We start from the raw sequence: 144,179 nt of genomic DNA, 5'->3' as shown, positions 1-144,179 counted from the left end.
GGCAGCGGGGAATGGCGGGGGAGTGCCAGGGGGTCCATGCGCATCCATGGGACCTCTCGACTAGGCTCGAGGCGGCCTAGCCATGCACGTCGGTGGCCCCCAGCCATGCGACACAGCGGTGGCAGTGCTCCGGTAACGTTTGGCTTGGGAGAGCGTGCGCGCGAGATAGAGCACGATGAGGCGAAGGCGGTGATGCACGTGGAGGGGTGTGAGGGAGCTCGAAGACCAGGGAATGGCGGTTGCCATGGAGCTCCACTGCTCGGTGGCAGCCATGGCAGAACACGCCCGTGTTCCTATGGTGGTGAGGGAGGGAGTGGGCTGACAGAGTGAGGGAGAGCTCTAGGGCGAGTGAGGGAGTCTGAGGGAGAGCTCGAGTGTCCGCTCATAGAGGAGCAGGGGCGTGACCACACGGCAAGGAGGTGGGCCGCTGCTGCCCTACATGGTGGCCACATGCCCATTTCAACGAACAGGTGGCGGGTGACGAAGTGACCGGCTTAGGGCATGATTTGGGATGCTTACCGTCCGATCTGGGCCTCAGGCCTTAAAGCACAATTGTTCCTTTCCTAATGCTCTCCAACTCATATTTAGGGTGATTGACCATTAGAGCAATAGATTAGCAGGTAATTAGTGCCCAACATGATAATGTCAGCGCATTAACAGTGATGAGCAAAAATCCAAATTGATGGTCAAAACGAAGTCAAACTGATGCCATCTTTTTGCATGCTCTTCCCTAAAACATATAGTCCAACTTTTATATTTGGCTTAACTTGAGTTGCTTAACAAGAACATGAGAACACAGCATGTCAATTAAGTGGTTACTAATCCTAGACTTAGAATATTTCTAAGTCTAAAAACAGTCACAGATTCAATCTTCGAGCCTCTGTTTGACAAACTTCAAAAGTGATTTAGGATTGGGTCTTTGAACAAAGTTTGTTGTACACATCTTGCTCTGCAACTTTTCTTAAAGGATCATGGAATAGTTTTTATTGGTTGGAGAGATACAAGTCTCTAAAGTGTAGTACCCAAAATCGAAATTCAGCGTTCAGACATTCAGTCCAAACAGGGACCGAACAATGCGAGGTTCTATTTTTGAAATTCAATTTGAACATCCAAATGAGCTCCAAAAGTAATAAGACTTATTTAGTTGTTTCCTCCACATATTGTACTCCAACTCATATTAAGGAATCCAGTTGAGTTACCATATGAATTTGGAAGATAAAAATATCACAACTTGTCAACTCGTTGTTTCTGAGAGCCCAAAAGAGCACTACATTCAAACTTGAGGCCACCGTTTAAGCCACTTAGGAGTTGAATTGGGGCTTGGTTCAAACATAAAGTTTGTTGTACTCCACTCAAACTTCAACTTTTATTAAAGGTCAAACTTCCTATCTAGTCCAAAATCATAGTTTCATCTTGGTCAAAGTAGCACCATGATAAACCTTGGAATTAGGGTTTTCGACCAATTGAGGTATTTTCTTGACATCTGCTCAACATGAACCTTTCATGACTTTTGTTGTAGAGTTCAATTAGAGTAATTTGGACAAGGTAGTAAGGTTTAGTCGACATCCCATCTTCCCATTCACCTGATGAAGCAATTCAAGAAAGGTCATAACCTATCATTTCATGTGACTTCTTGGTTCCAAGCTTCATGAAACTTTTCCAATAGTCAATGTAGATGGAAATAGATGTGAGGTACATGAAAGGAGCATTTTAAACATTACTCAGGCATACCTTTTAAAACAGGGTCAACATAGAAGTAAAGGTGTGTTGTCCAAATTTAAGTTGGGCTCATTTTCATAGATTTGACCTCAACACCTTCATCACCATTTCAGAGATAAGGAACTAAAGCTCCTGATTATCTCTTGATCTATCATGTTTGAGCTCAAACCCACTGCCTAGCAAGTGGCTAACACCTGGGGTGTTACAAAGATATCATGGGAAGTTGGGTTTGGACATGGATATGGACAAAGAAGAGGGAGCAACATTGAGAAATTAAGAAGGATCAAAATTCTTATACAAGAGAAGCACACAAGTAGGGGGAGCAAGCTCATGAACTTTTGATGGATTGCATTTGATATGTGCATATTCATGTTCTTGCTTGCATTGCATAAGTTTTTACATTTAATATGCATGCTTGTGTGGTGTATGCTAGTTGTAGAACTTGATTGATGTTATGATAACTAACATGCATAGCATGGTAGCTAGACTTGTATTTCTACACGTAGTACTAGAACCATGCATATAATGTTGATCTCACGGGGTTTCTAGTATTTTTGTTGTCTAGCTACTCATGGTGTTAAGGATGGTGTTAAAAGTGCAACTCTGATTGGTATCACGCTTCAAAGGTTAATTCTTTACACCTTAGCATCATTGGTAGTAATTACTCTCCCCCAATTCCAATCTATGCATATGTGCGAGCTTCAAACCAAACACTCTAGGACATATGTAGGGGGAGCTAATACTACCATTTTGGGTTTGTGGTACTTGTCCAAAATCTTTACACATGGTAAAATTACTTAGGCAAGCAACATAAATCCAAAAGTGCTTAATTTCCATATTTTTGTAGAGTTGTCATCAATTACCAAAAAGGAGGAGATTGAAAGGTCCTTATTTGGTTTTAGTAATTGAGTGATAACCTAGGTGGACTCATTGTGTTTAATGTGAGACACACATGTAATTAGTCCATAGGTACATGTGTGTGAGCAACATATGACATGGAGGTGAAAATGGTTCGGAGATGTTGCAAAGCTCACACATGTGATGAAGGAGCTTATTGCATATGAGACATGACATTGAGTCATGTGCCTAAGGTGGAGAAGATCAAGACAAGACTTGGCTCGATGAATCGGTTGCAAGTGTGAAGGGCAAGTTGAGTGATGACTTGGCGTCGATGGACTAAAGCAATGGAGAAGAGCAAGAGAAGTCAAGATCGTTGAACCAATATGGTCATGTGATGATATGAAGTGGATCATATCATTTGTGATTGGTTGGTGCATGTGTTGCAACAATATTGGAGATGGAATGGAATGCGCAAGGCAAAGGTATATTTGTAGGGCATTTCATTTCACCATTCAAAGGTTGTGTAGAGAATTACATGATCGGGTTTAGGATAGATGGTCGTACTATTAAGAGGAGCAAACTTGTTTGTATATCGGTCATCTAGTGCCACTTGAGCGATCTAACTTTGCATACATGTTAGGATCGAGTGGCATTGTGAAAAGAATGCTAATCCTTTGGGAAATGTTTGTTAAAAGCTAACACACGTGCACAAGGTGGTGTTCACTTGGTGGTGTTAGCACATTTGCAAAGGTGTTAGAAAAGGTGAAGAAGAGGAGGCGAAACTAGGCTCGAAGTGTTGCCTAGGTGGCACCGCCATGCCTAGGGAGGTGCCCACCTAGAGGCCAAGAGGGAGGAGTTGGATGGTGCCTTGGGAAGGGCACCACCACTGCCTGTCCGGTGGCACCACCACCCCTAGGGCGGTGCCCACCAGACTGAGCCCGAGAGCAGCAGTGGGTGACTTGGTCACCACCATGTCTGGCGTGCACCACCATGTGGAGGGTGGTGGCACCGCTAGGGGCTATCCTATGCACCGCCCCTTTTCAGATGAAAGCGAGGGAGCAGGGCTTGGTCACCGACTGGGCACCGCCATGCCTAGGGTTGTGCACCGCCCTATTTTCATGAGGGCAAGGATTTCACGCAGTTGGCCACAAGGTCACCGCCACCCCTATGGTAGTGCACCACCCCTAGCTGTCTGGTGTTTCTAGCCATTGGAATTCGACCGTTGGGGAGGGCACCACCATGTCCGGTGCCCACGTAGAAACCAGCAGCTTTGCTCCAATGGCTCTATTTGGCTTGGGGGCTATAAATAGAGGTGGAGCTCGGGCTTGGCTAAGGCTGAGCACCCTTAAGCCTTGGTGGCTTGTGTAGGTGTGCTTGGGAACCCTCTAACTCACTTGTGCTTGCAAGAGTGTGATCTGATTGCGAGTGAGTGTGATTCTAGTGCGTTGTATCATGAAGTTGCATCATGTGGCACTAGGTGATCGAGTTGCAAGCCAGTGGTGCTTGTTACTCTTGGAGGTTGCCACCTCCTAGATGGCTTGATGGCTTACGACTCCATTGAAGCATGCGAGAAGATTATGCGGTGCTCTGGAGGAGGATTTGTGAGGGGGATTGTGCTCACCCCGTGGGGATCGCGAAGAGCAACTCTAGTTGAGCGTGTCATTGAGCTACCCTCACTTGTCTTGTGAGGTTCTTACGGTGTCCAACATGTGGACGAGGTTCGTGCAACACCTCTTACCTACCGAACCACCAAGTGAGTGGTCGACACAATGGGGACATAGCTTGGTTGCAACCAAGTAAACCTCAGGAGAAAATTATCGTGTCAACCTTGTCTTCCCGTTGGTTTGCATCCCCGTTACACAAGCTTGTATTTACTTTCACATACATTGTGCTTATGTAGTTGCCCTTGTAATTAGTTGGCTTGTGTAGCTTGCTAGTTACCTTCTTGCTTGTGTAGCGTAGAAGTAGCTCCCTTGCATGACTAATTCGGTTTGAGTAACCTTGTTAGTCACATTGCTTAGTTTGTGTAGCTAAGTAATTTGTGCTCCCTAATTTGGCATTAGTTGCCTTGTTATTGAGTATTGCTAGTGAGCTTAGGAGCTTTGTGCTTTTGCTACTAGCATGTGTAGGTGCTCTCCGATGCTTGAACTACTAGTGGCACATGTTTGTGTAACCTTGCTTCTAGAATTGGTTAGGTGAGCCCTGCTAGCCTGACACCTTTGTTGCCTAATTAGGATCTTTATAAGGTGCTTGAGAATTTAGATAGAGGGGTGTAGTCTTGGCTAGACCGATAGTTTTAATTCTGCATTTGTTTCGGTTAGCTGGCTCGATTAATTTTAGAAAGGACTATTCACCCCCCCTCTAGTTTGCCATCTTGACCCTACACCGCTGTCGGGGAAGCCCCCGCACGTCGAAATCTACCGTAGGAAGGGGAGGGGTGGGGCCACAGAGGGAGATCTACAAACTTGTGTCGCCGCGAGCCCTGCCAAAAGAAAGGAGGTGCAACTGGAGGGAGTGAAGGCACCACCACGCTAAGGCTGGCCTGGCACCGGCCGCCGGCGGGCTAGAGGCTAGTGAGCTATGGCGCGTATGGGGTTCCGGCTACGGGCGGGGAGAAACCCGACCGAAACTATCGTTTCGAGGCTGGGTTGAGAGGCAACAGGAATGGGGTCTGAATGGGAGATTTGGGTGCCCAACCAAATTTTAGGACCCGAGTTGGGGCCATGCTGGAGCACTTTTTTTGCCCTAAGCCCCCCATATTTAAGCATTTAGCTATGGGGGCTCAAGTAGGGGCGCTACTAGAGTTGCTCTTAAAGCATCTCCAACAGTTCAAAAAAAACAATTAGTAACATAATGAGTTTTCAAGTTGCTAAAAAAATAGGAAGCATAATTTGTTATCTTTCTCCAACCATTTCCAATATCTTGCTCCTAAAAGCTAGAAGACATTTTTGTATTAGGAATCCCAAACTATTTTCAAATAACCCTAATCACTTTATACTTTCTTTATGTTATGTACACTCCTTAATTCTTCTTCATGTCCTTCCACCTCTAGACCCACCTATTGGATACACTCTCGTATCCTTCTGTGCAATTGGATTGATTTGTCCAAGTGCGGAAGGATTGGAGTTGCGATAAAGAGCTGTTAGAGAGATGTTTTCTTCAATTTTTCCCAAAATCAAACTCGGAAGTAGGTTTTGCAAACTCTTGTAGATGTTCTATGCATTTCAAACTTGCCAAGGTACATGGCTATGTGTGATTAGGAATGTGTGAAGGGACGGCTTAAGACACTCAATTTCACCACTAGGGTTATGGAATAAACTAAGCAATATATAGGAACGAAAATGGATAGAATAAATCATGTCTTGTTCCATTTTATATTTTTGTCTCGTTCATTTCTGTATTTACGAAAAGTGTGAAAACGGGACAGGAACAGGAGAGGGTTTTCTGCCCCTTTTTGCGAGGTTCTGTTTTCATCCCGGATGAACTCGTACTTATCTTATTTTCAATCTACACAAAATATGTCTAATAACTATATGTCCTTATATCTACTAATTACCAATTATGCATGTAACGTGTCAACACATTTGACATACCAGTGAATATTAGACCGATCACTTCATTGGTGTATATTGTGTGGCTTCATACATATATACTTGAGAAGATTATTAGATCATGTAATCCTAACTTAATTGTAGTTCTCTATCTGTATTCGTCCGTTTCCATATGTCCACAATTCATATACCATTTCCGATCATGGTTTTTTCGAACTCGGTCATGTTTATGCCAAAATATATAGAAACAAAAAATAGGAGAGAAGTTTTCACGTCCGTTTATGTCCATTTCCATCCCTAGTTACCTAGATGTCATGCAAGGTGGAAGGGCTTAGAGTTAGGGATGGAGCTTATAGAGATAGATAAGGATATAGCTGATGTAGACTAGGCCCGATCTTCTGAAAGGTATGATAGCATCGATTGGTGGAGACTCAACGTTCATGATCTAGGCTTCGAACCAAGATTGATTCGGACCCCCGCAAACGTTACACCACTGCTCCGTTGGTTATCAACCACGCAAACGCGATTGACCTCACCGAGAAGGCTTTCCTGCATGCGAATCGAGAACACAAGCAAGAACGGGATGAATGCAATCTGAAATTGCAAATAAATATGAGGCTTATGATAACGAGAAGGAGTTCAAGTCTTTATTCGAAAGGACTAATCGCCACAGGCGAACAAGATCAAGAACTGGGGCCCTGGTTCACAGCAAGCGGCCTTGGCGGCAACAGTTGCAGCAAAACGAGGTCTGTTTCATGAGGAAATCAAGAACTAAACAAAACCCAAACCCTAAGGAGAGCAATGGCTGCTATTTATAGAGTCTTGGGTGTCACCCCCCTAGATGCGCCCCCTAATGGGCCCAAACACGATACACGGTCTAATGGACAAAAAGATGGTGTCGCAGCACCCTGACAGATTCTCGACACTGACTTATTTTGACGATTCCTGTTGATTCCGAAGGTCTTTTGATGTGAAACCACTTGTATTGGCTTCCTTATCAAATTAGCTTTCCAACCATATGTGGATCGTTGAAAACGGAGTCCGGATGCGTCCTGGGTGACCAGTTTAAGGCAGACTGGTCCTGAAGGCCGAGGCAGACTCGAACTTGAGTTGCTTTGGACCTCCACCTCGGGGACTCGAACCGAATTAGCCTCGGACCTCCTTCTTGACTTGGACACCCTTGCTGGCCTCCTACCCCTCCATACCATGTGCCAAACATGGTCATATGCATGGGTGTCATGTCCTCATCATCCTCCCCTTCTTGACGAAAAGCCGTCCTCAGCGTCGATTGTGCGTGAAACTGATCCTGCACAACATAAAGGAGAATGGGGTTGCGAAAACAAAGGGAACTGAAATAATTGTGAGAAAGAGCGTGACCATGTTTCCAAGTTTGTAGCATGTCATCTCGCTTAAAAATTTCAGCAAGCATGTAGACTCCATGATCCGAATGCACATGATGTATGTCAACACTATCCTATAAAAGATTAGAACTAACCAAAGACAATGCAGGAATAGATGATCTAGCAGACATAGGTAGCAACCAACAATGCTCTCCTTCTTGGAAGTGAACTTGTTTCTTTGAGGAACATGAGAAAATGTTTGTATTATTATGGCTGCCCTCTAAATGATCATAATCTTGTACAACAAAAGGAGAATTCATATTACTACGAATGTATACTCGATGTATCATATATTGTCCCTTGTTGTTATATTTGCCAATAACATGATATGTATGTTTAGAAAACCAAGGCAAATCAACATATTTAAATAGGCTCTCCTCCAAACAATCTAGGTTACACAAAACATCAAATTCAATGTAACCCAAAGTATGTAAAGAAGACAACAGTTTGAACTCATCAGTTTTAGTAGCAATATAAATAACATGTTTATTTTTAGCACAAGTGACTGGTTCCAAAACATGTAAAACTGAGGCATCATCAACCAATTCATCTTTATCATAAGGAACTTCAAGCAAATTATCATGGGACGGAGATAAATTAAGAGAGGGTTCCACTAATAATTGCTCTATGATAGCATGGTTTGTGGAAGAATTTAGTACATTAAAACTATTCTCACCTTCCGTGAGTGTAGCACCATGGGCATTACCTGTGTTCTCAGCAAGAGTAATAGGTGCATTGTGAAGTGATGGTTCTGAATTTGCATATAAGGTTGTGAGTTCCTCATTTTCTTCCATGTCATCCTCTCGCTTATGTACATTATCCTACAGAAGGTTAGTCATAGCAAGAGGAATAACAACAGACTCATCCTCTAAATGGTGCACCTCAGCATATGAAGTCAAAACAGGAGGTGGATTAACAAAGATTTCTCACATAAGAAGTTTCATATCATTCCAAGTTTGAGGTTTATCAGAAGGATCTAAAGACTCCCACCAAGATAAAGCAGAATATTGTAAAACACTAGCTGCATTTGTTACCTTCCTCCTTGGACACATAAAGCGAGTAGCAAATATGTTATCTATGGCAATTTCCCACTCTATGTACTCATCAGCACCTATACCATTATAAGTCGGTGGATACTAACAACCTGTCATTGTTAGAAGACAACATAAGACAACACAAATAATATTATCCCTACCAACTACTTAGGTTGTGGACAAGGAAAAATAAGGCACTCAACTCTCAAGCGTCTTACCACGATCTTACAAGTATTCTTACCAAAGCAACAGGCGGTGCAATCGGTCGGTGACTGTGATACCGTTGTAGCTTGAGTGTAATAGTTGCAAGGCAAATCTGTACTTGGTTAGAAGAAAGTGGAGCTTGGACAGGCACAATATAGTAGCTAGGAATAGCAAAATTCACAACTGAATAGCAAAGCTGAATAAGTATCCCAAGTACTTGTCTTAGTTGCGGCCTACTCACGTTCCAAGTACCAGATGTATCAAGTGATGTGAACAGCAAGAATATGATTAGGAACAAGGTAGAAATCAGCACACGCAAACACAGCTCAAATGGCGCTCTCTATGTGCTTCTCTAGATATTGTTCATCTTTTGCCCATCTCTTTTTTCTATTTTTTGGGCTGTCGTTGTGTTTTTTAGAAATTTTGACTTTTTCTTTTAATTTTTTTTATATTTTTTTCTTCACTTAGGAGCACAAAAGAAGTAACCACAGAAAATATGAGCTTAAACAAGTGAAAGACGTGGCCTGTGGAATTTCCAGAAGACGTGCTCAAAATCGACAAAAACCTTGTGACCACTTAAACAGGATCTTGTGACCACTTTTTGACCAAAATAAAAATCTCCGACCCCGACAAGACGGGGATGGATGGATCCAAAAAACTTTTCTGATCGATTTTGATATATGGAACGTCGAAATCCGAGTTCGTATGCGAAAACTAGACCAGTTTTATTAATGGACTCTGAATTAGAGGACAAAACAGGAATAATGCACGCAAAATTGGTCACAACAGCAATGATTTGATGGAAACAGTGAAGACAAGTGTAGAAAATTAGATAGCGTGGACTAGGGTTTGATGGATACAAAGGAAACTCAACAAGACTTGGAGATGTTCATGGATTATGCTGAAAAACAAAGGGGAAAACACAAACTGGACTAAAAAACGATCTAAAACCAGCAACAAGAACTTGACCTAGGGCACAAACTCAACAACGCGAAACGGAGACGAAATTGCACGGCACAATGAGGCTATAGGATAGGAAATATGTGGCGGTGTTTTTTTTTTGCTTTTTGTGGACTATAGGTAATGCAAAAACAGTAACAATCTAAAGGGGGAAACAAAGTTATACCTAATGGGCAACAAGGTTTCTGATACCACTTAATGTAGACTAGGCCCGATCTTCCAAAAGGTATGATAGCGTCGATTGGTGGAGACTCGACGTTTACGATCTAGGCTTCAAACCAAGACTGATTCGGACCTCCACAACCGTTACACCACTGCTCCGTTGGTTATCAGCCACGCGAACGCGATTGACCTCGCCGAGAAAACTTTCCTGCAAGCAAATTGAGAACACAAGCAAGAACGGGATGAACGCAATCTGAAATTGTAAATAAATATGAGGCTTATGATAACGAGAAGGAGTTTAAGTCTTTATTCGAAAGGACTAATCGCCACAGGCGAACAAGATCAAGAACTAGGGCCCTGGTTCACAGCAAGCGGCCTTGGCGGCGACAGTTGCAGCAAAACGACGTCTGTTTCATGAGGAAATCAAGAACTAAACAAAACCCAAATCCTAAGGAGAGCAGCGGCTACTATTTATAGAGTATTGGGCGTCACCCCCCCTGGACGGGCCCCCTAATGGGCCCAAACACGATACACGGTCCAACGGACCAAAAGACGGTGTCGCAGCACCCTGACAGATTCTGGACGCTGACTTGTTTCGATGATTCATGTTGATTCCGAAGGTCTTTTGACATGAAACCACTTGTATTGGCTTCCTTATCAAATTAGTTTTCCAACCATATGTGGATCGTTGAAAACGGAGTCCGGATGCGTCCTGGGTGATCAGTTTAAGGCAGACTGGTCCTGAAGGTCGAGGCAGACTCAAACTTGAGTTGCTTTGGGCCTCCACCTCGGGGACTCGAACCGAATTAGCCTCGGACCTCCTTCTTGACTTGGACACCCTTGCTGGCCTCCTACCCCTCCATACCATGTGCCAAACATGGTCATATGCATGGGTGTCATGTCCTCATCAATAGCAGTCATGAGACGCTTGCTAAAGAGGACTTGGAGCCATAAGTCAGCTCCATAAGGTTTGGCTCTCATACTTACCTTCCATGGCACTCCCTACACCCATTGAAGAGTGAAGATCGCCATGGATCCACCTAGAGAGGTCGAAGGTGATGCTTAAGGGATGGAGGATCTTCATGTCTTTAAGTCTTAACTAGTGGATTGAGGAGGATGAGAGATTTGGGGATGGAGAGATTGGGGAGGAAACCCAAGGTCTAAAGTATAATTTTTAGACATTTATCTTAAAAAATCAATGCTTATTATGATATTTGTAAAAAATTGAGCTTATTAAATTTAGACGTACAGTTCCACCGTATGAAATCTAACTAGCTGAACTAGACTCAAGTTTATAATATACATACAATTTGACTAGGTCAACCTTTTTCCAAATTCTAATACGGTTTGTAGGCCTTCTTACTTTCTTTCTTTTCTGACGTGTGCTTGCATTGGTTGGCCACTAGGCCTTGGTTACAAACATCACGAGACCTTGCCTGTCACGCGGTTTGTTCGTCTATCATCATCATCCCATGGTGATCTTTATTAAGTTGCATGCACCTACTAATTCAATCCGAAAGCTTAAACTGACGGAGAGAGGTGTGCAATTCACTTATATTTCAACACTCCCCCTCACGTGGAGGCTCCCTTAGGCCTCAGACGTGAAATAGGAGCGAACAATAATTATTTTATTTAATTGCGCTAACCACAATTCGAACTCGAGACCTCTAACTCTGATACCATATTAAGTTGTATGCACCTACCAGTTTAACCCAAAAGCATAAGCTAACAGGGAGAGGTGGAAAATTCACTTATATTCCAACAATCTTCCGTGCGTGCTCACAAATTGTACTACCACCCTTGGTGAACGAAGTGGACTTCACAGGATAAGATAGGACTCTGAGATGTTTGGTCAGTGGATGAAATTGGTATGTGTATCTCCCTTGCTCCATATTATGAGACCAGTGGGTTGGTTGTTGCACATGACGACGCCTCAATCCGTGTATCCATGACCACTTGCACCGTCATGCATGTGCGGGCTTGAACAGAGCAGTTTTTACAATGAAAATAGTATTGTAAACTAACCAGATAAGAGATATTTTTTATTCTTTTTGCTTAGCTTTTTTAGATACATAGATTTTTACTGCTACATGTTAGATTTAATGTGGGCCAGACACATATATTATCTAATTAAAACAAATAAATTCTAAGGCCCATATTAAACAATGTGCACGATATTATTTAGTCCCATACGGGATATTAACTGGATGTTGACTCGACTTATATGTGCGGGCTGTGTCTGCCTACGTTGGATGGTTGAGTGGAGGTGTGGCCATGCCGTCCCATGGCCGACGCAATGCATACGGTGCAGAACATGAAAAGTTTTGCCACTCAAGCCATTTATGGGTAGGAGTTACGGGAGTTTCTACCCCCAATTGGGAAAGTTAATGCGGTAATGACAGGAGTTCGGGAGTTTCTGCACCCAAAGTGGAAATTAATGAGGAAGGTTACGAGAGTTTTTCGCCCGTAGCGTCGCGCCTCCTCCGCTTCCTCTCCTGCTGGCGTCGCGCCCTCTCCGCTCCCTGCTGGCCCGAGATAAAAGACAGACTTCAACATTTAGTTGGCTTAGTCTCTAATGCACACAAGTCTCCACACTTCCGCTGCATCCCAAGGCATCTCCATCCCGGTTCCTGCAAGCACAGGAATAGGGAGAGCAGGCCTCCGAAACTAGGTCGTCTTCGTGTTCATCTGCTAGGGTGAAAGGCGGCCATTAGGTTTTTGGGGAGCGATCACGCGACTGCTCGATCGTTTGACAACTTCATCTTCTTCCTGGTATTCAAAGAAATATGGGGCGGTCTCCTATGATGATGATCACAAGGAGGAGGCACATGAGGATGTTGAGCATTGCCACAATTCAGTGATTGTGGAAGATTGCTCCACCTCATGGTCAAGTGATGATGATGATGATCATGCCATAAAATCACTTGACAAGGTTGATGATGATGCCACAAGTGATGCAACCGATGATGATACTCCATGCACACTTGATGGTGAAGATGATGGTTCATGCTCCGGATATGAGAGTGATGCTTATACAAGCTCTGCAACATCACCATATTGCTTCATGTCACATGGTGACGCAAAGGTATCTATTGGTGGTGTGATTGTTGATTGTGATGATCCAAATTTTGAGCTTGTATGCAAACGCACTAGGGCTTTAAAAAATGAGATGGCAAAAACAAGTAAATTAAAAAATGTAAACCCATTTCTAAAGAACACATGTGAACAACAAAAGCATCTACTTTATGTTACTACTTGTTCACATGAGGAGCTAAAATTGGCTCATGAGGAACTTAGTGTTGCTCATGATAACCTGGTACAAGACCATGCTTTTCTCATTAAGGAACTTTCCAATGAAAAGACTAAAACTAGTGAGAGCTCATCACTTGGGTCAAATGATCAATCACATAATGTTGCTAACCCATGTGATGTAGGCAAGAAGCATGTATCCACCTCTTGTGATGATTTATTAGATATGACATGTTCTTCACATATAGATGCTTGTTCTTCTTCTATGTCTTGTGAGACTAACCTTTTGAAGGAGAACAATGAGATCAAAAAGGAAGTGAAGAATTTGAGCAACAAGCTAGAGAGGTGCTATAACTCAAAAGTCACCTTTGAGCATTTGATGAAGACTCAAAGAAACTTCGGTGATAAGAGTGGCCTTGGCTTCAAGAAGAATATGACAAAGGGTGAAAGAAAAAGAGAAAAGAAGATAAAGAAGGAAGCACGTGAGAAGCTTTCTCATTTCATGTGCTATCGATGCCATGAAGTGGGTCATCTTCATAATCAATGCCCTAACATTGAGAAGCTCAAGAAGATGAAGGAAGAAGAGAGGCTCAAGCATGTCAAGTGCTTCAAGAGCCGCACTTGGGTTCACCTCACTTCAATGTGCCCAACCAAGCAATTGGTAAAGCAACAAGTAGAGCATCAACCAAAGCCACAAGTTGAGGAAGAGAAGACACCCCAAGAGCAAGTCAAGATCAACCATGATGGTGGTGACTTGATGATGAAGAAGAGAACAAGAAGTGGTGGAAGAGCAAGGCATCCAATGTAAATCCAAGATGCAAGATGATGAGCAAGAATCAAGACAAGAAAAGAGATTTGGCTCACATCAAGTGCTTCAAGTGTGGAGACATAGGACACTTTGCCTCGGGGTGTCCAACCAAGCTTGAGAAGAGAAGGATCAAGCAACTCATGAGAGGCAAGGCAATGAGAAACAACACATGAGCAAGGAAGAAAATGCTCAATTCAAGAGAAGTTGCTACTTATGCTAGGAAAGGGGACACATGGCACATTCATGTCCCCTAGGTAACACTCCTAAGCCCATTTCAATTAATGATGATTCTATGCTTAGGAAGGATAGCAATGGTACCTCATTGGTTGCAATTGCAAAACATCCTGCTATTCATACTTGAGAGGACCCAAACTAGTTTGGATACCATCAAAAAGTGGATGAATGATTGTAGGTACCATCGGCATTGGAGTCTTAGTTCAAGTGGTATTCATTTTGTTGATCACATGATTGAGCCAAGTATTGAAAATCAATTATCATTATCCCAATGCCATGACAAGATAGTGAAGTCCAAGAGCTATCAATATACAAGTGCTATAATTCAAGTTGTGGTGATTTGTTGGAATTATTTGGTGGCTTGCAAATAATCGAGTGAAAGCTTGCTATGGATAATCATGAGCTAATCAAGGTATATCTCTAGTTGATTATTTCATTTGGGTGCATATGAGTTGATTGAATTGGATAAATAAGTAATGTTGCTTGCTATAAGATGTTTGAATGGATAAATGCTTAGTAATCAAGTTTGGATTGATTTGTATTGGATAAATTCATGAGATGACTTTTAGTAAGTGGATTGAATGGATATATATCTTGTGAAAATATTCAAATAAGTTAGTTTCAAGTTTGATTCACATTTGATTCAATATAGCTCAAGTGATTGAATCTGTCCTAAATTGAAAATCTGAGCTAGCTGAGATCAAGTCTGAGTTTGAGTGACCAAATCTATATAGATTGTCTTGAAATTTGGTATGCATAATCTATACTTATGGTATGAGATTCTGTAGAAATTTTATGAGGATTTGGTTAAGAGATGCTTTGGTTTTAGAGTGGATCTTGTCAGCCTTAGTGCAGCAGTTTTCAGCATGTAGTACTGGTAGAAGAATTGAAATCTGGTAGCAATCTACAAGTCAAATGAATCCCAAATTTTTACATATTCTAGATGACTTAGTTAAGCACATCTCCACCAAATTTTGTGGTAATTAAATCTATACATTGGGAGATATGGATTTTTCATTGAAGGGTACAGAATCTGCTAGAAAAGTGACAATTATTGGATTGATCAAGAGTCACTTTGATTGAAAGGTCCTCAAGTTGAAAACATGTTCATAAGTGATTGAGGTACCTAAATTTAGTTTTGAGATGAGCTAGAAGCATGACAAGCAAAGAGTACAAGGCCATTTGATTATAGAATGTACTTGACACACATTTGGTACTCAAGTTAAAGATCAAGATCAAACTCAAGATGAAGATGAAGTTTGAGTTCTAGTGACAATTAGAAATCATTTGGTAAAATAAAAGGACTTAAACAAGTAGAAAGAAAAGGACTTAAAGAAAGATTCATGGTTATTCATCAAATTAAGTCCTTCACTTGGATCAATTAATCAAGATATTTTAAGTTAGCGGCGGCAGGAGATCGACACTGCAACCTCTCTGCACTGAGCGGGATGACTACTCCAACATGCGCTATGTCGACTAGTGCAACCGGCTCTGGTGCCACTGGGTATGTTCTAATTCATCCCCTATCGTCAACAATTAAAATCATGATTATTAGTGTCATCTAGATGTTCATGTCACTAAGATCACACAAGTACATACATAATGTCACAAACCTTTTGATTATTGCTATTTTTGGATTAAATTATTACTAAAATTACCTAAAATTCTAACATTCCAAAAACCTGATAGGCAATTCTCGATAGTTGCCTTTGCGAGTATGCTGAAATCGAAGTCTTTGAGGGCACTCATTACAAGAGGTGGCGGTAGAGGTGCATTTTATGGTTGTCGCTGAACCTAGGGTTGTTGGGCCACATACTCTTGATGAGGAGTGTGCGTTCAAACATGCTAATACTATGTTCAAGGTTGTAATTCTGAGTGTGCTAGGAGACTCCATAGTTGATGCATATGCGCCGCTACATACTGGTAAAGAGATATGGGATGCACTTGAGGCCAAATATGGAGTTTCTGATGCTTGTAGTGAGTTGTATGTCATGGAGCAGTTTCATGACTACAGGATGGTTGATGACCATTCTATAGTAGAACAAGCTCATGAGATACAAACTCTGGCAAAAGAGCTCAAAATTTTTGGTTGTGTATTGCCAGATAAGTTTGTGGTAGACTGTATTATTGCAAAGCTGTCACAGGCTTGGACAGATTTTGCTACTTCTCTAAAACATAAGAGACATGAGTTTGGCATTGCCGACCTCATTGGCTCTTTGGATGTTGAAGAGAAGACTGAGAGCAAAGAACGTCCATGGCAAGAAAACTGTTGACCAAGGTTCTAGTGCCCACTGTGGTGTAGAAAAATCCTCAACACTCCCACAAGAAGAAATTCCATCAAGAACTCAAATAAAAGAACACTACCCCTTTTAAGAAGAAGAACAAGAACAAGGAAAAGGGGAATTATTTCACTTGTGGCAAGCCTGGGCATTATGCTAAGGATTGTCCGGATGGCAAGTGGAAGCCCAAGAAAAAAGTATGCAAACATGATTGAGACTGATGGAGGAACATTAGGGTATGGTAATTTATTACCTACGGTTCTTTCAGTTTGTCATTTACCTGATTGGTGGGTTGACACAGGAGCTAATATTTATGTGTATGCTAATATCTCTTTGTTTTCTTCTTATCAGGTCAGGCGGACTTCCTCCTTGTTGATGGGGAACATGACGCGTGCAGTTGTACATGGTGTTGGTATGGTTGATCTAAAGCTTACTTCGGGAAGACCGTGCAGCAAATCCTCTCAGTAAGGAAGAATTTGATTAGTGGTTCTCTATTATTTCGTGATGGTTATAAACTTGTGTTTGAGTCGAATAAGTGTATACTTTCTAAGTAAGGAACATTTGTGAAAAAAGGCTATGAGAGCGGAGGCTTGTTCCGCTTGTCTTTAATTGATGCATGTGTTAATTCTGTGAACCATGTGAGCTAGGGTAATGAGACAAATGTTTGGCATTCACGTTTATGTCATATTAATTTTGGTTGTATGACTCGCTTAGTTGGTTTAAATTTAATCTCAAAATTTGATTTGGTCAAAGGTTCTAAATGCCATGTATGTGTTGAATCAAAACAACCTTGCAAGCCTCATAAGGCCGCTGTGGCAAGAAACTTGGCACCACTAGAACTAATTCATTCTGATCTATGCAAAATGAATGACGAGTTGACCAAAGGTGGCAAAAGGTATTTTATAATGTTTATAGATGATTGCACTAGATTTTGCCATGTGTATTTACTAAAATCAAAAGATGAAGCGTTGTATTATTTTAAGATTTATAAAGCTAAAGTAGAAAACTAACTTGAGAAGAATATCAAACCGTTGCGAACTGATCATGGGGGAGAATATTTCTCAAATATTTTTTTGAGTTTTGTGTGGAGCATGGGATTATTCATGAGAGGACACCACCTTACTCACCACAATCCAATGAGATTGCCGAGAGAAAGAACCGCACTCTAACTAAATTGGTTAATGCCATGTTAGAGATAGCGGGACTATCTAAGGAATGTTGGGGTGAGGCGATATTAACTACAAGTCATGTCCTGAATAGAGTGCCCACTAAAAACAAAGAAGTTACACCAGTTCGAGAAATGGGAGAAGAAGAGATTAAATCTCTCTTACCTGCGAACATGCGGTTGTTTGGTAAAGGTGAATGTGCCAATTAACAAGAAGCAAAATCTTAGACCAAAAACCATTGATTGTGTCTTTCTTGTTTATGCTATTCACAGCGTGGGTTATAGATTTTTAATAATAAATGCTGGAGTGCCTGATGTAAATGTTGGTACTATCATGGAATCTAAAGATGCTATATTTTTTTAGAATGAGTTTCCTATGAAGAATACACCTAGCACTTCTAGTCATGAATCTATTTTATTGCCTGAGACACATGAACCGGTAATACATATTGATGTTGAAACCCATGAAGAAAATCTAGAGGAGGATAATAATATAGTCACTCGAAAGAGTAAGAGATGGAGGGTTGCAAAATCCTTTGGTGAATACTATATTATATACCTTGTGGATGACACTCCTAAAACCATAGAAGATGCATATTCATCTCTTGATGCTGACTTATGGAAGGAAGCTATTCAGAGTGAGATGGACTCTATTATGTCTAATGGAACTTGGGAGGTGGTTGATCATCCTTTATGGATGCAAACCTGTGGGATGTAAATAGGTGTTCAAGAAAAAGCTTAAGCCTGATGGTACAATTAAGAAGTACAAGGCGAGACTTGTAGCAAAGGTCTATACACAGAAAGAAGACGAAGATTATTTTGATACTTATTCACCAGTTGCCCGTTTAACGACTATACGAGTGCTACTTTCCTTGGCTACCTCACATGGTCTTCTCGTTCATTAGATGGATGTTAAGACAACTTTCTTGAATGAAGAGCTTGAGGAAGAGATCTATATGGATCAGCCGGATGGATTTATATCAAAGGGTCAAGAGGGAAAGGTGTGTAGGTTATTAAAATCTTTGTATGGTCTAAAACAAGCACTTAAGTAGTGGCATGAGAAGTTCAACATAACTTTGACATCAGCCGACTTTGTTGTGAACAAAGCTAATAAATGTGTTTATTATCGGTATGGTGGAGGAGAAGGTGTAATCTATGCTTATATGTGGATGATATACTAATTTTTGGAAATAATGTTAATGTGATCAAGGAAGTGAAAGATTTTTTATCTAGTAACTTTGAAATGAAAGACTTGGGTGAGGCTGATGTTATTCTTAACATAAAGCTACTGAGAGAAGGAAATGGTGGGGTAACGCTTTGTGCGATCCCACTATGTGGAAAAGGTGCTGAGTCGCTTTGGATATAGTGATTGCACGCCTGTTTCAACTCCTTATGACCCAAGTGTGCTATTAAGGAAAAATCAAAGAATAGCACGGGATCAATTGAGAGATTCTCAAATAATTGGCTCACTTATGTAATTAGCTAGTGAACGAGACATAATATCTCATTTGCTGTGAGCAAACTTAGCCGGCTTGTTTCAAATCCAGGAGATAATCATTAGCGTGCTCTTGAAAGGGTATTGCGCTATCTAAAAGGGACTATGAGCTATGGCACACAATATACCTAGGTATCCAAGGGTACTAGAGGGTTATTATGATGCAAATTGGATATCTGATGCTGATGAGATTTACGCCACAAGTGGATATGTGTTCTCACTTAGAGGTGGCGCTGTTTCATAGAAGTCTTGCAAGCAGGACCGTCTTAACTGAGGTCAACAATGGAAACTAGACTCACAGCATTAGATACCGCTACAGTTGAAGCTGAGTGGCTTCGTGAACTCCTTATGGATTTATCGGTGGTTAAAAAACCAATACCTGACTATATTCATAAACTAGTGATAATCAGACTATGATAATCAAAGTGAACAGTTCTAGGGATAACATGAAGTCTATAAGGCCTGTGAAGATGCAGTTAAAATCTGTCAGAAAACTGAGAAACTCTGGAGTAATAGTGTTGGACTGTGTCCATACATCTAAGAATCTGGCAGATCAGTTTACAAAGAGACAGTCACGCAATGTGATAGATGGTGCATCGAGAGAGATGGGCTTGAGACCCACTTGAAGTCATTCCATAGTTGTAACCTGTCCTATGTGATCGGAGATCCCGTGAAGTAGGATGGCGAAACAAGCTAGTGGTTGACTGATGGAGAAACCCCTTATACCAAAGTCCAAATCGTTACGAGATACACTGTTTCTCCTATATTGTATGGCAGGTTGGTTAATTCCTTAATGTGATCCGAGTGGACTTATTTAAGCAGGGATGTTGTCCTACCGAACATCCTAGAAGGAACACACCCATATGAGTTCGACTGCTAGTTACGGTCTATGAGATGTGGATAATCTCTAGATACTCATGAAAGACATCGAAGTGTGACTTATACGCTTCAAAACAGAGGGGATGCTTGTGGGAACCTAGTACCATGAAAGAACTTTGGTGAAACTCAATTTGCACAAAACTGTCAATTCAAAGCATAGTCTATTATTCAGTCGTGAATGAGTGTAACACCTATTCTAGACGGATGTTCAACTTAACAGTCTCCATTGAAACTCTGGTATATCAAAGAAATATGGATTTGAGATTATTTAACATGTGCATTCGAATTTGGTGGGGATTATTAGATTTAATGTGGGCTAAGCTCATATATTATCTAATTAAATCAAATAAATTTTAAGGCCCGTATTAAACAATGTGCGCGATATTATTTAGTCCCATACGAGATATTGACTGGATGTTGACTCGAGTTATATGTGCGGGCTCTGTCTGCCTACGTTGGATGGTTGAGTGGAGGTGTGGCCAGTGCCGTGCCATGGCCGACGCGACGCACGCGGTGCAGAACATGAAAAGTTTTGCCACTCAAGACATTTATGGGCAGGAGTTACTGGAAGTTTCTGCCCCTAATTGGGAAAGTTAATGCAGTAATGATAGGAAAGGAAGGTTAGGAAGGTTGCGGGAGTTTTTCTCCCGTAGCATCGTGCCTCCTCCGCTTCCTCTCCCATTGGCGTCGCGCCCTCTCCGCTCCCTACTGGCCCGAGATAAAAGACATACTTCAACATTCAGTTGGCTTAGTCTCTAATGCACACAAGTCTCCACACTTCCGCTGCATCCAAGGCTTCTCTGTCCCGATTTCTAGGAGCACGGAAATAGGGAGAGCAGGCCTCCGAAACTGGGTCGTCTTCGTGTTCATTTGCTCGGGTGATAGGCGGCCTTTAGATTTTTGGGGAGCGATCACGCGACTGCTCGATCGTTTGACAACTTCATCTTCTTCCCGGCGTTCATAGCGGCGGCGGGAGATCGACACTGCCGCGAGCAGGACGACTACTGCAACAGGCGCTATGTCGACGAGCGCAACCGGCTCTAGTGCCTCTGGGTATGTTCTAACTCATCCCCTAACGTGAACGATTAAAATCATGATTATTAGTATCATCTACGTGTTCATGTCGCTAAGATCACATAAGCACATACATGATGTCACAGACCTTTTAATTATTGCTATTTTCTGGATTAAATTATTATTAAAATTACCTAAAATTCTAACACTACATACATAATATAAGACATAACGTATATGCAGATTTACCAAAAAAAATAACCACAGTCCACAGCGATTAGGCTTTGGAAAGGAGGTAGTACTACGGAGTACTGTACTTTTTTTATAGCAAATACGGAGTTGTACATGCGTCGGCCTCAAACAACGAGCGAGAGCGACCCAACCGAAGCAGAAGTAAGTGGTTGGGCCATGGCACAGATGACAGACCGGAGTCCGACACACGGGAGCCCCGCGAATCGGAGCCGTGTAGTCCCGGACTCCCGGTGGCCCGCTTTGGCTGCGCACCCGGGTTCTGGCTTCTCCGTATACGACTGCACGCGCGGACGCGCCACGCGGGATTCGAAGTTTCGAACGGCAAGCAGCAACGGGTCGCTTCGCAGGCTGCCTGTACCGTACGGTTGCCGGCCAGTGCATGTGGCCGCGTTCACCAAACCACGGCCGGCCGGTTGCCCCTTCGCGATCGCGGCCAAACAAGTCAAAACGTCCTTGGCTGCGAGAACGAGGCTGCTGCTGCGCTGCACTTCGCCGGCTGCCGGCAGAATCCAGTTTCCACCGACAGCTAGCTCGTCGCCCAGAAACTGCAACGAGAGCACGAGCGGATACAGTAATCTATATGTGCATATGGGCGAATACAGAAACTCTTCACTGACATGTGAGTCAGCACGAGATGCATAGCATCACCTAGTCTGGATGGCCACAAAAGCTTATTTTAAGCATGTTCAGTGAGTTGGCATGAGGAGTCTGTATCTGTTCATATCCACTTAGCAAACAACCAAACATACTTTTTTTCATACTATATAGATCTATTCAGCTAGGATAAACAGATACAGGCCCCGTTCGCTGGTCTGAAACTTGGCTGAAACTGGCTGAAAAACACTGTTCCGGCTGAATTGTTGTGAGAGAAAAACACTGTTCCGGCTGAAAAAAAGAAGCCGAACAAGCCATTTTTAAGACAAGCGAACAGGGCCACAAAGTGTTGTGTTCATCAAGCGCGGGGTGGGCCCTAATGACAAGGGAGATATTCATACACTATAGTACATACTAGTTTATTATGAAGTATATACTCTATGATCAATATAATGACGTACATTGCACATCATAGATATTAGTATCTTTATGTCTATATTTGCTCAAACTTGAAAAAGTATGAGTCCTCGGATAAGTGAGATGGTTATTTATTTTGGAACTGAGTGAGTACTTTTATCGGGTTCATAAACCCTAGGGTCCCCAATGGACCCGCTTCCCTGCAATACTTGGCCAAGCAGTCAGCGCGCGTCTGGGCCGGCCCAGATACACAATGACATGCCGAGACCACGATTCCGGTCCCTGATCAGCACCTCCGGCCAGGAGACCGGGTCGGAGCCCCAACCGAAAGGCCTGGCCGTGGTGGGACCGCAGTCCGACTCCTATCCCGTTCCTCCGACCGAGGATATGTCGGACCTTTGCTCGCTTCTCTTTCCCGACCGACACAGTTGGGGCCGATTGAGAACGACTGACTAGGACACTTGCTCGGTGTGGGCCCGGAGAGCAGGCGGAGCAGATAAGGTAAGACGCTCAAGTCAACCGCAATATCGAGAACCGTACCATGCCATGCCCTGCGCACCTGCAGGACAGTGCCGCTAGGCCATGTAAGACGGACACTATACAGCCTTCCAGATGCGTCAGAACACAAACAGTATTGTGGGCGCCGTCGTTTGCCGTCCCTGGCGAAAACTGTGCAACCTGCCAGGTCATGAACAGTAAGGTGGGCGAACACTGTGCAGCTTGTCAGATACAACATGTCATGAATAGTAAGGTAGGCGATGGCATGCCGTACCTGACGACGTGGGCAACAAGACTAGGTAGCACACGTACACATTCTCTCCCTTTCCAACTTTGACTTGTAAGGCCATCCCTTCATCTATAAAAGGGGATGCGCTCTCTCCTAAAAGGAGGACGGCTAAATAGCTCAACAGCTCAAGAGCTCGATAGCTACATAGTTTACACGCTCTCAACAGCTGATAAGCTCGGACACATAGAGCATACGCTCCAATACTTATCGCACGTTTGAGCATCCGTTACTCTCTTCCACTCGGTTCAGAGTTCGACCAGGCCTCTAACACCCTCCTTCCTATTCCTTACTCGTTTATAACCCCACAGCAAACTTCGAGCACCTGGGTTTAGGAATAAAGTCACTGTCCGACTAAAACTGGATGTAGGGCACGTTGCCTGAACCTAGTATAAATCATGTATCATCGCGTGCTAGGCCACATCCGATCACAGCGCATGGCAAAACTATTAATATTTACTTGTTGGCCACTATTTCGCACTGATAGTTGGCACCGTCCGTGGGGAAGACGTCGTGCATTCACGCTTTTGGTCATTGAACGGCCCACGTTTCCACCATCTTCGGCATGGCAGGGCTCGAGCGATACGATTCGTTTAGCTTGCTGGAGTTTCCCACGCTCCCACTTGTCGGGATGTGGGTTCCTCCCATCTTCATGCCACTCCAGACTTTCCTCTTCGGGAGTATGGACTTCGTCGCCGACCAGCTCAACGTATTCCGCCTCCACGAGGAGGCGCTTGTCCCGGCGCCCACTAGAGGAGGAGCGCCCCCCACCGGCCCTAGGCCACTCGACGACCTCAAGTCAAGACACCCGCGCTTCACCACGATCCCAGGCTAGGCTCAAACCCCACAGTGAGTGATGTACATATTGTTCTTTACTCACTATTTAACACCTTCCGCCAACTCTCCGGAGGGACCCCGTTGTGTACACCGTGATCGCCGTGCGACCGGTCCCCCTATGGCTTCACGTCCCCCGTGGACGTGTGCGCATGGGGGCTCCGGAGGATGCTGACGCCGCCCCCTCTCACGTCCGAGTTAGTGGGGATGGTGGGCTATGCCCTGCCTCCTTCCGTGACATCGTTGATGATGAGGTTGAAAGCGATGGCTCCAGCATCGGTGACGTCATGGCACCTGGCCACCCTCTGTCTTGAGAATGCGCTATGGCGGACACCCCAGGACAGCTACCGGAGGTGGTGGAGTCTCTGCAGACTCACACCCCTTCAGACCCCCGCGGGTAGGCCCTGGCATGTGCGCAAAAGCATGGCAAGGAGTTACGACAAAGGCGGCAGAGCCAGCCGCCACCTGCGCCGGAGCGCCCGGCGCATCACGCTGTGCCACATGCACTCAACCCGACGAGCGGTGCTCGGGGTCATGCCCGTCAGGTCCAGCATAACATACTAGACGAAGGGGACGACCCCCCTTAGTTTGCTCGAGCTGGCCAGAACATCGCTGCTGCGCCGATACTTCTACATGGCCTCCCCGAGCCTACCGAGCCCCAGGAGCAGGCAATCCACCGGAACCTTCGGGTGCTGGTGGAGACCGCTGCCGTTCAGTATGTGGAGAGCTCCGCATCGCGACACCGGCTCGTGGCCTCTTGCCCAATCGGGGGACTAGGGCCACACCAGTCGAATCGCTCCATCCACTCACCGCAGTAGTTGTTGGGCGTGGAGCAAGAAGCTGCGGCTGCACCACAGCCTGACCCGGCGCCCACTCCACTCTGACCACCTGTGTGTGAACGACTTGGGCCAAACCGTAATGCTCGCAGCGTCTTCAACAATCGACGCCATGCCCAGCACGATGATGACGCCCATCGAATGGCAGTGAGAGAAGGCGGCGTAGGCCCTGGCCTGACCATCGAGGAGTGCGAGGACACACACCCTAGGCATGGTGGCTGACTGAACAACCGGAGCCCTAGCCCGGATGGCCTAGGGCCACGGGCCTTTAGTTGCTGCATCTAGAAAGCGTCGTTCCTATAGCGCTTCCGACCACCCACCAATAGCATCATGTACACTGGGGAGATGTACTCTGGTATATGGCTCGAAGACTTTCGGCTCGCCTACCGAGCCGGGGGAGTGCATGTTGACTACTTCATCATCTAGTACCTCCGCATCTGTGTGGGGAGCATGTTCGAGCATGGCTCGAATTCCTTCCGACCGACAGCATCCGTGACTAGGCCAATCTCAAGAGGGTCTTCATCGGAAATTTCTAGGGGATGTATATTTGTCCTAGGAATTTCTAGGACCACAAGAGCTACTAGCAAGAGCCCAATGAGTCCCTACGGGATTACATCCATAGGTTCTCAAAGCTGTGCAACTCCCTTCCTGATGTTGTCGACGCGGACGTCATCAGCGCGTTCCTCTCTGGGACAACCTGCAAGTCCCTGATCCACAAGCTTGGTTGTGTGAAGCCCCATACCACCTGTGACCTGCTCAACATCGCCATGAACCATGCCTCTGGTGAGCAGGCGGTCGGGGTGGTCTTCAGCGGTGGTCGGGCAGGGGCAAGGCCAAGCGTGAGGACCAAGGCGAGGGCCCCTCCACACAAGGGCAAGAAGAACAAGAAGGATCGGCGCTGACCGGCCAACCCAGCTTTGGTCACCATGGCCGACCGCGCGGGCAAGCAGCCCCAGCAGGGCCAGCATGACCACTTTGACAAGCTCATGGAGTGTCCATGCACCAACCATGCCTATCCCATCAAACACCTCTACAAGGACTGCGAGCTCCTCAAGCACTTCCTGTGGCAAGCCGCCAAGCCAAAGAAAGGGAAAGGCAAGGAGGAGGCGGCCAAGAAGGGAGACGAGTTGGGTAAGGATGGAGACAGCTTCCCTGACCCCGAGGAATGCCTCATGATCTTTGGGGATCTAATGTCGTCCACTCCAAATGTCAGCATGAGGTATGCTACCAAGAGACGTGCGCCACCGAGTCGGCCATCCCCTTTTTCATTAGCTGGTCGGACTCCCCGATCACTTTTGATCAGAGAGACCATCCTTCCCACGTCGCCCAACCGGGTCGCTACCCGCTCGTCATCGACCCCATCATCCACAAGAAGTGCCTCAACAAGGTGCTGATGGATGGAGGTAGCGGCCTCAACATTCTCTATGTCCATACCCTCGATGCCATGCACATCCCCTGTCGGAGCTCCGCCCAGTGAGCTCTCCCTTCCATGGCATGATCCTAGGGACGCAAGCATACCCATTCATGTAGATCGACATGCCCATCATGTTTGGCGACCATGCCAACTTCCACTCGGAGGTCCTAACCTTATAGATAGTGGACTTTCTGGGGTCCTACCACGCCATCTTGGGGCGGCCATGCTATGCCAAGTTTATGGTGATCCCCAACTACACCTACCTCAAGTTGAAGATGTTGGGGCCGAACGGCATCATCACCGTAGGTAGCACCTTCTCGCATGCCTAGACATGCGACCGCGAGCATTACAAGCTCAACACTACCATCATCAACTCCACTAAGCTCCCGAAGCTCGGGAATTCAGCGACTCTAGTAGTCCTCGATCGCAATGGGCAAACCTCCTCAAAAACCTTCCATCTGACCGAGGAAACCAAGGTGGTGGAGATCGACCCTAGCAACCCAACCAAGATGGTGCAGATTAGGACCAAGCTCCTGGCCAAATAGGAAAGCGAGCTTGCCGACTTCCTACGCACAAATCATGATGTCTTCGTGTGGAAGCCTTCTAACATGCTGGGCATACCGAGGGAGGTCACCGAGCACGCACTACGGGTCATCCCGGGCTCAAAGCCCACCAAGCAACGCCTGCATCGCTTTGATGATGAGAGGTGCAGGGCCATAGGCGAGGAGATCGCCAAACTTCTAGCAGCCGAATTCATCAAAGAGGTATACCACTCTGACTGGCTAGCTAATCCTATTCTTGTGAAAAAGAAGAATGGGAAATAGAGAATGTGTGTTGACTATACTGGCCTCAACAAGGCGTGCCCAAAGGACCACTTCCCTTTACTATGCATAGATCAGATAGTCGACTCCACCTCAGGGTATGAAATCCTCTCCTTCCTAGATGCCTACTCAGGCTACCACCAGATCGCTATGAAAGAGTCTGACCAGGTCACGACTTCATTCATCACCCTGTATGGTTCATACTATTACATAACCATGCCTTTTGGTCTGAAGAACGTTGATGCCACCTATCAATGGTGCATGCAATGATGCTTCACCGACCAAATAGACCCGCCCGACCAACCTGACCAAGTTGAGTGACCAAAACCAACAATCGTCATCTATGTAGATGACATAGTGGTGAAAACGGCCCAAGCTAGCGACCTAATCACAAACTTGGCCGCCACATTCATGAACCTCCAAAGGTTCAGTGTCAAATTGAATCCCAAAAAATGTGTTTTTGGGGTTCCAAAGGGGAAAGCTGCTTGGATACATCTTGTCCGAGCGCGACATCGAAGCCAACCCAAAAAAAATCATGGCCATCTCCAACATGGGCCCTATGCGCAACATCAAGGGTGTATAGAGGCTCACCGGCTGTTTGGCCACCCTAAGTCGGTTCATGTCCTGACTAGACGAATGGGGGATGCCTCTGTACAAACTTTTCAAGAAGATAGATGCATTCATCAGAACAAAGGAGGCACGATAGGCTTTGGAAAGCCTCAAAGCATTACTGACATCGGCCCCAATCCTCGTCATTCCTGAATGGGGAGAATCCCTCCTACTCTACATCATGGCAAGCAACCACGTTGTGAGTGCCGCCCTCTTTGTCGAGAGGGAGGAGCCAGGACACCCCTAAAGGTCCAACGACCGGTGTATTTTGTCAATGAGGTACTCACCGATGCCATGGTTTACTACCCCTAGGTCTAGAAGCTTCTATATGCCATTTTGATGGTGACCCAGAAGCTCTGGCACTACTTCACTAATCATGATGTCATCGTCATCACTTCATACCCGCTGGGAGAAATCGTCTGCAACCGCGATGCTGCGGGATGAATCTCCAAATGGGCACTCGAGCTCATGGCCATGACATCAGGTATGTCCCCCGCACCGCTATTAAGTCTCAAGCTCTTGCTGACTTCATCACCGAATGGATGGAAGTCCAGCTCCCAACCTCGGACGTCACCCATGAGTACTAGATGATATACTTTAACGGGTTGGTCATGGCGCTCGGCTTGGGGGTAGGAGTGGTTCTCATCTCCCAAGATGGGAGCAGGCTCCGCTATGCAATCCGTCTCCATTTTTTAGCCTCGAACAATGTCGTAGAGTATGAGGCCCTCATCAATGGGCTATGCATCGCCATCGAGCTCGGTGCAATACGGCTATATGTTCATGGCGACTCAGAGCTGGTCGTCAACCAGGTCATGAAAGAATCCTCCTGCAAAAGCCCTCTCATGACAACATACTGCCAAGAGGTGTGCAAGCTTGAGGGCAAGTTCCAAGGGATCGAGCTACATCATGTCCCCCAAAAGGACCATGATGCCACCAACTTCCTCATGAAATTGGCTGCCAGGCGGGTTCTGTCTCTAGATGGGGTCTTCATCAACGATCTACACAAGCCATCTACCCATGTTTTGGAGGATCCGACTTCATTGTGGCTCAACCCTGACCAACCGCTCGGGGGCTCTAGCGCTACGATGCAATCCAACCCCGACCAGGCACTTGGGGGCTCAGGCCCTGACATTCCTATCGTGATGTTGATAGGCGACACCGCCATGATGACGCTCGACCCAACTGACTAGAGAGCATCGCTGCTCACCTAGATCCTCGAAGATATCCTCCCACTAGAAAAAACTAAAGCATTACGAGTCACTTGATGTGCCAAGACATTCATCGCCATCAGTGACAAACTTTACAAATGGAGTCCGTCAGGAGTACTCATGAAGTGCATCCCAACCGACCAGGGAAAATAGATCCTCCTTGAGGTCCACGCTAGAATCTACGGACATCACATAGCCCTGAGGTAGCTGGTCAGGAAAGCCTTTTGCTAAGGTTTCTACTGGCCCACTACACTCCAAGATGCAAAGGAGGTTGTCCATAGGTGTGAAGGATGCTAGTTCTATGCTCGGCAAACTCACCTGCCAGCGCAGGAGCTTTAGACCATCCCCATCACCTGGCCATTCGTAGTCTAGGGCCTCAACATGGTTGGACCCCTCAAAAAGGCCCCGAGTGGCTTCACTCACCTACTCATGGCGGTGGACAAGTTCACCAAGTGGATAGAGGCGAAGCCCATCACCAATATCCGCTCGAAAGAGGCGGTCAAGTTCTTCCACGACATCATCTATCGGTTTGGTGTCCCTAACTATATCATCACTGACCATGGAACAAACTTCACCTGGAAGAAGTTCTAGGACTTCTATGATGGATATGGCATCAGGATTGATTGGGCCTCAATTGGACACCCATGTACTAACGGTCAGGTCAAGCGGGCCAATGGCATGGTCCTCTAAGGACTCAAGCCCCACATCTTTGACTGACTCAAAAAATATAGTGAGTGATGGGTTGCAGAGGTCCTAGCAATCCTTTAGAGCCTAAGAATGACCCTAAACCAGTCCACAGGATTCACCCCTTTCTTCCTAGCATACAGAGCCAAAGCAGTGTTGCCATCTGACCTCGATCACGGCGCCCCAAGAGTAAAGGCCTTCGGCCGAGACTAAGCCATGGAGGCTTAATAGGATGCGGTCGACCAGCTCGAGGAGGCTCATGAGATGATTATCATCTGCTTCGCTCATTACCAGCAAACTCTCTATAGGTACCATGAAAGAAAAATCAGGGGGAGGATCCTCGAGGTCGGTGATCTCATACTCCGGAAGGACCCAGTCAACCAAGGACAAACATAAGCTCTCTCCATCATGGGAAGGACCGTACGCGGAGGCTGAGGTGATCCAACTAGGCACCTAACGGCTGAAGGATGACAACGACAACATTCTCACCAACACATAGAACATTGAACAGTTATGTTGTTTCTTTCCCTAAAGCTTGGTCTTACCGTTTATTTCCATTCAATGCTTGCTCCTACAGCACCCTAGCCCGAGCACTCTTGGCCTGGGTCACTCGGGTGCTCCATGGGGTGCGATACCACCACCTTTTTTACTATCATCTTTAACTATCATGAAGTAACACTTTTCGCCCAAATAAAAGGGCGTCGCCCAAACAAAAGGGCATCCCGTTCCTTTGATTATCCAATGTAACTTGTGCTTTAACCTCCCAACCGATCACACCCTGCCATGACCTATGATTATGAGCAGCTGAGCCTCAGTGGGTCACTCCTGGGTTCTTAAGGTTGCATCCTACGGGTCAATGGCAGGTGCGAAAAAGAAAGGATAAAAAACAAAGATATGCAAGGGATAAAAACAAGGGCGGATGGGACAAGCTTCCCCTCACTGAGTGATTTCATCACAAAATGAACTTAAAATATTCACAACTATAAAACTGTTCACACAGGGGCTCCCCCACAAATTCATCTTTTACATAAACTTACTATTTCTACTCTAACTCTACTGTGGCCCTCCAGCGGCGGTCGGTTGACGGTGCGGTTGGCTGAGGACAAAGGCAACTCAGACTAGTGGTTCGGGACGACATCCGGCTCAGCTAGGGATGGGACGACAGCTCAGCCTTTGACCTAGCCTCCACTACCTCTATAGGGTGGATGACGTCTTCATCGGCGCACATCTATGGCCACAGGTCGAACAGCGAGCCTCCATCACCCACTGCGCTGATGACCTAGCTCAGCGACCACCTGTGCATGCGGCACCAAACTTTCCCCCAGTGCATGGATCTCGTCTGCGCTCCACCCATCGGCATATCCTCTATAGATGGCCACAAAGTCTAGATTAGGGTAGTGGGTCACCATTGAGGTCAGCACCCCCGATGTCCCATAAAACATGCCGTCAGAGATGAGCTCCTGAACTTCATTCAAGACCTCCACTAGCTGGACGGTGGGCGTACTGGTGCTCGGTCCTGATCTGAACACCTCAGAGACCACCACCCGCTCAATGTTGCAAAGCTGGTTGAGCTCTCCCTTGAGAGCATGTTGCTCCTCAAGGGACTAGGCTAGTGCCTTAGCGCTCTGACCGACCATTGCTTTAACCATCTCCAGCTCTTTCTCTAGACAGCCAATTTTTCCACCCAGTTCTAGAAATAGACGACAAATTTAGGAGCAAGGAAAAGAAAAATTCAAGGCATCAACCGAGGGCAGAATAGGTATGTACCGAGATGGGCACTTTCAAGAACGGAAAGTCCTTCCTCTTGCTAGGTCACCCTCTTGAGCAGTCGAGTGTTCGACTCCTCTGCCCCGAGCATCTGCCTCGGAGCGTCATGACCTCTCGCTTGGCGTCCGACTAGGCCTTCCACTCTGCTTTTAGAGCCTCTAGGGACTTCTAGAGCACCGCCTCGTTCTCTGCCAAGTGGGCCTTCACCACGTCGAGTTTCTACTCGGCAGCAATCACCTGCTCGACCACACATAGCTCCACCGCCTGTGCTCCCATCACCTCGGCCACCTAGTCCTGGGTCTCATGGCAGGTGGACTCTAGCTTGTGACTGAGCTCATTGACCTGCTGCAATGCCACCGCTTCTTGCTCCATCTGATTGTGCTCCTTCCAAAGAAACCGAGACTTACGGATCGACATCATCTCCAAGTCCTACAAGACAAGAAGCAGGCGTGCTAAGACAACCGTTTAAATTCCAAGGAATCAAAGATAACACCAGGAATGTAGAAAACTTACCTCTACAATGTGTGGCGGGTCGACAGTCACGGCCTAATAGACGAGCTCAACCCTCTCCAAGGCCTCCTTAAGCTTCGCCTTGGTAAGGGCGAGATCAAACTCCATCCACAGTCCTCTCTCCCCGAGCAGGTGTCAAAGCTTCACCTCCTCCTCATCGCAAAGGACAAATAGGGCCTTTCCTAGCTCGTCGAGGCAAGGCCACACTAGCTTGTGGGTCACCCCTGACCCACCAGAAGATCTAGCCATCATAGTATCAAGCGATGACTGGATCATTACCAACTCCCAGGACGGCGGGATGGCTAGCGGCTCCACCTCGGTGTCTTCCTCACCGCTGAAGGGGATGTCCACCACCAGGACTCCATGGCTTGCTAGTGGCTGCTCTACCTCTAGCCTAGTCATGGCTCCTCTGGCCCCCTCCAGCTCTGACCAGGTGGGCGAACCGTGCGCTCCTCCACTAGGCGAGATAGGGAGCCTAGCTTCCCTCCAATCCTCCTCCGCAACTGGTGGGGGAGGGACTGCAAGAGTCACCCCCAACCCGGCCTCTACCAACACCATGGGGATCGCCACCATCATAGCCATCGCCATACTCATGACCGGTTAGGAAGGCGCAACCCTCATTAAGGAAGGTCACGCCACCGCCAACCTGCTTCCCCCGCCGCTCATCATGACCCGCTACAGGCTGGGCCTCCACTCTTCTTGCACGAGAGGTGGGGAGATCCCTAGTCCTGCTAGCCCCTAGCCGCTACCAAACAAGCGCAGGTTAGTCACACTCAAAAACTCAACTATGAGAACAAATGGAAGCATGAATACATACCCAGACAAAAGCGGCAGAACCTTGAAGCCCCAACCGGCTGATGATGACCTGACTGGACAAGGATCGCTCGGGGTTGTGACCCATGCCCCCTCAGATCAACCAAGGGTGGGGGCAACCCGGACGGTCCTCATTCGGCCCATGAACGGCTGTGGCCGCTAGCTCATGATGAAACCATTGGAGCAACTAACGGGGCATCTCCCCATTGGGGGTCATGCACATGCATCGACCCTAAAGACGCAGGGGAACGGTCATGCTCCCCTGACCAACTGACACACTACGTCACACTCAGAGCAGGGGGCTGAGAAACCATCGCTTTGCCTCTCATACGAGGGCGGCGTCTTCACATGCGGCATGTTTCCTCGACTTAGGAACATCACCGTGCTTCTCCATACCATGCCCGCTGTTGATGGGCATAACCTTGGGCTCATGGCGCTCCACCAAGGTCATGGCAGTGCCCCTGTCTCCCTTGTCCTCTGAGGAACTCACATCATCACCCATCTCCATGGGCTCCTCCAACTCGAGCTCTGTCTCCATGTCGCTCTGGCTCTCGCCACCCCAAAACCACTAGTTGATCTTCTTCTCCTTATCAAACCTCCTTTGGACATTCATGGTTTTCTTTTTCTTGGCAAGCGTGGCCTCCCTCTAGTGGCTTGTCAAGCCACGCCTTTTGCCCCTCTCAAAAGATGCGGCCAGGGTTTATACCCCACGATCCCCTATGAAACAGGTGGCTTAAAATCGATCTAAAGATTAGAACAGAAAGGAAAAGGTCATGGGAAAGGAGTATACTAGATCGGATAGCTTCATGGCATGGAGAGGTCCGGGCATCCCTTCGAGGGACTCATCATCCCCTAATTGCAGCACCCAATCAAGACGACTCTAGACTTCATCCCTTGACAACTCCTTCGGCGACACGCAGTCAAGATCCATCGGGCCAGAGTATTCCCACATCGGTCGTGTTCTCTCCGCCAATGGGGCGACCCAATGGCGGAAGAAGATATGAAAGACCCGCAACCCATCGAGGCCATGCCGCATGAGCCTTCGAAGCTACATCTCGATGATCTCTAGCTTGTTCTACCAATGGGCGAGACCCCATGACCAGCTTTCCCTCCTCTCTGGCCTCTCCCCGGTGAATGTTAGGGATGGCACCTCCACCGGGTTCCTGATGTAGAACCACTCGCTATGCCATCCTTGATTGGAGTCACTGGGGGAGTACACCGAGTAGGGGACCAACGGCTTGGGCCGCTTCTGTAGGGCAAACCCGCTGACCAGAGCGATTCTAGGCGGTTTCCCCTCGGATAGGGCTCGCCCGCTGAAGATCCACCGGAAGAGGTCAACGTGTGGCTCCATCCCGAGGAAGGCCTCACAGATGGTGATAAAGCTAGTGATGTGCACACCCCAGTTAGGTTGAGGTGCTGCAACTCTAGGCCCCACTCGTTGAGGATCCTGCATAGGAACCAGTGCATGGGGTACCCAAGCCTACACTCGTGGAAGGTAAGGAAGGAGATGACCTCATCGACCCGGGGTTGCGGAACAACCTCCCCCAGTGCGGGAGCCATCCAATATGCCAATTCCTTTGACGGGCGCAGCCCCTTCTCGGCAAAGGCGGCCAGCACCTCCTCATCCACATTGGAAGGCCTCTAGTTTGACATCACACCTCAGATTTACGAACAAATCTGTGAGTTTTTCCTCTCCCTTGCTCTGCCCTTCTCTCTCCTAGAAACTGTCATGGCACATGAATAGGCTTGGCAAAAGGAAGGAAGGAGAAACAGCAGTGGTTGAAGAAAGGCAAAAGAGCGGGAGGAAAACCCTCTCCCTTCCCCATATTTAATGAGGAAAGGCATGCGACGGGACATGGCCCTGGCTGACAGGACACGACTGGCCTGATGGGATGTCGCCTGGCTAACAGGACATGGCCTGAGTGGGGGGCACCACTACCACAACCCGAGTATGGGAAACGAGGTGCAACCACACACAAACGACCCTCTACCTTCCTAGGTAGGGTTTGGGGGGCCCACTGATGGAATCTCCATCAAGGAGAGGCTAGCGACTCACCCAAGACGATCGGATGGCTCGGGCGGCTATTGAGAGATAGGTAAGGAGCAGTGGGATGCCCCATGCAGGTTATGCTGACTCTATCATGAATGACGGACCCGAATTCTACTCGAACATATCTAATAGGAGCTCCCCAAACCCGTCACTCTAGCCATCGAGGTAACTTTACCAACCCCTGTTTTACAAAAGGTGAGCTCAAATTTTAGATAGGTTGGGGTGAAACCATATGAAATGAGGATCATTTTCCCTATATTTGGTTCAATCTAGATTACTTGCAAAAGATATTTAACTCGGTTTGATCCAAGGACAAGCTTCTTTATACCTCCAAATAAGGGTTATCTTGTACCATGTTGAGTTAAACACTTATAGCTCATTTTCTAGATTAAACACTAGGGTCACAAGTCCATAAACATGTCATATGCTACCACTAGATCAATTCAAGCATGGAAACAATAGTGGTACCATATGAGCATCAAATTCATTTGATTTTCCTGAATGAGCCTAAGACATGTGAGGAATGACTAGATGCACTAAACAAGTCCTTAGCAATGGATGAATGACATGTCAATCAATTTACCTTGCTTTGCTCGAAGGAGAGACATTTCATATAATGGGGGTGCATCAACACATATTTGAGAAGTCAAGTATGTTCAATTCATTCCTTAGCTTGCAAAACCTCTTCTCATCCAGTGGCTTGGTGAAGATATCTGACAAATTGGTTATCGGTGCCCACACTCTCAATATAAATGTCCCATTTTTATTGGTGATCTCTTATGAAATGATGGCAGACATCTATATGTTTTGTTCTTGAATGTTGAACCAGGTTGTTGGTGAGCTTGATAGAACTCATTGTGACATGGCAATGGCACTTGTTTGAATATGATTCCAGAGTCACTCAAAGTAGCCTTCATCTAAAGTAGTTGATCACAACAACTATCGGCTGAAATGTACTCCATTTCAGTGGTTGAAAGTGCTACATTATTTTGCTTCTTTGATGACTAAGACACAAGTAATCTTTTCAATAATTGACATGTGCCCGATGTGCTCTTTCTCTCAACTTTGTATCCCGCATAATTGGAGGCCGAATATCCAATTAACTCAAGTCTTGCTCCTTTGGGATACCACAATTCAACATTTTGTGTCTGCTTCAAGTACCTCAATATTCTCTTTGTTGCCTTCAAATGACTCTCTCAAGGTGAGGCTTGAAATCTAGGACACATGCATACACTAAATATCACATCCTGGCCTTGAATGCAGGTCACATAGAGTAGGCTTCTAATCATAGACTGATACATCTTTTGATCCACCATGTTGCCACTAGCATCACTATCCAAGCTTCCATTTTGTCCCCATTGATGTACTAATAGCTTTGCTCTCATCCATGCCTGAACTTCTTGAGCATGTCTTTGATATACTTGCCTTGGCTCACAAATGTGTCATTCTTCATTTGCTTGATTTGAAGACCAAGGAAAGTAACTAAGCTCTCCAATCATGGACATTTCAAACTCACTTGCCATCATCTTTTCCAAACTCCTCACAATAATCTTGATTGGTTCGATCCAAAGATTATGTCATCAACATAGATTTGCAACACAAATAAGTCATTGCCTAGCTTCTTGGTGAAGAGAGTGGTGTCAACCTTGCCTATCTTAAATCCCTTAGAGAGTAGGAAATCCCTCAATCTCTCATACCATGCTCTTGGTGCTTGCTTCAAGCCATACAAAGCCTTTCTCACCTTGTAGACATGGTTGGGTTTCTTCTCATCTTTAAAACCGGGAGGTTACTCAACATAGACAAGCTCATTAATGTACCCATTTACACTATAACACAACATACTTTTACCGACACTTTCTATTATAGGCAAAGGGCACCTTTGCCGACAGATAACCTCCCGCAAAAAGTTTTGCCGACAGTTTAGAAACAGTCACACTAGAAGCCATCGGCGAAACTTTTGCCGACAGTTAACAGAATCCCCGACACTTTATGTGTAGGCAAACGGTCTACCTACGCCGACAGTTGAAACATTTGCCGACAGTTGAAACATTTGCCGACAGTTAAACCTTTGCCGACAGTTAACCATTTGCCGATAGTTAAGACCTACGCCGACAGTTTGTATCTTGGCCAAACCATTTCCAAGGTATTTTACAAACCATACCTTGCCCAAAAAAACTGTCGGCAAAACTGCATAGATATAATTACAATTAAAATAATTTGACAAATCCACTTTTGCTCATATAGAAGGCATCACATTGAACAAATTCACTTGACTTTTTGTATAAATAATATATTAGATCTTCCATACATACACCAACTTTATATATATATAGCAGGTCAAGTGATGATCATAGTACATAGAGCCATATAGGTCCAAGATATAGATTAGTCAGTTACAGACATGTATAGACATACTACAAGTCTTGTATTAATTGGTTATGACTAAAGCTAAGAGATTAATAGATCAGGACTTGGGCACAAAAGTGGCATTCAACAGTTCCATGTCTTTGTCCTACACTGATAGTAGGTGCAAACAAAAGAACTAAAACTGCAATTCATGTCAGTCCTGCAGTAATTCTCGGACACTTGTTGCCACTCCAAAATACTTGAACACCAGCTTCGTGCACATATGATTGCTGCCACTCCAAAATACTTGAACACCAGCTGTGAAGAGGGGCTGAGGAATTTGCTGGGAGAAGCAATAGTAGATCTGTAATAAACAGAAGGAAATTACAAGGAGAACTAAATGAAACCAGTCATGCATGAAAAAGGAATCAAAACCATTATGACACCCTTGCTCACATCTTGGATTAGTAAGCTTCAGACAATAATTTGATTGACTAGGTGGGTAACACTTAATCAGTGAAATCTCGTGATATATGTTCTAGAACTCAGCAGAAGAGACTGCTTGCTACTTACTAGAATAACTGGAGTAATAGCTTTGTGGTTTCATATTGCAAAATCAGTTGCAACCTCTATGTCTAATCGAAAAGGGTAAAAAACATGTTGTGGCCTGAAAAGCCCCAGGACGTTGGGATCATGCAATTAGGCATAAATTTTGCTTATGTGGTGTTTCTCTTTCTCCTTTGGCGTATATGCATACAACTGAGGACTCAAAATCGCTAAGAATTGAAACTGTTTCATTACCTGAGAGCTGGAGGGTAAGGTGAAATTAGTTGCCTCTGGGATATATTCTGGAGAGTGAATGAAGCCAACTTTCTCAGATTTTGACATGACATGATACGGGTTGCCATAGCCTACAACTCGCTTTGCCAAAGCATTATGAAATTTTGTCCTGCCGTGGCATGTACTTCATAAAGTCAACTTCACCTGAATGAAAAATGACAGCATTAAGTCCTTTTAGCCTCGATGTCAGAGTCCAAAGGTCATATGTTTTGTTCGGTTTTGATAGAACAAAAACATGATATGCATGCTACAAGCAAGGAAAGGAAGCAGAAAACAATTGTGGCTCATTGCAATCGAGCATCACTGCAAGATACAATCGTCTATGCATGATGTCATGAACTAGATTGCTACGAGATGCAAGATTCTGCACAGGCAATGACGGAACCAGGATTTAATGATTTTTGTCTAGCAAGTCACATTGCAGCTAACCCCTTCACACATCACACCCAAACTCGAATTCGGATGTAACTGACTCCTGCAAGGCAAAGGTGCCCAGACTTAAGTTTTTCAGCAGCTTGACAGTGCAAGTCTGACAGTCTTTCCGCTCAGCTGTGTTCTGCAGCAATTTTGGAATATTACTAATGCTATAGGTATATCAAGGTAGCCTTCATCCCATCCCGAAATTATCATTTATCAATGTAGCGTTCATCTCAGTTAAGGCTAGTAAATAAAATCCCCATATAGCACAAGGTAGCGTTCCAAAAGCTTATCTTCCTCTGAAATATTTTATCTGCTATGTGTAAACTTAAGTATATTAAGCCAGCATGCATCTCCTATGAACCAAGTAATCTGATGCGCTATTTTAACTTGAAGTAAAGCATTCAGTCATGATCTACCCAAAAGCACACATGATAGGGACTGCATGTTCTATGGAAGACTGAAATATGGTAGAGTGAAATTTTATGTTAATCCACCCACATGATATGATCTCCAGGGAATAGGTTTCATCAATCATTAATATGGGATTGGAGACTAGAGCACTAGGAGATTTTCTCACACATCATCAACTAGGTAAACAAAGAACCCAATGCAATTTGCAGAATCACGATCACCCTATGCAAAAAGACGTGGACGAGGATAGCAGAGGAACTACAATTACTACAGAGTTTTCACTTATCTAAAAACTCAGAATTCGCACCAACCAATGCAAATAACCAATGCAATTAACAAATAGTTATGGCTTCCTATGTTTCATTGGATTGCACTGATGGATCTAGCTATCACAACAATCTCCTAATTTAGTGGTCAAAAGAATAATAGCACACCTTTGGTCTAATCTGAAAGTGAATATAAGTGTTGCTGCTAGCTAAATATAATATGGAAACTGTATTGCGTTTAATTATATCTTTATAATATGGAAACTGCATGAGAGAGTTTAAGTATTCAAGCTCAGAGTAATTTCTTAGTGTACTTAGACATTCCACTTGAAATTAAAACTAAGATGAAAATTGCTTTGATTGTGAAAAATATAGCGACATAATTAGTGCATCTTTTGGACAATAAACCCACCCGAAAATTTATAGGGAAACCATTTCTTCCTTAGGAGTTTCAAGAATCTGGGAAAGGAAAAGATAGCCTTGCTTAGCTTGTAGCAGCGGTAGTGTGGTACAAGAAAAGGAAAAACATAAGGTAGGAAAAGGAATAAATTATATAGTACATAGGGCTCTTGCAGTCTTGTAGTTTACCCTTTTGCAAACTCAACAATCAATCGGCTTCTGTTGGACAACAAACGCAAACTCGTGCTTCATATCCACATAACGCACTCTATGAAAATGGTTTCTAGAAACAGTACCACCATCAAGAAGCAAGTAGAGAAATGAATCACCGGCCAGAAGGAACTAAACCAGGCATGACTGTGAATTTCCATTAAAACAGATAATTTATTTTTTTCCCCAAAATGATCAGCAAAGTTACAACTTTGGGAGAACAGCTAACAATTACACAAGGGCACCCTCAAAACCTTCAACACGACCATCCAAGTTAAAACATGAAGGGTGTGTGGAACTAATTATAATAGAAACAATGCCGAGAATGACAACACATAGCAGCCTAGGATGCCAATCACAACAGGCAACAAAGGTTCTAATGTTTTTTTCTGTATTTTAGGAGGAAAACAAAGAATAAAAGTATTGCATTTCATTTTAATTGATTGGATATCTCAAACCTCGAATTCATGTGCAATGGAGAAAATCTCCAAATAAAATAGTAGCATGGCTGACCATGATTTCCTTGTAACTCAGTAAGTCTTGTATTATGTAGGATCATGTCCAAATAGGTGTCACTTCAACCAGGTGAGGAAGGCATGAAAATATATTGTTATATCCAATCAATCAAGGGTTCAATGCCAAAGAAACAATAATTTGCAAGGAAATTTAATAGGCATTCTGCTACCACCAGCAATCCAAATAGTCTTTAAGTGTTCCCTACCTTTTCATGGAATTTGGTTATGGTATAAGCATGTAGGCCAAATGCCATCTATTATCCAATAGGTAGTTTGTGGAAACTGGACTCTGCAATCTAGTGGAATCAAACAGGGCCTAAGTTGCATCAGTGGTTCTGTAAACTAGACAGAGCTAAAAGAAAACATTGGAATAAAGATCAAAAGCAGCCTTGACTTGTCAAAATTTAAAAAATGTTTCATGGAAAGTGCATAAAACATCTCATATTTATAACTAGGATAACCTCCCATATCTACCGAAAAGGTTTTCAAGGTCCTGTGTCCTTGTACGGGAGGAGACAATCGAGCAAAACTTCCATACTTGTCTAGCAAGGATTACAGATCCATCTACGCACAATCAGGGCGGACATGCTAAAGGACATGAGTGTACACATACACCCGCACAGATCCATAGGTTTTGCAAAAAAAACTGACATGTATAGACTAGTAATTAGATTGGATCCAAACATAAATAGCTTGATTTAAGGTTTGGGCGCTTGGTTTCGCACAACAGCAAAGGGAAGAGAAGCGGTGAGCATACTTGGTGTGTGCTCATCAATGGCGAAGGGCCTGAAGAAGGCCTGGTGAAGGGCCCGACGAAGGCGTAGAGCGGCGGCGGTGGTCCTGCGCCCAAACCCTAGCAAGAAGGGGAATGTGGATGAGGGGAAGAGAATGATGTGGAGGATGAGATGGGGGATGTAACGCACTTGAATGCACGCCGTACAGGAGATCCACTATAGTGGCGGCAGCACTCTCTCGCTGGCAGTGGGCTAGGGCATCGGTGGCGCCCAGTGGCGGCGCTCGTCGATGGCGCTCGGCGGTGGGTGGGGGCATCTGTGGCGCCCAGCGGTGTTGCCTTATAGTGGTGCCCATCACGGGCTCTCAGTGTGCGGCGGCGCTTTGGCAAGGGGGCGTTGGGGTACCGCGGCGGCAACGTTGGGAGCACCGTTGTAGGGGCAGCGGGTGTAGGGATTTTTATTTGTTTTGGGTGTGCGGAGCCGAAGTGGGTGGAAGAGTTTTCGACGCTTTCTTGCATGGGTCTCAATATTTTGGCGTCCTGCTTTGGGCCCATGATTTTGTTGCTGGCGGCCCACACGCGGGTACTCCTTGGCCGACACTTGCACAGTTGCCCTGTATAGGCTATGCCGACACTTTCTAAGTCTTCCAATTTTTGCCGACACTTTTTCTGCCTGCAGAGAAACGACGATAGATAATTTGTAGTCTTACAGTCTTATTGCCGATAGATGATTAGACATTAAAATGATATACAATTGCCAACATATAATATGTCGTCGAAACCTACCTTTTGCTAACACATAAGTGTAGGCAAATGTGTGTCATGGTGTAGTGTTAGAAATGCACTCTTCACATCCATTTGGTACAACTTAATGTTGTGGGCACAAGCATAGGCTAACAAGATTCTAATTGCTTTCAATCTTGCAACCGGGGCATATGTTTCTCCAAAGTCAACACATTCAACTTGAGTGTAACCTTGAGCCACTAATCTTGCTTTGTTCCTTACAACTATCCCATCTTGATCTTGCTTGTTCCAAAAGACCAATTTGGTTCCAATCACATTATGATTTTTAGGCCTCTTAACTAACTCTTATACTTGATTTCTAGTGAAGTTGTTTAGCTCTTTATGCATAGCATTCACCCAATCAACATCCAACAAAGCTTCATCTATCTTCTTTGGTTCAATGGATGATACAAATAAGAAGTGTTCACAAAATGATGCCAATCTTGATCTTGTTTGCACAACTCTTAAGTATCACCAATTATGGAGTCCAATGGATGATCTCTTGCAACATTGGTTGGTTGAAGCACTTGTACTTGATTGCTTGCACTTTGTTTATCATTTGGTTGAGATGATGAGCTAGCCACTTGTTGATCTTGCTCTTTGTCATCACTTGTACTAGCTTGATTTTGATCATGAGAACCACTAGCTTGCACATTTGAGTTAGACATCACTTGATTCTTGTCATCTTCAACTTCAATCACTTCTCTAGGCCTTATATCACCAATGTCCATGTTCTTTATTACATTGACCAATTGAGTGCCTCTCACACCATCTAGATTCTCATCTTGCTCTTGGGAAACATTTGTTTCATCAAACTCCACATCATGAACTTCCTCAAGAGTACCACTAGCTAAATTCCAAACTCTATAAGCCTTGCTAGTAGTGGAGTAACCAAGCAAGAAACCTTCATCACATTTCTTCTCAAACTTGCTCAATCTAGTGCCTTTTTTCAAGATGTAGCATTTGCGACCAAAAATCTGAAAGTATGCAATGTTGGGATTTCTATTATTCAAGAGTTCATATGGGGTCTTCTCCTTCAATGGGTGACAATTGAGTCGGTTGCTATAGTAGCAAGCCGTGTTGATTGCTTTGGCCCAAAAGGAATGACTAACATTGTATTCACTCAACATTGATCTTACCATGTCAATCAAAGTTCTATTCTTCCTCTCAACTAGGCCATTTGATTGTGGAGTGTACTTGGCCGAGAATTAATGTCTAATCCCAAACTCATCACACAAATCATCAACTCTTGTATTCTTGAATTCACTTCCATTATAACTTCTCACTTTCTTGATGACTGTTTCAAACTCATTGTGGATTCTCTTGATGAATGCCTTGAAGGTTGCAAACATATCACTCTTGTTAACAAGAAAGACTACCCATGTATATCTAGTGAAATCATCCACAATCACAAATCTATATTTGTTTCCACCAATGCTAGTGTATGTGGTTGGTCCAAATAAGTCCATGTGTAACAACTCAAAAGCCTTAGATGTGCTCATCATGCTCTTCTTAGGATGTGTGTTACCAACTTGCTTTCTAGCTTGACATGCACTACATAGCTTATCCTTCTCAAATGTGACATCTTTCAAGCCTTTAACTAGATCATGCTTCACCAATTTGTTCAATTGTTTCATTCCAACATGACCAAGCATTCTATGCCATAACCAACCCATGCTAGACTTAGTGAGCAAACATGTTGACAATTAAGCTTCTCAAGCATTGAAGTCAACCAAGTATAGATTCTCATATCTAAATCCTTTGAATATCAAGTTAGAGCCATCAACACTTATGATCTCTACATCATCCACACCAAAAATGCACTTGAAACAAAGATCACAAAGTTGGGCTACCAACAATAGGTTGAAGTTCAAGCTCTCTACTAGTAGCACATTAGAAATGCTCAAGTCATTGGATATTGCAATCTTACTAAGACCTTTGACCTTGCCTTTGCCATTGTCACCAAATGTGATAATATCAATCCCATTGCTATCATTTGCACTGACTGAATTGAACATTATTGAATCACAGGTCATGTGTTGTGTGCACCCACTATCAAGCACCCAATACCTTCCTCCGGCTTCATAATTAACCTACAAAATAAGATCAATTCCTTTTAGTACCCAAACTTGCTTGGGGCCTTAAAGGTTAGTCACTAAGGTCTTTGGTACCCAAATGGCCTTCTTCTTTAGGCCCACAATTGGTGTACCAATGAACTTAGCCTTCACACCGTTGCCACCCTTAACAAGCATATAACAAGAATCAAATCTAATTGAGGATACATTAGGTTGCTTGTTCTTGTTAGTCTTGCAATATTGCTCTATGTGCCCAACTTGCTTGCATCTATTCCAAAATAGATCATTGCCCTTCACAAAGCTAGCTTTGGGAGTGACAAAGGTTGCCTTGCCTTTCTTGGGGTTGTTAGCATTTCGTAGCGCAATCACCAAGTGTGGAGGTTTTAAGTCCATCATCGATAATGGCACCAAAAATGTCTGTTGGAATTTCTTAGCACCATCACTAAGATTGAGTTAACCTTAGCGATGTCGCCAAGAAACACCAACTATGATAGTTCTTAATGATTACAGAAAATATCCGCAAGCGCATGAATCTATCATTGTAGCATTTCACTCAGAAGTATTCAGGGTATCATTATTTATATTTTCCCAAAGGAGGCCAGGGTGTAAGAGTCTAGCATGAGCATGAACAAGATTACATACTTGCATGAGCAAACAAATAGTTCATGACATGGGTAAAAATGGTATATCAAGGATAGCGGACACACACCTGGGCCAACCTCAAGGATAAAAGGAAAACAAACAATAAAGAATGTTCCTACATGGAGCCAGTATGTTCTAATATAACCGTGCAAAGAACAGTTAATGATCATATAAGTTATATGACTAGAGTTAGAACTAAGTTTAAGATGGACGGGGAGATCTTCGGGAATTGGTGTGCCAGTGTATGGGAGACTTTAAGACTCCTACACAATACCCAAACATGGGGGATTACAAGGGATGGACAGGGTTGTCACCACCTGTCTCCTACCCCTCAACCAGGGGGCACCGTCATATCCGAAAGTTCCCGTGCACCCGAACACTATGCCCGTGTACAAGGAAACTACCCATATCCCCTTGGGACTCCGACCCCATGGATCGACAAGCAAGAATATGGGCAAATCCAAAGGAACGACAAACCACCACCTCATCCCTAGCTCTACTTCTACTCATACAAGTCATATGAATAGTTAAGCATAAAGTTGAACATGTTAAGATCATAACACAAACTATATGCTAGTTCATATATCATGATTATAACATGACAACTAAACTCTAGTTCATATGCACTACTATATTGAAGATATGAGAGCATGACTTTGGAAGAAATTCTCTTTGTATTCATACCAAGCTTTCTCTCTTTTATTCCAAGGAGCCAAGCCCTCCTTGATAGCTCTTGCTACCTCCAAACTACTACTAAGAACTAAAGATTACAAGTAGAGAGGTGAGGTGTGTAGCTCCAAAATATTGTGTGTGAGAGGTGAGCACTAGCCCTCTATTTATACATGCTTCATGTCGGTTTGGCATAGATAAAATAGGAAACCACCAGAAATCGCCTATGCATGCCGCCATGCAACCACTGGAGCAAGGTGGGCCCAAGAGGCGGTGCTAGGGTGCAGGCGCCCCCTGGTGCGGCCACACCAGGGCTAGCCTCACTGGCCACCGCCTGCTCTGGTGGGTTGCTAGCTGGGCCTGGGTTGCTCCCTCGATGGTGCTCGGCCCAGATAGTGCACAAAGGTGGGCTTTTGCCCAGCTCTTTAGTAATTGGTTGCGCGAATCTGCTTTATGCTTTGCCTGATTGCGCCTTTTATTCAAATGTAGTCCTACAAAACATGTTTCTTCCAATACAATTGGAACTAGGTCAATAGTATATGCATGTGTCAAAAGTTTGTTTGTTTCTCCTGTTTTGGATATTAATTGGCAGTCAGAATTGATCGCTAGTGACCGCCAACATATCCCCCAAGCTTAACCTTTGCTCGTCCTGAGTAAATAGCTAAGTACTTGGTTGTTGATCAGGAGTTGCTACCATGCCGAATATATTTCATAAGTGCCATGCCTATAACAAAGTATTCTTCCATAATTCAAATAAGTCAGCATTTTTATCCACCCTTTACCTTGATCCCTGTGGGGCGTATAGACTTTTCAAGTTCTTGGGTGGTTGCAAGATAGAACGATTATAATAGAATCATCAATCATTCATTCTTTGATCAACCATCTATCCAGAGGTTTTATGAATTGTGCAAAATAAAATGTAAGTTCCTCAAATGATTCTCTCGATCGCTCAATGTGTATGAAACCTCACCAAGGCATTTTGATTTTTGCCTTGTTTTCATATCATACCATAAAAGGCTTTTTGAGTGGAGTTTTGGGTAGGTACGAAAGTGGGGCATACTTACATCACATATTTTGCTAAGTCAAAGACCAGACCTCAAGGAGATGCAAGTCATACACTTTGATCAAGACGTGCAAGTGTGGAATTTTTATAAAGTTCCTATTTCTAAAATATTTTTTGTACTCCTTTGAATCATGAATCTCTCTCTTTTTGGATGAATGTCTTTTTATTTGAAAGTACGAGCTATTTTTATTTCCTTCTTTCTTTTCCTTTTCTTTTCTTCATGCTCTTTGGCATGCATTTTTTCCTCTTATGCTCTTTGGCTTGGATATTTTTTCTTTTTCTCTTCCCTTTTTAGCATAGCCCATTCTATTCTTTTTGGCATATAAAACTTTTGAGAGAGAGACACATGATAAAGTGAATGGAGTAATTATTTGGTGGACGAAAAAACATGTTTTTACATAACTCTCAGTGTAAGAGTCAGCAGTTTTATTTGTAGGTGTGCGTGTGTCTTGATCATGGGTGCATGACAAGAATCTCAACAAGGATCACAACAATTTGACAAAGCTCAATGTAATAACAGGTAGCATATGACTAAGGTTTGAATCTTGTCATATGGCCTTGATAGGTATTTATAATTATTGAGGAACTTTTATATTTTAGTATTTTTGAAAATAAAATCTCTGGATGTCAAGTTTCTCTTAGAACAAAGTCATAACAAATTCTATTTGTACCATATCATAACCCGCAACAACTTAGAAAAGGAGCATGCATTTGCAACCCACACGTTTTCAAGTTTTAGGATGAGACATTTTTAGCCAACAAACTTAAATCTTGGGGAATATTAAGTTATAGCCTAGGCACAGATGAATTATAGATAGAGCAACTATTCATCATTTCAACATAGGAGAAACTAAACATTTCTTAAACACATATGAGAATGGAATTCATATTTTTGGTTTTTTATCATTTTTATTTTTTTTGAATTTCGAATTTTTATATTTTTAGATGCTAATAAATAAATAAATGCAAAAAATAAATGCAAAAATTAAAAAAATGTGAAAAGATACAAGGTACCTCTATGGGGGTTCTCCCCCAAGCTAGCTCAAGGCCTATGGTTCGAGATGGATTGGTGATGACTCTAGGGTAGATTATTTTATTTTATTACATATTTTTATATGATTTTTATTCCACCGATGTTTTATACTCAGTAGTTTTAGTTCAATGATAAAACACTAGACATCATATTTAGTTTGATCAAGGTAGGCTAATCAACCTAAGCACCTTGCTTAATTTAAAAAGCCTTATGAAAGTATGATCGCTAAAAATCATACTTCAAACCAAAATGTTTTCTTGGGTGGTGTGGGAATAACCTTTGGTTTTTCTTCTTTTTGTTTTGGGTTGTTCTTCTTGAGCTCCGACCTCTTTTGTTTTCCTTATTTTTCTTGATGAGGTTGTCCACTAGTTGAGGTTGTATCTCAACCTCTTTTACTCCTTATGAGTTTGGCCAATACTTGATACGGATCATGGAGCATTGCTCCTGTCTGGGCCAAAAGTCGAACTTTTCTTCCTTGCCGTTGATGTTGAAGCAGATTTCTCTAGCTCCAACGTCAATATGTGCTCCCGTAGTGCTTAGGAAGGGTCATCCAAGGATGAGGGGTGACTCCTTTGTTGTTTCTATGTCTAGCACCACTAAGTCAACAGGGACGAAGTATCCCCGGATTTTCACTGAGATATCTTCGGCAATCCCTACCGGATAGCGAACCATTGAGTCAGCCAGCTGGTGCATCATTGGCATAGGTGCTAAGTGTGTGAAGTTCAACTTGTCAAACACGACTTTGGGCATCACGTTGATGCTAGTCCCTAAGTCACACAAGGCATGATCAAACTGTTGGGTGCCAATGGAACATGTGATGGGCACCCAGGGTCCTTTTTCTTTTTAGGTAGATGGTTAAGTATATCAGCGCTACACTCTTCTGTCAGCTTGACAACTTCTGTGGACAGTAATGGTCGCTTGTTATTGATGATGTCTTTGATGTACTTTGCGTAAGAGGGTACATGTAAGACGTCCATTAGTGAGACGTTTACATGTATCTTCTCTATCATCTCAACAAAACAAGTGAATTGCTCGTCCACGGCTTGTTTTCTATTTCTGGTGGGAAATGGCAAGTAGTTGGTGTCGATGAAGTCTTGCGGTGTTGTTTCCTCCTCTTTGTGATCCTTCTGCGCTTTTGTTGTTGAAGAAGCACCTTCCTCTTGTTGCCCTTGTGCTTTTCCTATTTTATTGTTAGGATTTGGTGGATCACGAGTGGACTTACCACCCCTCATGGTCACCACATTAACTTTTTCAAAAAAATTCTCGGGTTACCCCGGGATTTTCCCTTCATTATTAATAGGTAAAGCAAAGCAATTTGAGCTAACTGTGTCTCAATCGTTTTATTAAAGCTTAGTTGATTTTTAACAAAGGAAGATAGGTTTTCAAGTTTTGAATTAATATTTTCAATCATTTTATCATTAAACATAAGCTTTTTAGTAATATTTTCATAAATTTTTGCTTGACCTAAAACTAGGTCTTTCAAGGAAGGTTGATTCGAATTGTAATTTGAGTTAAAGTTTGAATTACCACCTTATAGGCGGGACTGATTGTTCCACCCATTATTGTTACCTTGTCGGAACCCATTGTTGATATAAGATGCTTCTTCATGGGTCTCGGGGCAGTCATTTCCTGAGTGTCCGACTTCTCCACAGACCTTGCAAGTCATTTGCAAGTCTGTGGCCTGAACAGTGGCCTTCATATCTTCCTTCTTGTGGGCCCTTTTGTTCAGTCTTTTTAGTAACAAATCTATTTTTGCGGCAAGCATATCCGTCTCCTTCACAGTATGTATGCCTTTTGTTGTTTTCGTTCTCCCCCAGCTTTGATTGGACACCATCTTTTCGATGAGAGTCATGGCTGCATCGATGATGAGGGAGAGGAACGCTCCTCCAGCAACGGCATCCACGTGCCCCTTCGACATGGGTGTGAGCCCGAGCATGAGCTAGTTTTCTATTCTATAGTGCGGGCAGGCTTGGATGTAATCCTACAGCCTCTCCCATGCCTTGGGGATGGATTCTAGTGAAGTTTTCTAGAAGTTTGAAATTTCCCTTCTCAGGGCATTGGTTTTGCCCATGGGAAAAAATTTCACGACGAACGGCACTGAACATTTGTCCCATGTACGGACAGCTTCCTTCTTCTCATAGAACCATTTTTTCACCTTCCCCATAAGGGAGAAGGGAAACAGACGGAGCCTTATGCTAGCTTGTGTGACGTCTTTGATGACGATGGTGTCGCGTAGCTCTAAGAAGTGTTGTAAGTGTGCACTTGCATCATCTCTTTGCAAACCACATAATTGGTTTGCCTGCACCATCGTGATCAGACCAGTGCGCAGCTCAAAATTTCTAGCTCCCGTGTTGACAGCAGGCCCAACGGGCACATTGGCACAACGGGGTGGAGTAGTTGTGAAGTGTCTTGGCCATAGCGGTAATAGCGGATGGTGCGGGGCTGACTGGTTCACTTGATGGTGGAGTAGCGGAGGAAGAAGCAGTACAGGACCTGTTCTTCCTTAGGAGCACCTTTGGATTTTCTATGTAGTTATCTGGCAGGTCGAAACCACTCATACACTATCATGTTTTCATCCACAACAGGAAGAAAACAAGCAGAATTATCCTACATAAACTATGGCTACCATTACATGCATGTGATCATGATCATGTCCTACTAAATTCTTTAACCTATGCCTTCCCCGGCAATGGCGCCAGAAATACTTGTTGGCATTTCTTAGCACAATCACCAAGTGTGGAGGTTTTAAGTCCATCATCGGCAACGACGCCAGAAATGCCTATTGGTATTTCTTAGCACCATCCCTAAGATTGAGTTAACCATAGCGACGCCGCCAAGAAACACCAACTATGATAGTTCTTAATGATTACAGAAAATATCCACAAGCGCACGGATCTATCGTTGTAGCATTTCACCCGGAAGTATTTAGGGTATCGTTATTTATATTTTCCCAAATGAGGGCAAGGTGTAAGAGTCTAGCATGAGCATGAACAAGATTACATACTTGCATGAGCAAACCAATAATTCATGACAAGGGTAAAAATGGTATATCAAGGATAGCGGACACACATCTGGGCCAATCTCAAGGATAAAAGGAAAAAAAGAATTAAAGAATGTTCCTACATGGAGCCAACATGTTCTAATATAGCCGTGCAAAGAACAGTTAATGATCCATCAACACCTGCCACCTACCCCTCAACCGGGGGGCACCATCATATCCGAAGGTTCTTGTGCACCCAAGCATCATGCCAGTGTATAAAGAAACTACCCATATCCCCTAGGACTCTGACCCTATGGATCGACATGCAAGAATATGGGCAAACCCGAAGGAACAACGAACTACCACCTCATCCCTTGCACTACTTCTACTCATACAAGTCATATGAATGGTTAAGCATAAAGTTGAACATGTTAAGACCATAACACACAAACTATATGCTAATTCATATATCATGATTATAACAAAACAACTATACTCTAGTTCAAATGCACTACTATATTGAAGATATGAGAGCATGACTTTGGAAGAAATTCTCTTTGTATTCATACCAAGCTTTCTCTCTTTTCTTCTGAGCCAAGCCTTCCTTGATAGCTCTTGCTAGCTCCAAACTACTACTAAGAACTAAATATTACAAGTAGAGAGGTGAGGTGTGTAGCTCCAAAATATTGTGTGTGAGAGGTGAGCACTAGCCCTCTATTTATACATGCTTCAGGCCGGTTTGGCATAGATAAAATAGGAAACCACCGAAAACCACCTATGCATGCCGCCATGCAACCGCTAGAGCAAGGTGGGCCCGAGAGGCGGTGCTGGGGGTGCAGGTGCCCCCTGGTGCGGCCGCACTAGGGCTGGCCCCGCTGGCCACCGTCTTGCTCTGGTGGGTTGCTGGCTAGGCCTGGGTTGCTCCCTCGGTGGTGCTCGGCCCAGATTGTGCACGAAGGCGGGCTTTTGCTTGGCTCTTTGGTAATTGGTTGTGCAAATCTGCTTTATGCTTCGCCTGATTGCGCCTTTTGCTTGGTTTTCCACTTGTATTCAAATGTAGTCCTACAAAATATGTTTCTTCCAATACAAGTGGAACTAGGTGAAAGGTCCTTATGTGGTTTTGGTAATTGAGTGACAACTTAGGTGGACTAATTGTGTTTATGTGAGATACACAGGTGATTAGTCCATAGGTACATGTGTGTGAGCAACATATGCCATGAAGGTGAAAATGGCTTGGAGATGTTGCAAAGCTCACACATGTGATGATGAAGGAGCTTAAATGCACATGAGACATGACATTGAGTCATGTGATCAAGGTGGAGAAGATCAAGACAAGACTTGGCTTGATGGACCGGTTGCAAGCGTGAAGGGCAAGTCAAAGGCTTTGGAGTGATGGACCGCGTGGCGGTGAAGCTTGAGCAAGACTTGGCGCCGATGGACGATGGCAACGGTGAAGGGCAAGTGAAGTCAAGATCGATGAACCAATATGATCACGTGATGATATGAAGTGGATCATATCATTGTTGATCATGTTGGTGCATATGTTGCATCGACGTTGAAGGAGATGGAATGGAATGTGCAAGGCAAAGGTATAACCTAGGGCATTTCATTTCACCGGTTATAGGTGTGTAGAGAAGTTTATGACCGGGTTTAGGATAGATGGCCGTACTATCAAGAGGGGCAAACTTGTTTGCATATCGGTCATCTAGTGCCACTCGAGTGATCTAACTTTGCATCGTCGCTAGGATCCGAGTGGCGTGGCAAGTTGAGTGGCTAACATCCTTTGGGAAATGATTGTGAAAATGCTAACACACATACACATGGTGATGTACACTTGGTGGTGTTGGCACATTTACAAAGGAGGTGGTGTTTGCAGGTGCTTTCAGGAAAATGGAATGCCTATTTTCTATTGCGCCGGATGCAAGTTCTTGTGGTTGGCACATTGGAGCAAGGGTGAAGAAGTTAGAAGTGAAAACGAGTTGATCGCGAAGACGCTGGCGTCGGTCAACTGACCGGACGCTGGGTCTGAAAGCACCGGATGCTGGCAGGCTGCGTTCGGTCAGGCTGACGTACGGTGATGCAGAAGCTGGAGTGTGACCGAACGCTGGGCTGCGTCCGATCAAGTGTGACCGGACGCGTCTGGTTGAGGTCGGTACCTTACTGGAAACGACCGAACGCTGGGGGTTCAGCGTCCGGTCAGTTGAAGCTACTGTGTCCGGTCAGGTCAAGTGACCGTTGGAATTGGGACACGTGGTCGTCTGCGAGCGACCGGACGCTGGGGTCCAGCATCCGGTCAACACGACCGGAGCGTCCGGTCGGCCTGATTTTTGCCCAATGAAGGGGTAACGGCTAGTTTAGCCCTTGGGGCTATAAATAGAAGTGGCCTTCGGCCATGGCTGAAAGAGAGCACCTTGGGGGACTTTGTGTCCATGCTTGAGAGTGCTTAGGAGCCCTCCATCTCACACATACTTGATAGCGATCATCTGATTGTGTGAGTGAGCGATTCTAGTGCGATTGCATCATGAGGTTGCATCGAGTGGCACTAGGTGATCGAGTTGCAAGTCGGTGGTGCTTGTTACTCTTGGAGGTTGCCACCTCCTAGATGGCTTGGTGGTGGTCTCCGTTGAAGCCCGCAAGAAGCTTATGCAGTGCTCCAGAGAAGTGCTTGTGAGGGGCATTGTGCTCGCCCCGCGGGAGTCGCAAAGAGCAACTTTAGTAAAGCGTGTCATTGAGCTACCCTCACTCAAAGGGGTAGGTTCTTGCGGCGCCCGATGTGCAGGCTTAGCGGGTGATGCTAATTAGCCACCGAACCACCAAGTGAGCGGTCGACACAACGGGGACTAGCGTGTTGGCAAACACGTGAACCTTGGGAGAAAAATCATCGTGTCAACCTTGTTCTTCCCGTTGGTTTGCATCCCCATTACACAAGCTTGCAATTACTTTTATACATATTAAGCTTGTGTAGTTGCTCTTGTAATTAGATAGCTTGTGTAGCTTGCTAATTACCTTCTTGCTTGTGTAGCATAGAAGTAGCTCCCTTGCGTGGCTAATTTGGTTTTAGTAACCTTGTTAGTCACATTGCTTAGTTTGTGTAGCTAAGTATTTGCGCTCTCTAATTAGGCATTGGTTGCCTTGTTATTAAGCATTGCTAGTGAGCTTTGTTAGCTTTGTGCTTTTGCTTACTAGCATGTGTAGGAGCTCTCTTGTTGCTTAAAATACTAGTGGCATAGGTGTGTGTAACCTTGCTCCTAGAATTGTTTAGGAGAGCTCTAACTAGCCCAGGACCTTTATTGCATAATTGTTATCTTGGCAAGGTGCTAGTGAACATATATAGTGGGGTATAGTCTTGGTTAGACCGATAGTTTTAATTCCGCATTTGTATCGGTTAGCCAACGCGATTAAGTTTTAGAAAAGACTATTCACCCCCCTCTAGTCCGCCATCTCGACCCTTCACTAGGTCAATAGTATATGCATATTATGTGTCAAAAGTTTGTTTGTTTCTCCTGTTTTGGATATTAATTGGTGGTCAGAATTGATCGTTAGTGACCGTCAACAGGGGTGTAGCCTAATCCCTTTTTTTGAGAGAAAACCTTTGGCTACCCAAGCACTTTAGCAAGTGGGCATTGCCTAAGGCACAAGTGAGCTCATTCACCTCCTTCTTGAGCGTCTTAGTTTCCACCATTAATGAGGCATCACAAGTGAAACCATCACTTAAAGGTGAAGTAGAAGTGGTAGTGCAACAAGAAGGGTTAGTGGGAGCAACAACAATGGGCTTATAAAAAGATTCATCAAGAATATCACATGTTAGTCCCACATCACAAGACACAATCACTTGCTCCTTCTTGGCTTCCTCCTTGACTTATTCTAGGAGAGAGGAGTGAGCTTTTTCAAGCTTAGTGTGAGCATTGCCAAGCTCCTCATGGTTTTCCCTTAAACTCTTATGAGAAGCATTGAGCTCATCAAAGGATCGCATGAGAGCTTTGTGCTCTTTCTACAATTCTTTGCATATTTCTCTTCATCTCAAGACATGTGTGGGCATTTTCCAACATGTCCATGAGAGCTTCCTTGGAGTCCTCATCATCATTATCACTCCTACAATCATCACTTTCACAAGCATCATCATCACTTTCATCATATTTTACCTTGGTAGACTTTGCCATGAGGCAAGTTGATGAAGTGTCAAAGATGGAAGGCTTGTTGTTGATGGTTATGCTTGCAAGTGCTTTCTTTTTGGATTTCTTGTCATCATCCTCTAAAGAAGCATCACTATCCCATGTCACCACATAGCCGCTATCCTTCTTCTTTTAGAAGGTCGTCTTTTTCTCCTTCTTCTCTTTCTTCTCCTCCTCCTTCTTTTGCTTCTTCTTCTCATCCTCATCATTGTCACTATTGTAGGGACAATCCGCTACAACATGGTCCGGACTCTTGCAATTGTAGCATGTTCTCATATATTCTTTGCTCTTGTTGTTGTCTCTTATTTTTCTTGCACCATAGCCCTTCTTCTTCATGAATCTTCCAAACTTGCGCACAAAGAGAGCCATGGCATCATCATAAATGTCACTAGCATCTTCATCATCACTTGATTCTTCTTTCTTGGACTTGCCTTTGTTCTTGGATGATGAATCTTTCTTGGACTTGCCTTTGTTCTTGGATGATGAACTAGCCTTGAATGCTACACTCTTCTTCTTCTTGTCTTCATCTGTCGGTGCAGCAAGTGACCAACACGTAAATATTTATAGTTTTGCTATACGTTGTGATTGGAGGTGGCCTAGCACTCAATGACATAGGGTTTATACTAGTTCAAGTAGCGTGCCCTATGTCTAGTTTGAGTCGGTCGGTAACTTTATTCCTAAGCCTAGGTGCTTAAAGTTTGTTGTGGGGTTACAAACAGAAGAGAGAAAGATGGGGGTACAAGAGGTCCGGTCGGACTCTGGTCTGAAGGGCCAAGAGTGATGGGAGCTCCGCTATGTGCTAAGTGTTTGAGCGTGTGCTTGAGGTTTGAACCTAGTGGTTCTCCTATTGTGTGTGTTGTTCGAGTTGTTGTGGACTGATCTGTACTTTTTCGATAGTGGCTGGATGCTGACGGGGCTGAGCATCACCCCAACTCATGTGTGGGAGGATTGGAGGCTCACGTTGTAGTGTGCCATGGTGAGCGGTGGGGAGAGCAGGGTGGTGGCGGTGGGTCCTTCCCTTCTAGAGGTGGCGCCCCTCGGGTTGGACACCAGTACGGTGGCAGCGGCGGCGGTGGCATTGGTGGCGATCCCGGTGGTGACGGCGGAGGCCGCGTCGGAGGTAACCCTTGTGGACCCTCCTACACTAGCTATGGTGGAAGAGGAGAGGGACGTCGGGCTCCCTGCCTCGCTGGGCGGAGGGCCGCATGGCTCACCCTCCTGGTCAGAGCTAATGGTGTCAGGGGAAGATGCGGTCGGGCTAGAACCAGAACATCTGCCAGTGGCCCATGAGATTGAGGTGGTGGAGATCCCCTCTAACGGCAAAGTTGGTGATGAGGTGGAGCCGCTGGCGTCATTGTGGGAGCTGGCAGTGGTCGGACCATCAGCTAGGCCTTCTAGTGGGCTAGAGGCCACCGACCTGGTGTGGCCCTACCCTGAGGACCCGATGAAGGTTCGGTTCATCCTTCAGGATGCGCAGGAGTGTCAGCTCTAGGACATGCTTGGGGGTAGAGGATTCACCATGGAGTTCGATCTCGCCAAACTATCGGTGAAGCTTGAGGAGGCCCAAGAGCAGGTTAAGTCCATCTAGCGGGCGGTCAAGGTCAACCTACCCCATGCCGTAGTGGTGAGTTTTCTATGTTCGTCCTTGACCCCTTGGTCTTTTGTCGGTTGCCTCAGCATGCTCGCTTCTCATTTTTATAGGGTCTAGAGGAGATGTCAAGCCACAAGTCTCGTTTTCTCCTGATGGAGCATGCCTAGATGGAGGAGCTCGAGCGCCAGCTAGAGTCCACCCACCATGAGTCCTAAGACCGGGCGGTGGAGGTGACTGAGGCGCGAGCGGTGGAAGTGCTTGCAGTGGAGCGGGTGACTGTCGCTGAGCGAGGGCTTAACATGGCAAAGGCCCATGAGGCGGTGCTGTAGAAGTCCCTAGCGGACACCGAGGGGGCGCTCCAAAGTACCCTAGAGACCTTGGAGATGGAGCGGAATGCCCTAGGGTCAGAGAGGAAGGCCCAATCAGAGGCCGTCTAGGAAGTGCTCGCACTTTGGGGTCGGGTGATGGGGACGGAGGATGCGAACACCCGGCTGCGCAAGCAGGTGACTTGGTAGGGGGAGGGACTCTTGCTCCTTGAGAACACCCGCCTTGGTAAGTACCTTTTCTTCCTTTTAACATGTTGGTTTCTTCCTTTAGCTTGCTTCTGAGCTTGTCGCCCTTCTCCTAGAGCTAGGTGGAAAGGTAGAGTCGTTGGAGCAGGACCTGGAGACAGCCAAGGCGACGATTGGCCAAAATGCAGAGGCGCTGGCCAAGTCCCTTGAAGAGCGATGTGCTCTTGAGGGGGAACTCGACCAGATATGCAATGTTGCCTAGCTCGTCATCTTGGAGGTCTTTAGGTCGACCCAAGTACCAGCGCGTCCGCCATCCGGCTATCGGAGATTCTAGATGAGGTTCAGGCCCTCATCACCGACGGGCTATTCTATGGGACATTGGGGGTGTTGACTTCGGTGGTGATGTACCACCCGAACCTGGACTTCACTGCCATCTACAGTGGGTATGCCAATGGCTGGAGTGCGGAGGACATCCAGTTGCTTGGGGAGAGCTTGCTGCCACACGCAAAGTTGGTGGCCGAGCAAGTCTCCGCACAGTGGATGATGGCTGCTCACCGTGCGGACATGGCCGTAAGCGTGCATTAGGAGGATGTCGCCCGGCCTATGGATGGCATGGAGCCTGGGTTAAAAGCGGGCGTCGCCCCACCTCCGACTAAGTCGAATGTTGCCCAGTCGGAGGACGAGCAGCCCCTACCCTCACCGGTCGAGCCGGTAGTCGATGCTACCGGGGAGCCACAGTAGAAGTTTTTAGGGTAGAAATACTTTAGTAGATGTAAAAGATAATTTCGTGGGGGAGCCCCCTGTGTAAAGTGTTTTTGTGTATTCATGAATACAATAACTTTGTTTTTGTGATGGGACTACTTTGTTCGGGGAAGCTTGTCCCGTCCGTTCCCTATTTTTATCATAGCATAACTTTGTTTTTTATTCTTTTCTTTTTCATACATGCCCATTCGTACTATAGGATGCAACCTTAAGAACCTGGGCGTGGCCCGCGAGGCTCAGCTACTCATAACCGTAGGTAGAGACAGGGTGCGATCGGTTGGAATATTTAAAGCAAAGTTACGTAAGGTAATTAAAGGAACGGACTACCCTTTTGTTTGGGGAAAATGTATTTATCATATGATAGTAAAAAGAGAGGTGGCATTGCAGCCCCGTGGATCCCTCGAGTGACTCGGGCCGAAAGTGTTCAGGTTAGGGCGCTCTATAGGAGCAAACGTTAAGTAAAAAATGGTAAGACTGAATTTTAGGGGAAGAGACGACGTAGCTGTTTGATGTTCCAAGTGTTGGTGAGAATGTAGTCATTGTCATCCTTTAGTCAGTAGGCACCCGGTCAGATCACCTCGGTCACTGTATAGGGACCTTCAATCGTCCGGATCCTTGTCCGCTATGCCCCATTTCTTGGCCGTTGTCTCTTTGCCTTTTCCTTCCTTCGGCCTGCCGGCCTGTCACAGAAGGCGCTTGAGGAGCTCATAGTCCTTGTAGAGGTGTTTGACGGGGTAGGCATGGTTGGTGCATGGGCTCTCTATGAGTTCATTGAAGTGGTCCGGAAGGCCCTGCTGGGGCTGTTTGCCCATGTGATCAGTCGCGACGACCAACGCGGAGTTGGCCGATCAACGATGATCTTTCTTGTTCTTTTTACCCCTCTGCGTGGAGGGGCCCACGTCCCAATCCTCGTGCTTGGCCTTGCCTTTGTCCCAGCCTCCGTTGAAGCGTTATGGGAACGACGCTCTCTAGATGCGTCGGCCAAAGGCCTATGGTCCTGGGCCATCCGGGCGGGGACTCCAGTCGTCCGAGCGATGACCGTGCCTAGGGTGTGTTTCACCACTTCTCGTGATGGTCTGGCCGGGGTCTATGTCGCCTGCTATTACTGTCGCTCGACGGACATCATCATCATGCTAGGACCGACGTTGGTTGTTGATGACACTACAAGCATCTCGGTTCGGCCCGAGTCACTCGCGTATAGGTTATCTGTGCATAGCGGGCGCTAGGTCAGGCCAGGGCATAGATGCGGCCTCCTATGCTGCGCTCGACGGCTATAGAGGTGAGTGAGCAGAGTGATTCATCTGGTGCGTCCCCACTCCCATGGTGGGGAGAGAGGCTACGAGTCGGCGTCATGATGTGGAGCTCTCCGCCTATTGAATGGCTGCGGTTTCCACCAGTGCCCGGAGGTTTCGGTGGATCGCCTGTTCCTGGGGGTCGTTCGGCTCGGGAAGGCCACACAGAAGCATTGCTACGGTGGCAATGTTCTGGCTGGCCCAAGCAAACTATGGGGGATTTTTTTCCCCATCCATGATGTTGCACTGGACCTGGCGGGCGCGACCCCGGGCACCACTCGCCGAGTCACACGTATGGGGCGTGGCGTGGTGCGCCGAGTGCACCAGTGCATGTGGTGACTGGTTCTGCCGCTGTTGTCGTAGCTCCTCACCGTGCTTTTGTGCAAGCGCAAGGGCCCCCGCATGAGGGTCCGAAGGGGTGTGAGTCTGCAAGGACTCTACTACCACCAGCGGTGGTCCTAGAGCATCCGCCATAGTGCACTCCTGGGACGAACGGTGGCTAGGTGCCACATCGCCGATGCTGGAGCCGTCGCTCTTGACATCGTCATCCATGAGGTCGAGGAAATAGGTGAGAGCATAACTCGCCATTCCCACAAATTCGGACATGAGAGGGGGCGGCGCCATTATCCTTTGGAGGCCCTGAGAGCATGTGTCCATGGGGAACACGAGGCCATAGGGGAACTGGTCATATGGTGGTCATGGTGCGAATGATGCGGTCCCTTCGAATAATCGGCGGGAGATAGTAAATAGCGAGTAAATAACAGCATGTACATTACTCACAACGGGGTTTAAGCAGAGCGTTTACTTGGATTGAAGTGTAGGCGCCTCATCATTGAAGTCATCGTGTGTTCCAGAGCCGATGGAGGGCGCCCCTCCGATAGGCGCCAGAACAAGTGCCTCCTCGTGGAGGTGTAGTATGCCTAGCCGGTCAGCGATGAAATCCAGGCTTTCGAAGAGGACAGCTCGAAGATGGGTGGAACCTGCATCCTAGTAGGTGGGAATATGGGAAACTCTAGCGAGCCAAAGCGAGTCGTATCGCTTGAGCCCACCATGGCGAAGGTGGCAGAAAAGTGGGCCATCCGATGACCAAAAGTGTGAACATACAACGTATTCCCCACAGATGGCGCCAACTGTCAGTGCAGAAAGTGACCAACAAATAAATATTTGTAGTTTTGTTGTACGTTGTGATCTGAGGTGGCCTAGCACTTAATGACACAGGGTTTATACTGGTTTAGGCAATGTGCCCTACGTTCAGTTTGAGTCGGTCGGTGAATTTATTCCTGAGCCCAGGTGCTCAAAGTTTGTTGTGGGTTTACAAACAGAAGGGAGAAAGATGGGGGGTATAAGAGGTCTAGTCGGACTCTGGTCTAAAGGGCCGAGAGTGACGGGAGCTCCACTATGTGCTAAGTGTTTGAGCGTGTGCTCGAGGTTTGAACCTAGTGGTTCTCCTATTGTGTGTGTTGTTCGAGTTGTTGTGGACTCATCAATCTCTTTGGGAGAGAGGGCACCCTGTTTTATAGATGAAGGGGATGGCCTTACAAGAGAGAGAGAGAGTAAGAGTGTACGTATGCTAAGTCTTATTGCCCATGCTGTCAGGTACAAGATGATGGTAGGCGGCCACAATACTATTAATGTCAGATGCACGTGGGAGGTTGCGTCATCTTCTTCTGGTATGGCAGACGTCGGTGCCTGCCATATTGTTGATGCTCGGAGGCATGTAGGGGGTTTTACCATGTTCGCCTGGTATGGTAAATGCTGACGCCTGCAACACTGTTGATGCCTAGAGGCATGTGGGGGGAGCCTTACCGTGTTTGTCTGGTATGGGAGTTAAAGGCGCTCACAACACTGTAGGGAAGATGTCGGTGCCCACAACACTGCTTGGGTCCTGATATGTTAGGAAGGTTATAGGGCACCCTTCTGACATGCCTTGTTGGTACTATCTTGCAGGCGTATAGGGTACGATCCTTGTTATGCGGTTGACCTGAGTGCCCTGCCTTACTTTCTCTGTCCGTTTCCTGGTCCTCACCGAGTGGGCGTCTACGGTCGGTTGGTCTCAGTCGGCTCTGATTGCGCCAGTCGAAAAGGAGCTGTAAGTAGGGGTTCAGCGCATTCCCAGTCGGAGAAGCGGGTCAGAGTCGGAAGTGGTGTTTTTGGCCAGGCCTTTCGGTCGGAGAGGCCATCCGGAGGTGGGCTGGAGTCAGAAGCGAGCGATGTTCTTTTTCCGGTCGAAGAGGCGGGCTGGAGTCAGAAGCGGGCGTCGTTCCTCCTCAGCTAGGCCTTCCAGTTAGAGATTTGGATCACCCTTCTAGCCTGTCGTTTAGGTTTTTGGGCCGGCCCAGGAGTTGTGCATCGTTTGCAACGTTGTATGCTAGGCCGAGCCTTTGTTGGAAAGCTGGTCCATGAGGGACCCTGGGTTTATGAACCCGACATCATCCTTCTTCTCATCTTGATCAACCCCTTCTCTTTTCGCATGGTATGTCTCTTGTGTCATGACATCACCTAGTACTTGGTTGGGGGGTAGTTGCTTCAATCCTCCTCTTATGATAAGCATTCTCAACATCTCAGATCTTAGAGGTAAGCACATCAAGAACCGATGAGACACATAATCAACATTGATCTTCTCACCCAAAGCCTTCAAGTCATTGACAATACTTGCAACCGATGGAACATCTCTGGAATGCTCTCATCATCCTTCATCTTGAAGCTTGTCAACTTGTCCTTGAGGATGTATAGCTTGCGGCAATGAAAATGGTACGGATATTTTCCGACCGTATTTGAAACCGAATCCGTTTAGAGGGGTTGAGATCTGTCCGTATCCGAGTCCGCATATTCAACATCCGATACCATATCCATATCCGAATACTCAAATCACATATTTATGATGTCGATATCCAATCGTATCCTATCCGACATAGTTGACACTATCCGTATTCGAATCCAAATCTGGACAGAAATATGAAAACAAATATAATATCGGTGATATCCGTCCGTATCCGATCCGTTTTCATCCCAGCTTGGCACTCTTCACCACTGGTGTGCCCTCATATGTTTCCTCCAATCTCTTCCACACCTCACTAGTTCTATCACAATCCTTGATTTGCTCAAACAACTTGGAATCAATGGCATTGTAGATGGTGTTGAGAGCCATTGTATTGCATTACTTGTTGGTCTTGTCTTGGTTGGTGAGATTGTCGGGATCAATGATAGCATAATCATTCTCAGTCACATCCCACACTTGATCATTGATTGAACCAAGATACATCTTCATCTTTCTCTTCCAATAATCATAGCATGTGCCATCAAAGAATGGTGGTTTATCCCCCATATGGTTGAACACAACTTGAGGCATCTTTTGACACCGATGTTGGTAAGCCTTCAATCAAATGGTGACCATGGCTTTGATATCACTTGAAAGGTCATAATATAGCTAGAGGGGGGGGTGAATAGCCTATTTAAACTATACAAAAACTCTAGAGCAATTTGATTAGTAACACAAATGGTGCTCTAGTTCTACAAGGGTTGCAAGCCATCTATCCAATAATTCTAGTTGCTATGATCTCTAGTCACACAAGGGGCTAAGTCACTACTCACTAAGAGCTCTCAACAAGGCTATACTAAGAGCTCCACTAGATAAAACTAAGCTACCAAGCAAGCTCTCATTTCTAGCTACACTAAAGAGCTTGCTACAACTAGTTTGTAAGAAATTAATAGAGTGAGTAAAGTGATTATACCGCCATGTAGAGGAATGAACCAATCACAATATGATGACAACCAATCACCGGGAGAAATCCAATCACAAGAATTACACACGATTTTTCTCCCGAGGTTCACGTGCTTGCCGGCACGCTAGTCTCTGTTATGTCGACCAATACTTGGTGGTTCGGCAGCTAATAGGTATCACACACCTAGCCCACCACAAGAGGTGCCGCAAGAACCTACCCACAAGTGAGGGAACTCAATGACACGAGCAATCTACTAGAGCTACCTTGCAGCTCTTCATCGGGGAAGGTGCAAGACCCCTCACAATCACCAAAGTCGGCCATGAACAATCACCAACACGTGTCGAAGCTCCTCCGCTGCTCCAAGTCATCTAGGTGGAGGCAACCACCAAGAGAAACAAGAAATCCACAGCCACAACGATCCCCAAGTGCCACTATATGCAATCACTCAAACAAATGCACTTGGAATCGCTCTCAATCTCACTATGATGATGAATCAATGATGGAGATGAGTTAGAGGTGTTTGCGTAGGCTCACAAGGATGTCAAGTATGTCAAAGTGCCAAGAGCGACACCCTAAGCTGGCCACAATCTATTTATAGACCCCAAGTCTCAAAGCGTTGTTGGGCTGTCAAAGGGGCACTTGACGCACTGACCAGACGCCGCCCTACGTCCGATCGGTTGAGTCCGATCGCACCCCAAGCCACTCCACGCCTACCATATTTCCTCCATTTAAATTCGACCATTGTCGCCTCTTTACGCGCGCACCAGCCAACAACTAGACGTGTCTCTCCACTTGATCGGATGCAACATGCCCGAGCATCAAGTCAGTTCTAGTAAGGGTCCAGAGCATGTTTTCCTCGACTGGACGTGTTAGGTCCAAGCTGACTGAACGCGCCGGTGAGTCTAGTCTTCACTTTGCATGAACAACATAGCTACATCAGCATACATCATCATCAACCTGATATGGCCCATGCGTGTCTGATCACGCCAACTCACCTATTTTGAATTAGTGACCGGACACGACGCTAGAGTTAGGTCCAGCGTCTGGTCGCTCCTTGGCCTTCTCAGCCAACAGTGCACCACTACCTATAATTGACCGGACTCAGCTGCTACTATCTGGTCAGAGCGTAGCCAGCATCCAGTCCTCGACCTTCCCCTCCTTTTCTTTTTCTAAGTCCACAACCACTTCGCCCTTGCTTCCAAGTTGCTAACCACAAAGTGTAGAACTTGTATGCACGTGAGTTAGCATTTTTCAAAGCATTTTACAAGGGTCAAAGTTAGCACACTAGGTCCCTAAATGTATATGCAAGAACAATGTCACCTAGTGGCACTCGATAAACCATTTAGCCAAAGATTTCCCATCTTTATAGTACGGCTATCAATCATAAATCACTCACACCCTCTATAGTGTCTTGAGTGCCAAAACAAAATCTTATTAGATACCTTTGCCTTAATCTCCTCGAATTTTATTTTCCTCTTTCTTCTTTTCCAAGTTGAGCACTTGATCATCATCACATATGGTCATCTCCTTCACCATGACCATCTTCTAGCTCTACAACTTGGATTAGATCACCTTGTCTAAATCACATACTTAGATCAAAGGTTAGTCCTAGGTTTCAACAATTAACTAAAATCAAATTAGGGCTTTCAATGACCCATGGTGGCATGGTGCGGAGGTGGTCTGCCAGGGTCATCCCCACAGGCGCAGGAGGTAAAGGCACATGGATGGCATTGCCTGCTGCCGCATGGAGGTCCTGGTAGCGCCTATTGCTCTTGGCGCTAGAGTTACATGCAAAATTAGAGGCTTCACACGGTTTACATACACGGTTTACACGGTTCAAACGGTTTACACCGTTGGGGCCTCTAATTAGTAATCATAAGATAGTAAGATAAGATTCTTTCATTCTGAATTTTTGTCACATTTTCATACATGGTTTATGTGATTCACATGGTTTGGAGGATGACGATTGACTTCCCTGAGACGTTCAACATCCCCGGGCTGCGGAATGTTCAAGAGCGGAGCGATCATAAAATCTCAAGAGAGTTTTTTGGAACTCACCTTGCTCCACTCCGATCCCTCCATCCTCAGTGCTCCGCTCTACCGTGACGTCGTTCCTCGACCCAAGGATCCATCTTTTGCCATCGTTGCGTGTGTCCTCGTTCCACGAAGAAGCTCTGATGTAGACTAGGCTTGATCTTCCGAAAGGTATGATAGCGTCGATTGGTAGAGACTCGATATTCATGATCTAGGCTTTGAACCAAGACTGATTTGGACCTCCGCAACCGTTACACCACTGCTCCGTTGGTTATCAACCACGCGAACGCGATTGATCTCACCGAGAAGGCTTTCCTACGAGCGAATCAAGAACACAAGCAAGAACAGGATAAACGCAATCACAAATTACAAATAAATATGAGGCTTATGATAACAAGAAGGAATTCAAGTCTTTATTTGAAAGGACTAATCGCCACAGGCGAACAAGATCAAGAACTGGGGCCCTAGTTCACAACAAGCAGTCATGGCGGCACAGTTACAATAAAACGATGTCTGTTTCACGAGAAAATCAAGAACTAAAAAAATCCAAACCCTAAGGAGAGCGACAGCTGCTATTTATAGAGTCTTGGGTGTCACCCCCCTGGACGCGCCCCCTAATGGGCCCAAACGCGATACACGGTCCAACGGACCAAAAGACGGTGTCCCAGCACCCTGATAGATTCTGGATGCTAACTTGTTTTGATGATTACCGTTGATTCCGAAGGGATTTTGATGTGAGACCACTTGGATTGGCTTCCTTATCAAATTAGCTTTCCATCCATATGTAGATCATCGAAAACGGAGTCCGAATGCGTCCTGGGTGACTAGTTTAAGGCAGACTGGTCCTAGAACCCGAGACAAACTCGAACTTGAGTTGCTTTGGGCCTCCACCTCGGGGACTCGAACCGAATTAGCCTCGGACCTCCTTCTTGACTTGGACACCCTTTCTAGCCTCCTATCCCTCCATACCATGCGCTAAACATGGTCATATGCATGGGTGTCATGTCCTCATCAAGCTCCTAACAGATGTGGCTGTTGAGATTGCTAGCCGCGTCGCTGCGGCTGCAGTGGATTCCATGGAAGATGTTGGCAACCTATAGGTAACCTATTCATAGATGTGTATGGTATGTGGCAACGCCGTAGTGGGACGGAGCATACCACTATGGCGGGTACTGCAGCGTGGGATCCAACGTGGGACCTAAAACCGGTTCTACGACCATGAGTACCGCACCTAGCTCATCGCCAGGCTTGCTAGCGTCGACAACCCGGAGGCCTGCTTCTACGCTGGGATGCACGCCGTCTTCATGGAAGACCACAGCGTGCTCATGCCATGGCTCGACATTTGATTCCCTACACTTTGCGATCTAACACTAACGCTGAATCACCATATGAAATGGCGACGGGAGCTATAATAATGACAATTTGCAAATAAACCAAGGCAAATGCTTTCACCCCAGCACCATCTTAGTGAGGTGCTTTATCTCACGTTTGTGTAGCCAAGACAAATAGTATGACACTTCAAAAAATGGAGTAACAAGCATCATAGCCATTCAGTTATTAATTGTTTTAAGGCAAAAACTCTATATAAATGACACAGTAACAATCATCACAACAATTTCATTGATAACTTCAGTTACATTCTACAGTTATACAATAACAAAGACCTATTGAAGACTACTGGTTATACAATAACAAAGACCTATTGAGTACAAGTACATCCTATAGTCGAGTCTAGAGACAAGCAGTGCAAGCTAAGGACAAGGCAGCACCTCGCAAAACTTCCACTAGCATCTCAATGAAGGAAACCAATTTTTGTCCACCTTTCTTGTGTAGTGACTTCATTGTCGATTAGGATATGGTGGTGCTCACGTTTCGATTCCTCAGACTGAACAGTAGGCTTGGAAATGGAACACAGAGCTATTCAAGAAAGAGAAAAAAAAGGTGAGGTGAAACTTCCACTAGCATCTGCACCTCTCATGATCAAGAGAGAGAGCAAGAAGAAACTTGTGAGAGAGAATATATGGGTGGGTTGAGAGAATGCTGCAAAGATCCTTACTGTCGGTCTCTAAGTGAACCCCCTTAATCACAAAACTTCCACTAGCATCTAGATTGAGCAGCCGCCGCTGCGCTAGATGCCGGTAGTACCCAATCTTGAAGGCCTTCTCCCAACGCCGCTGCTGCTGCCGAAGGAGTTAGAGAAGGAGCGCCATAGCGATGAAGAAAATATAGATGGTTGGCTAGCTTTTTCTGTATCTATCTATATCCAAGGAGGAAGGAGTATGTGGATTGCTAAGAAGCGTATTTAGCCCCGCTTAAATAGGCCAACCTTGAAGGAGAAGCGGAGAGGAGCAGTTAATGGTTATGCAACTGTGTTGTGAGTAGTTGGGAAATGGAAATAACTCATGCTGAATTTATTACCGCTGGTACACCAAACGGTCGTGTAGGGCCGGCGGCCATAACGCCTATCCCAGTCGGCTCGGCTTTTCATGCGACGGAGAAAATATCATTGCCGCATCTATTGTTAACCCGTCGGTGGTAGAAGTTTGAACTGTCGGTTTTCTTTTTAGGAGGTCTAGCTGTCGGTCCAACCGACGGTGGAAGTATAACACCGTCGCTTCTATCGCTACGACAGTGAAAGTGACGATAGTGATAAATCAATCTGTAGTAGTGGTCTCCTTAGCTATATTCTCAAATTAGGAACTTTTTGAGGTTTGGTGTTGAGTCATAGAGACTGTAGATGCTTCGCCGGATTCAAACAACACACGTGCATGTCCTCATCAAATGCAGGGAACACTAGCTACAATCCTAATTATGGTAATCCTTAGGCCAATCTCAATAGGAGTTTTATAGAGTTTTATGGGCATTAAATATGCTGACATGGCACTGTACTAATGAAGAGAGAGATGATAAAAGTTTCATGGGAGTAGAGAGAGTTTCATGGGGATAAAACTCTTCTGCACTGTTTCCAAAATATAAATGTGTTGAAAACTGGGCCATGAAACCGACTGGCCTTAAGGCAATTGGTACTTAACCCGAACAAGGACACACGCATGGCCACCATCGTGATTTGTAGGCATTGAAGTGAAAATTACAATTTATGTTATCTTGTGGGAATCAATTGCTGCCATCCTACCAAAATTCATTGCGTTGCCCATAACTGCTGCTTTGAGAAGAACTAGCTCAACAACGCGTCGTCTGTGCCAGCGGTCACGACAAATGTACGTTACACAAATCCAAAGGGCATCAATGGCTCAAGACCGAGCACAGGCTGCTAGGGCGAATAGTGTAGGATAGTTGCCACAGAGCATTGTGAATATACAAGACGAGTTAAATGAACTTTTCGAGCCAAATAAAGCGTAGAGTATCCTAAGGGCAGTCCCAATGAAAAAAACTAGTAGTTTCTATAACATAGGATATCGCACCAAAAAAGTACTGCTTTCCAACCTATGATTTCTATGAGTAATAACTATTTTCTCTTTCTCTCTCCCAACTCTATCTTTTCCTCCAATGGGAGTGTGACACGAGCTCCCTAGAAACTGGTGGTTTCTCCCCAATGACGATTTCATGGTTTCTTGATGCATTGGGTCAAGAGTAGACCTGGTTTCTTCATGAATAAACCATTTCTATGATTTTTGCTCTCTTTCTTCATTAATTACGTTGCCATGTCAACATTTTGCCTACGTGGCAAGTCATTTAATGAGGATAGAAACCATCATCAATGCACCATTGGGACTGCCCTAAGGCCTTGTTCGTTTTCTTGGGAATGAAACTGCAGCAGGAATGGTCCTAGGCGGGGATCAAGTGAGATCCAGGTGATTTGGTTCCAGATGTCAAGAGACGAGGAAGCAAACCTGGCCGTAGATCACATAGAATGTCCAAGACTGGTCGGATTCTATTCCAGGCCAAGCTTAACCGAACGGTAATCTTTGTTGGCCGGGTTTTTGTTCCAGGTCGTTCTGAACCAGGCGGATTGGGTGTCGTTCCGGGCCATTCCGTGAAAAACGAACGAGGCCTAAATCAGAAGTCCCACAATCAATCCAAAACCACTTCCTTCGTCTCTTTTTAACTATCGTTCTCACATATTTGGTCATACTTAACTTTGATAAAAAAAATATACAAGAAATTATTAATATTTATAGTGTGTAATATGTATTATTAGATTAATTATTGTATATATTTTTATTTTATTTTTATAAATCTAATCGAATAAGTGACATGAAAATCTAAACGACACTTTAAAAAACGACGGAAGGAGCGGACCTGATCCGACCGACACAACCTGCCACGTCAGTGGGCTCATCCATCCATTTCTTCACGTCAGCGGGCTCACGACTCATCTATCCATTCCATCCATATTTCTTCTCTCCCTGGCTCCCTCCCCTTGTAGCGGCAGCTGCCAGCACACGGTGTTATTGATAACAGTAATTAATAAAAGAAATAATAAACGCACGGAGAGCAAGGTATCGGTGCTCCCTGTCGGCCTGCGTCTGCGTCTGCCTTCCTCTTCCAGGCTTCTCCAGCCGCGTCGACCCCGAGCGCGAAGCATCCACGACGACGCCCCAACAGAATACTCTACAAAAGAACCACAGGTAGATCGCTCGAAGCGATTGAATAATAATCGGGCTCCGACAATTCCTACCGCGGTTCGGTAGCTGCTGCCTTGGATCGGATCGGATTGGATCGGCGCCGGAAGAGGAGAGGAGGAGGCGTGGGGGGTTCGGGGCCTGCCTCGCATGCCGCCGGGCCGCCGCCCATGTCCCGCATGAAGCACTTGCTACGCAAGCTCCACCTCGCCGGGGGCGGGGGCGGGGGCGGGGGCGCGGCGCCCGACCACCACCGCCCGAGGCACCGCCGCTCGGGGCACCCGACGCCGCCGCCGCTGCCGCCGGGGGCGGCGGCGGTCGTCGTCGCGGCGGGGGCCCCCGAGCCGCCGCAGCCGGCGGTTACTCCCGCCGCGGCTGTGTCGGTGTCGGTCGCCCCCGCGGCGGCGGAGGAGCCCAGGGGGCTCGAGGCGGAGGCAGCCACGACGCGGCTGGAGGAGGACTACCAGGTGCGGCTCGCGCTCGCCATCTCCGCGTCCGACCACGCGGGGCTCGTCGACGCGGACTCCGTCCAGATCCGCGCGGCCGAGCTCATCAGCCTCGGGACCGCCGCCGGGTGCGGGCCCCACGACCGGAGGCCCGCGGAGGCCCTCTCCGCGCGGTACTGGAACCACAGCGTCGTCAACTACGACGAGCAGCTCCCCGACGGCTTCTACGACGTCTGTGGCGCGCAGCTGCATCCCGGCTTCCAGGCCAAATTCCCCTCGCTCGACTACCTCAGGGCCGTCCCGCCTGGGTGGGATGTCGTGTTCCTGGCCATCTTGGTGGATCGGGAGCACGATCCTGCCCTAAAACGACTGGAAGATAGGGCTGCTCAGATTGCCGCGCAGACTAGGGCACGGCACGGTGGTGCTGCTTCAGCTGAGCTTGCACAGAAGATTGTGGGTCTCATTGTTAATGCGATGGGCGGTCTAGTTGAGGATGCTGATGGTATGAACAGGGAATGGAGCATCAAGAGCCGCGAGCTCTCTCTCCAGCTAAACAGTGTCGTTCTTCCACTTGGTTCGCTTCGGGTTGGGCTGTCACGGCACAGATCACTGCTATTTAAGGTTAGTGACTTAGCATCCTGCATCATCTTTATGTTTAATCTGATATTTATCTTATGATGTTATTAGATAGCAAAAGAGTGTAGGGAAGGATGCTAATAGTTTCCATCTTGTCATATGATTATATCTGGATTGTTAACATTTAACACTGCACAATAGTTTGGTGCTTTGTGCACAGCTATTATCGTTCATATACATTCACTCTTTCCAATCTTTCTATTTGAATGTTAGATTACCCGCGGAAGATTCAAGACAAAAGAATAGAACTTTAACTGCGATTTAAGAAACTTAGAATTGGTTTCTCTGAACTTACGATTGACCCTTTGTGTATATCTTTTTTAAACATTGTCCTACTCACGCTGAGAACTTACAATTTGAATGTAAAAGGGGCAGGCCCAGTGCCGGAGGCTCCCACATGAGTGGGGTCCGGGGAAGGGAAAAACCGAGGCAAGCCTTCCCCCCGCAAAATCTGCGGAGAGGCTGCTTCGAACCCGTGACCTGGTGACTCAGTGAGACAGCTCTCACCACTGCACCAGGCCTGCCCTTCAACTTACAATTTGAATGTAATCTTTTCAAATAGGATTGCATATAACTGGGCATTCAAACTTTGGATTTAAGAATTTAAAATAGTGGGATAGAAAGTTTTTTTTCAAACCAAGTTATGTCCCAAGGTTGGTAGCTTCCATTTGTGGCTGCCCGATTCTAGTTTAATCAGTGAGTTGATTCAGCCAGTGTATGGTGGCTTCTGACTGCTCTTTGGTCAGTGATGGTGGACTGAGATAATAAGGTTGCAGTGGCTGTGCTAAATTATCAGCATTGTTGGCGTTGACATTTGGGACTTAACATGAGCGCATACAAAAGATGTTTGAGAATGAGAATGGCGAAGAATAGTGTATTAGTGGACATCCAGACATTCTCCTATGTGTTATTTGTGTCATTCTGTGGCCATGGCCCCGCAATCATAATTGTCGTGCAGGATTGATGTTACTTGTAGAAGGTTTGAACACATCATGTTTTGTGTTCTTAGCTTTGTTGCTAGAAGCACTTCTAGTTATGATTTTTAATGGTTAATGGTGTAGCACTAACGTGTGGCAGTTGAGATAATTTATTTAAGTCCTATGTTGTAGTCAACTCAGGAAGCCAGCCTATTTTGTCAATTTGCACCTGTGGATTGTGTATTTGTGACACCAGATTCATAATCAAAGGGTTTCTCCATAAAATTTATTTGATTGCTTAAAAGTAGGGATTTGTGTAGGACTGTCTACCACAGAGCGCCAGTCCGCCAGATACATAACCGAAGGGTTTCTCTAAAAAAATGTATTTGATTGCTTAAAAGTAGAGATTTGGGTAGGACTATATATACCACAGACACCAATTAACCAAATTGTTTTCAGGTACTTGCTGACCGAGTTAACCTACCATGTAAGCTTGTGAAAGGAATATGTTATACCGGAACAGATGAAGGAGCTGTTAACTTGGTCAAAGTTGATTTTGACAGGTATCTGCTTTTTTCTTTACCATCTTTCAAATAATTGATCTTACACATTTTAAGATTGACAACAACAATGATAACACTAAAGCCCTTTAGTCCCAAGCAAGTTGGGGTAGGCTAGAGTTGAAAGCTAACATGAGTGACCAACAAAAAAAGGAAAGAAAGAGAAAAAAGAAACTGTTGCAGCATTGAATATTTTGATATTGTTCACAGCTATTAACCTTAACCATATGTACTGTAATTCTTGCAGCACGGAATATATTATTGATCTGATGGGAGCTCCAGGCACCTTAATCCCTTCAGACATTTCTGGGAGTCAGTTTCAGGACTCCAACAATAGCCAACTGAGCAGTGATGCCATTGAAGAGAGTGTCGCAGAATTGTGCTTAGCTCTTGATCAGATTAATGGTGGATATGAGAACAAAAATACCATTGGAGGATGCTCATCTGGTCACAGTTCTATTTTAGCGCTCACGAGTTCACACTTGGGAGATTTATGTCAGACAGAATTTAAACAAAATGTTGTCTCTGAGAAAAAAGATGAAGGGGATATTTCTGAGCATGTTAAAGTCAATAATGTTTCGAAGTATATTGTGCCTGAAGTAGTGGACCCACAGTTTGCACAAAATTTGCATGACTTACTTTTGGAGGGTGGAGCATTGCTACCCTCTGATTTATTATCTGATCAAAATAGTCACAACATTCATGAGAAAGAAAGTGCAGGATGGCTATTAATTTCTCAAACAACGCAAAATTTGCCAAATGCTTTTGTAGCTAACGATTCTTCATCACCTGATGAAGATGCACAACACCCTGCGGAAAATACAGAAGAAGTCATCAGAGATTTGGACTTGCATGGTCATACTGCTAGTGCTATTTCCAACGAGGATCAAAGGGCTGCAGAAGGTTCTTCGGTGAACATGTCAGGAAGTAGCAATGGAAATTTGGACAAGTTGAGCTGGTCTAGTGCGAAAACTATCGGCTCTGTTATAGATGACGTTGCTGAATACGAAATACCATGGGAGGATCTTGATATTGGAGAACGTATTGGTTTAGGTATGTGCCTAATCCATAGCCCTTTACCAGTAAGACAGTGAAGTACTAGTTAATAGAGACCTTCTTGAAGATAAAGTACTGCTTTCCACCAGTGTCAAGAGTACTTTTTCTATTTAATTGCAAAGCCAAGCTTTATAAATTAGTACATTTTAATAATAGAGTCTTACCGCCTGTGACCGGAAGGTCCCGGGTTCAAGTCGCGGTCTCCTCGCATTGCACAGGCGAGGATAAGGCTTGCCACTGACACCCTTCCCCAAACCCTGCACAGAGCGGGAGCTCTTTGCACTGGGTACGCCCTTTTTACTAAAAATATGATTCACAATAATCGACTGTTCATTTTTCCTCTCTTACTACAAATCGGTGGAACCATTTCTTATGACTTTACCATTATTTTGATTATTTTATATTGCTGAAACTAAGTGATTAGCCTACCCCAACTTGTTTGGGACTTAAAGGCTTTGTTGTTGTTGTTGTTGCTGAAACTAAGTGATGGCAACTTTCCTGTACTTACTCTCTTGAAGCGTTACTTCTGTTTTCTGATTTCACTTCCATATTCCCATTGGTCATCTTTTAAACCTTCTGAATACTAAATGGCACACAAACTACTTTTTTTCTTGGACACGCAGGAGAGCTGCATATCATTAGATTAAGAAGAATGGGTACAGAGAAACCTGAACAACACACAGTCCCCCCCCCCCCCACCCCCTAGGGAAAAACAGCATATGACACACCTATGAAAACATAAAAGCATGGCCATGACCAAAATACGTTAGTCCTCTGGCATCAGAGCAAGGAGATGTGAAACACCTCTAGCTCTGGCCAAACCCCACAACTTGAGCTACTCACTGGCGGGTGACAGAACTCTAGATGAGTTAGGAGCATCCCTATGGAAAACACGACGACTATGGCATACAAATACTACCATGCTAATGTTATTATCTCCTCCACTCCTAGATTAGTGCAATTCTAAAATATGGAAATTCAAATCTTGTAATTTTCACAACTACACAAAGATACCTAAATGACACATAATACACTTTTCTTTGCATTAAATTTTCAGTAACTTTTATCAATAAAGCTACAGCCAACAATCAATTTTCAAAATTTATCTTTGAGGGCCATGAAAAGCAAAAGTGAAAAGAATTATTGTGGATTAAAAAACAGTTAGTTAGACTTCACTCTGAGGCTCCCCATGTTAATTCCTCTCAAGTTCCTCTTCTTTTGGCATTTACTACTGTTATTGTTAGAGTAAACTTATTTTTGTGTTGTATTTTTGCAATTAATTGGTCTTTTCATTTCCGTGTACTATTTGTTTCTTGGCTATGGCAATCCCATGTCATAAACTTAGGATTTATATCGTTGCAGGTTCCTATGGGGAAGTTTATCATGCGGACTGGAATGGCACGGTAAGTCAGATATTCTGATAGCGCGTTCTTGCATGACATTTTGCTAGGGATTGAACATAGTGTACTATAAGCATTATTGATCATAAGATAACAAGAGATAGTTTAGTTGCTTATGCTGATAAATTGTTATATAGTAGTTGTCTTTATGCTTCAGTTCTAGTTTGTTTAATGAGTAAAAATGTGTGCTATCTATAGCTGATGGGTACACAAAGTTTGTGTCTTGCGGCTACAGGCATTGGAAACATTAGAAATTTAGCGTGTTTTTTAGATTGACAAATCCATGTAAGTGATGGGAAATCATGCTACACTTCACCTGGTAGCTCATTGAGCATTTCACCTTCATTTTCCTGATTAGTTATTGCCTGGATTGCTGATGGCTGTAAAGTGTAAACCGAACCTTTGAGCAAGGCAAACAAAATTGCTGACATAATATTAAGAACCGAGTGATGTCTCTGTTGGTAGACCCTCCAGTTCAGAGGCTGCTCACCGCCCCAGTTATTGCCTGGATTGTTGATGGCTGTAAAGTGTAAACCGAACCTTTGAGCAAGGCAAACAAAATTGCCGACATAATATTAAGAACCGAGTGATGGTTCTGTTGGTAGACCCTCCAGTTCAGAGGCTGCTCACCGCCCCAGTTATTGCCTGGATTGTTGATGGCTGTAAAGTGTAAACCGAACCTTTGAGCATGGCAAACAAAATTGCTGACATAATATTAAGAACCGAGTAATGGCTCGGTTGATAGAGCCTCCAGTTCAGAGGCTGCCCACTGCCCACTGGGGCTCGAACCCTGGCGCTTGTAGGTTTTGCGTAAGTACCTCCCTACAAGGTTAGGCATACACTTCTCTCTTATGACAAAGCCAAAGGATGGTTCTCCCCATCGTCAAGTTTTTCTTCTTCTTTTCTCTTCTCTGTAACTGTGATATCTGCTGAAGATATGGTTCTGATTTCTGAAGAACTCACACATACTAACATTTTGTATTAACATTCTTCCCTCCACTAAATCTACCCAAGCATGGAATGACATGATTACATGCGATTATACATTAGGCAATGGCGTTACACGTTTGAGCAATTCCTGTAGCTGCAAAGTTTGATAACCTTCTTAAACAGAGCCATCTTTATATCATATGTGGATAAGCATTAATTGATAGCAGGCAGGCATTGTGCATCAGGTTTTGCTCCTAACAAGGCAAAAAAAATGTTTAAGTTTGCCTGCACCAGTTTACCTTTATGTACATATTAGCGTATAGAGAAAACTGAACTAGGAATCATGTGACGCACAAGTCAATAATTATGAGCATGTTGCATGTGTATCAAATTGAGCTGTCAGCATGATCTACAGTCCATATGCTTTAACATTACTAGGAAGTAGGAACCTTCAGATTAAACATTCAAAAGGTCTTTTCTTATCTTCAAGAATACGTATTTCAGTTGGCCAATTCTATGGAGGAACATATGCAATCTTCCCTCGACTTCTGATTATTTGGGAGTTTCTGTTCTGATGTATTTTCCTGTAAATTCCAGGAGGTTGCAGTGAAGAAATTTCTTGACCAGGATTTATCAGGTGTTTCACTAGAGCAATTTAAATGTGAAGTAAGTTAAATTTTAACACATGCATCTCTGTTCCAACTAGAGCTTAATGATTATTGGGTTCTTTTCCCTCAGCTAAGATTATATTTGTTACATTTTAGGTGAGAATAATGTCAAGGTTAAGGCATCCCAATGTCGTTCTTTTCTTGGGATATGTGACACAACCTCCTAATCTCTCTATATTAACTGAGTACCTCCCAAGGTTTGTACAAGCTCCTCTATTTCTAGTCAAAATGGCAACTGATAATTTCAACCTATCTTGGCATTATATTATGAATACGAAGAGTTCTCACAGCAGTACAACAATCTTTTTTTAGGGGGAGTCTATATCGCCTGTTGCATAGGCTAAATAGTCGAATTGATGAAGTAAGGAGGCTAAAAATGGCACTAGATGTGGTAAAAACTTGGGCAAGGTTTTTGTGTTTAATACATTCATGGTGGCTTGTTCTTTGCAGCTGTTTAATATTGTATTCTTTCAGGCAAAAGGGATGAACTACCTGCACTCTAGCCATCCTACCATTGTTCACCGTGACCTGAAATCCCCCAATCTTTTAGTGGATAAAAATTGGGTTGTTAAGGTGACTTTCCCTTCTATACCATCTCGCAGCTATTTTCTTGCTAGGGTGTTTCATCTGGAGACCTATTGCTGTTCACCACACTAGTCATAGCAGACCAGTGTTGGGGGTAGGGATGGCTGTGCCCTATGCAGCACGGATACGGATACGCTTATCGGTATCGGAAGGACACGGATACGCGGATACGGCAATTTCCCAGAAAACACGATACGTGGATATGTTTTACAATTTTTTTAATAAATAAGTAATAATGTAAATTAAAATTCTGAAAGTCTATAACTTGAGTAATCACTAATCAATTAATCATTAGTTCAGTACCCTACATGCAATCATACGTGATATATACATCACCAGATTACCTTGTAGGTATCTTGTTTTCACAGATGATCCAAGTCCAACCATACTGGATGAATCCCCAATTACTAAAATTCTAGAACATGAGAAGTCAGGAACAGAGAGCCCCCCTATCGTATGTTGTGGTTGTGGCCGGTGGCCACAGACCCGATGCTAGGACCCAAATTTGGAGAGGTCATCTACTGCATGCAAGCAATCAAGCATGGCCAATACTAATCAGGGAGGGTACAAACAAAACCAAGCAACAAAAACTGCAGCAGAGTAGATCCAGAATGGGGAAGGGGATGTACTCATGGGATGTCGCCAGGAGCTTGCTTTGTTGTTGAATCGTCCTCTCCCCTGCATTGCGGGAGCTGGCTGCGGCCATGGCGGACTGGTGGGTGCTCCCCAGTGCGGCAGTTTGGAGGAGGGGAGAAGTCAAATGATGGCTCAGATCTAAATTGGATTGGGGAGGGAGAGGAACTCACCTAAGCAGGGGGCACGAGGCAGGGTGCAGTCTCCGACCCGCCGTCGCAGGGGCTCGTTGCTGGAGGCGGGGTGCAGCTCTTCGTCGCTGTCGCGGGGGCTCCTTGTCGCCGGCAAGGGCGGAGGCTGGTCGCCGGCGGGCTGCGGACACGGGCGCTGCGTGGGGGAGTTGGCTTGTCGGGAGGCGGAGGCGGCTGCGTGAGGCGGACTGCGCGTGGGAGGGGTCGGGAGTAGGGCAAAGGCAGAATGGGATGGTGGTAAGTTGGGCTGGGCCGTATCGACTGGGCCGAAACGTTTCCTTTCCTTAGTTTCCAGCCCAAATAAGCAGGGATACGCGGACACGCCGCGGATACGTATCCCGGCCGTATCCTAGGCGTATCCGTATCGGATACATATCCGATACGGGATACACACCTTCCCTGCCGTATCCGTGTTTCTGAGGCTGTGCCTATCCCCCCTCCATGTAAAAAGGCCCAGCGCCTAATTGTCCGAGGACCTGTATGTAAATTTGTGAACCAAAGGGGGTCGGGAGGAAGATTGCCTCCTCCCTCCTCCCTTATAAATAGAACCCAAGGGGCAAGGGCTAAGGGGCTTCTGTCTTTTCCCAAACCCTATTATTGGAGCACTTACTCTCTTTCCTGTGCGGGACTAGTTCTCGAGCTTCACCCTCGCCCCGGACGAAGGAACTTCTGTCCTGGTTGGTGAGGGTGCGAACGAAGGGCTATAACCCCACAACCAGAAATACTGTGGTGATAAAATGTTTGATTTAAAGAGTGCTCTTAGCTTGTTGCTTCTGTGTATGTAACTAATATATTGATTGCTTGCACTGTTTAATAGTCAGTGTCAATGATCAGTTTGCATGGTGCACTGTTATCCAATCTCAATGATACACGAAACCCCTGAACCTTTGAATTATGATTTAATTGGAGTAAAGCAAATACTGGATTCCATGTACATTATCTGTGGGGTATTTCTTGTTAGCATTGTCTCCAATATGTAATATAGTACTCCATCTGCTCCAAATTATAGTTCACTTTGGCTGTCCTAAGTCAAACTTCTAACTTTGACCAAGTTTATAGAAAAAATGCACCAACACCTACAACACCAAATTAGTTTCATAAAACTCTCCATGTAATATGTTTATAGTGCTTTTATAAGTAATATATTTTCCTAAAAACTTAGTCAAAGTTAGAGAAGTTTGACTTAGTGAACTATATTTGGAACAGAGGGAGGATTGTTTATCAGTTTAGAACAAGACATGCATTGTTCATTATTGTTGTTTATTTACCTTTTATTATTATTATTTAGCAACAAGTAACTTGTTCCGTACCTTCCCCAAACACTCTGAAGTAGTAGTTACTTTGGAGGAATCCATGTTCATTATGCATTCATTTTACGCTTATATCACCAAAACTTCATCTTGGAGCTCAACATAATATGCATTTCTACCTTTTCTTGGCAGGTGTCTGACTTTGGCATGTCAAGGTTGAAACATCATACTTTTCTTTCCTCTAAGTCAACTGCTGGAACAGTAATACCCCTCACCCGTTAATGTTTTTATTTGTTCATATGGATTGTTTTATTATCTGAGATGACACTCCTAATCACAAACAAGTGGTACTTCCGACCTTTGGAAAACAACTTTGACTATTACTTTTTCGTTGCAAAATAGTTATAAAGCTTAGTGAAAATGAACTTCAATAAAGCTCTGTTTTGAGACAAATCTGCTTGTGTCATTTTCAAATATCCAAACCCAATAAAAGTAATTTCTAACCAAACTGAATATTTGACTTAAGATAAGCCCAAAGCTTCACTTATTTGTGACTGGAGGGAGGATAAACATAGAATATACTACAGCTAACAGCTAGAACACTGAACCTACGGATTCACCAAATGAAAGAGGTGTTAAGCAAGGCAGGAAAGAATAACACAAGCACACCTCATTTAGACAAACTTAATAAAGACAAAAGGTGAGAAAATTGTAGTTGGCATTCATGATGAGCGGATTCTGATTATACTATCCTCTTGCTCAATGCTAAATTGCCAACTGAAACATGACACATGTTCTAACGTAAAAATGCATCATTGTTTTGTAGATCATTAGAGTACTCGTTTCTTGCTCAATGCTAAATTGCCAACTGAAACATGACACATGTTCTAACGTAAAAATGCATCATTGTTTTGTAGATCATTAGAGTACTCGTTTTGGAATTAGCTAGGAAGGGATACTGAATTCTTTTAAGCATTAGAGTACTTGTTTTTTGAAGGGCGGGCCTCGTGCAAGCGGTAGAGTCTTACCGCCTGTGACCAGAAGGTCCCGGGTTCGAGTCACGGACTCCTCGCATTGCACAGGCGGGGGTAAGGCTTGCCACTGACACCCTTCCCAGACCCCGCATAGAGCGGGAGCTCTCTGCACTGGGTACGCCATTAGAGTACTTGTTTTTGGCAAAAGGGCCTCTAGCTGAGTTGGTTAGGTGGCAAACGGGCCTCAGGTCCTAGGTTCAACTCCTCGTGGGAGCGAATCTTCGAGCTGGGGTTAAAAAAATCCTCTCGTCTGTCCCACGCCAAAGCACTGGTCTAAGTTCCGGCCCTGGTCGTGGTCGTTCTCACATGGGATGTGGTGCCGCTGTGTTTAGGTGGGGCAGGGGTTCCGGGGTTTTCTAATGCAAATACATGGGGGCTGTCTTAGCCCCCCAGGTTGAGTTTTTTTAAGTACTTGTGTTGGGATAGGCTGGGAAGGGAGACGCCATTATTCTGTAGAGCATTAGAATACTCACTTTGGAATTGGTTCGGAGCGGCAATATAGTGCTGGCAAACTATTCGAAACACATCATTTGAGCATGCAAATCCAAAATGCACGTGCACTTGATCTAGGTCTAATACATGACTACAGAAAATTTCTTCTTTTGCAAATAGCAAAGCTATCTTGGAATTAAATTGATTTCTGGTTGCATAGGGACACAAATCTGCACAAGTGAAATATTTCCCATAGTTCCATATCTTAGGAAGCTGCATCATGCATTACGTGGACCCTCTTTGGATCAGCTAGAACTTGTGTATTGTGGCTTTAAAAGTTCTAGCCGATCCTGTTAGACATATATGTGTTTATGTATGCGTGTATATAGCTGGCTGGGCCTGGGCCGTGTGCCACCTGCCCTCCTATAGCCTGTCGGCCTTCTCCTCTGTTTGTTATGGATAGGAATAGGGGATGAGATCTTGTTTGGTTATGTTTCTATAAACCCAAGATCTCTGGACTACATATACATGTACCCCTGTACCTTGATTAATCAACCTGCTATTTCCACGCAATCCCTATTTGCTTTCAGGTCCGAACAGGTCAGCTTGTGGAAGCAGCTTTTAATCCACAAGCTCTAGTTATCCAAGCAGCTTTTAACAGTCTCTAGTCCAGATTGTGACAATCCCACAATCCATGTTCCCCTAACCTTTTCCAGCTTTTAACAGTCCACAATTTACAAGCCAGATTTTTATAATCTCCAGCTTGTCCAATGGGGACTTAATCCTCAGCATAATTATTTCATGTGTCTATGTTTAACTTAAAACCACTGCTTTTGTTTAATGGAAAAACAAGTAGATACATAGACATTGGTTCCAGATTTTGTTATTGATGCCCTATGTTCTACAAGAATATTGCCTTCCGTTTGTTTTTGTTCTGCATCGCATGTTTTCTATAAATAAACCTATAATCACATCTTTACTAAGCATTTTCTGTTGGCCTGCAGCCAGAGTGGATGGCACCTGAGGTACTGCGAAATGAACCATCTAATGAGAAGTGAGTGGTTGAGTTGCACGGACATGTTGCTCTTTTCAATTGCTGCTGTTTCAGCGAAAATTGATGTTTTTTGTGCTGGCTTTAGGTGTGATGTCTACAGTTTTGGAGTAATCCTGTGGGAGCTGGCAACCATGCGTGTACCATGGAGTGGGTTGAATCCAATGCAAGTTGTAGGAGCAGTTGGATTCCAGAACAGACGACTAGACATTCCCAAGGATGTGGATCCGCAGGTGGCTAGCATAATATCTTCATGTTGGGATAAGTAAGACTCATTAACCCCCACCCCCACCCCCTCCCTGCGTGGTCGCCCCACTGATGCTGAACCCCATTTTTTTCCTCTTTTTTTTTTGCAGCGATCCGAGCAAAAGGCCAGCGTTCTCCCAGCTCTTGTACCCTCTAAAGCAACTACAGCATTTAGTTGTTACAGAAAGCTGCTGACATACGTTTCCTGAGACAAATCTCAGGACACATATATTCAGATATTTAAGCTGTCACAGGGCAAAATTTTCATTTTGAAGCTCGTGGAGGTATATTCAGAATCTCTGCGGTATAGATGTGTTTGGGCGAAGGTTCTACACATCACCTTGTGAAAATGTGAGTCTCTGAAGCTGTGCAAAGGCGCCGCTGGAGAAAGCGTAGTGTGTAGTCTCAAGTGAAGAAAAGTGGTGCGACACGAAGTGCTCTGTGCCATGGTAAATAATTGTTCAGTTCTGGATTTGAACGGGTGATTCTGAAAATCGGAATTCACCACAAAGATAGGATCTTGAAGTTTTTTTTCCCTTGCCTTACAAAAGATGAAAAGAGAGGTCAAAATTTCATGGTGTCTGCAAAAAGTTGCAGCCCGATGCCATGTGCAAAATGTATATCATGTATACTGATGCTACCTTGCGTCTTTGTGAATGTGAATTTTAATACTTTTGGTTCCCGTAAAGAGGACACCTGACTAAAAGTATACACTATCGATTCGCCTAAATTTTGCTTTGGAAATGCAAACATAAAATTCAGATCGACTGTTCATTTTTCCTCTCTTACTACAAATCGGTGGAACCATTTCTTATGACTTTACCATTATTTTGATTATTTTATATTGCTGAAACTAAGTGATTAGCCTACCCCAACTTGTTTGGGACTTAAAGGCTTTGTTGTTGTTGTTGTTGCTGAAACTAAGTGATGGCAACTTTCCTGTACTTACTCTCTTGAAGCGTTACTTCTGTTTTCTGATTTCACTTCCATATTCCCATTGGTCATCTTTTAAACCTTCTGAATACTAAATGGCACACAAACTACTTTTTTTCTTGGACACGCAGGAGAGCTGCATATCATTAGATTAAGAAGAATAATGGGTACAGAGAAACCTGAACAACACACAGTCACCCACACACACACACACCTAGGGAAAAACAGCATATGACACACCTATGAAAACATAAAAGCATGGCCATGACCAAAATACGTTAGTCCTCTGGCATCAGAGCAAGGAGATGTGAAATACCTCTAGCTCTGGCCAAACCCCACAACTTGAGCTACTCACTAGGGCGGGTGACAGAACTCTAGATGAGTTAGGAGCATCCCTATGGAAAACACGACGACTATGGCATACAAATACTACCATGCTAATGTTATTATCTCCTCCACTCCTAGATTAGTGCAATTCTAAAATATGGAAATTCAAATCCTTGTAATTTTCACAACTACACAAAGATACCTAAATGACACATAATACACTTTTCTTTGCATTAAATTTTCAAGTAACTTTTATCGATAAAGCTACAGCCAACAATCAATTTTCAAAATTTATCTTTGAGGGCCATGAAAAGCAAAAGTGAAAAGAATTATTGTGGATTAAAAAACAGTTAGTTAGACTTCACTCTGAGGCTCCCCATGTTAATTCCTCTCAAGTTCCTCTTCTTTTGGCATTTACTACTGTTATTGTTAGAGTAAACTTATTTTTGTGTTGTATTTTTGCAATTAATTGGTCTTTTCATTTCCGTGTACTATTTGTTTCTTGGCTATGGCAATCCCATGTCATAAACTTAGGATTTATATCGTTGCAGGTTCCTATGGGGAAGTTTATCATGCGGACTGGAATGGCACGGTAAGTCAGATATTCTGATAGCGCGTTCTTGCATGACATTTTGCTAGGGATTGAACATAGTGTACTATAAGCATTATTGATCATAAGATAACAAGAGATAGTTTAGTTGCTTATGCTGATAAATTGTTATATAGTAGTTGTCTTTATGCTTCAGTTCTAGTTTGTTTAATGAGTAAAAATGTGTGCTATCTATAGCTGATGGGTACACAGAGTTTGTGTCTTGCGGCTACAGGCATTGGAAACATTAGAAATTTAGCGTGTTTTTGAGATTGACAAATCCATGTAAGTGATGGGAAATCATGCTACTCTTCACCTGGTAGCTCATTGAGCATTTCACCTTCATTTTCCTGATTAGTTATTGCCTGGATTGCTGATGGCTGTAAAGTGTAAACCGAACCTTTGAGCAAGGCAAACAAAATTGCTGACATAATATTAAGAACCGAGTGATGTCTCTGTTGGTAGACCCTCCAGTTCAGAGGCTGCTCACCGCCCCAGTTATTGCCTGGATTGTTGATGGCTGTAAAGTGTAAACCGAACCTTTGAGCAAGGCAAACAAAATTGCCGACATAATATTAAGAACCGAGTGATGGTTCTGTTGGTAGACCCTCCAGTTCAGAGGCTGCTCACCGCCCCAGTTATTGCCTGGATTGTTGATGGCTGTAAAGTGTAAACCGAACCTTTGAGCATGGCAAACAAAATTGCTGACATAATATTAAGAACCGCGTAATGGCTCGGTTGATAGAGCCTCCAGTTCAGAGGCTGCCCACTGCCCACTGGGGCTCGAACCCTGGCGCTTGTAGGTTTTGCGTAAGTACCTTCCCTACAAGGTTAGGCATACACTTCTCTCTTATGACAAAGCCAAAGGATGGTTCTCCCCATCGTCAAGTTTTTCTTCTTCTTTTCTCTTCTCTGTAACTGTGATATCTGCTGAAGATATGGTTCTGATTTCTGAAGAACTCACACATACTAACATTTTGTATTAACATTCTTCCCTCCACTAAATCTACCCAAGCATGGAATGACATGATTACATGCGATTATACATTAGGCAATGGCGTTACACGTTTGAGCAATTCCTGTAGCTGCAAAGTTTGATAACCTTCTTAAACAGAGCCATCTTTATATCATATGTGGATAAGCATTAATTGATAGCAGGCAAGCATTGTGCATCAGGTTTTGCTCCTAACAAGGCAAAAAAAAATGTTTAAGTTTGCCTGCACCAGTTTACCTTTATGTACATATTAGCGTATAGAGAAAACTGAACTAGGAATCATGTGACGCACAAGTCAATAATTATGAGCATGTTGCATGTGTATCAAATTGAGCTGTCAGCATGATCTACAGTCCATATGCTTTAACATTACTAGGAAGTAGGAACCTTCAGATTAAACATTCAAAAGGTCTTTTCTTATCTTCAAGAATACGTATTTCAGTTGGCCAATTCTATGGAGGAACATATGCAATCTTCCCTCGACTTCTGATTATTTGGGAGTTTCTGTTCTGATGTATTTTCCTGTAAATTCCAGGAGGTTGCAGTGAAGAAATTTCTTGACCAGGATTTATCAGGTGTTTCACTAGAGCAATTTAAATGTGAAGTAAGTTAAATTTTAACACATGCATCTCTGTTCCAACTGGAGCTTAATGATTGGTTCTTTTCCCTCAGCTAAGATTATGTTTGTTACATTTTAGGTGAGAATAATGTCAAGGTTAAGGCATCCCAATGTCGTTCTTTTCTTGGGATATGTGACACAACCTCCTAATCTCTCTATATTAACTGAGTACCTCCCAAGGTTTGTACAAGCTCCTCTATTTCTAGTCAAAATGGCAACTGATAATTTCAACCTATCTTGGCATGATATTATGAATACGAAGAGTTCTCACAGCAGTACAACAATCTTTTTTTTAGGGGGAGTCTATATCGCCTGTTGCATAGGCTAAATAGTCGAATTGATGAAGTAAGGAGGCTAAAAATGGCACTAGATGTGGTAAAAACTTGGGCAAGGTTTTTGTGTTTAATACATACATGGTGGCTTGTTCTTTGCAGCTGTTTAATATTGTATTCTTTCAGGCAAAAGGGATGAACTACCTGCACTCTAGCCATCCTACCATTGTTCACCGTGACCTGAAATCCCCCAATCTTTTAGTGGATAAAAATTGGGTTGTTAAGGTGACTTTCCCTTCTATACCATCTCGCAGCTATTTTCTTGCTAGGGTGTTTCATCTGGAGACCTATTGCTGTTCACCACACTAGTCATAGCAGACCAGTGTTGGGGGTAGGGATGGCTGTGCCCTATGCAGCACGGATACGGATACGCTTATCGGTATCGGAAGGACACGGATACGCGGATACGGCAATTTCCCAGAAAACACGATACGTGGATATGTTTTACAATTTTTTTAATAAATAAGTAATAATGTAAATTAAAATTCTGAAAGTCTATAACTTGAGTAATCACTAATCAATTAATCATTAGTTCAGTACCCTACATGCAATCATACGTGATATATACATCACCAGATTACCTTGTAGGTATCTTGTTTTCACAGATGATCCAAGTCCAACCATACTGGATGAATCCCCAATTACTAAAATTCTAGAACATGAGAAGTCAGGAACAGAGAGCCCCCCTATCGTATGTTGTGGTTGTGGCCGGTGGCCACAGACCCGATGCTAGGACCCAAATTTGGAGAGGTCATCTACTGCATGCAAGCAATCAAGCATGGCCAATACTAATCAGGGAGGGTACAAACAAAACCAAGCAACAAAAACTGCAGCAGAGTAGATCCAGAATGGGGAAGGGGATGTACTCATGGGATGTCGCCAGGAGCTTGCTTTGTTGTTGAATCGTCCTCTCCCCTGCATTGCGGGAGCTGGCTGCGGCCATGGCGGACTGGTGGGTGCTCCCCAGTGCGGCAGTTTGGAGGAGGGGAGAAGTCAAATGATGGCTCAGATCTAAATTGGATTGGGGAGGGAGAGGAACTCACCTAAGCAGGGGGCACGAGGCAGGGTGCAGTCTCCGACCCGCCGTCGCAGGGGCTCGTTGCTGGAGGCGGGGTGCAGCTCTTCGTCGCTGTCGCGGGGGCTCCTTGTCGCCGGCAAGGGCGGAGGCTGGTCGCCGGCGGGCTGCGGACACGGGCGCTGCGTGGGGGAGTTGGCTTGTCGGGAGGCGGAGGCGGCTGCGTGAGGCGGACTGCGCGTGGGAGGGGTCGGGAGTAGGGCAAAGGCAGAATGGGATGGTGGTAAGTTGGGCTGGGCCGTATCGACTGGGCCGAAACGTTTCCTTTCCTTAGTTTCCAGCCCAAATAAGCAGGGATACGCGGACACGCCGCGGATACGTATCCCGGCCGTATCCTAGGCGTATCCGTATCGGATACATATCCGATACGGGATACGCACCTTCCCTGCCGTATCCGTGTTTCTGAGGCTGTGCCTATCCCCCCCTCCATGTAAAAAGGCCCAGCGCCTAATTGTCCGAGGATCTGTATGTAAATTTGTGAACCAAAGGGGGTCGGGAGGAAGATTGCCTCCTCCCTCCTCCCTTATAAATAGAACCCAAGGGGCAAGGGCTAAGGTGCTTCTGTACTTTTCCCAAACCCTATTATTGGAGCACTTACTCTCTTTCCTGTGCGGGACTAGTTCTCGAGCTTCCCCCTCGCCCCGGATGAAGGGACCTCTGTCCTGGTTGGTGAGGGTGCGAACGAAGGGCTATAACCCCACAACCAGAAATACTGTAGTGATAAAATGTTTGATTTAAAGAGTGCTTTTAGCTTGTTGCTTCTGTGTATGTAACTAATAGATTGATTGCTTGCACTGTTTAATAGTCAGTGTCAATGATCAGTTTGCATGGTGCACTGTTATCCAATCTCAATGATACACGAAACCCCTGAACCTTTGAATTATGATTTAATTGGAGTAAAGCAAATACTGGATTCCATGTACATTATCTGTGGGGTATTTCTTGTTAGCATTGTCTCAATATGTAATATAGTACTCCATCTGCTCCAAATTATAGTTCACTTTGGCTGTCCTAAGTCAAACTTCTAACTTTGACCAAGTTTATAGAAAAAATGCACCAACACCTACAACACCAAATTAGTTTCATAAAACTCTCCATGTAATATGTTTATAGTGCATTTATAAGTAATATATTTTCCTAAAAACTAGTCAAAGTTAGAGAAGTTTGACTTAGTGAACTATAATTTGGAACAGAGGGAGGATTGTTTATCAGTTTAGAACAAGACATGCATTGTTCATTATTGTTGTTTATTTACCTTTTATTATTATTATTTAGCAACAAGTAACTTGTTCCGTGCCTTCCCCAAACACTCTGAAGTAGTAGTTACTTTGGAGGAATCCATGTTCATTATGCATTCATTTTACGCTTATATCACCAAAACTTCATCTTGGAGCTCAGCATAATATGCATTTCTACCTTTTCTTGGCAGGTGTCTGACTTTGGCATGTCAAGGTTGAAACATCATACTTTTCTTTCCTCTAAGTCAACTGCTGGAACAGTAATACCCCTCACCCGTTAATGTTTTTATTTGTTCATATGGATTGTTTTATTATCTGAGATGACACTCCTAATCACAAAAAAGTGGTACTTCCGACCTTTGGAAAACAACTTTGACTATTACTTTTTCGTTGCAAAATAGTTATAAAGCTTAGTGAAAATGAACTTCAATAAAGCTCTGTTTTGAGACAAATCTGCCTGTGTCATTTTCAAATATCCAAACCCAATAAAAGTAATTTCTAACCAAACTGAATATTTGACTTAAGATAAGCCCAAAGCTTCACTTATTTGTGACTGGAGGGAGGATAAACATAGAATATACTACAGCTAACAGCTAGAACACTGAACCTACGGATTCACCAAATGAAAGAGGTGTTAAGCAAGGCAGGAAAGAATAACACAAGCACACCTCATTTAGACAAACTTAATTAAGACAAAAGGTGAGAAAATTGTAGTTGGCATTCATGATGAGCGGATTCTGATTATACTATCCTCTTGCTCAATGCTAAATTGCCAACTGAAACATGACACATGTTCTAACGTAAAAATGCATCATTGTTTTGTAGATCATTAGAGTACTCATTTCTTGCTCAATGCTAAATTGCCAACTGAAACATGACACATGTTCTAACGTAAAAATGCATCATTGTTTTGTAGATCATTAGAGTACTCGTTTTGGAATTAGCTAGGAAGGGATACTGAATTCTTTTAAGCATTAGTTAGAGTACTTGTTTTTTGAAGGGCGGGCCTGGTGCAAGCTGTAGAGTCTTACCGCTTGTGACCAGGACGGTCCCGGGTTCGAGTCGCGGACTCCTCGCATTGCACAGGCGGGGGTAAGGCTTGCCACTGACACCCTTCCCCAGACCCCGCATAGAGCGGGAGCTCTCTGCACTGGGTACGCCATTAGAGTACTTGTTTTTGGCAAAAGGGCCTCTAGCTGAGTTGGTTAGGTGGCAAACGGGCCTCAGGTCCTGGGTTGAACTCCCCGTGGGAGCGAATCTTCAAGCTGGGGTTAAAAAATCCTCTCGTCTGTCCCACGCCAAAGCACTGGTCTAAGTTCCGGCCTTGGTCGTGATCGTTCTCACATGGGATGTGGTGCCGCTGTGTTTAGGTGGGGCAGGGGTTCCGGGGTTTTCTAATGCAAATACCTAGGGGCTGTCTTAACCCCCCAGGTCGAGTTTTTTTAAGTACTTGTGTTGGGATAGGCTGGGAAGGGAGACGCCATTATTCTGTAGAGCATTAGAATACTCACTTTGGAATTGGTTCGGAGCGGCAATATAGTGCTGGCAAACTATTCGAAAACTATTCGAAACACAACATTTGAGCATGCAAATCCAAAATGCACATGCACTTGATCTAGGTCTAATACATGACTACAGAAAATTTCTTCTTTTGCAAATAGCAAAGCTATCTTGGAATTAAATTGATTTCTGGTTGCATAGGGACACAAATCTGCACAAGTGAAATATTTCCCATAGTTCCATATCTGAGGAAGCTGCATCATGCATTACGTGGACCCTCTTTGGATCAGCTAGAACTTGTGTATTGTGGCTTTAAAAGTTCTAGCCGATCCTGTTAGACATATATGTGTTATGTATGCGTGTATATAGCTGGCTGGGCCTGGGCCGTGTGCCACCTGCCCTCCTATAGCCTGCCGGCCTTCTCTGTTTGTTATGGATAGGAATAGGGGATGAGATCTTGTTTGGTTATGTTTCTATAAACCCAAGATCTCTGGACTACATATACATGTACCCCTGTACCTTGATTAATCAACCTGCTATTTCCACGCAATCCCTATTTGCTTTCAGGTCCGAACAGGTCAGCTTGTGGAAGCAGCTTTTAATCCACAAGCTCTAGTTATCCAAGCAGCTTTTAACAGTCTCTAGTCCAGATTGTGACAATCCCACAATCCATGTTCCCCTAACCTTTTCCAGCTTTTAACAGTCCACAATTTACAAGCCAGATTTTTATAATCTCCAGCTTGTCCAATGGGGACTTAATCCTCAGCATGATTATTTCATGTGTCTATGTTTAACTTAAAACCACTGCTTTTGTTTAATGGAAAAACAAATAGATACATAGACATTGGTTCCAGATTTTGTTATTGATGCCCTATGTTCTACAAGAATATTGCCTTCCGTTTGTTTTCTTGTTCTGCATCGCATGTTTTCTATAAATAAACCTATAATCACGTCTTTACTAAGCATTTTCTGTTGGCCTGCAGCCAGAGTGGATGGCACCTGAGGTACTGCGAAATGAACCATCTAATGAGAAGTGAGTAGTTGAGTTGCACGGACATGTTGCTCTTTTCAATTGCTGCTGTTTCAGCGAAAATTGATGTTTTTTGTGCTGGCTTTAGGTGTGATGTCTACAGTTTTGGAGTAATCCTGTGGGAGCTAGCAACCATGCGTGTACCATGGAGTGGGTTGAATCCAATGCAAGTTGTAGGAGCAGTTGGATTCCAGAACAGACGACTAGACATTCCCAAGGATGTGGATCCGCAGGTGGCTAGCATAATATCTTCATGTTGGGATAAGTAAGACTCATTAACCCCCACCCCCACCCCCTCCCTGCGTGGTCGCCCCACTGATGCTGAACCCCATTTTTTTCCTCTTTTTTTTTTGCAGCGATCCGAGCAAAAGGCCAGCGTTCTCCCAGCTCTTGTACCCTCTAAAGCAACTACAGCATTTAGTTGTTACAGAAAGCTGCTGACATACGTTTCCTGAGACAAATCTCAGGACACATATATTCAGATATTTAAGCTGTCACAGGGCAAAATTTTCATTTTGAAGCTCGTGGAGGTATATTCAGAATCTCTGCGGTATAGATGTGTTTGGGCGAAGGTTCTACACATCACCTTGTGAAAATGTGAGTCTCTGAAGCTGTGCAAAGGCGCTGCTGGAGAAAGCGTAGTGTGTAGTTTCAAGTGAAGAAAAGTGGTGCGACACGAAGTGCTCTGTGCCATGGTAAATAATTGTTCAGTTCTGGATTTGAACGGGTGATTCTGAAAATCGGAATTCACCACAAAGATAGGATCTTGAAGTTTTTTTTGCCTTGTCTTACAAAAGATGAAAAGAGAGGTCAAAATTTCATGGTGTCTGCAAAAAGTTGCAGCCCGATGCCATGTGCAAAATGTATATCATGTATACTGATGCTACCTTGCGTCTTTGTGAATGTGAATTTTAATACTTTTGGTTCCCTTAAAGAGGACACCTGACTAAAAGTATACACTATCGATTCGCCTAAATTTTGCTTTGGAAAGGCAAACATAAAATTCAGATGTGACTTTGGCACTACTACTCGGGAGGAGGAAGATGTTAGTTTGGAAGGTCAAGTAGTGTCTAGGAAGGATACCTTTCGATATTTAGGATCAATGCTACAGAGGGACGGGGATATTGATGAAGATGTTAGCCATAGAATCAAAGCAGGGTGGATGAAGTGGCGGCAAGCGTCTGGTGTTTTATGTGACAAAAGGGTATCACAGAAGCTAAAAGGCAAGTTTTATAGGACGGCGATTAGACCTGTTATGTTGTATGGAGCAGAATGTTGGCCAACGAAAAGACGACATATTCAACAGCTAAGTGTCGCGGAAATGCGTATATTGCGTTGGATTTGCGGTCATACAAGAAGGGATCGAGTTCGGAACGATGATATACGTGAGAGATTAGGGGTAGCGCCAATTAAAGGAAAGCTTGTCCAACACCGGTTGAGATGGTTTGGACATGTGCAACGGAGACCTCCAGATGCACCGGTGCGTAGTGGAATCCTAAGTCAGGATAGTAACGTGAAGAGAGGCAGAGGAAGACTGAAGTTGACTTGGGTAGAGGCAATAAAAGGAGACTTGAAATGATGAAATATACCCAAAGACTTAGCCTTAGATAGGAGTGCTTGGAAGACAGCTATTCACGTGCCTGAACCTTGATTGCTTCTGTTGGGTTTCAACTCTAGCCTACCCCAACTTGTTTGGGACTTAAAGGCTTTGTTGTTGTTGTCGTTCGATAGGCGTTTGGAACTTTTGGGTTCTGGTTGAATTCAAGTACTATTTGTTCGATGATTTTGCAATTCAATCCCATTTCGCCTGGAAAAAGTGCTACAGCTAGTCTGAGGTCCTCGTCATCTCATTTGGATGATCGAAGTCGGCAGCTCGCTGCAGTGAGATATCGCGGCACCTATTTTTTTGAAAGCGTAAAATTTTTCATTTCTCCAAGACAGTACAGAGATGGGGCAGAACGAGGCCCATTGAAAGTTCTCCAGATCGTGCCACCATTACATGTTACATGTGAGAACTCCATACAGTTACGAAACTGATCCCATGTGATTATTTCCATCCCTCTGTTTCAAATAATAGTCAATTCTATTATGGGGATATCGATTTTACTACATATCTAGACATGCATTATATTTTGGTGTGTAAAAAACTTGTGTAACTGAAAAGCTTGAACGACTTGTAATTTGGAACAGAAGGAGTAGCATCTGTTTATTTCGGCTGTCCTAAGTCAGTTTTCTTTTAATTTTGTTCAACATTTACAACATCAAATATGTTATATATATATATATATATATATATATATATGTGTGTGTGTGTGTGTGTTGATAGAGCATTTATTTAATTTTAAACTTGTAAACGTCAACCTCTGTATTTAGAAATTTAATTAAAACTAGAGAAGTTTAACTTATGATAAACAATATTGTTTCAAAAAAAAAAACTTAGGACAAACAGTAATGTGGAACGGAGTGTCAGGGCAATATTCTGAGACAACTGCTCCAGTACTCCTCCTTTAAAAAAAAGCACAAATCTTAAACACAGCCCATTAAGCTAATTAATTATTTTCTTATTTATTTGTTGCTTGGGTCACGGTTGGGCTGAACCCGTCACCCAGCCCCCCATCGGCTCTCACATCCTTTCTTCCGTGCCGCACCGTTACTTCGTCGAAGGAGGAGACGGCGTTGGCCATTACCGAGCAGCGGCAGCTGGCGGACTGAACCAGGGGCGGCAGCTCCTCCCCCTCCTCTCCCGATCCCATTTCGTTGCGCTGGCAGCTCGGCGGCACCGTCCGATTTTGCGTGCCCGCGCCTCCAGCCACGTCCTCGACTAGCGGCGCGTGAGATTTGGGGTCAGGTCCACGTCCTCGACGGGGCTAGGTTCGGCGGTGACGCCGGTGGCGGCGACAACTGCGGGTCACCACCGAGCGGGTCAAGGATGGAGGCCCAGTGAGCCCTTCCCTTCAATCTGATTTGTTCTGATTGCCTCGATGGCGGCTGCATGGACTCCTCTCGGAGGCAGGCCAGCTCGTGCCATTCAACGTAATTCCTGCTTCTCTTTACTGTCGCATCTATCTCGTTTGTGTCAGTGACAGGCCGCGATTTTGTATCTGGTTTAGTTCTCCATCAAGTTAGACCTTATGCATACCTGTGTATTTCCATTAAAAAAAGATCAGTACATGTTTCATTAATTCATCTACATGATTCTACGTTACAGCTTCCAAATTTGTACAGTGTGCAAATCAATGAGGCAAGCCAGGACTAGCCTCCTGGTTAGTTTAACAATCTAAGAAGTGGGAAGCAAAGACGAGATCCTGCCAATTTGGACACCATGCAATTTGTTGAGGATCTCTGTATAACACTTTTAAAACAGGTAATGATCAGCACTTCACTTGAATATTCTATCTTAACCAAGGAATCTTCAGACAGTCACTTAAATCTGAATGGAGCTCAGAAAACAATTCGCATGCAAGACCAAAAATATTCTGTTGTCATGACTAAACATCTTTAAACAAAGATACAAAATACAGAAGAAAACCCATTTGACTGAAACGCAAACTGATTACAAGAGAACTTTTAGGTAAAGGTTTGCATGCTTAAGCATGTTCATTACACAACTACAGATTGCATTTGGCTTGAAAAACAAATACAGGAATAGCATGACTTTTTCAAGAATCAATTCTAATGTGCATGTGCGTTACATATGATTTACTGTGGCATCAATGTACTAATTTCAAAAGGTAGTCAGCACTCTGCATTGCAAATTTGACAATTCAGGCTGATATGGATTATTATCAATAATTGAGACAATTCAGACAGAGTCAGACAGAGACAGGTCAAATAGCTATACATGCTTTTTTTTTCAAGCTCACCAGAGTTAGTTGTATAAATGCTTTAAAAAACTTTATTTATTCTTTCTGCTAAGTGAATAGTTACAGAATTACTAAATTAATCTTGACCTTGGAAACAAGATGAGCCTGAACAATTCGTTTTTCAGTTCAACTTTTCAATGCTTTTCAGGTACATCAACTCCATGGAGGATGTGATCAAGAAGATGTGCATGCAGATGGAGTTTGATTTTTTTTTTTTTTTGAACTACTCAGATTGTGTACCCAGCAGCAGCAAGCAGGAAGACGCCACGGTCGACAGGCGACGTACCCACTGCTGCAACCGGACACTAGGAGCAACCAGCAATGCGAGGATGACCAGCATGATGAGCTGATGGCGAGGCAAGCTGTGGAAGCACTGTTCCTCCCCTGGTTCGGTTGCCTTGTGTGGCAGCAGGCAAGGTGTGGTGGCACTGTTGGATATGGCGTCAGGAGGTCGGAGCCTCCACCCACATGTTATTTGTTATTATGCTTATAGGTTCTGAGGAAAATAGACATGATTTTGTGACAATTAGATGACATTCTGAAATCTTTTGAATGATTTTGTACTTGGATCATCTTTTACACTGTCATAGATCACATATCTGCAATGAGAACTAATAGAATGCTCGACGTCTTACACTTAGTTGTCACGATGACTTTACTACCACTATACAGGCGCGCACTTTGAAGTGAAGCTTCTGTTCATCTTTTCGTCAAGCATTCAGAGCAGTTCATATACGGCTCTAGAAAAGACTGAACTGAACTTCTCTATAGCTTCTGTTCATCTTTGCATGCCATTTTCTTGATGGGCTTTCATATATTGCTAATCTGCATTCAGGTGGAGGCGTAGAATTTTCTTCGTCTCAGCTTTATTGTACTTACAAACGAGACCTGTCGAGTGCCTGCTTCTCTATATCTCAGCTCTTTCCCTTCCTCTGTCAACAAAATTCTGCTCTTGGCTGTAGAGAATTTGACTGTAGAGAGCAAACAGTAGGGGAGCGGTTCCATCCCAAGTGCGATGCGTTTGGTTTGAGAGCAAATGAGAGTGGAGCGGTTCCATCCCAAGTGCAGAGTTGAATCATTATTTGATCCAGAGTGTTTGTCATCCTAATGCCTAGAGTTCAACTATATCTTTTAGTATGTGTTTGGTTGGAGAGCAAACATAAACATAGCAGTTCCATCCCAATTTCTCGAGTGTTTAGTTTATGCACATCAGGGATAGGTAAAGATGGCAACGTGCGTGGTGCCCGCGGATACTATCTTCTTACGCCCGCGCCCGCCAGCTAAATCTCTCGCCCGCGCCCGCGCCCGCGACCCGCCACGGGCAACAAACCACGCCCGCGCCCTCCATCCGCGGGCATGAAATGCCCGCGGGCATGCCCGTGTGCCCGCCAGGTTGAGCATATACATAAATCATAGTGCATTACAAGAGATACGAAGATACATATTCACAACAAATCATGTATATATACATATATTTGCTTGTAGGTCCCACATGTCAGACCTGTGGAGCGGGTCTGGCGGATAAGCGGGCGAGGATAGCAAATTTCTTTGCCCGCGAAGAACTATCCTCTAGGTTTAGGATGGTGCCCGCGCCCGTGCCCGCGGGCAAGAAGTGGTGCCCGTATCCTTGCCCATCGGGTCCCATGCCCACGGGCATGCGGGCATTCTGTGCCCGTTGCCATCTTTAGGGATAGGATCCCACCAGAGAATATTTCCTCAGTATCCTTCATTGGATCGCTTTCTTTCTTCGGCCGAACGAAGCCATCCCTCCACGATGACATGGAGCGCCTTCTCTCTCCCTCTCTCCTCTCTTGTGCATGCCTCCCTCTCTCTTATGTGCTTGGTGGGCTAGCAGCGCGTGAGGGTTTGTGGCGCGTGCTCACATTGACGGGGAGTGAGAGCAGGCACGTGCTCTCGAGAGGGCGGCGCTGGCAAGTGCACGCGGGCGTGCGAACGACGGAAGAGCTATGAGAAAGAGAAAAAGGATTGGTTGGCAATAGAGCTACCATGATTGAGATGGAGGGTATAAGGGGCTGTTTGGTTTCTGCAGGAACTCCTAAAATTCATGTCACATCGAATGTTTTGACACATGCATGGAGTATTAAATATAGACTAATCACGAAACTAATTGCATAACTTGTGACTAATTTGCGAGACGAATCTTTTAAGCCTAACTAGTTCATGATTTGACAACGTGGTGCTACAATAAACATGTGCTAATGACAGATTAATTAGACTTAAAAAATTCGTCTCGGAAATTAGCCTCCATCTATGTAATTGGTTTTATAATTAATCTATATTTAATGCTCCTTATTAGTATCTAAACCTTCGATGTGACATAAATTTTAGGAGCGACTAAAGAATCAAACACCCCCTAAATACCCCCACTCCCAGAGCTATCCGTTTGAACTCTATCCAATGAAACTAATCCAGTGAGTGTCCAACTAGCCGTTACTATGTAGGACAATAGCTTATAGTCTGGTGCTAGGCACTAACTAATCCGGTGGCCAATTATTCTATCTAGAACCTCTCTGCAGACCATGGGATCAATCCGGTGAACCATCAAACCCAGTCTGGCTAGCACGTAGCTTATAGTCCGGTGCTGCCCTGACCAAGGCCCTAGACTAATCCGGTGCATGTTGTAAACCTACATTCTCTTGTATTTTAATGGCGCGTTTGTGCACCTAGACCAGCACGGCCTAGCCAGCCCAAACGGATCAGGCGTGGGCAGGCCTGCCCCAACTGCTGCAACACAGCTTGTTTGTGCACCTGTATCGATTCAGCCCGGCCCAGGCGAGCTGGTGTTTGTGACCCAATACTCAGCCGGGCTCAAATGCCAACCGCCACCAACTGCCGAGCACAGATTGTGTTTGTCAGCTGCTGTGCTCGGCCTGGCCTAAAGAGAAGGAAGAACAGCATGATCAATAGAGAAGCAAACACTTTGAATGAAAATATACAAAAGACATAGGCCTCAGACTAATTCCATTTAATCAACACATACATTGCCGGCTACATTGCATAATCAAAGAAGCAAATTAAGAACAGTAGCAGAATTAAGTAGTTTGGCAAGCCGAGAAGGGCAACAAGTTAACAGAAAAGAGAGTACATGAATCAAAGTGGCATGTAGCCAGCTAATGCAGTCATCCTATTGTGTCATCATCGGCCTAATTAAAACAATAGCTGTGGCACATGAACAGCTTGAGTGACAGACCAACTACAACCATAAACAAGATCAAGATGATAGCATTTTTGCAACAGCCTTGCAGCCCAGGTGAATAAGGATAGATTTCAGAACCTTGAGCTACAAAAACCATCAAAACAAGAATAAGGTAGCCACCTCATGTTTGTTTTATGCATCATAGGCCTTTAAATCCCACAGTTACCACCAGGGCATAAACAACACAAATAGGCAACTAGTTATCAAATAAAAAGTAGCCAACAGAGGCTACAAATAAGTTTCTTACAATACCAAGTTCAGCCCAACAGCCAAGGGTTCAAATGTTCCTAAATCATTGCCTATTGTTAGCCACCCTCCTAGGCAAACTACACCATCAAGGTCAGGTGTCAAAAGAACAAGCAGACTGCACAAAAGCTCATGTTGTCAAAAAAAAAAAGAGAGTGGGTGAGGGGGTGGAGGAACTATACATTTCTACAGTCAACCCCCTCCTGGCCTTCTAGCCCTTCATGTGTAGTGGAACTACATATAGTAGTTTTTGGCCAGGAAGGTCCTAAGCCAAAGGGCCCTGTGGGCATCACTCATGTTCACAAAGCCCCTACCTTGGGCCTTGTTGTCCAGGAGGAAGGTGTAGGCAACAATAAGTGCCTCCTCACTAAAGCCAGGCATCTCCATCACAGCAAGGTACATATTGGCATCAACATGGGCAGGTCCAGTCTCCCTAAGAGCATTGGCCACATTGTTCACAGCATCTGACATGTTAGTCAACATGAGCATCTTCTCCTCAGAGAAGTTCCCTCTCCTCCTCTTTGGGCCAGCAGCTGAGGAGGTAGAAAGCAGTTCAGTGGCCTTGCTATCCCCTCCCTGTTCACTGGGAACTATCGTGTGGGTCAAAGGAGGACCATCAGCCTTGGCACCAACACTGTCAGCCTGGTTCTGCCCTAAGGCTTCACCAGACCCAAGTGCAAACTTGCCTGTGGCCATGGCATTAGCAAAGATAGCCTCCATCTCAGTGTAGAACCTAATAGGGCAGTTAATAAACTCTGCATCTTTAGGATGGTCCTGTAGGGTTGGGCAAATGTAGTTTAAGAAAGGCAAATGTAGGTAGTCAAGGCAAAGACGAGATCAAATTGCTACCTTGTAGTGGCCAAGGTAGTGCTCTTGCTCAAGCATGATAGCATGAGCCTGGTCATCCCAAAGAGCACCACTAAGGTCCTTCAGCTTGCTCACCCTAGCCCATTTCTGCCTCCACTTCCTCAAGTGGTTGTACACTTGAGTTGGGCTAACAACCTCCCCACATAACAGCTTGAGGGCTTTGGCCACAGAATTCACATCTTTGTCCTTAAAAACCTTGTCAGGCCTGCTACCATCACTAACAAGGGCAACCATCCTCCTTAGCACAAAGCCAGAGGTGGTGTTGGTCCACCTCATTGCCCTCACAGCCCCATTCCCAGCCACAGGAGCAGCAACATCAACAGGGTTTGCTGCACCTGGAGCAGCACCAGCACCAGCACCAGCTGCAACAGGGGCAGCAGCACTAGCATCAGCACCAGCTACAACAGGGGCAGAACCACCATTGATGAGCTGCTCCATCACTGAAGTACCAGCAACAAACCCACCCTCAAATGCACCTGAATCCATCCTAGGGCTGGCATGTAATAAAATCAACAACAGAATGAATCAAGAACAGACTGATAGCAATATTAACAGTTGCATGAATAAACAACAGACTGACAGATCATGAAGAACTAAATGATTCAAGAACAGACTTACAGTAAGATTAACAACAACATAATGAATGAAGCATAAAATTGGTCTCAGCTTTGTCCACCAAATTATTACATCACCATGACACACACATGAGTTCCATAGCAGGGTACAGAAGCTAAATTCAAGAACATATTACATCAAATAGTGTTTGTTCCCCTCCCTTCCCACATAGCATTGCAAATGGCATCCCTTATTTCAGCCATGTCAACAGAGTCTTGGTCCAGATGGGCTGGGGGCAGGTTGGTTGGATCAGCAGAAGCAGTGAAACCTTCCTCATCAGGCACTACTTCATCAATGCCAAAACCTAGGATCCAGTTGTGCAAAATGGCACAGGCAACAAGCTTCACTTGTGTCCTATACTTGTGGAAGGGTTTGTTGTCCAAGATCCTAAACCTGCCCTTCAGTGCACCTATAGCCCTCTCCACAGTCACTCTAAGTGATGAGTGTCTAAGGTTGTAGAGCTCCCTTGCATTGGTGGACCTATTCCTTGGGCCATACTCAGACAAATGGTACCTAACCCCCCTGTAGGGAGGTAGGAAACTATTTTTGCATGCATACCCAGCATCTACCAAGAACATTTTACCTACACAAGACATCTACTGTGAGAGTGTGTGTTAATAGGTCATGGAATATGTAATTAGTGTTGGTGTGCAATTACCTTCTGGCAAACTCAAGCCATCTTCCCTGGCTACAGCATCTGCCAAAACAGTTGCATCATGGGCAGAGCCCTCCCAGCCAGCCAGGACATAAGTGAATTTTAGATCACAATTCACAGCTACCATCATATTTTGGGTGGGATCCTTTTTCCTACCCCTGAAAGCTTATTGCATGCGCCTAGGAACCCTTGCTAGGAAATGAGTGTCATCTATAAAGCCAATGACATCCTAAAAAGCATGGGTCAGTCATTGCAACAGGTCTAATGTAACTAATGAACCCAGGGTATACAATTACCTTAAAATATGGATTCCATGTATGGCTTCCAAGAATCTTTGGGTGAGTGGTAGTGCTAGCTAGCTTTATCATTTCATTCCTAAGCTCACCCACAGCATACAACACCTGATGGAAGTGCTTGTGGACAGTTTGGATGGACCTCCTAAAGGACTGGTGGACAATCCTAAATCTTTGGTTGTGCCCTACAACATGTAAAAACATGGCAACCTACTCTTCTACTGACACCCCCTCCCTATCAGTGACAAGACTCCTCTCTCTAAAAGTTCTCACTAACTTAAAAAAAGCAGCTCTCTTCATCCTAATCATAGAAATACACTCTGAATTAGTGGAGTTGTATATCATTCTCAGTGTTCTCTGTCTGTGCTGTTCATTTTCATCCCTAATCAGGGCCAGTGCTATAGGATCAGGCAGTGGGGTTTCAGGTTCAGGGGTTTTCCTTTTCAGCCTAGTGGATACAAAGGAAACCATAACAACAGTCAAGGCAGCTGCCTTCCTACACAACATGTCATGGCTCAAAGACAGATCCATCTACAAGCATGTAAAAATGTAACATGATTTTAGCTTAATGTACCCTGCTATGCATCAACATGAATGTGAAATGAATGCATATGAACAAAAGCACGGCTGCATCTTGTATGTGATGCCTCCCAGTGCTAAATTTGGACAACATCATCGACCAATGATGGAACAAAAAACTCAGAGTAATAGTAATCAGAAACAGATCAACATCCCTAACAGATCAAGAACAAGGTACAAGTAACACTAACAACTGCATCAAATAGTTATGAACAGCAAGGTACAATACTAATCTAAAATAGATCAACAACCCTAACAGATCATGATCCCAACAGATCAAGAACAGCAAGGTACAAGTAACCCTAATAGGAGCATGAAGCAGTTATAATAAGTATGAAACCCTAACAGATCATGAACAGCAACGAACAAGAAACCCTAAGAACTTCAAGAAGCACCACAAAAAAGAAGATTGGGGGTCGATTTCACCTTGGCTCGGGGTCCAAACAACGGAGAGGAGGCAGATCTGGAAGTAGAGGATGCAGATCGGGAAGAAGACGAAGCAGATGTGGACGGAGAAGAAGAGGAACACCACCGCCACGGAGTCCCAGCAGTAGCCGGAGCGAGGACGCGGCAAAGAACCTCGGCACCGATGACTGAACCCACAACCAGCCAGAGGTCGCCGCCGTCGCCACGCACCACCACTCACCGCCGGTCTCTCACGAGGGAGGTGGAAGAGCAAGCATCGAGTGGAAGAAGGAGAGAGTGGAGAGTGAGAACCCGTATATAAAGGCCGGCGAAATCGCCGCCATTTCGCTTCGCGCGCGGCGGCCAGAGCGGGAGCGGGGAGCGGGGACGCGCGCGAAGAAGTTTCCCCTTCCCGCCAGAGCCCGTGTGAGCCACCCCGCCGCCGCCCAAAATCGCCTACGTGCGCCGCCACGAGCTCGGCTCCAAAGAAACGAGGGTTTTGGTCGTTTCCAGAGGGCCAGGCGGAGAGGGCGTTTTTGGCTCTAGGAAGCCAGGCTCGCTCGCGGGCCACGACCACAAACATGACAAGTTGCAGCCCACGGGCGCAGCCGGGCCTCCGGGCCAGGGTCGCAAACGCGCCCTAAACATATTTGATAATGGCTTTGCTTCCAAATGATTTTTGGGCTTTGTCTGAGCTAACTAGTGCTAAGTTTGACAACACCATACCTACTCACTAGAATCACTTAGGTCAAGTTACTAGTTTATATCTCCATTATAGTATAGCCAAAAGAAAAACAAAGTAACTACTCGTTTTCGAGATCTTTTAAAAGTAGACTAATCGGACGAGGATAAAGAGAGACTCTCATTCTACATGTCAAAACTGACAACACAATGAAATTTCTAGTAAAAGGAAAATCCATCGACTTTATAAGTCGTGAGGAGTGCGACAAGAACTCAATGAATCTTATACTATTCATTAAATAGATGATTTTGTCTCTCAACGTCAAACAACATTTAGAACAAGTCTGTCCTTAACCTTGTCAATCATCTTTGAAAACACAAGCGAAAGCTATCAACAGGGGGCATAAAAACCATTGATTCTCCATCAATCAATCATTGTTATGACCTAACTTATGCAATACACACATTAGTCAAAATAATTACGCTGTCGTTAATCGTTAAGAGGCTTGAGCTTTCAACAACATCACGGAACTCTCCGCTGAGAATGACCTAACTAAACACTACGACATGAACATTTTATTCTCAAAGTCAGTTAAAAATTCTTAAACTTTTTATTTTCAAAGTCAGAGATGGAACCATTCTATCCTATCTAGCTCTCCAACTCAGAGATGGAACCATTCTATCCTTATCTAGCTCTCCAACCAAACGCATTTTGTCCTATCTAGGACTCAACTCTGAGATGAACCATTCTTTCTTATCTAGCTCTCCAACCAAACGCATTTTGTCCTATCTAGGACTCAACTCTGAGATGAAACCATTCTATCTTATCTAGCTCTCCAACCAAACGCATCTTTATGTAACGAATCCTAACAGTTGTCTTTTACTGTGTTTAACGATATAACACTTAAAAACTGCTGTTAAAACTCTGTTCCCAGCTGTCGAGAAAGCAGAAGACAGATGCCAACTACCGTGTTCTCCAAAGAGTTCATGTAGTATCTGTACCCTTTTTAAGCCAGACATCTTCTCGCATCTGAACCAGTAGCAGAAGCCCTAGCATGATAAGATCTTATTCTAGCTACTACGATATTCTCATATCAAATTATCATTATAGAAAGTGCTTTCTAATTGACTGTTATTAGAAGCATATGTGCTAGAATAGCAATTTAAAGTAGCTAGTTTAAGGGAAGCTGCTTCAATGGAAGTTGGATTGCTTAGTTTTGCTTTTGAGTTCGATTTGAACTAGTTTCCAAGATCGGGTCATTCTTTTCTCCGAAGAGCTTAGCAAGTCCGGAACACCGAGGAAGTAAAAACAACCAGGCGCCTGTGCTGTACCGAAAAAAAAATCATGCGCACTGGATTGACTAGTTACACGGTAAATGAATAAATATATGTAACTAAATATTGAACATAGAACTTTTTATTCTAAAAGTAGGTGGAACCATATTCCATCACATCTAGGGTATGTTCGGCTGGTATTAAAGTCGACTGATAAGCCGGCTACAGCTATTTTATTCTAAGAGAAAAATACTATAAATTCTAGCTGATAAGTCAGCTGATAAGTTCAAGCGAAAAAGCTCTCCAACCAAACGCATCTTTGTGTTACAAAGTCCTAACAGTTAAGAACTGTTTTTTACTGTGTTTCGTGATAATGATAACAGTTAAAAACTGCTGTTGAAATTCTGCCAACTACCTTGTTCTCACGCACGTATCGCTTACGATTACATTCTTTACTCCAAAGAGTAAGACCGGAACTTACAACGAGGAAGATATAAATAACCAGGCGCCTGTACTGTACCCCCCAAAAAAAATCATGCGCACACAATTGACTAGTTACACGCTAAATGAATAAATATGTAAATGAGACGTTTATGAGAAGGGTACACATGTCAAACGATTCCAATGCAATAATCCAGAGATTGCACGCGAGTACAACCTTCCCCTGTTTCACTTACCATGGCCAAAACTCCATATACTAGCACAGAAAAATAACCAGTACGCGCATATCAAAACTAACATTCATGGCTGTTTTAGAATTGGACCCCAAAAACCTAAACAACTCTTTCCTCAGCACCATTCCAAAGAGATGAAGCTCACTTGAAGCATTTTGCATCCAGCAAGGCCTCGCCCTCAAAGGGCTCCTGGTCCTCAATCATGGCATTGACCCGCTCCTTCTGGGCCTCGACAGAGAGGTCAACCTTGGTCCACTCATAGAGCTCCATGTCATAGACTTCATCCATGACAAACTTGGGGATTTCTGAGCCACGGAAGAGCCAGAGCCCCTTGACCTTGAACGGGGGCTCAGAGCCAACCACAAGCATCTTGCCAAAGGCGTATTTGCGGCACAGGTCCATCCGCTGCAGGAACCCACCAACCTTGTTCATAGTCACAAATGAAACGGTGTTCTCATCATTGTACTTGTAGTCACAGAACCACAGGGAGTAGCCCTCTGGGTCATACATGTCCCAGAAACCTGAAAATACATGGGAGTTGAGTTCAATTAATTAACTAGTATATTCTGCACTACTAACAGATCAAAAATTACAAAATTTAACTACAAAAAGATCTGGGAACTTGCTTAATAAAACACCAAAAAGATATGCCAAACCCAGCTGTCTTATTTAACTTGAGGCACATGTTTGCTTCAAGTTACTCAAAAGTTTATGTTTATAGTTAGTAATATCTTATGTAACCATAATCATTGTTAAAACTATGTAACCATAATCATTGTTAAAAAAGTTCAACAGGAATTTAATAACAAGCAAACGTACCTTTAATAGCAACCTCACGGAAGTTGGTTTTAGTGTTAGAGTACAGCCTCTTCCAATCATCAAGGATCATCTTGCTTGGAGGAAGCAAATCAAGGGGATTCTTTGGCTTAGGCTTTGGTGCCTCCTCTTCCTCTGCTGGTTTCTCAGCTGCCTTAGGCTTTGGGGCTTCTTTTGGGGCCTCCTTTTTGGCTTCCTTAGGCTTCTGCTCTTTGGCTGGAGCAGCCTTCTTTTGAAGAGGTGGCACAGCTTCTGCTTGCTTCACATCACCAATGACCTTCTTGAAGTTTGGTTGGTTAGCCAAGGTCCAGAAGTACCTCTCAACATGAGGGAACTCTGAGGTAAAACTCTTAGTCAAGATACGGCTAAACCCCAAATAGAAGTTGCATGTCAGCATGATATCTGCAAGAGTCACTGAATGCCCAACAAGGAATGTGTTTGATGCAAGATGGGTGTTGAGGGAGCCAAATGCTCTCTTCAAGGCGGCAATGGCTGTTTCCTCAGTCTGTTGGGCAAATGGGAATATAAGACTACAATCAAGCTATTGAAAAAATGTGATTGAAAAAAATGTGTTAGCCACATGTCAATACATACCACAGCAGCATAGGGATAAAACCCCATACGTGGGTACAACCACTTCCCAATGTTTGCATCGACCTCTGTTGTAGCAAAATCAATCCATTGCTCAATATGGGCCTGAAACAGACAAGTACATCTAAGCACAGGTTGAAACAGAAACATCAAAGCAAAAAATTGCATTCAAGAAAATATCAATGGCCTGTTTGGTTCCAAGGAATTGAGAGGAATTGGAAAATAATCTAATAATGAAACGAGAAGCACTTTCTAGATATTGGTTTCAATTCATGGGATCCAAACATGCCCTAAATGATTTTGAATGAATATTAAACATCACTCACATAATCAATCAGTGAAGATCCATAAAGTGGGTTGTCAGCCTTCAAGCGAGTAACTTCAGGAAGATGACAGAACTCAGTGCTCAGTCAAATAAATGCAAACACAAGACTAAACAAACCAATGGTTATTACATTTGAATTACCATATCTTGCAATTGCATTGCTCTCAAAAATAGGACCATCAGGAGTCTCCAGGACAGGAACCTGCAAATAAGTACCTGAATTACATCCTGGACTATTTCATTTTATCAACCCTCTCAACCTTCTTAACATATACAGAAGATTTTTCATACCTTCCCAATAGGGTTCATCTTGAGGAACTCAGGAGTTTTGTTGGAGACACCCATTTGAAAGTTCTTTACCAGCTCAACCTTGACGCCGCTGTATTCCGCGGCAATTAGTGTTTTGAATGCATTTTTGTTACCACTGCCAGCATGCAGTACCTACACAGTGGGTGGTGTTTAAATCCAGAGAGTAAAGTTTAGGGATGTCACATCGGGTATGACATCAGAGTGTCACATGGGAGTGTTCGGATAATAATAATAAAACAAATTACAAAAGTCCTCAGTAATCCACGAGACGAATTTATTAAGCCTAATTAATCTATCATTAGCACATGTACTATAGCACACCGTTGTCAACTCATGGACTAATTAGGCTTAAAAAAATCGTCTTGCAAATTAGTCTCAATCTGTGCAATTAGTTATTTTTTTAGTCTATATTTAATACGCCATGCATGTGTCCAAACATTCGATGTAATAGGGAGTAAACTTTAGAGGGAGGAACTAAACAAGGCCGACACAAAACATATCAAAATCTGGAATATATATATCAGAAAAAACGGCAGAATATAATTGTAGAATCAAACACAAAATCAGAAAAAATAAAATAAAAAGGAAACAGAATCTTTAGTCTAGCACAACTGAAGTCGGTAGAAGATTGGTGTAAACTGATAACAGTGTGGAATCATAAGGAGAAGACCACAACTACATAAGGTAATCAATAAAAAAACAATATGATATAAACAACAATGATGCTTATACTAATGCCTATCTCTAGTACAAAAGTTAGGAAAATATAAATTCAAATAGGCATGAAAAGGTGAATATGCCATTTGTGTTCAGAAGAACCGGAACTAAACTGTATTCTGCTTAGCATCAGCAAGGAATTGTCAATCACTTGGTGCTTATCAGCTCAGGGAAAAGTGAATGAGCTTTTTTGTATTGGAAACACCAAACATATTAACACAAATTATAAGTTCAGAGCAAGGATTATATTGTCAATGACTTGATGCCCGTTAGCTTGCAGCATATTAATACAACAAACATGTTAAAAGAAAACTACTATGCAAATCAGCATCAGAGAGTAGTAGCATTAAAAGCATGAAATGCCTAATGTAGTGACAAGGACCGACCATATGTTTAAAGAAAACCACTCTGAAAATCACCTGGGGTGTCTACTACCTCACAACTTCGTTCTTATTATACCATCTGATTATGGGAATAAATGGGAGGTGTTGCCATTTTCCTAACTTCAGTTAGGATCTAAATGAATTCAATCCCTAACAAGTCAAAATGGACCACACCCTTCCTCTGTAAGAAGGAAGAGATGTGACCAACAAGCAGCTAAGGCAACAAGATAAGGGTAATCAACAATGTCTATCCATGGACAATAATTTAGCGACCAAATCTTATGTTAATGTGAGAGAACATATATCCACGGTGTAGGCTGTGCTGTAGGAATCCACAGAAACCCATGAATGGAAATTAATTTACCAGAAAATAACATGCCACACCACAAGTCGAAATTACAATAAAATAATCTCGCCAATACAAGCTACTTAAACGGCCCTAGCATATCGAAAATCTAAGAGCAAGAGGCTACTTAAACAACTAGTACTAGTTGAATAAACACTTACAAGAGCCATCTCGATGAGCTTCGCCCGATCTCAGATCTGCACAACAGCAACAAAACAAAAAAGAAAATCAGTGACATCAAACACCGAACAGGAGAACACTATAAACCAAGAAAATCACACGAATTTCTCTCGCTAAGACGTGGATTTTACCGCTGCCGGCAGCGGCGAGATCGGGCGAGCAGCGCAGCAGGGGAGAGCAGAGACGGAGTAGCCAAAACTCCTAGCGGAGCCGTCTACCTATGGAGGCGCAGCTCGCAATACTTGGGATCTTGTGCCTAGGGTTGGATCTCAGCCGTTGAATGTTAAGCCGAAAAATTGATTGAACGGCTCGCATTTAAAGATGGCAACGGGAAATTCCCCGTCGGGTTTTGCCTCCCATCCCCGTCCCCGCGGGGCAAAAAAATCCCCGTCGCCGCGAAGGCTCACGGGGAACGTTTTCCTCCCATCCCCGTCCCCGACTGCAAATTCCAAATCAACAATCCAAAAAGAAGTAAATAAAGAACGAAAATACTAAGAAAAAAGAGCATCCTGCAACAACATCAAATAGAAGTGTGGAAACAGTTACAGATCATATTTCACTTTACAGATCACAGCACACAATCACTACTTCCTAGGCGGAATTGAATGCAGATCACACAAATAGCAAATCAATATGGTCCAGCACCTAATCGCTATCTTCCTGACTCTAAAGACCGAGCAGAGAGAGAGAGAGAGTAGAGAGACGTTGCCTTCCTGAGTTTTGTCTCTGGCCTACAGATCGAGCAAAGAGTATAGGCAGCGACGCAGCGTCCCAAGGGGCGGAGCTGGGCGAAGCGAGCTTGGGCGTGCTGGGTGTCGGCCGGAGGTGTTGCCGCGGCGGGCACAGCGCTCGCCACCTAGCGCCCTGGTTTGGGTGGCGGCTGCAGGACTGGAGGATTTGGGAACGGAGAGGATACGGACTTAGGGTTTCACAAATCGATATATACGGCCTGTTCGCTGGGTTTCCGGGCTTATCAGCCCAGTCGGTGCTGTTTGCTGTGACAGAACCATGATTGACCGGCTGATAAACTCTAGGTGAAACAAAAAAGCAAACATGCTGATATACTAAGGCTGATGATGGGCCTTGGTGGACTAATTTGAGATGGATATCAGAAGCTGTGTTGCTGCGTACAGGGATTAGGGTCGGAGGATAGACAACCATCCCGTTACATAAATGTGTGGATTTTTTACGTATTTAGCATCACAACAGGTCGTAATGTCGTTATATCATCCGGTTTATAATATTATGTTTTAGGAACTTTGTCTCAGTGACAATAAAAAGTTGTATGTCAAAAAAAAAAAGTCATATAGCTAGTTCGATTCTATCCAATGACAATATTTGCTATATCATAAAGACATTTTCAGTATCACAAAGGTTAATTTACAAATCACACTATAGAAGAGCGAGTTTTTTTTTAAAGTAGGTTCTCCCTTTATAATAACCATTCAATCTATACGCCATGCTATATGAACCCTCCGTCATGTGTGAGCTTACTCTTTCTCTATAACAACCGTTTAATCTACACGTCGTGCTATATGAACCCTCCATCATCCGTGATCTTATATGTAAGATATGTAAGTGATCTTATATGTAAGATATGTAAGACTCCTATTCAATCTCTAACTAGAACATCAGGCGCCCGCCCTGTAGTTCACTACTCTACCACAGCCTGGAATAGTTGAATTTCAACAGGCTAAGTTATTTCATCTACAGTGCCAAGCAGATAAGCCCTACGTAACCATCATCACTTGAAAGCGAGACGAAATCTACATTCATTGTACCTCATGAAAATCGGATATAGCGCTACAGCTGTCAATCTATTTAATCATTGTCTCAATCTCTAGGGTAGGTAATACCGAAAAAGGACAAATTTCGTCAAGTTATGCCACTCTGCTCATTTATTTACCTATACAAGCCCGCGATGGTTTCCCGAAGGAACCACCGTCCACGTCGCTTAAAAAAAATTCTACCGTTGGATCTCAGGTTCCATGGACCAGATCTGCTCAATCGGATTCTACTGTGCCTAGCTTCTACCTGCTCCATGCTGCTTTTGTTCACCTCCCTATGATTTGGGGTAGCTTCTTCAGAATCCGCCAGCTTTAGGTTTCTGACCGATCTGGATCCATTGAAACAGATATATATCCGGGCTTCTGCTTCCTCTTCTTCCCACGCTTTTCCCCCGCACCGGCTCCCTCCCCGACCCCGACGCCTCTCCTTCCCCGTCTTCCGCCACTCCTCCCGCACCACGCCGCCGCAGCTCGCGCCCCCGCCTCCCCTTCCCTGCTCCTCTATTCATCCTTCCTCCCCATCCCCACTCCTCTATTCATCCTTCCTCTCTTGATCTCGACGCTGTCTCTCTCAAGGCCGCAGGCCGAGGGTGCCCACGGCGCTGCGCAAGCTAGGGCGGCCCCCGCGCTGGTGGCAGGTGCGGGCGGGGCGGACCCCGGCGCAGTGCGGGGCGAGCGCCCCCCTGGCGCCCGACGTGGAGGCCGCCGGCGCGGGCTGGGTCCAGGCGCGGAGGCTGCTGGCAGCGCACCGGCACGACCAAACCTCACGCGACGGCTCCAGGCGCGAGAGCTCCAGGTGAAGCCGCTCTCTCTCTTGCTCCTCCTCTCCTTGGCTTGCTAAAAACCCTATCTATTTTTTCTACAAACCCTACCTATCTTTTCTACAGGAAACCCTAGCTCCCGGTTCCGCTCAGCTCAGAAGGAATGAAGCTACGAAGTGTCGACGCAATGATTTGAGCAACTATCAGGAGGTACGCAGTTCCCTTGGACATATTTTATTTATACAGGTTCTCTATTCATTTTGTTTCAATTCCACATTTAGTTTACTATTTAGCCGGCCAACCTGTATTTATTTTTTTTTACCAAATTTATACTAAAATGTTCCAGGTGCTCAGATCTTTTCCGAGACAACATTCAAAGACCACACTATTCATTAAAAAAAGTCCATGGTTAAGGGGTGTACGGTTAGTATAAAATATTTTTTACCATTATGCATTGATGTTTGTAGATGTATTTAATACAAGATAATAGGATGAAATAATTTTTTTTAAAGATACCATGAAATTCTAGAGGTTTTCTTCTCTTAACAATGGTTGCTATATTGAGTACTACCTACTTCTATTGACCAGCTACGTCCAAATACTCTACTACTATGGCTTGGTCGTAGACTGCCTCTTATTTCATAAGGCCCTTTATATAGAGTGTTCCTTTACTTGGTGGCGCTGCCTACAACCCAAAAATATCTTAGGGCAAACAGATTACATGTTGCGCCTTTCTAATTTATGTACGTCAACATATATTTTGTTGCCTTCAGTTTATGATGGAAAAGTATTTTGTCCTATGTGTTTTCATTATTTTCCTTTCTTTTCTAGATAAGGCATTCAGCTTACACTTATATGGTACCAACCATGTCCTATGTGTTTTCATTAAATACTATCTGGCTTGCCTACTCGCTAGGGATACGAGGTAGACATGCTTCTTCATGTCAATTTACTTCCGATAGTGAATCTCGGTCTTCGACAGTTTGAGCTAACTTTGTTTCTTTTGTTGTCCTTTTGATTTAGAGTTCTTGGTTAGCCTTGAAGAAATATGGAGCAGTGTTTTTGCTGCCTGCTTCGGAATAGGAACCACGCAGAAGTTCTGGCATCAGGGCTGCCTCTTCAACAACAATGTGAAGTTTTGTATGCCTTGATATAGACCTACACCAATGAAAGTAGACCAACTCAACTAAGCTTATGGATTTCTCTCTCGTATGTGTTAGCACTCTTACGACCATGATATTTTATTTAGTTGCACATGATATATCATATTGATCCCTAATTCCATTAGTCTTTCTATCCGTAATTTTACCTAGCCTAATAGTTCCTTTTGTTTTTTATGGCCAACAAATGCGACTGGGAAGAGTATAATTGGAGTGCTTCAGTTCACATTTAGCAAACAAGGTAACCTCCAATTCATATTGCTCCTCTATTTCATGTAGTATCTCAGTTGAGTTGTTTGGGTATTAAAAAATAGAAACTCGATAAATATTTTTCCTTATAAATTTCCTGTCATTTTACCATGTCTAAACTTTGACGCTCATGTTTCTCACATCCCTCAACCAAGGCAGCAAATTGGCGAGGGGAACTACAGCTATGATTCAAGCAGTCCCATGAATGCAACCCTTCTGAATCCAGGTCTCTGTCTGATGCCCCCTAGCTACTTTCCCCTCCATCTCCCTTTCCTGTGTTTCTGTGATTAGAAAAAGAGAGGATTCAAGAGTTCTCATGGAAAAATTTATGAATAAAATGGGTTACTGATTACACGAATTGATGGCTTCCATTCCAAAGCTCAATCAGTTAGCTCTTTTTTTTCTCAAAACAACGCAGAAAAGCTCTGTATCGTTTCGTTAAGAAGAATCCATTAGCTCTTGAATTGAAACCAATTTATTTAGTCAGATTTGGGGGACACGCAACTGTTTATATGGCCATGCATTTTTCCTCACAAAATTCAGAGTTAAAGTTTCTTGATATGCAATGTTCCAAAAAGAATAATTATTCCTGTCATTTGGCTTTAGCTTCCCATGGGCAAGTAATACTTATGGTAATGACCAGCCTCAACTACTACAAAGATATTGAGTTAGGGATATCCTATGAGCCACATTTGTTCCGCACATCAATATTGTATTTTATTGACCGCCTAATTTTACATATGTGCTCTCATCAGTCAAGTTATTAGCAGTGCCATGCAAAATTTTATCGTATCTGATTTACTGGTACCAACCAAGAGCCAATTCGGCATTAGATTTTCTGTACTTCAAATTCGACATTTTGTTTCCCTAAATGTCATAATGAAAGGTCAGATGTATGTCATGGTCAGCTTAGTTATGGAGAGAGTATTGGCTCAGCTATGTCAATTATCCTTATATGAGCTTCTATGAATTTTTTTACTAACTTGCCCAACCATTTAAAGGACTGATCATCTACACACCTATTCGATTTGTAGTGGGAGCCAACAGACCAGGGCAATGTGCACGGATGTGGCTTCCATCTATTCTGATTGGTAATTGAATTGTCAGGTACGGTTGAATTACTTCTGCATATCAGTCTTTATAGTGATTTACTATAGCTTTCAGTTTGATCCAACGAAATTGGCCAAACCTACTGTATTGGTGGTGTCTGAATATTGGTTCATCCTGTTGGTGCGTCGAACCTAATATTTTTGAGTGATCCACAAATTCTTTATATGATGTGTAGATTACTATTGCATATGCTACGCTCTTTTGAGAATATGTGGTTCTATTTTGCCAACTTCATATTCTACTATGGGCTAGAGCAAATTTATGCATGCTTACATTCTTCTAAAGAGTAATCTATTTTCTATTAATTAACAGTAAATGTCAGAGACACAGTCGATACCTCGGCGACCATCTAATTCCGAATTATATCCATTGCTGGAATTATTCAGCGAAAATTCCTTAAACAAATTTCAGCCTCTGGTGCTTTGCATGCTCCTGTTTTGTCATAGGAAGTCAGCAGTTACCTCACATTGCTAATTTCTAATTCCAAAACCTGTCTACCAGTTTGATTCTTAGTTCGATATCCATAGGTAACCTTACTTTGTAGTTATGCTAAAACTATGCTTTCTTGGACAAAAAGGGATAGCCACAGTTAACTGATACAAATTCTTTCCCTTTTTTTCTTGATTGATTATGTTCCTGCAGGGAGTGGTGCCACAGAACAAGATGGCATGGCCGCTTCATTTTTTTGCCAGACGCGTAAGGTTACATTTTGCAACTCAAAGACACCTGCCTTTGCTTTGCTATCTCAGGTTCTCTTTTGCAACTCAAAGACACCTGCCATTGCCTTACCATCTCAGGTTCTCTGTACATAGCAAAAAGTCAGCCTATTTAGAACCTTCGTCGTGGACTTGGTGTTTGTATATTAATATCACTGCTTCAAGTATACTTACTGCTCTATTATGTAATGTTAGTAAATAACGTTCTCCTCTTTAGCTTCTTCGGTCACAAAAAAAAATATACCATAGATATTAACAATCGACAAATCAAACATTAGGAGTAGCACATATTGGAGCCTCGAAACAAATGGTTTGTCATTGATCAATATCTGCTGGATCCCACCTTAGATTTACCTGTGTATACTTTTCCTAGGCTTCTTCTATCCTTTTGTGCGCTTATCCAAGGGAGTCCTAATGAAGGTTGCCATGAACTGATCCCAAAAAGGCTGAAGAAGAGGCGACCACCATGATCTCCATTGTCATGAACTAATCCCAAAAAGGCTGAAGTAGAGGAGATCACCATGATCTCCATAACCATAAATGTAAGCGACATATGCTTGTGTAGCTGATTGAACATATTCTGAGGACCTTGTGTATGCCAAGGATAGTCTATTATTCTAGAGATTCTTTTATGTACGTCAGCGCTTTTCTTCATTGTATTGCTATGTTGTGTCAGGGATGAGTAAAGGACCCAATACTTTTTTTCCTAGGTCTTCGATTCATGATATTACTAAATCCATGAACCATTTTAGTTTCATACCTGTATTGCGCAATTAAACATTTACACTTCAGTCCTATATTGATCCATCTCTCAGCCCATAGCGTGTTGTCGTTATTCTTGGACAATAGAAATAGTCAACAGGTAACATTTTGTATGCTCATTGCATAACAAAAAAAACTACATAGACAGGTTATGCTTTCCTATTGCAATTATTATTGTTCTTTATTTTTTCTTGTGCTCATGTTTATAGACTTCTCAATTTCCTTTGGTTGTGCACATGTCAACTTGGTCAGCTATCTATTAATTGCAATGGACCTGCCATCATTCCTTTCAGGTTAGAACCAGCTTGATTAAAAGTGGATGCAAAACTGCTCAGAGAGTAATTGATGAATTCATAAGAGCAATAGGCTTTGACCCCGTCGGGGGACAAATCTTGGTCCTGCATTGGACAAAACACAGGTTAAAAGAAGGATCTGCCAATTAACATTGGTACCTTCCCCTTCTGATTGTTTTTGGTGTTTGGTGTTTGAAAAGGTTCAAAAGTCAAAGAAGTGCAGTGTTTTCTGCAAGTTGTTTACTCAAATTTCGTTTTGATTACTTGAGGTTGGTGAAGAGTATCCCTAGAGAAGAGATATATGGGTTTTGATGAACTTTTTTCCTATTTGTTTCAGTATTTGTAGAAAGAAAGCTTACAAATACAACAATGTAGCACATAAAAATGAACCCAGGGCCAATAAATAGTTCCAAACATACAATTTTAGTGTTCTTCCAAATTAGCTCTGGTCAATAGTTAATTTTCATTATTGGTGGCATCTGATTGTTAAGAGACATTTGCAAGTTCTCTGTTATTTTTCTTATTCTTAAATGTTGGTATTAGTGAGAATGTAATTTCAGCAATTAATCCATACGAAGACTTTGACCAACTAAAAGTTACTATACTCGATAGTGATTATTATCCTCTGCATATTTGTTTCTATTATGTACAGAAACTCAGAAGAAGCTATATGTATGCTTGGAAAGGATCTCTGTTCAGACAATTTTGCCAACTGATAGGTAATTTCCTTTATGGTCATCGCATAAGATTGTTGCGTATAAGTTGCATTGCATCAGCAGGTTATGATAAAAAATATTATCACCTGTTGGAGTCTAATATGATTATTACCCCAATGCTTAGACCTGCGCTCTATCACAAACTAACAGATTTATGCAATCTGTGAGTGCACAATATATCACTTGAGAACCTGCTTTCATTTTCCCTGTCAAAGACTACGAAAACTCTAATTCTATTCAAATGCTAAAGAAGTGAATCATCATTGCCTGGATCGCTTGGATCACTTGGCCTCAAGGTGTAAGCCTGCGAAGGTAAAATACATGCTTCACATCTATTTTTTTTAGTTAGTTCCCTTTATTTTAGATCGTCGCTCAAATCTGAAATTGGTTATTTAGAGACTTCCATGCAACCTATCACACTAAAAAATATGCTACGTATTCTCCTTTGAATTCTTTCAGTCAACCACCAACCAGGTTTCACAAAATGATTTAGCCTGCTGATGATGCTCTTTTTTTTATAAACTAACCATAGTGGAATGCTATATTAAAATGATGAGGCTTCCAATTTTGGTCTATGCTCAAGTAGCACAATTCATGTAGACATAGCCCAAACATTTTCGTATGTATATCATACCTGTCATTGTTGGCTTTCATAGCCTTAATCTTATTATATCAACAAAGAACGTTCTGAATAAGGAAGGTTCTTTGCGCTATAAGAAAAATAGCTTTTCCTTTTTAACAAAAGAAACATCCATCCTAACATTTTTATGTACCCCATCCAAATGAGTCTTCACAATTTTGTCTTTGCGCCTAAGGCAAAGTCTAATATTTTTAGGCTAGGTTCAAAAAGATTTGTTGAAGCGGCTTCCCAGCGAAGTTGCTTCTCATCCTGCTTCTCATCTTAACTACTAAGACCGATATTTGTACACACACATGAGTGGGGACCAAAACAATAAAAAAACAGGTCATGAGGGGAGCCAAAACAACAAAAAAACAGGTGACGAGGATAACGACAGCTTAGAGTTGATTCCTACTTAGAGTTGTACACTGATTCTTTTTTTTTGTAAGATTGACTCTATAGAGAAACATTTGATATCCCTGTCATGCTACAGTTAATGTTCCTATTAGTTCAGGCAAGGTAAATGCTGCGATTAGTTTCAGTTAATAAGTTTTGAGTTCATTCTTATTTTTTGCGTTGGGGTGTACCGGTTTCATGGCCATGTTAGCTGCTTCCCGTCTTTTAGGTAAGAAGAACAGCAATATTAGTCAAATCCTTTGATTTGGTTGCAACTGGTTTCTTTTCCCTTTGCCGTGACTAACTACAGCTAAGAGGTTTGAACCTCTGCCTACCAGTTTTTTTTTGTGTTTTGTACTTACAGTTTGGTTCAGCTTTTAAAAACTCTGTTCAGTAACTAAATAGAAGTAAAATAATCAGAGTACTGTGATGCAGTTGGAATGGTGCATCAGGATGCTTAAAATTGTGAAGGTCACTTTCATGCAATAGTGAATACTCTATTATGTTTTTTGAGTGTCAGTGTTTCAATATTTTTGTGTCAGCACAAATTCTGCTTTATTAATATTAGATTGCCTATACTCAGTTTCACTATTCTCTGTCTGTCAGCGGTGCATCAAACCGGTTTTCTTGATTAGCAGCTAGAACAAGTATTCAGGTGAGTAGGTTCAGAAAAAATGGAAGGAGCTATCTCGGCATGTTAGTTTTTCAGTACTTTTGATCTCTAATTCTTTGTGTACATAGGTAAATAGTTTTAGTAATTGACATCTCGGTTTTGTCAGTATGGTAGCTTTTGCAAATTGTAACTGTATGATTTTTTTAATATCAAATTTAGATGGAGCTCATCACGTGAACTTGAACATCAGCGTGACCATAACAATGTATTTTCCATTAATGTTGATTATTCTATCTTTCATTTCATTTGTATCTCTTTTAGTCAAATGAGTATTTACTTATTTTTTGCAAGATTTTCTCTCTGCTGCACATGTAAAGCTGATGGTGGAATTGTTGCTACACGTGAGGAGGTCGCATATTTGATTAGATCTAGTTGTCGATTGTTGTAATTTCATTCACTCTTTATTGCTTTATTTTTCGGTAAAATCTAGGTGTAATTGCCTTCCTTTATCTACCAGATTTTGCTCTGCTTTCAGGAAACTAGGCGTCATGTAATGATTGGATATAAATCTGATTAATGGATTGAAAAAAAATCATCCAGAAGATATGTAGTGGCTCCCTGATACTGCTGCACCGGCGCGCGAAGGCGCGCGCCCTGATACTAGTTTTATACAAAGTAATAACATTCTAGAGCCATTTACATCATTTGGTGAAAAATAATCCTACCTAAATTTTGCCCAAATAAAAGGTCGGCCAAACAGGTCAAAGTTCTTCCTCAACTTCTCCTAAATTTTTGTCATTTGCATAATATTCCAATAACTGCACCCTGCACCCTGAACGGAATGTAAAACTGAAGTGCCTGAAACAAAAGTACCAGTGTCAGGTTTACATAAATAATGCATTTGACAAAAAATTATACCACGTTAAATACAATATTTTGCAGTGGGTTTAGCATGAGAAGTAGAATGACCATTAGACAAAGTTATGTCACACCTGGATCTACTTGGTCTTGGATCATCTAAAGACCATGACTGCAACACATTAAACATTATTGCTTAGTTTTTACCCTGAACACAGAAAGCAATGGTGCAGCAGCATAATTTGAGAAAGTGGACACAGCAGGTACACAACCTGATGGTTGTTATTAACTTTCTTTATATAGTGAACAAATAAATAATGCAGGTAAACTCCAAACTCCTTCGCCTCCCAACCTTTCTTACCAGGCCAGAGCCAGGGCTGTTTTCCTCTTTTTGATCTCGGGCGCCCTGCAGTGGATGAAGAGAGACGCTACTGTCTGGTAAACATAACTTTGTGTAGCTATGATAATTAGATGGTAACACTAAGATCTAAGCACATACATCTACATATATTGCTGGATTTCATAGAGTCACAGTTTTAGAAAGTAAACCCAACAATAAAAAACTGCATCCATTGTGCAGTGCTATTTTCAGGCCACTCATGCTAAGCTGTTGTGCTTGGCGTCAAAAGAGAGCGATAAAAAAGGGAACTGTAATGTATATAACCAGGATGTAAGGACCACAAATGATAGCTCAATGCACAGAATCATGGATATAATATGTAAAAAAGCTTTAGCGAAGTCCATACGACTCGATTTAAAACACATGCCCTATGTCGACACTGCTATCAAAGTGATTTAATTTCACTCATACAACAAATTGAGAAGGTAGTCGCAGAATTCATACGTACTAAGGTTAACATAATCATATCCACAAGAAGACCTTATTTCAAAATTCCCTGGTGCATCTTTTTACACGAACCACTCAAAGGTTGATGAGCTGTATGAGATCTAGCCCGGAAACAAAATCTATAGTTGAAGAACCATGATATTAATATAATGCAATTCCCAAATTAACCAAGAGACACGCACAAGCTCCATCTAACTGTCTAAAGGTACACACTAAACCTACCATTTAATCATAAGACAAAACTAATCCACCTCACTGGATTAAGAGTCATCATTCAACACAAATTGTAGGGTGTTGTAAAATTAAGGTTCATAACTCAACACAAGTTGTGAGGTGCCGAGTAAAATTAAGGTGGTTCTATCCCAATAGATGGTTGTTTCTAATACAAACAGGGAGAGAAGAGACAGGTAGGAGTAGAAAATGTGTCAGATCAGGATAATTCGCATTTCAACCACCATGGAGGATTTTTTTAGTAACATGAATTGTAAAAAAACACAAATCAAATTCTGTATATGCCTTGCAGATTCTCTTCCCCTATGACTGTTATCTAACAGCTAGAAATTTAAAACTATAGGAGCCGAAACTGAAACACAACATTTTTTGTTCATTTCAAGCTAAAACCTGACAGAGATCTCCTAAGTGGATGACATAGACTCGGTTTGTTTTAGTGAGACACTACTCGTTTTTAGCCACTACTAAGTGGATGACTATTCAATTTAGGAGCAGCAGCGGTACACCTAATATTAACACTAACCCTGTTGAAATAAATGGCAACTCTGAATTCAGTTAGCATGAGATGCATCTCTGCCCTACTACTGTAATAAAAAAAAATACTGTAGTAGAAACCAATGGTCCAATTTTGATCACTACAGACAATGATACAACTTAAAAAGATCTGAATGACCAAGAGAAACATTGCAATTAGAATATCCAAACGTAATGTACCTATGCATGGTGACACAAATTACATATGTCGATATTCCTGTTATGATGTTTTTTTGGTATTGTAGCTTTGATGTGAGGATCAATGCTACTGCCATGTATAGCGTTCCCCTACTCTTTTCAAAGCATTTCTGAGCTCAAATTACTCTTTATGGACATAGTGCTGATTCATGGCCTCAAACAAAATCATTGTTTCTTTTTTTAACACAGGAGAAGAATATATTTCTAAACACTAACGCTGATTCTATGATTCAGGGCAACCACACACGGAGTAATAACAGCATACTTCTGAACACCATCCCCCTCACCTGCCATTCTAGTCACGATGTCGTGCGGCACGGCATGCCTGTCGCGCTTTGGAGTTCAACCCTCCTGCCTGCCCTCATACTCTTGGACAAGGCCACGAGCATCCTGCATACCAGACACGTGCATTTGCCATTTGTTAGAGCCGGTCATCTTTACTCCAACCATCCAATATACAAAAGCTAGTGTAGCTCAGCAAGGGTGCTTACTCCCACGGCGCATCAACAGCATCCAGTTGCTATCGCTGTCCTCAAACACCATGGCATGCTCCAGGTCGCCATACATGTCCATCAGCCCTGCATGAAATGAAATAGAAAGCGCAATTCTTCTTCAGTTTCAATCCTCCACGTGGCTTATTATACAGGCAAGCGTCATCGATCTGCGTGGGTTTCTGATTGATCTCGCGCAGCATAGCAGCAAGCTTACTGATTGAGCAGTAGCAGAACATGCATATATATGTGAGCTCGTTGTAATCGTCATACGACGCCACGTCCACCTTCCTTAGGTATGGCTTCCCGTCCATGCTCACTTCATATCTGCAAGGAGCCACAAGAGGCAACTACCAATAAGGAATCACAGGTAACAGAAGTGATGAAAGGTGAACGGATGGCGCGAGAGAAACGGACCAGATCTTGCCACCGCCACTGTACCGTAGGATCGATCTGGGCGAGATCCTCATGGTCGTAGAGAAGAAGGTTGATGCTGTTCTCATGGAGCGAAGGGGAAAACCAGAGCCACGGTTGTGGATGAGGCGAGGCAGCACGACGCGCGTGGCCCGTGGAACAGTGTGGGAGTCAGGCGTTCGTGTTGGCGTGGCTGCCGTAAGCATGGAGAGGCGTAGATCCGGTGCCCATCGGAGTAGATTGGGGCCTGGCATCCGGAGATGACGGGCATGCTAGGGTTCGGCGGCGGCGCCCGAGACAGCTCCCAAGCTCCTATCGGCACAGATAGATGAAAGAGAGAAAGGGAAAGGACAGGAGAGAGAGCCACGGAGGAGAGCACTTCTTGTGGGCGGAGCGACGGCGGTGAGTCGAGAGGCGTGCACGGCGCACAGGAAGGGTAGTGGCGGCCGGTGAAGAAAGAGAAAGGGGAGAGAGGAGTGAGATGAGGCAAACCGGTTAGGACGCTGTTCAGCGAGACGAAAAAATAAGCTAAAATACTGTTCTAACTTAGTGTTAAGAGGGGAAAATAATGTTCTATCTGAAAACACTGTTCACGTGAACAGTATTACTGTGAGTGCGCTGGCTAGCCTAGCTCCAGCCGGTCAGCCAGCCGAACGCGCTCTAGGATTCAGGTCTGATGAGTTGGGCCACGGGTTAATTTTGGAGGGTTTTCTTGCAAAACGTACACAACCACGTGTCGCACGCGAAGGAGCCAGCAATGCTCCATATGCTCTGGTGCTTGTAGAACTGAGAGGGTATTTGGTTCTTTAGTCGTTCCTAAAATTCATGTCACATCGAATGTTTAGATACTAATAAGAAGTATTAAATATAGATTAATTATAAAATCAATTACATAGATGGAGGCTAATTTGCGAGACGATTTTTTTAAGCCTAATGAATATGTCATTAGCATATGTTTACTGTAGCACCACGTTGTCAAATCATGGACTAATTAGGCTTAAAAGATTCGTCTCGCAAATTAGTCGCAAGTTGTGCAATTAGTTTCGTAATTAGTCTATATTTAATACTTCATGCATGTGTCTAAACATTCGATGTGACAAAAATTTTAGGAGGCACTGCAGGAACCAAACAGGGCCCGAGTGGGTTTAAAAGAACCTTGATACGTCGAGACTTTACATCTATAATCCCACCCATCATAAGTCATATTTATTTTAGGTATATAAGTCAAGTACGACTTCTATCCTTGACGTGTTATTTAGTGCTCAATTAAGGATTAATTCAAAGAATGTTTTTTCACCCATCTCTATTTTTCACTGTTCATTAGAAATACAACGGAGAATCATTTGCATCACTCGATTTATCTGGTTCTCTATTTTCTAACATGTTGTGACAATGAGAGTGCAATCAAGCTCACCAACAATCTGGTTCAACATGCAAGAACAAAGCATATTGATATTCGTTACCATTTTATTAGAGATCATCAACAAAAAGAGGACATTTGTATTGAGAGTGTGAGCACCGAAGATCAACTTGCTGACATATTCAAGCCATTGGATGAGAAAAGATCTTACAAGCTAAGAAATGAGTTGAACATATTGGATTTCTCAAATATGTGTTGATGCATCCCCCACTTATTTGATATGCCTCTCCTTCAAGCAATCCAAGGTAAAAGTTGATTGGCATGGCATACATCCTTGCTAAGGACATGTTTAGTGCATCTAGTCATTCCTCATGTCTTTTAGGCTAATTCATGAAAATCAAATAAATTTGATGCTTGTATGGTACAACTATTGCTTCTATGCTTGACTTGATCTAGTGGTAGCATATGACATATTTGTGGGCTTTGTGAACCTAGTGTTTGATCTAGAAAATGAGCTACAAGTGTCTAACTCAATATGGTATAAGATAACCCTTATTTGGAGGTATGAAGAAGCTTGTTCTTGGATCAAACCGAGTTAAATATCTTTGACAAGTGTTCTAGATTCGACCAAAATTCCTGTGTCTAACTCAATGTGGGCCTTTTGGTCCCCTGCCATGTCCACTTGCCTCCTATGTGTGTATTTGTCACCATTTTGGCCAAAATTCCTGCATACAAACATATTCCCTTGTACAAGTAGAACTAGGTGAATTATAAAGCAAATCCTTCACATGTAATGATGCTTTACCTCACTTTACTTAGCTTTTAGTTGAAATGTTGATGGTCAAAATGGGTGTTAGTGACCGTCAACAATTGTATGCTCAATATTATTAATTCTGCTGCTTTGTTCAAGTTGTGGATAAGAGATGAATAAGAGGGGTTCCATGGTACATTGGCTACCAATCTGAAGGATGCACTAATTATATTCATTTTGCCTTGCAAGCAGGAGTGCCACATAGAAGGAGCACAACTACGTCATTTCATTATGTACATCTATAAAGATCAGTACCTTTAGTATGCTCTATGTACCTCTTGTGTTAGGATATTAGTTGAGAAAGATGTTATGGTAGCATCCATTGTTATTGTAAAAAGAGTTAAATACATCAGCGGCCCTCGAACTTGTAAGCATGTGTCACATAGGTCCATGATCTTTGAAAATATATTTCTGAACCCCTGAACTTTCTAAGTGGTGCACCATAGGTCCATGCCAACCATGTGAACATTTTTTGCTGAGATGACATGCTAGCATGGCATGTATTTTTCATTTAACCCCTCGCATTTATTTTTCTCATAAAAATAGATCCTTCCTTCTCTCATATTAGTGGATGCACTCCGCGTGGAACCCGTCAGTGGGCAGCTCAAGGGCCTCTGTGACACGCTGTGACTCCTACCAGCCATCGCGGGTGTCACGCTCCTATCGCCAGGAAACGGTGCGCCTAACGTGTTCTCTAGCGTCATATGGCCCTCAGTCAAGGCGCCATCCGTGGCCCTGAGTGAGATCGAGAACCAGGGGGACTTGGTGACAGCGCACGCGTGGTTGGTTTCAGTGGCGCCGCGGTGTTCCTGGCGACAGAGCCGATGTAGGTGAAGATCGTCATTGCGACACTAGAAGGGACAGGGATAGGAACCCATCGAAGGTGTCATAATGCGTGGGCCTGTGTCCATGCTGATGAGCTCTGCATGGTCCAGCGCGAAGCGCACGGGAAGCCACTACTGGTCCACATCATCGCCCGGTCACCGACACCTTCATCACGGTGTGCACGCCCAGCCCTAACTCTGCCGCCTCTAGCCCTGCGTCACACCTGCCTCCAGACCCGTTGCCATGGCTGGGCCATGAAGCAGTCAATTATCCAAGGATTGGATAGTGAAAGCATGAAAGGAAGGGATACACACATGCATTGATTATTTCCATTAACCAAAGATCATACTTAACACGCGTGGCCTTGAAAATAGGCAACAAACACAAGATAAAAACTATCCTAACAGAATGCGTAGTTTGTTGCCGTATCGCTGTAATCTTGGCTTGCATGGAGATGGATGTATGGAAGACCCAATGGATGGCTCTATGGTCCAAAGGCAATAGGGGTACGGTGCTAGGTGTTCTACATGGTGGAGAACTATGACCATGTAGACCTGTGTGGCATTAGCCTAAAAAGCATCACCACCAACCTTGGCGTGGTCAAGCCTAAGGCTCCAATGACTCTCTGAGTCTTGGGGCCTCTATAAATAGAAGTGCTTCACCTTGGGCTCACTCTCTTGCACATTTTCACCTATGATACATCCTTGTGAGCCTAAGCAAACACCCCCCACTCATCTCCATCAATGATTCATCATCATAGTGAGATTGGGAGTGATTCCTAGTGCCCTTGCTTGAGTGATTGCATCTAGTGGCACTTGGGGATCGTTGTGGCTGCGGATTTCTTGTTACTCTTAGTGATTGCCGCCACCTAGACGGCTGGGAGTAGCAGAGGTGCTTTGGCACGAGTTGGTGATTGTTCGTGGCCATCTCTCGGTGATTGTGAGGGTCTTGTGCCTTCCCCTACAGAGCACCGAAAGGTAACTCTAGTGGATTGCTTGTGTCATTGAGTTACCTCACTTGTGGGTAGGTTCTTGCGATGCCATTTGTTGGCTAGGTGTGTGATATCTATTAGCCGCCGAACCTCCAAGTGTTGGTCGACACAATGTGTTAGAGATGTGGGCCTGGGGTACCCTCACTGACCATGTATCTGGCCCATCAACGGAGAGGAAGCCCGTGAGGACTAGGCACAACTACCAACTTGGAGATCATGATGTATCAAGGATATCTGCTGTCATCGTAGCTATGGTAGGATAGAATGGATTTGTTGTAACAAAGTCAGAATCCAATCTGTAGCGCCGATCGCCCTCGTTCTAACCCTACCCCTTTGCCTATATAAAGAGGGTTAAGGACTCCACGATCATCATGTCCACCACGACAATGTCGCCTCATTCCAATCTACCTTGTAGCTAGGAGGTACAGCCCCTGTAACCCAGCATACGAATACAATAAGAAGTAGCAACTGGACATACTACTTTTACTCGCTTTTCGGGGCCCAAACTAGTATAAATCTTTGTATCTCGCGTGCAACCATCTGGATCAATCTACGCGATCACATTGCTAGGCATTGCTGGAGCTAAATAATCTAATAGTTGGCGTGCCAGGTAGGGGCCTTTTGCATTCAGATTAATATTGTGTTTCAGATGGGAATCATCATCAACATCGACGATGCCACGGAAAGGATGCAGCTGGGTGAGAAGATCACCTTTGGCAGCCTTGACTTCATCGCCAACTAGTTCGGGGACTTACATCTACAAGAACTCGAACTACCCATGGAGAAGGAGGAGCAGCCTCCCGATCTGTGCGTTCTTTGCCGGATTGGAGGAAGCTATGAATGTTGGGATCTACGCTCTTGCCCAACATCTTGATCGCTATGGACATGATGTCTTTACCAAGCTCAGCCGAGAGAGCAATCTCGAGGCCACCCTTCAACTCTGGGTAGATCCAAACAGGACCCCCCAATCGGATCTACAATTGCCGCTTGATCACTTCCTTTCTGGCTTTCCGACTGGGTTAAGGAAAGTGGCAGCAACCTACTCTAGTTGGTTTCAACAAGCCCTGGCGGAACCCGCCAAACCTCACACCGAGGATCATTCTATCTATGGTTCTCACTCTCCCAAATGTTTCGACCACCTGGTCACCTAGTTCATCGAGATGATCACCAATGGCGACCAAGACATGGCCAATACACTGGAAGATTGGGAACATGCAGAGGACGATGAGCCTATCCTGGATCATGATCTTGATGAGTACGATCAATTCCTTCTCAACAACCCAGAGCTCAAGGAGGAACTGCCTGAAGAGGGAGGCATGAAGTCCAAGGAGCAACCCGAGTGTTATATGAATCTACAAGACCCTGAGCCACCTCGAGAAGCACTCGAGAATCTTGCGCTCAAAAGCACCACACCACCGTCAAGAGACGCTACCATCTTAGACGCTCCATATGAGACCAGCAATGAAGCGCACCTACGTCTCCTTCGTTAGAATGATGATCTTGAAGCGGAGAACTATCACCTTCGACAACAACTCAACCAATCTCTTGACACTCAACAGATTCAAATCGAGCGTACCCATCCCATGGGTGGCCAAAACATGGCTAATCGTCCCTATGGGACCATCAGGTTGCTTCAATTAGCCCCCAAGGCCAAATGAACGACGCACTCGATGACTCAAAAGTCATGGTTCAGTCAGGAGACACCCGAGGCACACCATGGGCCTGCCCTGCGTGATCGCCGACAATGCCTTTCGGGAACCAGGGGCCGACCAACGGGAGGACCTAGAGCATATCGCCCCCAACCTGATCTATGACCGACCTAGGGACAGGCAAGATGCTCGCTTGTTGATCAACACACGAAAACATGAGCGCGATACTCGTGGCCCTGCCCAACATTCAATAGCTCCCGAAAAGTAGGTTCAGCCTCCGATCAGGCTTGAGTATACCATCCCAAGAATAGCCTCGACCCCTCACAAGAGGCAGGCTTATTGAGACATGTTTAAAAGGATCATGAACAGCCCATGTCAGAATCATGGCTTCATTGTGACCCACCTTGCCAAAGACTGCGTCGCTTATCATAAGCATGTCATTCTGGAAGCCGAGAGGCGGATAGATCAAGAAGGGTACTTGGGAGACCATGATGATGATCAAGGCCCTAATGCAGCCGACAAAAGCTCCATGCTCATCTTCAGTGGCCCTCAAGCCTACTAGGATCGAAGGCTACAAAAGTTAACTCACAAACGGATCTATGCGACCGCACCGGCCACCCCCGCTATACCTACACTAGTCAGAACGACCAATTACTTATGATTGAACCAATCATCCAGACTAGGTGGTTGAGGTGGGTCAATTCCCTCTAGTGGTAATGCAGTCATCGAGAACACGAGGGTAACGAAGATCCTCATGGACGGAGGAAGTGGCATCAACATCCTTTACAAGGATGCCTTTGACAAGCTCAACATGGACATAAGGAAGCTGCACGCATCGCAGTCCCCATTCCAAGGCATCATCCTCAAGCGGCGCATCATGCCCCTAGGCATGATAGATCTCTCTGTGACATTCGGCAACGTGGTACACTATCGAAAGGAGACACTCTCCTTCGAAGTTGTCAACTTCTAGGGACCTTACAACACTAATATTCGGGACGCCATGCTACGCCAAGTTCATGGCTGTCCTGAACTACGCCTACCTCAAGCTGAAGATGCCAGGAAACTTCTAGAGCACCTATCAATGTGAGAGGGACATCATCGAGTACATGGAGGCCAACAGCCTAGACTCAGGGGCTTCAAGCTTCCCCAACTTGAGGCCGAGGAAGAAGCTCTTGTCAATGGCTCCGAGACAACAACCCGCCGCCACCCTTGACCCGTCATCCTTGACTTCACCGTTGGCTCCAACCCCGATGGCCCTCGTCGTTGGATCTTGAGAAGGCAGCCAATGACCCATGGTTATGTCGGCCCTTTTTTTGCTTAAATTCCAACTATCATTTACATCTTGCAAAGAACATTTATTTGTTACATGAATAAATTGTGATCTCTCGAGTACGTTATGAAGAACCTCTCTAAGTTGCTCGGGGGTTGACCTTTGTAGCTGTTGTGTTCCTATCTAGCACATTCAAATGTTATACTAACTTATCAACGTGCTCGGGGGCTATAATGACAACCACACATGTCACCCGCTCATACTTTTTCTCGATCGATCAATGTCCCATAGGCCTTGAAATGGTATAAGTGACTTAACAAGACCTCATGTGGACTCGATCAAAGTGTTTCATTTTGGCCAAACAATCCCCAGGTAGTTGGTCTAAAGCTTAAACCAGCATAAAAAACTAAAGACATAGAAAGATAGAGCATAAAAGTTAGGTGTAGCACATTACAGGATGGCCTCAAGCACCATTCGAATCCTCTGATGAATCAGGCATACTACCCTGTACTATCATGGAGGGATCAATATCACGAATGATGGCCTCGGAAGGCTCTATGACCTATTGTTGAATTCAACTATACACCAAGGGATTCATGTCAATGGGTTTCCCTCTGATGGAGCTGATGTTTAGGTCAGTGTAAATTGTCCCAATGGTCACCAATGCCATGTGCGCTCCGGTGGAAAAGGGTCCCTACATGTATCTGATCAGCTTCAGCAGCCATGGCCTCTAGGTTCGCATGCTCAGACTTACACTCTGCAAGTTTGTCCTTGAGGCATCTCGCCTTAGCTGACTCCGCTGCGAACAAAGTGTATCAGTCCAAAAATCCACATACAATCATGACATGATTCATTGCCGAAAACAAGTCATGCCTTGGAGCTGCTTCTAGAGCTTCTCTGTCTCTTCCTGGACAAGTGCCCACTTTTGCCTCTCCCTCTAGTATGCGGAGCCTGAGGCGTGAAAAGCGGCCTTCTCTTGGGATAGCCGACAATAGCCTCGACGGCAGCTGAAAAGGTAATAAAGATTTTACAAGCCTCATCAAACATTAAAGAGAAAGATCTCGACGGAAGCCCCACCTTGGGTTTCATCCTGATGGTGCTTCAGAGCCACCACCTCTCTTTCTAGCTTAGCTATCCATGCCTTCACTTCATCGCCTGGCTGAGAGAACCTCTCCTGGATGAACATGGACTTGGCCAAAGAATTCTTCTAAAGATATTACAAGAACAAGATAGCATAAGTCTTAGCTTCATTCAAAATGAATCAACCAAAGACTCGGGGGGCTAGACCCATCGGGTCCACTGCATGGAACTGAGTATAAAATAAGGGCACCCAACGCTCAAGGGCTAGGGCACCTAACGTGAATCGTACCTCCAAGGTAGCACTAAGGGAATCCCTAGTCAAGACGCTCTAGGGCCTTCACGGCGTCGGCAAGGACTCGTAGCATAGCGGACAAACTATCCGCATGTTTTGCCATCCCGTCCAACTCTTCGAAGCTGGAGACAAGACATCGCTGCTCCTCAACATCATCGAACAAGCTCTCGCCTTCAGCATCGAAAGCTTGTAGTGATGGACCTCCCCCTCCTCGTTTGACCTAAAACCCGAGAGGGACCAAGCGGACGTCGTCCACCTATGGGGTAGAGTCAATCTGTAGCAACACCTTCTCAAGGCTATCCTCTGGAATAACTTCTAGAGATGGCTCGGACCACCTTAATGACAAGCTCTTTCCCTCAGGCACCCACGCTGGGAACTCGAGTAGGTTCACCCTACGCACACCCTACCTGGAACACCAGAGAAACATCTTCCCAAGCATCCTCCAAAGGCAGTACACCTATGTTGAAACTAGCTATGAAGTCATTAAGGGTATGAGCGACCCAAATCCTCTCTGAAATACTCAAATTCTCACTCTCGTTCAGGTGAACTCCTAGAGCTATGGTATCACTAGCGCTACCTAGCGTGATTGCTTCGGGCAACCTCTAGGTTGACAAGGCCTTCAACTGAGAACTACACCCAAACAGCAAGCATCAGGAACTCATCACCCGATAAGACCGCGATATAAAGGAACTGAACTTACATGTTCTCATCACTGGGAACATCTAGTAGTGTAGGCTTCTTCTACCGCCTGCGCGAGGTTCCTAAACCTTGCTCGAAGGGGACATACTCCACCTTTGGGCCAAAGTTGCCAATGACTGAGATCATCCTAGCCGACGACTTGTCATCGGTGGGCCTAGGTGGCCCCAGAGCCCTCGACACTACAAACAACTTGTGGTCAGCCAAATTCACATACGCCAAGGCCATAACTGGCCAAGGATAACCGACATACCTGGCACTACCGATGCCTGCACTTGGTGTTGCCTCTTTTTCTTCCTCTTGGGGGCTTCACCCCCTATTGGCGCTTATAGACTCTATTGTGGCCCTACGCCTCCTCGTCTGCACTCCCGAACCCAGTGCATCATGATCGACATGACCTAGGTGGGGAGCAGGAACAATGGCACTCAACTCCTCTCAAAGTGCGGACATCTTGCCATTACTGGTAGATGTCTCTGCACCATCGGTCCTCTGCTCCTAGACCTTGTCCAAAAGGGCCCTAGAGTGGTACTTTCGGTGATCCTACAAAATGGAGCAAGTTACGCGAGGAAATCAGAATGGGTCATCAGCTGATCACCAAACAACTGACACCTTACCAAGTTCTCATCATCTCTTGACTTTGAGCTTAGGGGCTCCACCAGACGGTCTTTGCCTATGAGCTAGGATTTTGGACCCAGCACCTTATTGGTAATAACCAGCACTTGAAGCGCAGTCATCGGCTCGATGGGCTCCCCCGATGGACTAATGGCATTGAGAGAGTCACACATCAGGGACACATGTTCCCTCAGGGGCTAGATCCACCTTCGAAAGAAGGCCGCAAGGCAAGCCTGACTGGTAACCCCTCTCCTCTAGTGATAATCCTGTAGGTCACTCTCAAGTTCGTCCACTTTTTCCTGCTCGGACTCAGGAACCTCCTCTTTCTCTGCCAATGGCAGAGGGGGCAAGAGCTTATGGGAGAAGGCTAGGCCAAGCAGTCGTAAACATAAAACTAGTTCTTTGCCCAATTTGGGACGTTGGAAGGGACATCGATGTGAAAGAAGGGAGATTTGTCAGCCACCTTGATCCAAAGGCTATTGGCGACCTTTTGGTCAGATTGAGGAAGAACGTTGAAGCAACAACAGAACAACGCCTAGTGGGGTTCTATCCCCATAGAGTCCTCACAATAGGAAATAAACATTGCTAGAAGCATGATCCCATTTGGGGTCAGGTGGTGTACCAATGTGTCATGGTATCGGAGGAGATCTCAGACGAACCAGTGGATGGGCACCCTAAATCCATGGCGAAAGAAGTCAACAAAGACTACAATCTCACCAGAATCAGGGGCGGGCACATCCTAGCCAAGGGCACACTGGTAACCTAAAAGCTCCCTTGGTGCCAGAAACCCCCCAACCACAAGATTCTTGATGTCCTCCTCCATCGCCATCGACACCTCCCATAGAGAACTAGGGATGGGACTCCGTCCCCCTTTGCTCTTCGAGCTCATATCTTCTTAACTTATTGAACTAATGGTTTTGGTTTTCTTGGCCAAGGTCTTTCTTGGTGCCATGACTGTGACAACCGGGAGCGGAATCTAGATGTGACGACGTCTACTAGGTCAAGGTAAGCAGGGGAGTGAGCACTACTGCTTTTGTCAGTGGCAGCAAAGGGATGGACCATCTCCACCCTCCGCTAAATTATAAGGGCATCTAATACTAGTCAAAAACCCTTATGGATCCTGGGCTTGAGGCCCAAAATTGCTAGTGAAACTAGGTGGACCAACATTTGGGCCTCACCAAAGCCTAACGTAGCCCACCAAAGCGGTAGGTGCAGTCGGTGATTCCAGCTTGGAATCATGAAAGCTGAACCCTACCATTTCTAGAGTGAGGGGGATGTTCGGGGGGATCGCCAACTGATCCTAAAACCTCTAGCCTCGAGGCAAAGTAAATCCTTCAATTGTTCGGACAGGCTCCAAGTATCGTATTTCAATGGATGTGTACCCCTTTAGGGAAAACCAAAAAATTAGTCAGCCCGTGGCTGCAACCAAAGTACGAGCTCCTGAAATTTGGAAAAAGAGTTCTATGACGTGCCCTAGCTAGTTAGGATTCATCCTTCCACTTTTGGATAGCGGATGTCACTTGTTCTACCCGTTATTAACTCGATAGAATAGCATACACCATAGCCCCAGAGGCTTACATGTGTTCTCTATTCACCCAAGTAATCCTTGAGCCCTCGGGATTGCTAGCTTCTAGAGCCATGAATGATCACACTTGGTAGGAGAAAATTTTTAGATCAAGTTGCCTTGCATAACCCGTAGTTATACTACTACCCATCGGGTCGGGAAGGGGGCCCATAAAAATGCAAGGTCAGATTCGACTAAACGAAAATAACCACCTGATCTAATTGGGAAACAGGTAGCAGTGTTCAAAATCAACAAAAGTCATTCTTTTTCGATTAAACTCTGTTGTCTCTTACATCATCATGCTTATAACAACCAAAATCTATTAGAAACTGCTACAGTTATGATAAAACCTTCTAAGTATAGGTTCGACTTTGCCACTCAAGCGATGGACATCTCGTGAAGTGTAGAAGTTAGACAGAGGTGCACTGCAACTTTCACCCTACCATCAACCTTCATGAGTTTAGACGATGCTTGGAAGACACTTCTGAGAGTCCCACCTCGCATAGCTTCCTCCAACATCCTAGAGGAGGAGAAGCCCTATGAGGAGGGTGGCTCGTGCCATCTTCTGCGGCATCAGGGAGGAGCGAACGGTGTCGACTCAGCAGCGTCAAGCCTCCAAATCGATACACGAGAGCACCCAGGTCGAGATCTATGTGGTAAAGGGTTTCTCAGCAATAGCAAGCTACCCTTTGCACTCCAGAATTCCCTATAGATATCCTAACTCGGGGAGCTCCCGAGCGCCGACCATCGGTGAGCCCAGCCGCCATGTCCTCAGCCACTCAGGGCATCAATGTTATTGTTCCTCCCCATGTTTGCAGAACTTCCTCTAACACCCAAGGAGAACGGTGACCGCTAGGCCCCTATGGAGTCCGATCTTGAAAGCCTTCTCCCAATGCCGGCGCGACTGCATTGGGAATCACCATGAACCATGGCACACAACCAGAATCGCCACTCTCACACCCTGTCTAAGGCTAAGAGATTTGGGGAAAAAAGGAGGGGTGAGTCTCACTAGCCTCCCTACCCCCTGCTTAAATAAGTACCCTAAGGATGGTAGTGGGGGAGTGGGTGGTTGGCATTAAAAATGCACTCAAGTATCTAGAGGGCTTTCACAAAGTAAAAGCATGGGAAATGAAATGGTTCAAGTTCCTAGGCACCACTATCTTTATCTTTTACAAGATTCAATGACGCGCATACGATGCGTTCAAACGGGTGGGAGACTTCCACCCGAAGGAATCCCAAAACTCAGGAAGGCATTACTACTAGTCAGTGCAACCTACATAGTCGTCTCGATACCCAGAGCCTTCTCATTGTATTCAAGCATCTTGGTACCTAAGAAGAGCTCATCGGGACCTACGATACTTGAGTGTTACAGGGACTCACATCACCCGAGGGATGGTATAGCTCTATGAGCCCATCATTAAATCCTGTGGGGGCTACTGTCAAACATATGGGCCAGGGGTACCCTCACCGACCATATATATGGACCATCAACGGAGGAAGCCCACGAGGACTAGGCACAACTACCAATTTGGAGATCATGATGTATCAAGGATATCTGCCTCCATCATAGCTATGGTAGGATAGAATTGATTTGTTGTAACAAACTTGGAATCCAATCTATAGCGTCGATCGCCCTCATTGTAACTATCGACGAAATATAGTCAGCAGTCTACTTAGGGGTATGCCCAAGGTAGTAGATTGTCGGCAGACAGATGCGCAAGCCACAAACAAGACGGTGATGCAAGACAGACATGAGATTTTATCCAGGTTCGGCCGCCAAGAAGGCGTAATACCTACATCCTGCGTCTGATTGTATTGCTGTATGTCAATGAGAGATGTTTTTTAGAGGGGTCCCCTGCCTACCTTATATAGTCTGGGGGGCAGGGTTACAGATCTAGAAACTAATCCTAGTCAGTTACAATTGCCATAGGTGACCGGATAAGGATTCCTATTCTAACCGACCAAGATCTTGCTTGATCGCCAAATCTGTCTTGACTCCTTGCGCGGGACTCCGAACAGGTTGGCTGGGCCATGCGTTGTCTTTTGGTGGACCGGACCCACTGATCCGGACCGGCCCAATCTTAGCCGTAAGGGTATAGGGGTTAATACCCCCACAGCTAGTCCCCGAGCACCATGTATTATGCTGCGACACGTCATTTTAACCTTCTCCGAATAGTAAGGCTTGAGTCCTTGACATTTCTGACCACCGTTGTCACCGGAGAAGTAGGTTGTCCGAAGAATGTATGGTGCTCTTAAGAAAAAAGAAAAAGATTTCCATCCTATGAAGTGTGCCCACTTGTATTTCTGAAAAGAAATGTAAGTGAATCTTGAAGCATAGCATCCTTGATCATCAGAGGCGTAGGGGTCAAAAAACAAACACATTCACCGCAAGGTGAAGTGTGCCCACTTAGTCCTCGAGCCTGGTAGTAGGTGACGTAGGCACGTGGTGCCAGGGTCTAAAAAGAATTCCCAGTTAAGTTGAGAACCCAATCGTCGTACAGGCGATACGAGATGCACCGACAGGTGCATCGTACCGATGTAGTCCCTGGGCTTGCTGGAAGGCAAAGTATGAGCCTTGTAGCAAGGTCTAAATAAATGTCTCTCAACTGTATGTGAGTACAAATCACATGTAGCCGAGGAGAACAATCTCCGAGCAGTGGTTGGGATAATTCCCGAGCATGATAGTAATCCGTTTAATCAGTCAAAGCGTAAGTGTCAATTAAATAAACACATTCACCGCAAGGTGAAGTGTGCCCACTTAGTCCCCGAGCCTAGTAGTAGGTGACGTAGGCACGTGGTGCCAAGGTCTAAAAAGAATTTCCACTGGAGTTAAGAATCCAATCGTCGTACAGGCGATACGAGATGCATCGACAGGTGCATCGTACCGATGTAGTCCCCGAGCTTGCTGGAAGGCGAAGTATGAGCCTTGTAGCAAGGTCTAAATAAATGTCTCTCAACTGTATGTGAGTACAAATCACATGTAGCTGAGGAGAGCGGTCTCCGAGCAGTGGTCAGGACAGTCCCCGAGCACATTAGTGGTCGGAGCAGTCCCCGAGCACGGTAGTGGTCTGGGTAGTCCCCGAGCACGGTAGTGGTCGAAGCAGTCCCCGAGCACGGCAGTGGTCTGGGTAGTCCCCGAGCGCGGTAATGATTGGAGCAGTCCCCGAGCATGGTAGTGGTCGGAGCAGTCCCCGAGCACGACAATGGTCTGGACCATCCTAGAGCACAAGACATGCAGCAAAAAAATGAACACCGCTTGTACTATTATTTGGTGTATTTATTTATCTTCTTATTTTGTTAAGTCCAATCGTACATGTCTGGTCAAAAAAGCAGACAGGTATAGCACGTCATACTGTCTTCTTGCCCTTTCTAGCAAACAGTCGCTTGGCACCTGTAAAGAGGTGCGTCAGTGTGGGCCCTCTCACACTAGCAACAAAGAGGCGCGTACATTGGTAACGAAGGGGCGCGTTTATTGGTGTAGATCTCGAGGTTGTGAAAACAACCATCTGCGGCGCGTGTGCACGTCTCCCAACAATCTCGGGCGAACAAAACGACGGAACTCTTGGTTATTTATAATATAGAACTGGTAAGTTACTTTTTACCGATCCCCATTATCATTCGCCACCGTAGCCTTCTTCTTCCTCTTGCCAAACCCTATACCTCCGAAATCATCACCAATCACCCCTCCACCGTATCCACCCCTTTAGCAAGGACAGATTAATGGCGAAGAGAGACACCCAGAAGAAAGCTGGAGTCATGGCGAAGGAGTGGTGGAAGTCAAGGAGCAATGAGCAGACCATCAAAGACCTCGTCACCATGGGAGTGCTCCACAACAAGGCACTCGCGGGATGGCACGCGCCGGAAGGAGAAAGCTACCCCGATCCACAACCAGGTGAGATTATGGTTTTCGAGGATTTCTTCAAGCGGGGTTTTGGGGTTCCAGTGCACCCTTTCCTTCAGGGGCTCTGTTTGTATTACAAGATTGGGATTTGCAATCTGCATCCCAACTCGATTCTTCTTGTCTCCACCTTCATCCATCTTTGTGAAGCATATGGTGGCTTCCAGCCCCATTTCGACCTCTTTCGTCATCTGTTCTGTCTGTGGAAGAAAGGAAGTGGTGGCTTGAAGATAGCCGAAGGCGTATACCTCAATCTGCATGACAGGATGAAGGCCCAGTACTTGCACTGCCCTTGGAACACGTCGCTGGATGACTGGTACAAGAAGTGGTTCTACATCCGCGAAGAGCCGAACACGATCACCCTGTGCGACGTGGGGTTCATTTCGGAGAAGAAGAACAACTGGTCAGAGAAGCCTAAGCACTTGGAACAGATCGTAGAACTACTTGGGATGATCCCGTGGGGGAAACTGGATTGTCCAAGCGTGGTCGGGAACTTCATTAGCCAAATGATCCAGCCCTGCCAGAGGAGGGTACATCCTGGCTACGAATACCAGGGTAGCGTAGATCCAACGAGGACTAGGAAAGAGGCGCTTGACAAGATAGAAATCAAAGCCAGGATTAGAGAGCTATTCAACTTAGCTGATCCGAATTATGTCAGGTTAAGCGACATCGAGCACGCCTTCGAGCTGGCCTGACCTCCGCCAAAGGTAAATTATGCTGCCTTGTACCTGTAGAGTTATGTTGTAACAAAAATTGACTGTGTTGTCGCCTTTATGTTTCCTAGAGTAATGGTCGTGATGGGGTAGCAGTGTTCGTGTCTCCACCCCCTGGTGTTGGTTGGCTGCAAGTTGCTGGCCCAACCGCCCAGACCAGTGCTAGGGCCAAAGACGTCAACTGGGTCATACTCAGGGTTAGGGAGGAGGCAATGGCCAGGGCTGCTGGCAAGCGGCTGGTGGCCAGCAAACGTTGTCAGGCCATCTTCCCACTGTCAGATGATGAAATAGAGGATGCAGACATCTTCCGACTTGTCCCTTGAAAGAGGAGGAGACAACTAGAGTCGACGGAGCAGGGTGGCTCCTCTGTGCCAGCGGGGATCGCATCACCGACCACTGCAACACAGAGGACAAGCGGCAAAGGGGTCGAGCACCAAGCCCCGACGCCGGTACTGGTTGTGGAAAAAGACCCGGTGGCACCCGCCGAGCACATGGAGCAAGCACGGACGAAGAGATGCTCCTTCACCACGTCATTTTGTGCTTCCAAGCTATAAGTATTTGTAACCTTGATGTAAGCTTACAATTTGTATTGGATACTATTGTCTTTTGAACTTATCTCTGATATATTAGGTCGACATCCACCGAAAATCCCGATCAACTAGCCGGGTGCGGCATGGCTTCGCCAGCAATGGTGGAGAGAACTACCCAGCAACCGACTATGGAGGAACCTGTAGAAGAAAATCCACCGGAGCCTCAGCAGATGAGCGGCCAGACGATAGTCCCCGAGCAGCTGGTCGAGAAGAGAGCCAAGCCAAGTACAAGTGCTCTAAGCACTAACCCTGCTGAGGGGGATACTTCGACGCCAAGGGGATCAGACCAAGCTGAGGAGCAGCAGCCGGAGGTGGCCTAGAGCACGCTTGCTGATGCTATGGCTCGTGGGAAAGCCATAGTGGTCGCAGAGACTACAAACTCTAGACAAGCACCGCTACCTGAACAAGAGGCCGAAGAGGACGAAGTAGAAGAGGTCCTAGGCCGTTCCCAAGACAAGCGACAACATGTATATGTGTCACGCTGGTGGAACGACCAGTGGGTTATGCATGAGGAAATCCTAGAGGTCGAAGAGACCATGAAAGTTGAACGAGCGGCAAAACGTCTGGTGACAGAAGTCCAGGTATGTTTGGCTTGACCACTTGATCCTGCTATCCAGTCGAATTGTCTAACTTTGCTTTTTTTGCATGCAGGACTTGATGAAGACCGCAAGGTACCGGAAAAAGTGTTTCAACCAGATCAAGGGAATCACAGCAAGCAATAGAGAACTGGCGGCCGAGGTGGAACGCTTGCGCCACCAACTTGAAGCCACCGACCAGGAGAGGATGGAGCAAGAGGCACAGAACCAGAACCTGGTCGTCCAGCTCAGTAACAAAGAGCAGGAAAAACAAGTAAGTTGTCATTTTATCACAACAAGTGCATGACACGTGTTGTTGCATAGTTGGTAGTAATGGCTGTAGTGCAGGCTTAGAAGCTGAAGTAGTCCATCTCCAAGAGGAGAATAGCCATGTGGCCATAGAGTGTGGTTGCCTGAAGGAAGACAACAAGAAACTGGCACACGACCGGTGACAACTCTGGGACCGCACAACCAAGATGAAGGAGGAACTGAAAAGTAAGTGTTCTAGACCACCTTGCTCACTCTGTTGCCCGCCTTATCATGTCGTGGCATAACATTTTAATGTCTTGTGTGTGTTGTAGTTTTAAAAGCCAATGCCAAGAAGCATCTAGAAGCCATGATGAAAGATCATGATGGCTGGAAGGCGCGATGCCCAGAGATCACTGAGGATCAAGACACATGGAAGAACTGGTGCTAGGAGGTGGCAATTGGCATTTTGCCCATCCTCGACCTTATTGACCCAGCGCTTACAGAAGAAGTGCCAAGGACGCCGCAGCTCGGACTAGTTGAGAGATGCCGAAAGGCGTGGGGATGGTTCCAAGAGTTCGTGAAGGAGGTGGGTGAGTACACAGGTGCACATGTGCTAAGCATGGTGCGTGCCCACTACCCCCTGATTGATCTCGAGCACCTGGAGGCTGGGTACCTGAAGGAGGTAGATCCAGACAAGGCCGAGGAGCTTCAGATGACCCAGCTGGACCTATCTTCAAAGATAATTGGCGATATTAACCTGTGTGGTGGTGGGGCAGCACCTATACAGGGTACGCCATCAACAAGTCAGCTAGAAAGGCCATCAGTTGCGAGCCAACCGGCAAAACCTGCGGTCTCGACCAGCCAGGCATCGGTAGGGCCATCCTCTTCAGCTCGACCAGTACAAGAGTCCCCAAGACTCGAGCAGGATGTCGAGATCAGCGAGCAGCGGGTGCCACGTGCCCCGACCAGCCAAAAGAATAGGCTAGAGCTGTGGAAGAAGGACATAGTTGTGTTATTGTAAACTTGGGCCTCTTCAGGCAAGATTGTAATAACGTAACTGTATATCATCATAAGCTTGTTTGTTTTGTATAAAACATATTTAAGCTTGAAACTCATGTTGGTGTAACTAAGTGAGAACATGTAAACGTTCTGTTTAGTTGTACCATTTTGCTCGACACGTCATCCTGAAAGGTTTGTACGGCCCGAATTTGCCATGTGGTCGGAGTGTGAGGTGCGTGACCTGTGCACACGTAGACGTGGACAAGTCAAACCAGGGGGGACATGCCGATCACCCGTAGCATAGAGAGCGGATCCCATGCACGCGTTGGGAGGAACCAGAGACAGGGCCTGCTCCAAAAACCCTAGAAGGATTGGTGGTCGGCTTTGAGTGGCTAAGTTAGAATAACCATAAAATTCGAAGTGACACATTAGAGTGGTCGGGGAAATCATAATAGCTTTATTGAATGAAATCGAAAGTACAAAAGGAGTACATATCTTAGCAGTTAAGCATAGAAATGCCTAAGCTTGTCGATGTGCCATGAATTGGGTACGTTCGTACCGTCTAGGTGAGCTAACCTATAAGATGTTGGTCGTGTGACCTCCTTGATCATGAAGGGCCCTTCCCATGGAGTTGCGAGTTTATGGACACCAGCCTGATTCGTCTTCCACTTCAGGACCAGGTCCCTGACCATGAAGAACCGCTCCTTAACATTCTTATTGTAGTACCTGCGTAAGACAGCAAGGTATTTGGCTGTACGTACACAAGAATCGAGCCGCTTCTCTTCTGCACTATTCACTTCTAGCTCCCGCACTTCGTTGACCCTGCCTTCATCGAAGTTCTCTACCCGTACTGATCTGAAAGCTATATCTGCTGGGAGGACTGCCTCAGCACCGTAAACCATAAAGTATGGTGAGACGCCAGTGTTACGACTGGGCTGAGTTCTGAGGCCCTAGACCATGGCTGGCTACTCTTTGAGCCATCTTCCGGGAGCTTTGTCATTTTCTCTGTACATCCTCTTCTTCAATGCATCCAAGATCATGCCATTTGCCCGCTCGACTTGTCCATTAGCTCTAGGGTGCGCCACCGAGACGTATTTTACTACTATGCTCCTTTCATCGTAGAAGTCCCAAAAAGCGTTCCCGGTGAACTGAGTACCCAGATCAGTAATGATGCTGTTGGGTATGCCAAAACAATGGATGACCTGGTCGAGGAATGTGACAGCCTTTTCTGAGGATCTCTGTACCAGAGGCATGTATTCTATCCACTTAGAAAATTTGTCGATCAGCACAAAGACGCATGTAAATTTCCCAGGAGCCGGTTTGAAGGGCCCGATCATATCCAGTCCCTAGCATGCAAAGGGCCAAGAGGCTGGTATTGTCTGGATCTCATGTGCTGGTATGTGGATTCTCTTGGCGAAAAACTGACAACCCTCATAGTGGTGGGCTAGCTTCTCTGCGTTGGCTACTGCTGACGGCCAATAGAACCCTGCTCGGAAAGCCTTACTGACCAGCGTTCTTGAGGCCATGTGGTTGCTGCAGGAGCCAGAGTGGATTTGGTCCAGGAGATGTTCGCCATCCTCCTGGGTTATACACTTCATCAAGATTTCCTCCTTTGCGTTCTTGCGCCATAGCTTTCCATCGACAAGCAGATACTGCTTACTGCGACGCATCAGGCGCTCGTTTTCTGTTTGATTAGTATAACCACTGCCATCTGTTAGGTACTTGATGAAAGGTATTCTCCAGTCAGGCTCATGAGTGGTCAGAGGTGGCTTAGTGGTGCTCGACGCTGGAACCATAGCCACCAATTGCTTGTCTAGAGGCTTGTCGACCGTGGAATCTTCCTCTTCGATCGAAGGCGTGAGCAGGTCTTGGACGAATACGCCATGTGGGACTTTGGCTCGGGATGATCCTAACTTTGATAGCACATCTGCTGCTTGATTTTTGTCTCAGACCACGTGTGTGTACTCGATGCCATAGAACCTACCTTCCAGCTTTCTGATTGATTTGCAGTATGCATCCATCCTTTCACTAGTCGTGTCCCAGTCCTTGTTAAGTTGGTTGATGACCAGAGCCGAGTCTCCATAGACATAGAGACGTTTAACACCAAGCTCAACCGCAATGCGCAAACCATGTAGGCATGCTTCATATTCGGCGGCATTATTAGATGCTGGGAAATAAATCCTAAGGACGTATCGGAGCTGCTCCTTGGATGGTGACACGAAAAGGACTCCTGCCCCTGTGCCGTCGATGTTGAGAGAACCATCAAAGTACATCTTCCAATACTCGTCAAGCCCCTTAGAAGTAGGCGTGCTCAAGTCTGTCCACTCGACGATGAAATCGATGAGCGCCTGAGACTTGATTGTAGTACAGCTTGCGAATTCCAAGGAAAAAGGACATAGCTCCATTGCCCACTTGATGATGCACCTATTCGCGTCCTTGTTGCTAATGATGTCTCGTAGAGGGTACTCAGTCATGACCACCACACGATATCTGTCGAAGTAATGTTTCAACTTTATAGATGTTATCAATATGGCATAGATCAATTTCTAGATTTGTGGGTACCTAGTCTTGGATTCATTGAGCACCTCACTAATGAAATAGATTGGTCGCTGTACCTTGTAGACGTGGCTAGGCTCGTCGCGCTTGACCACCATGGCCGTGGAGACCACTCGATTAGTAGCTACAATGTAAAGCAGGAGTGTTTCGTCTTCTCTGGGAGCAGTGAGGACCGGAGGTGACGTAAGGTATTGTTTTAGCTGTGTGAAGGCAGCGTCTGCTTCCTCCGACCACTCAAACTTTTCGGATGCTTTGAGCAGTTTAAAGAATGGTAATCCTTTTTCGCCTAATCTTGATATGAAACGGCTGAGGGCGGCCATGCATCCGGTAAGCTTCTGAACATCCTTCACCTTTTTGGGCAGCTTCATGTCCAAGACAGCTTTGACTTTCTCCGAGTTAGGGCATATGCCGTTGTGACTGATGATGTTGCCAAGTAGTATGCTAGAAGGAACACCAAAGATGCACTTCTTTGGGTTTAATTTCCACTGGAATGTGTTAAGGGCTGCAAAGGTGCATTCTAGGTTGTCAACAAGGGTATGTGCTTCCTTGGTTTTGACAACTATATCATCAACATAAGCCTCGATGAGGTCATCTTTTATCTCTTCTTTGAGGCAGGCCTATATAGCACGTTGGTAGGTAGCCCCAGCGTTCTTGAGCCCGAATGACATGGTCGTGTAGCAGTAAGCGCTGAAAGGTGTAATAAAAGATGTCTTGATCTGGTCGTCCTTTTTGAGAGCGATCTGGTGATAACCAGAGTAGCAATCGAGAAAGGAAAGTAGCTCGCAACCGGCGGTTGAATCTACGACCTCGTCTATGCGAGGTAAGCCGAAGGGGTCCTTAGGGCAGTGTTTGTTGAGATCAGTGTAATCAACGCACATTCTCCATTCATTATTCTTTTTGTGTACAAGAACTGGGTTGGCTAACCACTCCGGATGATACACTTCTTTAATAAATCCGGCTGCCAAAAGCTGCGTAACTTCTACCCTAATCGCCTCCTTTTTGTCATGAGCGAACCGTCGTAGCTTCTGCTTGATAGGTTTGGCCTTGCCGTTGACATTCAAGGAGTGCTCGATCAAGTTCTGAGGTACACCGGGCATGTCAGCAGGTTTCCATGCGAACACATCCACATTGCTCCTCAAGAACTTGATGAGCGCGTCTTCCTATTTGGGATCCAGGTTGGCCCCGATAAGGGCTGTTTTGCTGGGATCACCGTCGACCAGCTGGATCACCTTGTGCTCCTTGGACTTGATGTTCTTGCGTGGAGCCTCAAGTTCTAGGATCTCCAGGTGGTCGGTCGAGGTCTTCTTGGCGTCGAGCATGGTCTCGGCCATGTGAATAGAGAGGTCATGAGCCTCTGCTATTTTGAAACTGTCGTCCTCGTAGGTATAAGCTGCGTACACGTTGCCTCAAAGGGTTAGAACTCCTTTCTCGGTAGGCATCTTGAGCACTAGATACCTATAATGAGGTATGGCCATGAACTTGGTGAGCGACGGTCAACCAAGAATAGCATGGTAGGTGCTGTCGAAGTCAGCGACCACGAAGTTGACATAGTCAGTGCGAAAGTGGTCTAGGGTCCCAAATTGCACAGGTAGCTTGATCTACCCGAGAGGTGTAGAGCTCTGTCCGGGGAGAACACCCCAGAGCTGTGCCTCATATGGCTTGAGGTCCGCCTAGGCTATCTTTAGGGCGGGCAGACTGTTCTTGAATAGTATATCGATGGAGCTGCCACCGTCGATCAGTACTCTATCGAACTGAACTTTGTTGATACAAGGATCGAGGACTAGGGGAAAACGTCCTAGCTCAGGTATTGTAGCCCATTGGTCCTTTCTGCTGAAGGAGATTTCGCGGTGAGACCACGAAGGGAGCCACGAATCGGTGAGGAGGTTGTCGGTGTTGGCCACGTTCAAGCAAGCGCGAGCGAGCAGCTTGCATTCTCGTTTAGTCTCGATGGACACTTTGCCTCCGATGATGGTGTGCACACGATCGGTTGGCTTGACGTACTTGTGACGAGGATCTGCGTCTTCGTCGTCGTTATCCTCGTTGCGCTGTTCCCTTGCGTCGTTAGGCTTGTCGGATGTATCCAGAGCCTATTGACGCGTGTAGATAGACTTGAGGATGCGGCAATTCTCCATGGTATGGTTTGACTTAGGATGGAGCTGGCAGGGCCCTTTCAATGCTTTGGCGTAGTCGTCTTCATAGTTACGATGTCTGCCACCTTTTTTAACGGTGTTGACCTCACCATCGTCTTCCCGAGCACGCTTGCCCCTATAATCGTCACGGCGGTTACGCCACTGATTACGTTGGTCGCGGTGGTCGCGGGAGTCGTTGCGCTGGTTGCGGCGGTCAAAATTGTCGTTCCGACCATGGTTGCCGCGGTAGTCGTCACGGTGTGGGGGGTGGTCGAAGCGTGGAACCCTTGCTGCTTCTTCAATAATTATCTTTTTAGCGTCGTCGATGTCCGCATATTTCTTAGCGGTGGCCAGGAGCGCTATGACCGATTCAGGTCTCTTGCGAAGGAGCTTGTCCCTTAGGGCATCGTGGAAGCGGAGGCCAGTGATGAAAGCCTCGATTGCCTCGTTGTTAGAGATTGATGGGACCTTGATGCGCATCTCCGAGAAACACCGGACGTACTCACGCAGTGGCTCATCTTTTCGATCTCGAATTCGTTGTAGATCATATTTGTTGCCGGGTTGCTCGCAAGTAGCAATGAAGTTGTCGATGAAGGCTTGCTTGAGCTCTTGCCAAGAATCAAAGTAGTTCACCGGCAAGCTAACCAGCCATTGGTGACCTGCATGGCCAACAGCGACTAGGAAGTAGTTAGACATGACATGCTCGTCAGCCATGGCTGATCTACACGCAGTTTCGTAGAGCATGACCCATAATTCGGGGTTCTCCTTGCCGTCGTACTTCTGAAGTTTCTCGAGCTTGAAGTTCTTAGGCCATATGACTTGGCGAAGGTGTGGAGTAAACTGCTTCAAACCCGGTGGGCCGTGGGCAGTGTCATATTCCATACGGCGATAGCTTTCGTGGGATGCACGATCATTGGCTCTCTGGTTGATGCGAGCGCGCAGATCACGTCCTCTGAGGTAATGGCGGAGGTCGTTATTGCCGTTGCGGCGATCTCAGTTGCCATCTAGATTAGCCCTGTGACCGTGGTTATCGCGGCGATTGTAGCGGTTGTCTCGGCGGTTATCGTCTCGGACATCACGGCGGTTGTCCTCCCGACGGCGGTTGTCATCCCGACCACTATCATGGCCACCGTTTCCACCTTGACGGTTGTCTGATGGGTCGTTGTTGCGCGAGCCACGTTGGTTGGGTGGCTGTGAGCGGCTTGAGTACTGGCGGCTGTGGCTTGACTTGACTGAGACGGATGGAGCTCGGGCTTGATTTACAATCTCTGCGGTCTGGGCCATAGCAGCCGTCAGATAGGCTTGTATTTCATTGCGAACTGCTTGGGTTTCCGGGGTATTGGGTAGCCATTGCATCGTCGCCATAGCAATGGCTATGTTGGCGCTTGGAGTCCTAAAGACCTATTTGTCCCCCACCCTGTCGAAAGCATTGTTGAGGTCACGTGGCTGGACCCTTATGCGTCATGCCTCCTCTTCTGCTTTGGATTCGATTTGTCGGCGATTAAACTGGTCAATATTGTGTGCTTCGCGTGTAATCCTTTCTTGTTATGTTTTGCCAATTGCTAGTGGTTTGTCATTGCTGACAACATTGATCAAATCCCCTCGCCTTGGTGGGAAAGATGGGAATTGTGGGAACCCCAGGGCGTGGTCTAGTATATCTAGATCATATTCGACGCCTTCAACGTCGTGATGCTAGAGCTCAGTGTGGATGGAGGCATTAGATGCGATGCCAGACAAGGAGCCGGAGTCACCCTCTTGGACCGTGTGGATGGATCCTTCTTGATAATCCTCAACCCGGATCATGTTGACAAAGTTACGTGGCCTCGGTCGAGGTCGATGTACAAAATACAGATCCGAGCAGCGTTGTATATTATACGCGTAGTTGGAGGCGGTGTTTTGTAGGCCATAGGGCTGGGCCTGGTAGTTCTCCATCGAGGCTTCGTACTCAGAGAGCCAGAGGCCCATCGTGGAGGCTGGCTGGCGATGAGCGGAGCGCCCTTTAGGAGTAGATATGACCATGAGATCAGTACCAAGTCGTGTAGGATGGCTAGCCCGAGCTGGTCGGGTAGATCTGTTGTGGGGAGTGATTACCTGCTCATTAGGTTGACTTTGAATTGCACTTACTAGAGCTAGGGTTTCAGCGACCCGATCGATGGAGTCGAGTAGGTCGGTGTTGTCGATCTACTTCCCTTTGTAGCGGGGGAGCAGATGACGGGT

The 144,179-nt window shown here is 44.8% G+C and overlaps 4 protein-coding genes and 3 long non-coding RNA genes across 12 annotated transcripts; 4 read left to right on the top strand and 3 right to left on the bottom strand.

Annotated features, from left to right (window-relative positions):
- Nucleotides 1–68,456: 68,456 nt before the first annotated feature.
- Nucleotides 68,457–81,362, top strand: LOC136466884 (probable serine/threonine-protein kinase SIS8). The gene is made up of 12 exons (XM_066465398.1): nucleotides 68,457–69,706; nucleotides 71,098–71,201; nucleotides 71,446–72,251; nucleotides 73,617–73,657; nucleotides 75,182–75,250; nucleotides 75,349–75,449; nucleotides 75,565–75,643; nucleotides 75,727–75,825; nucleotides 78,104–78,172; nucleotides 80,382–80,431; nucleotides 80,517–80,693; nucleotides 80,785–81,362. The coding sequence occupies exons 1-12, from the start codon at nucleotides 68,810–68,812 to the stop codon at nucleotides 80,867–80,869; spliced, it is 2,577 nt and encodes an 858-aa protein (XP_066321495.1). The 5' UTR covers nucleotides 68,457–68,809; the 3' UTR covers nucleotides 80,870–81,362.
- An 847-nt stretch (nucleotides 81,363–82,209) lies between these two features.
- On the top strand, nucleotides 82,210–90,245 carry LOC136466885 (serine/threonine-protein kinase EDR1-like). The gene is made up of 9 exons (XM_066465399.1): nucleotides 82,210–82,526; nucleotides 84,053–84,121; nucleotides 84,216–84,316; nucleotides 84,433–84,511; nucleotides 84,595–84,693; nucleotides 86,973–87,041; nucleotides 89,265–89,314; nucleotides 89,400–89,576; nucleotides 89,668–90,245. Exons 1-9 carry the CDS (start codon nucleotides 82,443–82,445, stop codon nucleotides 89,750–89,752), a joined length of 813 nt encoding a protein of 270 aa, XP_066321496.1. The 5' UTR covers nucleotides 82,210–82,442; the 3' UTR covers nucleotides 89,753–90,245.
- A 1,497-nt stretch (nucleotides 90,246–91,742) lies between these two features.
- On the top strand, nucleotides 91,743–93,959 carry LOC136466886 (uncharacterized). Its single transcript, XR_010761493.1, has 3 exons — nucleotides 91,743–92,344; nucleotides 92,520–92,675; nucleotides 93,323–93,959. It is a non-coding gene; the product is annotated as an uncharacterized lncRNA (long non-coding RNA).
- A 2,912-nt stretch (nucleotides 93,960–96,871) lies between these two features.
- LOC136465355 (uncharacterized) lies at nucleotides 96,872–98,901 on the bottom strand. Its single transcript, XM_066464120.1, has 4 exons — nucleotides 98,778–98,901; nucleotides 98,288–98,423; nucleotides 97,487–97,997; nucleotides 96,872–97,411 (listed from the first exon to the last, which is right to left on the bottom strand). The coding sequence occupies exons 1-4, from the start codon at nucleotides 98,899–98,901 to the stop codon at nucleotides 96,872–96,874; spliced, it is 1,311 nt and encodes a 436-aa protein (XP_066320217.1).
- Nucleotides 98,902–102,559: 3,658 nt separating this feature from the next.
- On the bottom strand, nucleotides 102,560–107,332 carry LOC136466883 (elongation factor 1-gamma 2). 3 transcript variants are annotated; one of them, XM_066465396.1, is made up of 9 exons: nucleotides 107,058–107,332; nucleotides 106,480–106,787; nucleotides 106,330–106,365; nucleotides 104,705–104,854; nucleotides 104,555–104,615; nucleotides 104,415–104,467; nucleotides 104,092–104,193; nucleotides 103,501–104,002; nucleotides 102,560–103,202 (listed from the first exon to the last, which is right to left on the bottom strand). In XM_066465396.1, exons 3-9 carry the CDS (start codon nucleotides 106,336–106,338, stop codon nucleotides 102,823–102,825), a joined length of 1,257 nt encoding a protein of 418 aa, XP_066321493.1. In that variant the 5' UTR covers nucleotides 106,339–106,365; nucleotides 106,480–106,787; nucleotides 107,058–107,332; the 3' UTR covers nucleotides 102,560–102,822. The 3 variants fall into 3 exon arrangements, with proteins under 3 accessions (XP_066321493.1, XP_066321492.1, XP_066321494.1); XM_066465395.1 differs by lacking the exon at nucleotides 106,480–106,787; XM_066465397.1 differs by lacking the exon at nucleotides 106,480–106,787 and having other exon boundaries at nucleotides 106,330–106,368; nucleotides 107,065–107,332.
- A 1,684-nt stretch (nucleotides 107,333–109,016) lies between these two features.
- LOC136463046 (uncharacterized) lies at nucleotides 109,017–112,656 on the top strand. 2 transcript variants are annotated; one of them, XR_010760886.1, is made up of 7 exons: nucleotides 109,017–109,106; nucleotides 109,728–109,821; nucleotides 109,920–110,105; nucleotides 110,260–110,297; nucleotides 110,465–110,531; nucleotides 111,340–111,412; nucleotides 112,058–112,656. It is a non-coding gene; the product is annotated as an uncharacterized lncRNA (long non-coding RNA). The 2 variants fall into 2 exon arrangements; XR_010760885.1 differs by having other exon boundaries at nucleotides 110,461–110,531.
- A 3,485-nt stretch (nucleotides 112,657–116,141) lies between these two features.
- Nucleotides 116,142–119,592, bottom strand: LOC136466882 (uncharacterized). 3 transcript variants are annotated; one of them, XR_010761492.1, is made up of 5 exons: nucleotides 119,107–119,592; nucleotides 118,907–119,016; nucleotides 118,690–118,776; nucleotides 116,523–118,588; nucleotides 116,142–116,388 (listed from the first exon to the last, which is right to left on the bottom strand). It is a non-coding gene; the product is annotated as an uncharacterized lncRNA (long non-coding RNA). The 3 variants fall into 3 exon arrangements; XR_010761491.1 differs by having other exon boundaries at nucleotides 116,142–116,794; nucleotides 118,486–118,588; XR_010761490.1 differs by having other exon boundaries at nucleotides 116,142–118,588.
- Between the last annotated feature and the right edge of the window lie 24,587 nt (nucleotides 119,593–144,179).

Source organism: Miscanthus floridulus, chromosome 7, assembly GCF_019320115.1.
Source record: "Miscanthus floridulus cultivar M001 chromosome 7, ASM1932011v1, whole genome shotgun sequence".
Lineage (NCBI taxonomy): Eukaryota > Viridiplantae > Streptophyta > Magnoliopsida > Poales > Poaceae > Miscanthus > Miscanthus floridulus.
The sequence above is the reverse complement of the archived record's forward strand: the minus strand, read 5'-3'. Positions and strand labels throughout refer to the sequence as shown.

Excerpts from the sequence above, each read along its gene's own strand:
- LOC136466884 (XM_066465398.1), top strand. The coding sequence starts at position 68,810 with ATGTCCCGCATGAAGCACTTGCTACGCAAGCTCCACCTCGCCGGGGGC. Across the intron at positions 75,826-78,103 it reads ATAAAAATTGGGTTGTTAAG|GTGTCTGACTTTGGCATGTC; the intron begins GTGACTTTCCCT and ends TTTTCTTGGCAG. Across the intron at positions 80,694-80,784 it reads ATATCTTCATGTTGGGATAA|CGATCCGAGCAAAAGGCCAG; the intron begins GTAAGACTCATT and ends TTTTTTTTGCAG.
- LOC136466885 (XM_066465399.1), top strand. The coding sequence starts at position 82,443 with ATGGCAATCCCATGTCATAAACTTAGGATTTATATCGTTGCAGGTTCC. Across the intron at positions 84,122-84,215 it reads TAGAGCAATTTAAATGTGAA|GTGAGAATAATGTCAAGGTT; the intron begins GTAAGTTAAATT and ends GTTACATTTTAG. Across the intron at positions 87,042-89,264 it reads CTAAGTCAACTGCTGGAACA|CCAGAGTGGATGGCACCTGA; the intron begins GTAATACCCCTC and ends GTTGGCCTGCAG.
- LOC136465355 (XM_066464120.1), bottom strand. The coding sequence starts at position 98,901 with ATGGTAGCTGTGAATTGTGATCTAAAATTCACTTATGTCCTGGCTGGC. Across the intron at positions 97,998-98,287 it reads GATGCCATTTGCAATGCTAT|CCCTAGGATGGATTCAGGTG; the intron begins GTGGGAAGGGAG and ends ATTACATGCCAG. Across the intron at positions 97,412-97,486 it reads ACTACCTTGGCCACTACAAG|GACCATCCTAAAGATGCAGA; the intron begins GTAGCAATTTGA and ends CCAACCCTACAG.
- LOC136466883 (XM_066465396.1), bottom strand. Across the intron at positions 104,194-104,414 it reads GATCTTCACTGATTGATTAT|GCCCATATTGAGCAATGGAT; the intron begins GTGAGTGATGTT and ends TGTCTGTTTCAG. Across the intron at positions 103,203-103,500 it reads CCGTGAGGTTGCTATTAAAG|GTTTCTGGGACATGTATGAC; the intron begins GTACGTTTGCTT and ends ATGTATTTTCAG.